The following is a 112,812-nucleotide window of genomic DNA, read 5'->3' on the forward strand; positions in this document are numbered from 1 at the left end:
TTTATTGAATACATATTTTTTTTCTAAATATACATATTTACATTTAACATATTTTTTTTATATTTATAATTTTTAAATCTATGAAATATGTGAAAGTTGTTCATTTTTAAACAAAAACAACTCATTTTATTATTACTTTTTTTAATAGGCAAGGGTAAATCTGTAAAGTAATATTTCACATCTTTAAAAAAAATTAAAATTCTTTCACAACCATCACATTACTCACAAACTCCCATAAACTTTTCTCAGACATCCACCCTAACATACCTCAATCCAAACACTCTCACTTTCTTCACACTTTCCTCACACATCCATTCCCTCAAATCCTCACACATCCCCTCCCTAATCCAAACAGAGCCTAAATGTGTGTTTGGATTAGGGAGGGAAGGTGTGGGGATTTGAGGGAGTGGTGTATGAGGATGTGAGAGGAAAGTTTGAAGAAAGTGATAGTGTTTGGATTGGGTATGTTAAAGTTGATGTGTGAGAAAAGTTTATGGAGATTTGTGAGTGATGCGATGGGAAAAAATATTTATTGTTCACAAATATATCTTCTCTTTCTCTTCCCTACAAAAACTCTGGATCCAAATAGTTGATATCCCTCACTTGTTTTCCTCTAAATAGTACATCCATAGAATCAAACAAACCTTAAATAACAATCAAATTTAGAGATTAAAATTAGTCACTATATTAATTAAAATAACCTCACTTTGTCATTGGATTGTACAATTTGTATCCCCCATGCTTATATCCAATGAAAATGGTCTTCACTGCCTTATCATCCAACTTTGATCTTGTTACAACTGGTGGTATCAAAAGCTAGTCTGTTATCATGAACTCTACCCAATTATCAGTCTCTATCCTTGATGGAAAAAATTACAATCGGTGGTGTGTACAAATGAGAGTTTTGTTTGATTATCATGAGTTATGAGATGTCATTGAAAGTGGAGTGTCTGCATTAGCTGCTAATGCAACTGAGTCGCAACGAGTAGCGCATCGTGACTAGAAGAAGAAAGACAATAAGGCTTTTTATCTCATTCATCAAGGGATGAATGACGAGACGTTTGAGCAGATAGAAGGGGCAACAACTGCCAGTGAAGCTTGGACAATTTTGTCAACCAATTATAAAGGTGATGATAAGATCAAGAGGGTGCGTCTTCAAACCCTAAGACGCCAATATGAACTGCTGCAGATGGAAACCACAGAGACTATTGATGTCTATATAGATAAAGTTATTGCCTTGACAAATCAGATGAAGACCAATGGTGAAACACATTCGGAGCAGGCAAAGGTGGAAAAGATTTTGAGGTCTTTAACTCCCAGATTTGAACATTTATTGCCGCAATTGAAGAGGCCAATGACATTTCAAAAATGACAGTAAGGTTATTGTCTAGTTCTCTACGAGCGCATGAGCAGCGGATGAATGACAATAAGATTGGAAAACCAATTGAACAGGCTTTACAAGCACAAACCTCAATTGGTAGCTCCTATCATAAACATGGTAGCTATTTCAACAAAGGTCGTGGCCACAATCATGGAGGCGCTTGGCACAGGGAACGTGGTCGCGGAGGACGAAGAGTCATTTATAATAAATCAAATGTTGAGTGTTATAATTGCCATAAACGTGGCCATTATGCAAATGAGTGCAGATCAAAAGGTGATAATCATGTTGCCAATTGTGCTCAAGAAGACAGTAATCACATACAAGATGAAGAGGATCATACAGTACTAATGGCAACCACATCAAATGAAACCCCAAACAATCAGACTTGGTATTTGGATACAAGTTGCACAAATCATATGTGTGGGGTCAGAAGGAGTTGTTTTCAGATTTGGATGACTCATTTCACACAAAAGTGAAATTCGACGATGGCAGGTTTGTTCCGGTGACTGGAAAAGGGCAAATTCTTATCACATTGAAGAATGGTGATCACAGGTACATCTATGATGTTTTCTATGTACCTGATATGAAAAGTAATTTGTTGAGTATGGGACAACTAGCTGAGAAGGGTTATGAGATGCACATAGTTGAAAATAAATTATCAATTTTTGATCAAAAAAAGGTAATTTGATTCTTAAAACCTTTTTATCAAAAAACCGCATGTTTCCAGTAGATATTCAAATGGGTGATTTCAAGTGCTTGAATGCAATAGTGAATAATGAATCGTGGTTATAACATTTACGCTTCGGGCACTTAAATTTCCAGAGTTTGGAAAATCTTTCCAACAGAAATTTAGTGAATGGTTTACCCCATATTCATTACCCTGATCAATTGTGCGAGGCTTGCATTTTTGGAAAGAATCACAGGACACCATTTGTTAAGAAGCCTTGGCGTGCAAAATTTCCTTTGGAGCTTGTTCATACAAATGTTTGTGGCCCGATGAACATATCATCAGTCAGAGATAATAAGTATTTTTTAACCTTTATTGATGATTTTTCAAGGAAAACCTGGATTTATGTATTGAAAAGCAAGGATGAGGTATTTCACTACTTTAAAATATTTAAAGCATTTGTTGAAAGAAAGAGTGGTAGACAAATTAAGATGGTGCGTAGTGATGGAGGAGGTGAGTATAAGTCTAATGAATTCAAGAGGCACTATGAAGAACTTGGGTTGCAACATAACATAACTTGCCCCTACACACCTCAACACAACGGAGTTGCTGAGAGAAATAATAGAACAATCATGGACATGGCGAGGAGCATGTTTAAAGCGAAAGGTATGCCAAATTATTTTTGGACTGAGGCCGTAACATGTGCGGTATATTTGATAAACAGATCACCCACTCGGAGTGTTCCTAACACAACTCCGATTGAGACATGTAGTGGATTCAAACCCAATGTGCAACACTTGAAGGTATTTGGGTCAATTACTTATGCTCATGTTCCCAATGCAACAAGATCAAAGTTGGATGATAAGGTAATGAAGACCATTTTCATTGGATATAAGCATGGGGGATACAAATTGTACAATCCAATGACAAAGAAGGTGATTATTAGTCGTGATGTTACATTTGCCTAAGATGAGGAATGACAATGGAATGCAACAGCTAAAATGGATTAAAAAAACAATATATTTACGTTTTGAACGATGATGTGGAAGATAGAGTCACTCTTGAAGCACCTACTCTTGAAGCACCTGCAGTTCAACCTGAAGTTGCAACTCCAATTGTAACTATGATGGAGCGACCAAGAATGCAACAACGACAACCTGTACATCTTCAAGATTGCGAAGTAAATCTTGATGATGAAGTTGATGATAATGGAGATTTGGTTCACTTTGCTTTTCTTGCAGAATCAGAACCTGTGAGACTTGCCATGCCATTCAACATCCCAAATGGCAAAAGGTTATGAATGAAGAATTGATGGCGATTGAGAAAAACAATATCATAACTCAAATTGGGAAGGTTGTTCCAAATCAGAATTAAGGGAGAATGTTGGTTATTAATTCAGATTTTATTATTATTAATTCATATTTTATTACCCTTAAACTATTTTACCATTATATTGCATTAATGGTCAATTTACAGGCCCTCTTAGTATTCCTAGTTGATAGCTTTCAGTAATTGTAATTATTATATATATGATTGAGTGAATCAAAATAAATAAGATTATTTTTGCAATTTTGTGCAATTACGTTCAATCAGTTGCTACAACCTTTTGTCTTCTCTTATTTCATTCAATTAGTTCCTACAACTATATTAATTAAATTAATTATTATTTAGAGACTTACAAAACTATTGATATCTAAAGTGATTTTTATTGTTAATAAAAAATTATAAAATTGTTTCTAAATTGATATTTAAATTGGCTAGGTTTTAGTTACTAATATTATAAATTTGAAATTAGTCTCTAAAAGACTAATATAGACTAATTAGAATATAAGTAATTAGTATTTTAGTAGCTAATTGTTAGATGACAATTTAGAAACTACTCTATAAATTTTTATTAATAATAGAAACTACTTTAAATACCAATAATTTTTTTAATTTATAAGATGAAGTGTAATTTAGTTAATATATTAACTAATTATTTTTCTCGTCTCTAAAATTAGTTTTTATTTCACAATATTCATATAGTGTTAACTAGGTTGTATCAAGTCTGACATTTTTAAAATAAAATAAAATAAATTAAAGTAAAACTTTTATAAATACCAAAGCAACATACTAAAGATGATACTAGACATGATAATCTGATTAATTTATGTAAGTATAAACAATAATTTTGATTAGTATTATTATATTAGATTACTTTAACCAATGAAAGCAATGCATGTGTCCACTTTTTTCTATAATAAAAAAAATAATTTTTATCATAATTATTAAAATAAAAAACATTATTGAATTTATTACAAAATATATTTATAAAAATAATTATAGAATAATTTTTTTAAAAATTTTATCATAGATAATTTTCTATTATATGTAACACTGAATCCCACTATGCTTATCAATTTCTCTCCCTCTCCCTATTCTCTTCAATTTCTCTCTCGTATCTCATCTATTTCAATATTTGATCACGCGATGAGAAGTCAGGTACATTTCTATCCAATCAGATTTTCAAATAGAGTAAGTTCATTCTTACTCTAAAGATCCCTTATTATCTGTTTTTTCTCTATGATTTAGTCATCAATCTTAGTGGGGGCTAGATGAGAAAAGTGTTTCTCTCAACTTAATTAAGCTCATATTAAAATTTGGTAATATTTGAATAATTTGCTTTAGGTTCCTAAATTTTGGAATGATTCTCTTGTTTGAGGTGGAATTTCAGCTAAGGGAAACTAACTTTAATTTTCAATAGTATCCTAGGCTAGAAGATCTGAATATGGAGGGGACGTAGTATCAATATTCAATTTCTCTTGCAGGGATGTTGTTTGTTTATATATTGTGTTGTTTGTTTATATATTATTTAAACTTGTAAAAAATTTAGATTTTGATAGTTTGGAAGTTAAATATTGTCTTTGATATTGGAAATGTTCTTGAATGTTATGAATTTTAAAATGTTATGTGATTGAATGATATGTATTATATATGAATGATGAAAATTGTATGAAGTTGATGTCATACATTTGAGATAATATTTGGGATAATGTATGAGTTGTTGTTTGATGGTACATTAAGTATGAAAAACCTATGTTTAACAAAGATCATCTAGCTTCACTAGTGATCTAAGTCATATAGATTAAGATATCAGGTGGTGAGAAGTTGACAGGGAGTTCATACACATTGGGTCCCGTTGTAGACACTCGGTATTGGACGTTTGAACTTACTCTGATAATTTCTTTTGGATTCGTTGGTAATCTCTGGATCAGGTGTTAGTCTCTAGTAGGAGCATACTTAATGAGTCTTCCGGAAGACGATGGATTCATGTGTAGTAAATGAGATTGAAATGAAATCCAATGATTGTGATTCAAAATAGATCCATGTGTGGTCTATATGAATGATGTTGTTGATATTGAAATTTTATATGACAATATTTAAAGAAATGTTTATAAATGATTAGTTTGATTGGTTCTTGTATGAATTAAATATGTTATGGAATTTCTTTTCATTAGCTTACCCTTGTTTTTCTTGTTGTGTTGTGAACTGCGATAATTGTAATACGTACACAAGTATATGATCATACAAGTATAGGAGAGTCTTGTTTTGAACCTTACATTGTTAATATTTGTATTTCTACAAGTCATAATTTTGTAATTGAAATATTTTGAAAAACTCCTAATAGAACTTATATTGTAATAGTTAAATGTATTTTCTAGGGTGTTACATTAAACATAATTAATTGAGTTTAAAAAATAATTACAAAATTTAAAAGTAACAAATAATAAAATAAATTATATTGATAAAATTAAAATTAGTAATAAATTATGTACACTAGCAAAAATTACAAGAGGGGTCTATTTAGCAATAGTTATAGATACTTTTTTTTCTTTAACTATCAAACATATTAATTTATATTATATAAAATATTTAAAAAGAGAAATCTATATAAAAATAAAAGTTAGTGTCTAAGTTTTTTTTAATCAAATTTGTATGCAATTCTAATATATTAGAACCTTACTAAGTAATCATATTTAAAATATTTAAGTCAAGATTTACCGATGTAGAAAAAGAATACCTCACGTTAAATATAACCTTAAATATTTCTTTTAAATATAACCTAAATTCCAAAGAAAGTTAGCGTAACACAAATCTAGTTTTTTTTTTATAAAAAAATGTGTGATAAATCTAAATTGTTCCTTTTTTTAATTTATAAATAATTAGATTATATTCAAAAAAAAAATTATGACCACTAATATATAATTATGTCTTAATTATATGAATTAACAATATATATGATCAAAATCTCAATCTCAAATAAATGAGTAGTGTAATAAAATATGTGCAAGTTGTCATTTTAAACTCTTCCTTCATACTTATATAAATTCTAACTTATACAAAACAATGATGAAGTAAAATCGGGTTATCATCATAAAATCACATTAAAAAAGATACCAACTAAGATATCTAAATTTCATTTCTTTTAGTTCATTTGATTTTAATGTATAAGTTGAACTTTATTTATGCATAAAGAATGAAGAATTTGTTGGTTTCAACCTCCTTTATCAATGAAGACCTTGTGTAGGTCAAAGTCATTTCAAGATTAAAAGATCAAGTGATGGAGATTTTGTTCCAAGAAAGTGTTGATATTGTTTATGTAATAGCTTTTAGACTTTTCAATATGTTGTAAGTTGTTATTTTACTTTGATTATGTAATGGATTAAAATGTTCTTATATTTGTTAGAATTATAAGGAATGACATTTTAATTGATTCAAATCACTTACAAGTTTATTTAAGTTGATATTGTGATACAATTTTTTTTTTCATAGGGCTTCACTCAATGGAAGCCCTTCTAGAAATTCTCAAAGGCCTAAGATTTCGATTCCTAAATGTTTCTTTATCATTTTTCAATGTGTTTGTAAAAATTTAAAGTTGAGTATATTGTTTTGGCCAATATGCTAGATCAATTAGAAGTAAATTTTTTTTAAATGTGAATCAATACAAATCTTGTGTCTCTCTTTCTTCTTATATTCTCTACTATGCATATTACATATCAATCTCGTCATACATATTGCATGTTATCTTAAACTGTTTTATCTAAGACTAGGATATGACATAGAAAGTTAGGTTATGTAAGCGAAAAAAAACTTAGTTGAGTAGAAGTAATCAGAAGGATTTGATGCAAGAGACATGAATGATTATGTTTTCTAAGTTAAACAAATTCTCATATGTTTCAAACAATCCCAAAGGCAACATTTTGATGAGTACATTAAAAGATTTTGCTTTGAACGAAGGCAGTATGATATTTATGTTTACTTCAAGTTTCTAGCAAAATGTAAGTTCATAGTATTGTTGTTGTATTAAATGATATTTTAATAGCGAGCAATGATGAACTTGAGGTTACCCAATGTGAATAACAAGTTTGAAATGAAGGACCTTGGAGTTGCTTGATATATTTTAGGGATTAAGGTTATTAGACAATGTGATTTCAAACGTTTATATATGTCGTAGGAGATTTATCTCAAAATATCCTTGAAAAGTTTGGTATGACAAACTTCAAACCTGCATCCACACCTCTTATGTCTCACTATAAGCTAAATGATGAACAATCTCTTAAGATAATTAAGGAACAATGTTATATGTACAATATTCCATATGCTAATATTGGTGGTTATGTTATGTACGTGATGGTTTGCACATCTCGTAATATAACTTTTGAGAATTAGTAGTAGGTTTATGTCAAATATTAGACGAGCTCATTGGCAAACTCTTCAATGGATTATTTGTTACTTAAAGAGATCACTTATAAGAGTTGTAGTTTTTTATGGAGCTAGGTGGTCTTCTAAGGAAGTTCCTATAGAAGGATTTGTTGACTCAAAATTTGTTGGGTGTGATGGAGTTCTCCTTACTCCTTCCATAAGTTTTTCGGTTTTGGATGGTTTAGATGATTGAAGAAGACATGGCAGTGGAAGATATGATAAAAATGGGTAATAAATTATGTGGAAATAATAAATGTTGTAGGAGAATGGTGCTAGGAAGGAGGTTAGACCAACCTTTTAGCTAACTTTAAGGCTTCTTCACTACAAAATGAAAGCAAGAGAAAAGAGAGACTTAAGAGAAATTCTGAAAATCATTTAGGTAAAAATTTATTACACAATTCAAGTATAAGAATTATACAAGAGAAGCTCTCTATTTATAGATCTAGAAGTCTCCTAAAGTGACTAGTAGAACACTAAAAAACTCTCCATTCATGGAGTTCCATGTGGCAACTTAATAACTCTCCATTGGTGGATTGTCATGTGTTAATCCAAGTATTGAAAAACTCTCCATTAGGAAATGGACATGTGGCACAAGGGATTGGAGAAGACATGCATGAGGCGCCCCATGTGCTTCATGAAGGAGAGGAAAAGTCACCTTGTGGAGAAGGAAGGAAGAGAAAAGGAAGGTGCCATGTTGGAAGCTTATGTGGCGTCTTGTGTGTGCCATGTAGGCATCCCTCTTGGTTTCTCTAAAGTCCTACAATCCTAAATTAAAATTACCCAAATATAAGGCCCAAAAATCCTATACAAAAATTAAAGATTGAAATTGAAATCATATTTACTCTATACAATTTTTACAAGAGTACAAATGAAGAATTCTTTAGAAAAATAACTTTTGATCAAAACTTCCTCTCTTTTGAGTCTGATTGTTTTGGTGGCTGGGATGGTCCTCTATCAGGGTGTTTGGACACCAAAATGTCTCTCACACGATATGTTTTTGTTGCTTATGATACTGCAATAAATTGGAAGACCAGTCTACAAAAGGTAGTGACTTTGTCAATCACTAAAGTAGAGTACATTGCCATGACATAACATGTGAAGGAAGTTGTACGACTGAAGGTTCTAACCAAGAAGCTAAAGGTGCAAGACCACTACTGTCTATTGTGATAATAACAACACGATACAACTGTTTAGGAACCAAGTTTACCATTAAAGAACTAAGCAATTTGATGTTAAGCTACATTTCATAAGAGATGAAATTGCATGAGGATCTGTGAAGGTGATAAAGGTTTCAACATATCATAATCCTGTTAATATGATTACAATTTTTTTGGTGAGGTAACTAGTTCTTTCATTGCTTGGATTTTATTTAGTTGTTTGGTGATTAAGCCTATAACAAGTTTAGTGGAAGGTAATGACTCTCACTCATAAGATTTATGTTGAACCAAAGTGGAGATTTGTGGAGTTGACTTAATAAAATATTATCTAAAAGGTTCCTAAATCATCATCATATACTAGATCGTCGAGTGTTTGATATGCAACTTTCATCATATGTGGTAGATGGTCTCAGTAGATGTTTAGTCTCTTAGTGTCTCCTGAGACATTGATTGTCTAGTGAAACTATCTAAGTGACTTTCCAATTCAATAATTGCTCACGTGTCTTCCTCATTAGTATATGTGCATTTCATATGTCATAATAACGATATTGTTGTATAAATAAAACATTTATAAAAATTAGTAAAAGCTAGCATTTGAATTGAACTTGAGTGAAAGTTTGTTATGAGAGAAATTACGAGTTATGAAAAAGAAATTTGTTCTCTAATATATAATGTAAACCAATTATTTTTAAATATTATTGTAGAAATGAAGTATTATCAATATGTTTTGTTAATAATTGAATCAATACTTTTATTTGAACTGAGTTTATACACACAAAATCTCAATATTTTTGTTTATTTTTTAAAGAAATAAATATTTTATAAATATAAATAATTAAGGACAAATGAAGTTGTTTTGTTAGAAGTCAATCTGATTGGATGTCGTATGTATTTCTTTCCCCTTCTTTTTTTTTTCTCATAAAACAAATGATGTAATAAAGGCTTTTTCCTTCTGCACTCTTAAGTTTTTCTTCATGCACCTCCACAATTTTCTAAATTCCAAAATTGACCTTGACTTTTTATTTGAAAAATAACACATGGTTACTGGAAATTGGGATCCGGGAGTGTACTACGGATTCATCAATTCGGAACTGAATCATTTTTTTTTTCTGGATGAGGGGGTGTTCCATAAGCAAATTTTGCCTAAATTATTAATTTCCAGATTGCTGAATCTGGAATGTATATTTCTGTTACGGATTGCTGGATCTGGAATGTTTTTTTTCTGAATTCGAAATGCATATTTCTGTTACGGATTGGTAGATCTGGAATGATTTTTTTGAATGATGGATTTTTGAATGTGAAATGCATATTTTGAATTACAGATTGGTGGATCTGAAATTTTAGCGGAAGTGCCAATCCAAATTTTTTCCAGATTCCATAATCCAGAATGCAAAAAAATAAATGCAGTTCAAGTGCATTTTAGGGATTTTAAAAAATAATAGGGACTTGGTCTTTACATAACATTGTAAGGTACAGGAAGAAAAATATAGGGGTGCAGGAAGAAACTGCCTGTAATAAAAGGGAGTCCACACTGCATAAAACATGGGTTTGGGCCTTTATTTTAAAGCCCAAGAGAAAGCCCAATTTCCTAGAAATATGAAAGTCGGTCCCCGTTCATCATCGCTGTGATTCTTGTCTACTAAGGTTTTCGTTGGGAGCACTCAAAGCTATTCCTTTTTGAAGTTGTGAAAGCACTGCACACCAAAATTCAAAAGACATGGATCCCAAGCTCACCGAGGTTTCTCAGCTCTTCGATCGCTTTAAGGCTTCGTTTCTCAGGAACGACTACGACAACTGTTCCAATCTCCTTTCTCAACTAAAGGTATTTCCCACCCACCCTAACCCTAGTTTACTTATTGCCCTCAATTCCAAAATTCGCCCATCATTCCCGTTCTTTCTTCTCTTTGAAGATCCATTCTGTTGCTTTCTTTCCTTTTTTCCTTCAAATTTTTTGATTTTGAACTTGGCCTTGGAAGTGAGATAGTTGTGGGATGGGGTAGGTTGCTTCTGTCTGAGATTATTATAACAATGAACATTCTGGGTAAGGTAGATTACACTGAAAGCAACGTTATTTTATATTTAGGAGGCTTTCCTAGTTATCCCACGGTAGCAGTGTGTACTGGCAAATAAATTGGGTTTTTACCTTTGGATTTGACTCATTCAAAGAGAGGGAGTGTATGTGGAGGATAAAGTGTGTTGATATTTGCAATGGTTGAGTGATTGATTTACTCGTTCTCCACTCAAGAGCAATGATAGAAGGGGTGGTTTTGCTTGGAGAATATGACGTCTTAGTATTTATAGGGCAAGGACTTGTATGATTACTGCTACAAACAGCTTGAATTCATAGCTCCAATTTATTTAAAGTCTATATAAGATGGAGGTTTGCAAGGTCCTAGCTTCCTTTTTTTTTGGGTACATATTTGCAGCTATTGTTATTTAATTAATCATAACGTCGCTGTTTACTTGCAGGTGTTGCTGACAGGGTTCAGAAGCCTTCCACCATTGTTTGCAGATACACCTAATGCTGTTCATGAGTTAACAATAGCGAGTAACACTCTTCGCTCCAATCTATTACAATGTCCTCTTCCCCCCACCTTTTTCTGTGTTGTAAGGCCTACAGCCATTGCTCTGGCTTAGACTTATTTATTAAGTTATAGAATTTAAATTTGCTGATTCATAAAGGATATCAATATGCACTGGCTTGACTATATCCTTGTAGGCAGTAAATAAAGTTGAAACTTAACAATCCTACTTGTTGATAGAAAGATAATTTTGCTATCTGGTTGTTGAGACAACTTAGCCTTTGTTATTCTATATGAGGAATGGTTAATGTGGTTTACTCTATATTAGAAGAGAATGAAAAGAGTATAATAAATTTTGGTCATTTAAAATTAGAAAGTGTTAGATACTTGAAGGCAGCAGAATAATGAGCTAGAGCCATATTGATTAAATGAAACAAATTACTAAAAAACATCAGAATGACTGAATTATATCAGCATGAATAAGATAATAAATATTTGAAAAATGAAAATGAAAAAAATGTTAGAAGTTCTATATGTAAGATTTTTTTTTCTGTTGTTTTTTGAACTTCTAGAGCCATATTGATTAAATGAAACAAATTACTAAAAAACATCAGAATGGCTGAATCATATCAGCATGAATAAGATAATAAATATTTGAAAAATGAAAATGAAAAAAATGTTAGAAGTTCTATATGTAAGATTTATTTTTTCTGTTGGTTTTTGAACTTCTAGAGCCATATTGATTAAATGAAACAAATTACTAATTAATATATGAGTGACTGAATAATATCAGCATGAATACTACAATAAATATTTCGAAAATGAAAGGGGGAAAATGTTTGAAGTTCTATATCTAAGATTTCCTTTTTTTGTTGTTTTTTGTAACTTCTAGGGGATATATATGAGCACGCCGTTGTCCTTAGTGTGAAAATTGAGGATCAAGATGCTTTTGAGAGGGATTTCTTCCAGTTGAAACCTTATTATACAGATGCCTGGTAACTTATGCTTGTCCCTTTCTTTACATAACATATCCATTTCTAGTCTGGAACAGATGAATTTGCAACCAAAGCAAAGAATGGACATCTTCTGATTGTTCACTCATCATAAAATTGTATAGTGTATGTGTGTCAAGAAGTATAAAATAATTATCAATATTAAAGTATGATGTTATATGCAATTTTGCTTTCTTTCTTCCTTTATTGGGTTCTTGTATTTCACGGGGACTTTTTGTGTGTGGCAGCAATCGTCTTCCACCATCGCCTCAGGAGTACCCAATACTAGGTCTCAACTTGTTGAGACTACTTGTGCAGAATAGGATTGCTGAATTCCATACTGAGTTGGAATTGCTTTCATCTGCTGCTCTAGAGAATCCTTGCATTAAGCATGCTGTGGAGTTGGAACAATCTTTTATGGAAGGAGCATATAATCGTGTCTTGAGTGCTCGACAGACAGTGCCACATGATACATACGTTTATTTCATGGATCTCCTGGCAAAGACTGTCAGGTAATATTTGCTATTATTATAATTTTATTCTAATTGCATAGGGGATGATTGAACTCAAGTTATAAACATGAGGAAACTGGAACTCCTACTTGATTTCTTCATAAGTTGGGCTTATAGTTGAGGCTTTTTGCATTTTTCTTCAAACTGATTTCTAGAATGTTATCATTAAATTGAGTTATTTTTACTTTTGTAATTCTATTTGATTTGCTTCTTGCAATGGCAATTTGATGGAAGTACGACCTTTATTGTAATCTTAAAGCTCAAACACCAGCCTCTCTAGTGGTTCTATTCTTTTCCTATTGTGCATCTATATTGATTTTCTGATTAGTTTTTACCTATCTTCAAACATTCAGAGATGAAATAGCAGGTTGCAGTGAGAAGGCATATGACTATCTTTCAATTAAGGATGCTAAGCAAATGTTATTGTTCTCATCAGATCAGGAACTTCTGGAATATATTAAAGAGGTGAACTATGTTATGACCCATTAATTTTTGTGTTTTTTTGGCGGGGGGGGGGGAGGGAGGTGCTGTTATTGGAGCTGGGCATGAGATTGGACTTGAGATTTGGAATTGGACACAAGCTTGAGAATTGGAATTGAACCTTAGATCTGTAATAATGATGATGTTTCAAAGTCCTTTTAGAATTGAAAAGACAATTCCATGGAGTTGTAATACTAATAATAACCACACTTTAACAATTCCTAACCTCTACCTCTAAATCAATTTCCAACCTCACTCCCCTCTACCATCCTTTTTTTTTTCCGCTCTGCCTGCCACCATCACTACAGTCCATTGTCTGTGTTACTATTGTCATTACCAATAACCTCTACCACTAACCACCAAGATACCACCACTTCAATTGTCATCACCAAGACCACCATAACTATTGTTGTCATCACCCTTGCCCCACTGCTGTGACCAGTGCACCACTTATGGTTCCCTGTTACCATGACTTGTGACCGTTTTTGCCATCATCACTAGCAAATTATTATTTTTATTCAAACATGACATAACTGATCCTGTAACAAAATGAAATTGAAGTTAAACTTTATAATTCTACTAATTATTTGTACAACCCAAATCTATAAGTTATGATCTAAAGTATTCCGATTCTAATAGAATCCGAATTGGAATTATAATTATAATTCTATTTCCATGTACCAAACGGACATGGGAAATCATTCATATCTCTTTCCACAATTACATTTGTTCTTTCTCATGTTCTAAAGTTATTATCTACTGATTGAAGGAACATCCTGAGTGGGAGATCAAGACTGGTAGTGTCTTTTTCCAAAAGGCAAAAGAATCTGCACCGTGCAAAGAGATACCCTCTCTGCAGCTTATCAACCAGACACTTAGTTATGCTAGGGAGTTGGAGAGGATTGTCTGAAAAGATATGCGAAGGCGGCTTTTGTATTTCAAAATTTCTTGGTGTATGGATAATATAGCTGCTAATATTGTCTTCTGAAATTGTTCAATTCTCATTCCATCCGAAACTAAAAATTTGTTCATCACTGTATTTTGATCATTTAGGTGGCTGTATGTTACTTTCATTTTTTTACCTCGTGCTCTAGAACATGAAAAAGATGTTTCATACTTACATTTCTTTTATGATTACATATTCATGATTCTGTAGTCTAAATTTCAAACCCATAAAAAAGTTCAAACCCAAAATATGGGGATATGATTTTTCTTAGTCATGCATATTTTTGGTCGCTTGAATTTTTCCTCAGGTTAATGGCCACTTTCGAAAATTTAGAATGATGGTGTGCTTGGCTGTTGCGTTTTGTTTTTCTAAAGCAAATGTCATCAGCCTATTGTATACGGTAGCTAAATAGTAGTTAGGGAAAATTATTGAGATCTGATTCTTTTATTGTAATTTGTGAACCATTATGGATGGTTGTTTTTGTGTTCAATCACGACGTTAAAAATATTTGCTTCCAATAAACACTTTTGCATTTACACTATCAAAGTTTAATTTGTGACCCAATGATCTTTTTATTCTTTAAAGTATACATTTTTAATTTATGTCCGAATGATCTATTTATTATTTTAAAAGATTATATATATTTCTTAATTTATGTCTCAATGAATTTTTCTTATTTAAAAGTGTATATTATTTTTCTAAAAGCCTTCAAAATTAAATCGTTTTTTATATTCTTTTTAAATAATTTCTTACATATTATCGTTAAAATGTAATTTAGTCCACGTATAAACAGTTTAAAAATTTATTTTTATTAATAATATAGAGGGACTAAATTGCATTTTAATAATAGCATGTAGGGATTTATTTAAAATGAAACAAAAATTTCAAAAACAAAAGTTATTCATTTTATTTAAATTTTAAAACTAAATTAAAATTTCTATACACTTTCAAAGGACTAAATTGAGTATTATACAATAATTTGTAAGTGAATGTAGTATGTTCAGTTGTAAGTATAAATTTTTAGTGAAATACTACAATTTTAGGTATTCAATTAGTGTTGAAATTTAACGGAATAATTATTGAAATGAGTTCGTTTGGTCAATTAAAAAGTGAATAACTGAATTTTAAAAAAAGTTCTTAATATAATAAATTTGTAACATAATCACATATTAATAGGTTTTTATATTTATATATACACACATTTTTAAATTACCAATATACTAAATTATTTTTTATTAGTACTGCTTTTAAAATTATTTTCTTATTATTTATTAGTACAAAACAGAAATATGCATAATATTTAATAAGGGAAATCGAGGAAAACAAAAATCAAATTACATAGAAAACAATTTTTTTATAAAACGGGCTAACACAATTTTTTCTAAAATATGCAAAGAATTTAAGGGTTATACTTATAAATTACTTGCCTACATTTTGCCAATATTTTTTTAAAAGGTACTATTATCTTCTAATTAAAATAATTGGTTCCCTTATATAAATTCAATGTGATATAGTAAGGTAGGTAGTTAATATGGTTAAACTCGATATTTTTCTAATAGGAAAACAAATTTTTCATTTATCTTCTAAAATTTTGTCAAGATATTAGAGATTCTTTATCTTTTCGTACATGGATAGAGACAAATTAATGAAATATTTATTGATAAGATCTTTTATTAGTGGTGATTTTATTTCTTATAAACTCATAATTGATGTAAGAAGCTAAAATATAATTATTATTATTTAAATATGTTATGATGTTATTTTGATAATAAAAAATAAATTGGAGGATATCAACCAAAAAACTTTATAAATAGAGGATGTCCTTCCAAAAAATAAGATAAGTATTATTCCAAACAATACATACCACACTTATAAATTTTATCGTCGGAGTATTGTTTACAAATGGAGTCCCCTCATTCCTTTGTGATTTTCAAACATCAAGAAGTTGCAGTCACAGAGAGATCATCTCAAAGACCACCTTCATTCATTCGACCTTAGTTCGACGAGAACATTTGATGCCTACAGTGAGATAAATAAAACTAGTCCTAGTTCCTTAAACTTGTGATTAATTATACGGTAATTTCAGACTTTTTAGACATAAAACAGGTAAAGGTGTAAAACAAATATTCTTTCTTTATCTCTAATTATGATTATCAATTATTAATATTTTTTAGAAGTTACACTGTTTCAATGTTCTTTATTTGTCTTATTTGTTTTTTGGTATAATACAATTGTTCCTTGTACGTTTACTCTATTTTAATGGTATGTTTGACCATAATTTTGAAATGCATATCATTTATACAACGAAACATAATGAAAGAAAAAAATGTGTTATCCATTTTTTGAAAATGAATCACTTGTTTCTTTATTACCATGTAATTTTGCATATTAAAAAAAACTATTTTTCTTAAGGGTGAAAATAGACCAACTTTTTTTTATCAATTCTTTTTCACTAAATTAAAATTTCTACCATTTTTATTCATTATCTAGCGTTGTTATATATATTATATACAAATTCTTGAACCATGAAATTTTTCTTTGAAAAATATTTAATCTAAATGCTTAAAGTGAAAAAACTTGACACGTGGCAAGATGATAGGTCTATTAACTAGATATTTAAAAAAATAGAATTTAAGAATATTTGATATGATTGATGGAATGTAACTAGTCATAGACTTTATTTAAGTTAAATTTATACTGTCAATTTTTTTATTATGAACTATTTGTTTTGTGAGACATGATAAGACACATATTCGGAGTCCCTCCGACCTGAATTTACTCCAGAGGAAATTATATTCGGAGACTCTTTAACCTTGATTTATTCTAGATGAAATTTTATTCGAAGTCCCTCTGACCTAGATTTACTATAGTTGAAATTATGTTTTGAACCCCCCTACCAAGTCCAGGAGACAGCAATAAACACAAATCTATTTTTTTTGTCTGAAATCAAATATACTTTTTCGAGCATAAATAAAGACCTACTTTTTCGTCCAAAATTGTATCTACTTTCTTGAGCATAAACACACATACTTTTCTGAGCATAAACCCAAATATACTTTTCCAAGCATAAACACATATATACTTTTTCATCCAAAATTGGATATACTTGTCTGATCTCAAATATACTTTTTTGAGCATTAACACAAATATACTTTTTTTTGTCAAGAATCGGATCTACTTTTTTGATTTTGTATCTATTTTTTCGAGCATAAACATAATTCTAATTTTCTGTTTAAAATTGGATCTACTTTTCAATTCAAAACTGGATCTACTTTTCCGATATTGAATATACTTTTCTGAGCATAAACACAAATCTACTCTTCAAAATCAGATCTACTTTTTCGATCTCAGATATACTTTTTCGTCTAAAATCACATCTACTTTTTTATTTTATTTTTTATCTTATTTTTTATCTCGGATCTACTTTTCTGAGCATAAACACAAATCTATTTCTCCGTCCAAAATCGGATCTACTTTCCCGAGGATAAACACATATTTACTTTTTAATTGAAAATCAGATCTATTTTTTCGAGCATAAACATGAATTTATTTTTCCGTCTAAAATTGAATCTATTTTTCTATCTAAAATCGATTCTATTTTTTGATCTCAAATTTAATTTTCTGCCCAAAATAGGATCTATTTTTCTTAGCATAAACATGTATATGCTTTTACATTTAAAGACCATAAATCTATTTGAGTAAGGTTAGTATTTAACGTGAATTAGAATTTTTTTTATTTGATATATTAATGTTTGTTTGTAATACTTTTGTGTGTCTTTAGTAAAATTGGCTAACAACATAAATAATTATCTAAAAACAATTGTGCTCAGGTAACATAATTAAAATAAAGGATCTTAAACTCATATAAGTGTTTTAAAAGCGTGTAAAAGTAAAGTGTTCACAAAACAAACAAAGGGAAAGATTAGAGGGTTTACACTAATTTTCCATCAATCACCAATTTGCACGAATTTATCTAAGATAAATCAATGGAGAGGTGGACAATGTTTGTATGTTCCAAGGCAACTTCAAAACCAACGCCATAGAAGTTGACAATATCATTATTCAAAACTTCAATAATCTTGTTCAGGTCGGCTATTGTTTTGTTCAAATCGGTTAACGACTCTTTTTCAAACAAGTCTAAAGGTAGATGTAACCCTAACTTAATAAACACAATATCATAAAAAAAGTAGAATGGACCAGTGGGATCAGTAGAGTCATCCCTGCAAACCAATTCGTCTTGGTCACACACGACTACTTTGATGAGGTTTTCATTAGTCTTACTTAGGGAACCAATTTCCCAAAAATCTCTATCATTTTTCCAAGAGGTATAAGAGGAAGTTTCTCTAATAAACTCTTTCCTTGCCTAAGGGTAGGCGGAAGCATAATCCATTTTTTGAAATGTGAAAACAACAACCAACAAGCATGATAAACCACCACCAGAAAAACACTTAACGATGAAAAAAGGTAAAACATACCTAGGAGGTGCAGAGGAACGCAGAGGAACTTCGACAACGAAAAGGGGAATATGAAAGGGTGAAATAGAGAATAAGTGAGAAAAGAAGGAGGAAGAGTGAAGCTTATTTTAAAAAAAAGGTAACGGAAACATTTATTTTTTGATGGGCTGCTAGATGAGTGGCATGTGTGCATATGCATTTATAACTCTGAGACCCACGTCCTCTCATAAAGTGCCTTGAGCCATGTGCAAATCCGTTTTTGATACAAAAGTTATTTTTCATGTAAGTACGAACAAATGTCTTTGTCCCGCTCGCTCGAGGTTAGAGGGCTCTTTACCGTTTGAGTCATATCAGTCATATGCCGATGATATTGATCGGACATAAAACCGATGTGATATAGTCAGGTAAGTAGTTAATATGGTTAAGCTTGGTATTTGTCCGACAAGGAAACAAGTTTTTCATTCCTTGTTTATCTCCTAAAATTTTGCCAATATATCATGAATTCTTTATCTTTCGGTTACATGGAGATGGAAAAAAACTAATGGAATATTGATCGACATTGACAAGGTCTTTTATTCAAATGAAATGATTTTTATTCCTTATAAACTCATAATTAATATGATTGTTATTATTGAAATATGTTATTATGATGATAAAAAATAAATGAAAAGATATCAGCTAAAAAATCTCTCTAAATAGAGATTAAAAAAAAAGATAAGTATTATTTCAAATAATTTATACTACAATAACTTAATTATTGAAGTATTGTCTTGCAACTCCCTCATTCTTTTATGATTTCTTAACATAAAAAAGTAACAGTAACAAAAAAATTATCTTGAGGACCACCTTTAATCATCCCTAAACTCAACCTTGCGAGAACATGTATAGTAGAAAGATAATTGTTTAATTTTGATTGAAAAATAGTATTAAAAACACCATAATTGAAAATAAGTATGATGACGTTTTTGGTAGCGCCACAACTATCTGTAAGCCCCACAACCGTGACACCTAATTGAAATTAACCTTTTTTTTGTAACTAATAAAAAAGGGAAGGATACAAAATAGTTACAGAAACAATTGAAAAACGTGGCTGATACAATGAAAGTGCTTAAATTGTGGGCAGAGATACAATCCTTGAAATATGACAAGACCATACATTAGATCAGATCCAAAGTCCTTTTCTATTTAAATCATTGAAACCCCTCCCTTAATAACTCAACGTCAACGCAATCCTTTGAGCATGCCACATCAATTTCACATCTAACTTACAAACACACTCACACTCTCTGAATCACACTAAAAACTGTCTTTGAAAATAATAAAAACAATTTAGATTGTGTTCATTTTGCATAAGCAGAAGCAGGGATATAGATCAGTAGATCTAGATTCCTGGAAGGTGCAAGTGTTAGTTGCATTGGTCCCTACATTATTATGTTAGTATTAGTCTACTTACTACACTCACTTCCACCTAAATCAAGTCCAAATAGTCAATCTCAAAAGCAAAACAAACACAGTGAGAGTGAGAGTGAGTGTGTGTGAGTGAGTGTGGTAGTGAGGAAAATGGGTTTCACCTTCACCACCATGACCCTCAACTTGCTCCTCCTAATAGCCATGGTGGCCACCAACATCCTCTCCCTCTACCACCTCTCCTCCACCCTCCAATCCCCCAAATCCCCTAAACCACCCCCACCTGTCCCCGACCAACTCCTCCACCAGCTTCACACCATACGCGCCACCATCAACCACCTCACGCGCCTTCAGAACACTAACCCAACAAAAAAATCAACCATCCCCTCAGATCTACTCCTCTACTCACAACTATCCCCAATTGCTTCATCATGCCATAATCATCCCGAACTCCTTCATAAGTACATGACCTACACCCCCTTCTCTCTCTGCCCCTCCGATTCCGACCTCGCCGAATCCCTAATCCTTCGGGGCTGCCACCCCCTCCCCCGCCGCCGCTGCTTCTCCCAAACGCCACAGAAACCCATTTCCCCAAATTCCCTCCCGCAAAACCCCTTTCCCTCCTCCCTCCCCGACAACGCCGTCGTTTGGGACCACTACACCTGCAAATCCTTTGATTGCATCAACAGGCAAAACCCTAACCTCGGCTTCGACCCCTCACGCGACGTTTCCAAGTTCAATTCCTACAAGAGCGACTTGGATCTCCCGATTAACCAGCTGTTCCAGATCGCAAAGGCGGCGAAGTCGGTGCTCCGCCTCGGACTCGACGTCGGTGGCGGCACCGGGTCATTCGCCGCCGCGATGAAGCTCCGCAATGTGACGGTGGTGACCACGACGATGAACGTGGCGGCGCCGAACAGCGAGGCCGTCGCGCTGCGGGGGCTGGTGCCGCTGCACGTGCCGTTGCAGCAGCGGCTTCCGCTGTTCGATGGAGTGGTGGATCTGGTGCGGTGCGGGCGCGCCGTGAACCGGTGGATCCCGATGACGGTGTTGGAGTTTCTGCTGTTTGATGTTGATAGGGTGCTCAGGGGTGGAGGGTACCTTTGGGTGGACCATTTTTTCAGCAAAAGGGTGGACCTTGAGAAGGTTTATGCGCCATTGATTGGGAAATTGGGCTACAAGAAGGTGAAGTGGGCGATGGGGAATAAGACCGATGCTGGTGGCGTCAAGAATGGTGAAGTTTTCTTAACCGCGTTGCTGCAGAAGCCTGTATCCAGATGAGGGTGTTTACACGTAAAGAGGTAGATAATTTGCAAATTAGCTCTATAACATTGTTTTAGTTAAGAATCTAACAAGAACAGTTTAACCTCTATACAGTGCTCATTGATCTTAAATCAAAGTAGATGCTGTAGAAGTCAATATCCTTGTTGTTAATTGCTTTATCTATTTTATTGAAACCAGCCCTCACTCCTAGGTGGAAGCCAATTTCACAAGTTTCTTGGTAGTAATTTAATTAGGAAGCTAGGTTTTATTTGAAGAGATTAATTTTACAAGTCAATAACCTATAAAAAGTTATGGTAAGTATGTAGAACTCTTTAGGTATGTAATGTAAAAGTCAGTACTTATCATACATTGCAATAATTTGTGATTGGATAACTGTGTAAACTCTCTTGTATTGGTTATTTGCTTAATTGGAATGTGTTTATTTATTTATAATAATGTAAATATGTTATTTTTTAATGTCATGTATAAGTTTCCATATATAGTCCAATTATTGATTTTTATAGTAATTACAAAAGTTATGCATCGGATAAGTTGTCGTTGATTGATAATGTAAACTTATTTACATTGACCTACGAAAATTAAATAAATGATTAATCAATAAAATAATGGTGATTTTTTGGTGTTATACCTTAAAAAAAGGTTTGATGCTTCAGTTTATACCGAGATTTTTTTTTTTTTATTGGATAAGTCTCCGTTTAAATAAGGTAGGAATGTATTTTTTTTGCCTCCTAATATAATCTATAGTTCATTTTGTGATTATTAATTTGAGGTTATTAATGTGAGTTTAAATTTGATGCACTGTTTGAAAAAGAGGAGGGGGGCTTACGATGCCAACTATTGTTTAGGTGTTGATGTTTACAATATATCAAACTTGTATAGCATTAGAAATGGACTAGAATTAGCTCCACCTTAAAAGCTTGCTTAAGAGAAGATGATTGTTCAAGTTTACAAATTACAAGGAGTACTTTGGCTAAATTCCTGGTTGATGTTGGACATCTTAACAAATCCTAATAATATTTGTGATTTTGTTGGATTAATTAAATTATTGTGCCTTTAATAATGTATAAGGCTGGGCCTGATTGGTGGAAGCACCAAAGGGTCATCTCTTCTATTGTGTGTTTGGTGGGTCATTCTATCACAAGCATGGAATAGTACCTGGGGTTTGCCTTGTTTTGTGTAATGTGCCGGCTTGCTTCATTCAAGCAATATATATCATAGATTGCATTCTAGAAACATTGGATTTTGACTGGAAAGTAAATCTCACTTTAACTAGTGTCTACCAGTTGAGACAATTTGAGTACACTAGTTGCAATATGATATGGTCTTTATACTTCTTAGAAGGAGCTGTCTGTTAATGTTGATGAACTTGGGCAATGAAGCGTTGAAATATTCTAACAAACTAAACTTGAATGAAATGACTGAGTTACAATAGGATGTCCAAAACCATGTGGGGGGACAGGGTAGTAGGGATCAGTAAATGAGGGCAGGGGATATCTCTGATTCAACTTCTAAGATTGGCTGAAACATTGTTGGATAATGTTCTGTGAAACAAACTTAATGGGAATTAAACGTAAGTAGAGTGTGCTATGGCTTGTAAGTAATTCTATTACTCTGCAACCTCGTATTTGTGTCTGAGATCTGATTATTTTCGCCCTGTTTTGCACATTGTAGTTTGATATATGGTGTAAGGACGATAAGCATGTGGGTTTATCCCGATTTCCTTGGTCATAGGTGTTTATGGGAGCACGTAATGAAGCAATTTTGATGCCCAGTGATGGATGATAACCCGTTGAAACAAAGATAGAAGGAAGTGGATGACAGGTGTATATCCGTGGGGACTTGGGAAACCTGGTTCAGCAAATAGTTTTTGTCATAGTTTTTACTTCTATTTCATTAAATTGTTATGCCTTATTAATTGTTTTGAAATAAATTTAAGAAACATCATTGCCTGCTTCCCATTTATCATGCTCGATCGTCCTGTGAATATGAATAATTTATTTATCGTTGTTGCAAATCTTGTGTGAATATGAATTCAACATGAAAAATAAATAAGTTCCTGGTTATTTTCACACCGTAACTTACTAATACCAACCCTCTAGTCTTATTTTACTAAAGATTTGGGTGAATTGAGTTTGGCTAATTCTTCCAGCACGATCCACTTCTAAATTTTCAAAATTTTCTTCATTCTGAAATTGAAAATCTGAAATACAAGAAAATACAATTTGGAAAGATAAATTTGGAATAGATTTATGTTTTGGAAATGAAATTTCAGAATAGTAGTAGAACTAGAAGTGTGATGCATGTGAATATAAAATTGTATTATACTTTTTTGTTTTTTAGGTGACTTGCTCCAAAATAGTTAGATCATTTTAAAAAAAAGATACACTTTCAAGATTGGTTCTTACAAATCGATGTTGAAAGGTTAATCATATCACATTAAATATCAATTGTAATCATAATTGATGGTGTAAACTAGTCACCACAACCACTATTGAAAGTAACAAACTTTCAACACTAGTTACAATAAGAATCATTATTAAAAGTAATTTTCAATATCAATCACTAATTCGAGACTGAAAATTCATACTTTTAACTATGTTCTATCTAACATTAATTCTAAAAATGAATTTAAAATACTTAAAAAACTAGTGTTAAATAGATATTTTATTGTCAGAAAATCAGAATATATATTTAGATAAGATTATATATAAATTGCACATTATACAAATTAATCTTCTTTTATAAATTACATTAAATTCAAAATTAATGGATCTACGGGTCAACTTATTACCATGCTAGCCTATTTTTTACTAAGACGGGTCAAATTCTCAATTCATCTTATGGCTAGCAAATACAGTATGACATATTATCTTAATTTAAAATTAAAAAATGAATATAAATAATCCGTTTTGTCACATCTATGTATAACATATTATTTGACATTAAAAAACAAAACGAATCTAAATAATATGTTTTGGCATACTTATATTAGTAAACTATATTATATGTTGTCATCATCAATACATGCTCAAGTATGATGCAATTAGAATTACTATGTTATGCTGGATTATGATTTGATGGTGCAAGGTCGTATATAAGTATGAAATTACATGTTCTTGCAATAGAGTACGGGAAAAATAATAGGAAGAGGTTTACTTTTTATCAATGATGAAATATGTTTATAAATATCGATCCAATAGGCCTTGTAAATAATAAATAGTTTAAAGATTGAATGAAAGTTTCTAGTCAAAATACTAAAATAGAACAAAATAAACGGCCATTAGTTTTGTTTGAAAAAGACTGCCAGAAAAGTTGAATCTGAAAAAAATAATCTCCTTTCTGTTCTTTTGTGAACTATAAGGATAGTGTAATTATGCTAAGTCAAACAATAGTTTTAACTTGATGGAAGATTTATTAAAACATCTTCAAAAATTTAGTCCGACGATAACACGTAATTTTAACAAAACGAGAAAATGAAAAATTTATTTTCTTACTTTTTATATTTGTTTGTCATCCAATTCTCAATTAATTAACTAAATTTTATTATGTAAATTGCAAGATACTACACAAGTATTTTTTTGGATTGTAATTATTCTTGGTTAACTTGTCGAGTATTGTTTTGAGATGTAATGACTCCTATCTAACTCATCTAACATTCTTTTAGAATGTAACAACTTATGGCTAACCTGTCGAATATTCTTTCAACACTTAGGCACTATTGATTAAAATCTCGAGTATTCTTTTGTAACATAGTCACTATTATTTAAATCACTGAGTATTTTTTTTTGCACGCAACTACTCTTAAATGAAGGATGACTAAAGAGTGATCTAAAACATGAAAGAGTTTGCTAACTAGAGAGAGTATTGTCTTATAACATATATATGGTTTAACTTCTCTACTAGTTTACTAATGAAAATTGTAACACCCTAAAATATACAAAACATTTTACCAAAGGTAATAAAATAAAACAATGCTCTTCACTTTGTTCCCAAAGTCCCTCCTGCATGTTCCCAAAGTCCCTCCTGCATCTGTACATATATTTGCTTGTGTACATAATACAATCAACACATGCAAGGGTAAGTTAACAAAAATAAAATTATAACATATAAAAATAGAAGTAAAAAAAAATCAAATAGATTAATCATTCATATAGATAATTCCATTTTTATTTTTCCATAAATCATAGTCATATAATACTCAATACAAATCACCTAATACTCAATACAAATCACCACAATCCAACTACATTTCAATACCATCATCAACAACCATTTAACTTTCATTCTTTCACATACAAGACATATCATTCACATATAATACATATTGAATTTAAGATTTCTGAAATCAATTACACATATATCTCAAATTCATACACCTTCCATCATTCATGCCAATCTATATCAATTATAAGTTTCAAATTTCAATGATCATACAATATCTCTCATATATATAATATTACATACTATTTAATCACACAACATTTAAACTTTCACAAATCAATTGAATTTACAAACAAATGTCTACTTTGCATTAAACAAAAAAAAAAGAGTTCATGCATAATTCAAATCATTAAAAGACAAGAAGAAAAGAAAAGAAAGAATTTTTTAAGGCTAGCTTAAGTGAGAATTTATAGCTTAAGTGAGAATGAACTTTTAACTCGAGCGATAATTTTTAGCTTAAGTGGGAATGGATTCGCTTGAGTAAAATTTTTCTCACTTGAGCGAAAGTAAGGTCGAGACCAAACTAAGTTGTAGTGAATTTTCAGCCAGATTTCGCTTGACCGAAAATTTGTCGCCTGAGCAAAAATATCAGGACTTAAGCAACCTAACAGACTTAACTTCAAACCTTCATCCAAAATCAACACTCCAAAATCATTCATAACACAATCCACAACATTCAAGAACTTATTTAACATAAAAAAGACTTAAATACTAAATTATCAAAATTTAATATTTCTACTAGTTAAAACAACATTCTTGTAAGAGAAATTGAAGTTTGGGAGCACGTATCATCCACAGATATTATAGCTTAGGGTACTATTATAAAGCTAAAGTTAGCTTCCCTTACTTTAAATTACCTTAAATTCTATGTCAGTTGGAATTTCAGCTTCAATAGGGAAACCACTCCAGAGTATAAGAACTTAAAACATGTTATCCAAACATCCCCAAATTTCAGTATATGGTAAAACAAGTTGAGGGAAACACTTTTCTCAACCATCCCCCTTAATGATTGATGACCAAATCCAAAGAAAAAAAAGAATAAGGGATCTTTAGAGTAAACTGAAACTTACTTTGTTTGAAATTTGTTCGGGTAGAATTGATCGTAGACTCTTCAGCTACGACATGGTGTAATCAGATTTTGAAATGGATGAGGTATGGAGAGGGAAAATTAGAGAGAAAGGAGAGAGGAGAAAACTAGAGAGAGATATGGATATGTTTGCATTGATTGTTACACACACAACTACAAGGATTTGAAGCTTAAGATCTTGTGCATGTTTTTGTATTAAAACTTTCATTGTTGTCCTAGTGACTTTTTTAACAAGATATTTAATATATGTATATATAACTTAGAAGAAAAGAGTCATTGCATATATTTTTGTGATGGTCTTCCTTTTTATACTGATTATTCTTGTGTCTCAACATGTTTTTTAGGCTTCATGATGCATTAAATGCTCTAGACATCACATTGAATACGTGTGGCTTCTTTGACAAAACCTTTGGAGTATGGTAAGGCTTTACATGATTGGTTAGGTGGCTTCTTTCCATCTTTGAGCAAACCACAAGGCCTCATAACATTTTCGTCTTTTTGATGACTATTTTATGACAAGTGTACTGCATCAAAAGTAATAATTTGTCTCTAAGGACAAATATCGAACCCACAAGGAACAATTAAATTATCAAGTATAAGGTTCATTAAATAGAAAACAAAATAATAAAGTTTGTTGTGTATGATTGCAAGAATTGTAAAGAAAGCAAAGTATAAAGTTATTGATTAAATTGGAAAATTGGGATTGAGGTTCATCCTTCTTACTCTTTTATTTTGAAAGGCATAGTAATATTCTATCCTTTGATTGATGTTGATGCCCATATAAAATTCATTTAAATCGATTGTTTGCATATAAAATATTAAGAGAGTCTCCTAAATATCAATCTCTCACATATTTATAAAAACTCTTTATCCTTATGATTAGATGTTGATAGCAGCTAACATTTCAAATTTTTTCCTAGCATTCAAATATGTTAAACATTATCATTTAGGTTAGAAACTTAGAAGTACTTTTCAGTCCAATCTAGGAATCAAGATCATGGTAAACGAACCTTACGAATAAAATGATAATACCAATCATCAATCAATAACAAAATATTATATTTAAATATCACCTCAATACATAAGAGTTTGAACATATTACTCCCAATCCCAAAGGGTAGAATTAGCCACTCATGTTGGCCATTACAAGCATGGAAAACAAGAAAAGAAGATTCAGAATGTTTATACTTAATGGTTGTCTCCTTTAGGGTTTTCTATCACCTTTTATTATTCCAATAATGTATAGGGTTGTGCCTCACACCTCATATTTAACCTAGTTGGGTTTAAGCTAAGTGACTTCTTGCCTGGGCATGATTGGGCTTGCCTGAGCGAGTTGGACGAAAACAGGCCAAACATCTCTAGAGTGATCTTGCTTGGGCGAGATCCTCTGGAAGCTTCTGGTTTAGGCGAGCTTGGGCAAGTGTTGGAGCATTCCAACTTTCCCTTTTTATCTTTGTATATTCCCCTTTTTCCTTTTCATCTCTATTTATCCATAAAATCATGAAATTAACACAAATTTGGGAATAAATCATTCTTATTCATATTATAATCATACAATATGTAAAAAAGTTTAAATTCATAATTATGCATTATATTTGTTATTTTATCAAGAAATATTCATAAGTGCCTGTATTTTAATATGAAATATTACTGAAATGTGTCACTTTTCACTTTTCTTTTCCAAAAGAGTTGTTTGCATGAAGTATCTTGTAGTACGTTCTTCAAAAGATCTTTGAAATTAATAAGACATTGCGAGATCATTTTGAAAGACGAATGAAAATGTTAATACTTCTTACAACTATAAAATAAACATTTATTAAAATTTGACATGTATAGTAAAGTGCTTAAAACTCGTGTCAGTTATGTGAAGTATATTTATTGTTTGTTTAAGTAAAAACTTATTTGACTAAGTATACTCAGTATTTGTATAAGCAAAAACATATTAGATGATGCATGTGCACAACACTTTACGTCTATTAGACAAAATGTATATTAAATAATGCTTGCATCTGTCCAACCAAACAACTTATGTTTGATGAACTAAATTGAATATTTTACATCTAACATGATGTGAAAAAAACATAAAATTATGTTTCATACTTAGTTGTTTAAGCATATAATCAAAACCAAACACATAATCACTTTTTTGACAATAAAAATGCAAGGAAGAAAATAAAATAAATTAAACTTTAATATTTTAATAAAAGAAGTTTAATGCCTAACAAAATAAAGTAAATATAAACAATAATTCAATGAATAAAATGATGTATAAGGAAATAAATGTTAATAAAATCTATATAGAGCATTGATCATCATCAATTTTAATTCCAAAAGCATGAGATTCTTTTTTAAAAGTACCAAAAGTATAGAAGGTCAGGCTGGCAAACAAGCCCGCCGAGTTGACGGGTTAGGCGGATCAGGCCAATACAGGTTGGCGGGTTCAAAAGGTTAACCTGTCTCACCTAAATAATGGCGGACCAGCAGATCGGTCGGCCAGGTCTGAACCATTTTACCATCCTTGATAAAAAGTCTATAGAAAGAAGAAGAAGAAAGAGAAATTAGAAAAAAAGGAGTAAGGTTATGTTTGCTTCTAGTCATGGCCTCTATACACGGATTGACGAGTGGGTTGGTTTTTTTTGGATAAAGTGATTTGAAGTTGAGTGCACAGGCGGACGAACAAGTAGAGTGTTGAATCCAACCTAATGTTCTTGAGTTTGAATGTTGAATCTCTTGGTTTTGCTTGGTTCTTGTTGTTCTAAGGTTTTCTTCTTTAGTCTTCGTGAGAGTAAGTTTTTATGAAATTTTTATTGATTTTTGTATAAATGAATTTGTTAACTTTGTTGTTTTACATGTAGTTTTGTTGTAAGTAATTTGTATATGCAATGATTGGATAATTGTTGATTTGTGTAAATTTTTTTATGAATTGATCATTTTTTTTTAATTTTTATAAATGTGTTTACAATTTTTTTTGTCAATTTATTCTAATCCTTATTCTTGTAGTTGGGTATATTTACTGGTGGTGGTAGCGGTTGCATTTATAATGAAGTAAATTTGATTTTAATTTTGTTAAATATACACTATTTTGATACATATATATTTTTATAATTTTTATCCTTCAACGTATGAATATATGATATATCATGTGGTTAACATGGTTATAATTGTTTTTGCCACATGTATGTATATATGTTATGTAGTTATAATTGTTTTTTTAGTAGTCTACGTTATATGTTAATATTGATTTTGTTTATAATTTATTAACATATAAAATATGTTTAATATTGAAAAAATTATTGATGTTATGGTTGTATTTAACTTCTTATTATTGTGTATTGTAATTAAGTTTATATGATTATGATTTGAAATAAATTTAGAATTTGTTATAAATTTATTTTCATTCATTAGTAGTAGTCATTCGTAGCCCTATCTGTATCTCTAACCTTAAGCCTAAAGCCTAAACCATATCCATAACACTAAACCCTATAACTAAACCTCAATCCTAATCGTAATCATATTCCTCACCCTCACCTTAACTCTAATGCTACTGTGGTAACTCCAATTCAAAGAAGTGGTTAGAGTTGTTTGTAGCATAAACTACATGCAGCGTATTCATAAACTATTTTATGGTTGTCAATGAGAAGGTAAAACATTACATGGATAACCAAAGCAATTGTCCACCATTTTTTTACGAGTCCAATAACAAAGAATTTGAGAACGCAATTGCAGTTTATAATGATGTTGTTCGTGTGAACATGAATCTAATTTAAAAAATACAAGAACAAATGAAAAGAAATATTGTTCTTTGCATCATTGCTTTTGATTTGAATTTGCAGCGTATGTTAAGTGATGATCCTTTGCATTATTGGTTACTTCGATCTTTTGTGTATATGCATACTTAATTGCCACTACTTTTCCCCTTTAACATTTATATTCTTTTCAAATTTTTGTGTGGGGTTATTTTATAATATAATATTATTTTGTGATTGTTTCATAAAGTTTTATCTTAGGTTTTAACTTCCCTATCCATGGTATCATCCACGAAAAGGAAAAAAAAAACCTAAGAGTAAGGTAAAGCCGGACCACATGATGATAAAGTTTTTATAATCCCACAACAAAGAGGGAGAGCGTTTTAGATTATTCTCGGTATTTTCAAATGAAACATGAGATGATTGCATTCGAGAAAAAGTTTCATGGCAGAGTAGTCATACTGCCAAAAGTGATAGATTTCCCATTTTTTTGCCACATTTGGGTTTGAGTTTCAAGGACATTTGAATTTCTAAGAATTGGAACAATTTCTTAGTCTAAGACTACCATATTATGAGGACCTGGTCATAATTTTTTTATTCAAAACTTCATCTAATGACACAGAGTTCACTTTCTACTTCGATCGACACACACAAGATTGTAATTAGACATAAAGATTAGATGAACATTGCGAATCTCAAATATCATGGTTTGTTCTTAACCCCTGGTACCATCCCTAAGGACATACATTTTGATCGTTAATAGGCTCTATTAACCATGACATGAGAAGAGGTGCACGATCAAAATGTAAGAAATGTTGGAGTTTGACTATGAAGGACATACTTCTTCATTACACATGGGTGCACATGTTGTGTCCTCGGGGGAACAACTTCTTCCAGCTAGTTCATGAAGATGTTTTCATGTTATAGTGCTTGAAAAGTAATATAAAGATTAACTAACCCTATTATCATTGAAGACATGATGAAATGTTGCAACAATGATATGCCTCTTTCATATGACTGTTTAATAACACACCTCATGTTGCTCTATGACATGAACTTGATGGCAGATTCATCAATCATGTTAGGGTGAAATAACTTCTTGGAAAAAAAACCATGAAGAAAATGAATATCTTCAAGGTAAATAGTGTGCGGCAATTTGACAGGCCTAACGACAAATATGAACAAAAGGACAAAGACATTCCATTGCCACAATAACATGTTGCATGCGCTCATCCTTAACCCGAAATCCCCCATGATTCGACAACGTTAAGACAAATTAGGAGGGAGGGGGGGAGCATGAGGTTGGATATTAACACTATCAACAAAAGGACAAAGAAAGGATGTTGCATGCGCTCATCCTCAACCCGAAATCCCCCATGATTTGACAACGTTAAGACAAATTAGGGGGGCGGGGGGGAATTAAAAATATACATGAAAGTATGTCGAGTATGAGGTTGGATATTAACACTATCAACACACATTTGGGTTGGGTCAAATCGAAGATAAACCTCATGAGCTTGAAGGAAATCAACAACATTGATTGTATTTTTATTGTGTTATTCTTATTTTTTATGTTAAACTTATTTTGATTGTCACTTAAATTAATGTGTTATTGGACATTATTATTTAATATTCCATTTACATTATTTGAAACATTTTTTTTACCATTTCTATTTTCCCTATTTTATGTTAATAACCTTTTTGGAGGGCATATGGCTTTGCTTAAGTGTGTTTCAATGTCTGCGCATCACAGTTCATCATCTTGTAATTGGGTGGGGTGTGCCAAAACATTGTAATTCTTGCCATGGTGTGGGAGCACCAGTGCCTTTGTTGCACCCATTTGTGATTGTGGAGATTTTGTTGTTTTGAGAACATCAACTACTGGACAAAAAAATGTTGGGAATAGATTTTGGAGTTGTCCTAAGTATAAGGTAAGATTTATTGAACTATGTTTTCTTCCTTTTGTGCGTGTTATTTGAAAGTTATTAATTATTTTTTATTTTATGTTTTTATTCAAAACAAAGTAGAAGTGTCGTAAGGTCGGGTTGTAATTTTTTCAAATGGTGCATTGATTACGTTAGTGATGAAAGGGATGCAATTATGGTTAGACAAAGGAATAAGGGATGCAATTATGGTTAGACAAAGGAATAAGATATGTAGTCTAGAGAAAGTTTTGAAGGAGTCTACAAAATGGATTAAGATGTTTATAGGGTGTGTATTATTTTTGTAATTAACATTATTATGTTTGTAATTTTTTTAAATTTCCAATGACATTAACACGTCTCTTCATTTGGGATTGTAATGTAATGACTTCATCTAATGTGTACTGTAGTCAGTGACTATTTCATGTTCAACTTATATTTATTAATCATAAAGCAAAAAAGTTGTTATTTTCTTTATTTTATTGGATACAAATTGAAATAAAAAAATAAAATAAAATATTTTATTTTTTTAATTCATATTTCATAATATTTCTAAAAATATGCAGATTTTATTATAGAACTATGTTTAAACTTTACATTATTTTTAGAATATATTAATTATTCTTATTATTGATAATATTAATTATTATTATCATAATTATTAATATAATTATACATAATATAAAATTAATATATTAAATATTACATAAATTTATGTAAAAAAAATATTTAATTATATTATTAATAACAACATATAATTATAAATAATGAAAATAATAAAATAAAATTATAATATCAATAATATTTATATATAAAATAAAAATGTATATAATAATAATAATTATTTTCATAAGTGTTGATATAGTTAATAATATTATTTTAATTTAATACAAAATTATTTTATGTTATATTTTTTTAAAAAATTAAAATTTTTAAATTTTGAGTATTTTAATTATTTATTTTTATGTAAAAATTATAAAAAATTTCAATTTTTACATATATAACAATAATTTCATTAAAAAATACTGACAATTATTAATATTATATATTACGAAAATTTAATTAATTCAAATATAAATAATATATATCATAAATTAATTATTCAACAAGTACAAATTTATAAATTTAAAATTATCTTTAAAATAATTTCTATATTCTCATAATCCTAATATTTCTCACGAACTTCCTGATATGACAATTCAGACACGATCTTTCAATTTTGAATAAGACTTTTGCTACTAAACTAAAAAATCAAATAAAATTCATGAAAAAATTCTTAAAAAATTAATGAATAGACTTTCTAAGTTTTTGAAACACCAAAACCGTTTGTTGGGAAGTGTGAAGTTTTAATTTAATATTGTCACGCCTCTCGTTGTACTTTTTTTTTTTGATAAAGTAAATACAAAACTTTAGTTATATTATTTTAAAATCATAATTAAGTGGTATTAAACGGCTTATTTTTATTTTAAATCTTAATTAAATAGTATAAAATTTAAAGATAAAAAAGTAATTATTATATATTAATTAAATATTATCTTAAAAATTATAAGAATTATTAATATTAGTTTTTATTATTAATAAATAATAAATAGTAAATTATTTATTAATACTATAAATTATTTTAAACGGTGAAAAAAGATAGATATCTTCTACGGTGTGACTGATATGTTAAAATCAATTAGTGTTTTTAAAAAGGAGATACTAATATTAAGATTTTATTATAAAAAATTATTAAATAAAAATTAATTATTAATTAAATAAAATATTATTTTATTTTAAAAAATTAATTAATTATTATTAATTAAATTAGATATTATTTTAAAAAATAATTTTAATAAAGACTAATTTTTTTCACATATCATGACACCGTAAAAGATATCTATCTTTTTCCACCGTACATAGAAGATAATTACCAAATGACATCACATGTGAATAGTAAGTAAATAAAACGATATAATTTAAAGTTATGGTTGGACGTATCGCTATAATACGTCATGCATGACTTATAATGTTAGTGATAGAGAAAAATAAACATAAAAACATAATTTTCATACACAAATTCCAAAACTTTAGATTCGGTTTCAGCAACTACATCCTCAATTTTTTATTATTCCAAGCATCGTATCAAATAAGAGTTTCGACATGATATCCTTATGTAAAAACACTATGTTGTGGATTTTTAAAAAAATAAACCCATTTAAAAAAAATATTCAAATAAACTTATTTCTACTTAATTCACAGAATTAAATCTGTGTTTAGTGTTCATGTTAAAAAAAATGTTTACTGTTCATACTGAGAATTTAATTTAATGAAAACGGAAACTTATACTTTTTTTATTTTTAATTTTCAAAAAATAAGTTTGAAACAATCCGGTTAGAATTTGGTTTTTCATAAATCGAATTTTAACCAATTTTCTAACGTAAGTAGATATATTGAAAATTTCCCCCAAATGACCTAGTTTTCTTTATTTTTTTCTAAAATTAAAAAAGAAAAACTAATCTAATAACACTGTTTACCGTTAAAAAAATGACTTTTCATAAATTAAATTCTCATAAAAAGTAAATAACTTTAATTTAAGAATTAAAGTGACGATGAATTTATTTGGATAGATTATTTTAAAATGGACATAGTTTAGAAAAATTGATATGTATCGAGTGGTATGTTATTTTTATAAATGGACATGGTCTTTTATATAATTCTATTTAATATATATATATATTTAAAAATATACTGAATATTTTTTAAGTTTTTAATAAGTTAATTAATATTTTAATTGAATAAATTAAAAAATATTATTATTTTATTATAATTAATAGTTAAAATTGAATATTTTCAATAATATAATATAATAAAAACCAAATTATTTTTAATTTTTAAAAAAAGAACCGACAAAACTAGTCATCATTGAACTGACAAGCCAAACTACTATCCCTTTATTTTGCCATCTCAAGAAAATCACAAAAAATTCATATTAATTTCACAACAAATCGTAGGACCAACAAAATAGAAAGAAAGTCACATTTTCATTCTCCCAAAGTGTGAAAGCCTCCAATATTCTGTTAAAGCTATATATCAATAAAAAGATATAGCAATCCAATTCATCTTCAACTTGCTACACATATGGATTACTTTCAACCTAATTCTTTTTTATATATTTTGCTGAAAAATTCAGTCTAATTCAATTCATTTTGACTAAAATTTAACTATTTAATTTTACTTACAATAATCATGTGGTTTATTTTTAAAAATGTATTCAAGAAAGTATCAAATATTGTAAATTTAAAAAAAAAAATTTAAAAATTACGATTTAGTTAGTCCCACTAAAAGTAGTTTGGATTGAATAAATTTTATAAAAAAAATACAGAAATTCAATATAATATAATTTCATATTTTTTTTAATTAAGTTGAGTGAAGGCTTTGTACAAGTAACCTCTTATAAATGGATCCACACTTTGATCCTGTTGTCTGACTCTATATAAACAAACAAAGCCTTGGACTTTGGTGTTTTCTAAGCTCTGTATTACGTAGGGTACGCAAATCTACGTTCCTCCATACTCTCTTTTCTTTTGGTCCTTTTGTCATCATCTTCACTTTTCATCATTCTCCACGAGTGGCTGCAACTTTCTTCTTTTCAATTTTGTTGTGAAAACTCTGCTTGCCTTAATTTTAGTGTCTGAAATTCTTAGAGGAAAACCACCCTTTTTTTGTCTGAGTTTCTCTTATTTCTGATTGCATAATTGTACTGTCTTCTAAGTGATTTTCTTTACAATCTGCATCTGTTTAATTAATTTCTTTAACCGATGGATAGCTGGATTCTGATAAAGATTTTGTTACAGATCAAAATGGGTTTGATTTTGCCGTTGACGATACTTATGCTGATATTGGGCACAACTTGTGGTGCTTTTGGGAAGAGGGAAAGTAAAGTGAAAACAGCAATTTTTCTATCTCCCAAGTTTGAACTTGGACCAGGATCGGTTGCCAATAAATACGATTATGATATTGATTTTCCTAGAGGTCACATAGCACTCAAGAGTTTCAATGCTGAAGTAATTGACGAATTAGGGAACCCAGTGCCTCTCCATGAAACGTATCTCCATCACTGGGTTGTTGCAAGATATTATGAAGCTAAACATGTGGCAACACACACGAGGTACGATGGGCATAGGGAGCTTCATCAATCTGGCCATGTAATGGTGAGGAACGGTGGAATATGCCAGAGAGATGTGCTGGGACAATACTTTGGTCTTGGATCTGAAACACGTGGAACAGCTACAGATGTTCCTGATCCCTTTGGGATAGTTGTAGGTGATCCAGCAGAAATTCCAGAGGGGTATGAGGAGAAGTGGCTGGTGAATATCCATGCCATTGATACACGTGGTGTGGTGGATAAATTGGGTTGCACTGAGTGCAGGTGTGACCTTTACAATGTGACAGAGGATGAATATGGGAGGCCAATCAGGTCAGACTATAAAGGAGGTTTGTTTTGTTGCTACGATGAAAGCCAGTGCAAGTTGAGGGAAGGTTTTGAGGGCCCAAAGAGGAGTCTCTACCTAAGATACACAGTCAAGTGGGTGGATTGGGACAAGTTTATAGTGCCTGTTACGATTTATATTCTTGATGTAACTGATACTGTGAAAATAGCAGATGATTCTTCAGGAGTGGTTCTTGAGCATAATTGTTTGGTAAGTGAATTCACCAAGAGAAACATGTATATTGTACATATCAATTTGAATTTCATAAAACATAAACTAGTCCGTGACCATCAAAATTCTTTGTGACAGACCGAGTACGATGTTGAATCTTGCAGCAGTGGTGAAAAGGAGTGTCTTCATGTGAAGAGAACAAGAGTCCCAGTACAAAAGGGTGGTTATGTGATCTATGGTGTTGCTCATCAGCATTCGGGTGGAACTGGGTCAAGTCTATATGGAAAGGTAATGTTTAATACTGCAGTGATTCTTGTAAAATTGGGTATAAGTAACAGCTTTTTTAGTCCTTGTATGGTATGCCTTCAAATAGAAAACTACTCCTGCAAGAGGGTATTCAATAATGATTACTCCTGCAAGAGTCTTTCTATTTAATCCTAAATTTAAAGAATTACATGGTCAAACCTCCCCTTTTTTCTTATGATTTGTATGGAGGTAAAATAAATAAAAAAAACGAAAAGAGAAAAAAAAAGATTTATTTGAATATAAAACTTATATTAACAAAAGGTTAAATTTATTTTATTTTATTAATGATTTAATATTTAATATTTTAATTATTCATTTTATTACAGTATTGTAAAACACATTATAAATATTTAATTAATATTTATGTTTAAACTAAATTATATAATCAACAATTATGTCCAATCTATTGACAAATAGCGAAAACAGTTTATTAATATATTTTTTTCGACTTTTTTTTTTAATTTTCAATATATTGATTTCACCACTTCCTCTCATCTTCACATCTGTGTGCACAGTAATTTGACAGATCCTAAGAGGTTCTTGGTCCTTCCAAGTAATGGTTTTCCAATTGAAATGGATCAAAAGTTTAATTTACAAGAATATGGTGAACCGTGGCAATTTAATAGTAGTTGCACGACTGCATCTTTTTGTTTTCATTGATAAACAATGGAAGGAAAAGATGAAAAAAAGTAATAATAAGTATTTATTCATAGTTGAATTACTTGTGTTTCTGAAACTTTTTGGATGAGATTTTCAGGATGGAAGAGTAATATGTTCTTCAGTACCTAAATATGGAAAGGGAAAAGATGCAGGAAATGAGGAAAATTACATTGTAGGAATGTCAACATGTTATCCTAGACCAGGTTCTGTGAAGATAATGCATGGTGAAACTCTAACTCTAGAGTCTAACTATAGCAGCACTCATGGTCACACTGGAGTAATGGGGCTTTTCTACCTATTGGTGGCAGAACAACTTCCATTTCAACACTTCACACACCCCTCTCGTTCTTCATTCTTTACCAATATAAACACTTTATTTTCATAGAGCTAATTTTAGATTAAGGAATGTAGAAATGGGATTATCAATCATTTGTGTTGGTGATAGTATGTGTTGTTTGTATTAAGTCAGTATTGTTATATAGAGTTTATGTATTTGTATTCAATATCAATACTCTTTGATATTTCTCTCATATGTAATGATTAATATCCAAATTATACTTTTAAGATAATAATAAATTATACTTTTTTTATTTTGGAAAAGTTTAAGATATACTATTGTAATTTAAATATGTATAATTGCGATTAAGATATTTTATATACTTGTGACCAAATTTTTGGTGTACATAAAATGGTGAAAATGAAAGTTTTTATTTATATTTTTTAAATGATAAGAAGCTAATGTATCCACATATCAGAAGATATTTTGTTGTTTTGAAAAAAAATAGATGTTGTATGTTTTCAGTTGACGTGTTCTTCATGTCTACGGTTACCCTTGTGGGCTGCTGCATCGGAACAGAACAAGCAAGGGTCCCACAATGCGGATAAGGGTACACTTTTACGATGTAACGAGGTTGTTTGCACATGATTTAAAAACATTTCTTTAAATAATTTTTTATTATATTTTTTTAATAAATATAAGAATGTTATTGCATCACAAACTATCATCTTAATTAGCTTAGGACCATAACCTATATTAATACATGCATGTTCATCGTGTTACTAATAAAATCAAATAAAATATAAAAGCAGAAAGTGAAACCAAACCTATATACTAAAACGTGGATACATTTATAAATCATATAATTTCATTACCAAACTTTCCATCTTTTTAAGTGAATTGAAAAATAAAAACATGATTAATACTTTAAATTTATTATACTTCTTTATCATTAAAAAATAAATTAAATCAAACATTTAAAGGATGGTATATTAAAAAAAAGTGACACAGACTAATGTTTCCGTAGTGACAAAAGAGAAGTAACCAATATACTTCAAATTTATTATATATAGTCAATATTTATATTTTTCTTTTTCAACGAATTATGTCATATTATTTCTTATATATATACATATTTTTTTATAGTTTGTTTGAAAGAGAATAATAAGTTGGATGGAAACAAATTGGTTATATAAGAATAAAATAAAATTAAGATTGTTTAGTTATAAAGAAACACATAAAAAATAAAAGAAAGAAAGATAGAAACGTTAATAGTATTATATGTGAAAATAGAATAATTAATTACGCATCTTTATAAAATTATTATTCTGACTTTTTCTCTTCCACTAATTTAACTTATTTGGTGAAACAAAATATAAAATTTATTTAATTGGATATTAACATGTTTATTTATTCATGCAGCAATTACCTCTCGAAAACAGATCTCTTCAACAAAGAAGAACTGAATGTGATTTTCGTTTTCAGATTTGTTAAAAAAAAAAAAAAAAAAGTGTGAACGTCAATGAAAAGCGCAACAGATTTTCGAGAGAAATTTGAAAACCAAAATTGCACCACAAATCCAATGAAGTTTATAAACAAATTCGTTTGATAAGGGCACCTCCAGAATGTGCTTTATGCACCTTATAAAGGAATTTTTTAAAATGATCTTTTTGAAGATGATAATGAAAACCTATTTAAAGAAAATTGCTAATAATCTAGTAGCACTTTATGAACTAAAAAAGTGAAAAACAAAAGCACTCAAGAGTTATAGTATATGAAGAAATTTGAAAAAATATTTCCAAAAGTCTAACTAATGGAATTTATGACAATTTTTGGTTTTGGAACTGACCATAAAATCATTACTCACATACTAATTTTGATAAGGTTTTATAATAAATTTTTGAAATCTAATGAAAGTTAAAAATTTCCATTATTTTAATGATATTTTAGATTAAATCTTTAGAATTTAACAAATATTAAAAAAACATCTATTATTTTACTTAAGTTTTAAAATAAATCTTTAAATTTTTGTAAATGTTAAAAAAAATTCATTAGTTTATCAAGATTTTAAAATAAATATTTAAAATTTTAATCAAATTAATATTAATAAAAATTTATTTATTTATTTTAATCTAACACAAGATTTACTATGACGATCAAAATATAACTCGTCATAATAATTACTTATTAGGTCAGTTATTTTAAAACTTATATAATAATTTTTTTCATAATTATAAATATATTATCGTATTATTTATTATGATGGATGATTAACCACCATCCTAAAAAGCTGTCATAAAATCATCAGTTCATCTAACTATTCGAGCTATATTTATTAATAATACATATACTAAGTTACTCAGATTTAATAATTGACTGTGAATAAAGTATTTAAAATAAAACTTTCCATTACAAAAGTGAAGGTGTTGTAAATGAATACAAAAGTTAAAATCTCGCATAATGTCACTTTTATTCTTATATTTAAAATTTACTTAGTTCATAACTAAATATAATTTATTTGTTAGGATTATTTTTTAAGACTCAATAGTATACATATTACTATATTTTAAGATACTGAAATTATATTCTGTATTTTAAATTAGAATAAATACTATAGAGTTCAAAAAACATGCATGAGGAATGTATAATTTTGTTAATATGCTTTCATCTATGATCACGTAAAAGAAGTTTCTAGATTTCTAAAATAACTATTGGTTGATAGTCACAAACTTTTATACAAAACTAATAAATTCTGTGTCTCATTGACTTTGGAATAGAAAAAGAAAATCATAATCGATTGTAATTTATTGGTGGCAAAACTGATAAACTTGTTGAAAAATAGGGTTCATTTATGACGAAAGGTACTATACAGATTGAAAAGGTTACTTTTCAAACCCAATCTCTCCAAAATGCTGAAGAAAACAACGTGCATTTATTGAAATTTTAAATCAGATATTATTTTAAAAACATTAATTTATTTCTAATATATATATACATCATATATTTAAACTTTTTAAAGCATATTATTGGTGAGATTTTGACAATTATCAAAAGAAAAAATTTAATAATAATTTTTTATTAGAGCTTTCAAAACGAATTATTTGGTTTGAGTTGACTCATCAAGGATAAATTATTTGATGCAGGTTAATAGATAAACAAACCATTCACTTAATTTTTTATTTTTTATTTTAAATTAATAAAATAACCATGACAAAAACTTGTATATTAATATGTATATAGCAATAATGACATATATAAATATATATAATAATACATGTAAATGATAATTTTAAATATTATATTAATATATATTTGTTGATTCTGAATTTATTTTCATATATTTTTCGGACAATTTATACATCTTTTCCTTTAAAATATTATTTTTTAATTAGTAGAAGGACCAATCTTCGAATAACAAAATCAAATTGTTCCAAACTTTATCAGTGGGTTAATAATAGTCTTAATAATAGCAAGAATGATCTCAATACTTACTAAACTTGTTCATCATATTTGATCTCATATCTTTCATTTGGATCATTACTTTTAATTTAAAGAAATGGGAAGAATGAGAGATAGAAAGAAGAATCAGAATTTGTAATTCATGTATATTTTGTCCACCTCATTAATTTTTTTTTTTATAAATGGAACCCATTCACTATAAATTTAACTCAAATTGAGTTATGTTCTTAGTGGATGATGAAATTTAATTTTGATCTATATCGAAATTTGTAAACTTTTTAGTCCAACCAAATTTGAATTTGAATTTATGACGGATTGGATTGAACAATTTTAACATATGTAATCTTAAATATAAATCTCAGTATTATTCTAATGTTTTCTTAAAGAATATTCTGATTCTAATTTGTTATACCTTTGTGGTTTAGTTGTTAATTTTGAAGAAGAAATTATGAGCAGCAAAGTTAGTATATATCCAAAAGTTGCATTCAAACACTTCCTTCTGAAACAAAGTGTTGATGAACGAAATGTTCATTATCTTTGCTCATTATTCAGAAAATATATCTTCTGCTACACACACAATTTGAAAACAACATATACATAACAAACTATTCACACATTATAATTCAGTTTTATAATATTTAATTAGCTCTAAATTCATGTATTAATATAATATCATTCTCTCATAAATTCATTGAGAAGGTAATTTACCATATTATTAAAAAACTCAAGTCCCACCTTATTTAAAGTCAGGATTGAGTTGAGAGAAAAATTCATTCACACCCACCCACCTAGTAAGAGTTGATTCTCCTCAATAAAAAAAATTGTAAATTTTGTAAATGGTTTAGGCAAAATACATGTATTGTTTCTCTTCGTAAGTCTAAAAATTATATAAATTTATATGTACTTTGTTTTTCATAAAAAAAGAGCTTCTTTTATATTTGATATGATATCAACATGCCATATATATATAATAACATGTAGATGAAATTACCGTTCTCCATCTTCTTATGATAAACGCATTAGTTATTAAGGACGTTTATTATAGGGATTATATAAGAGATTGTTTAAGTTCGTACAACGATCTCTTCAAGTTACAAAGTTAGTCCTTACTTTCTACCCTTAAATATTCTAGATGAAGCATTATAACATCTTTCTCCATGTGGTCATGGAAAAAGGTCTTCTTCATGTCTAGTTATTCAATCTTCATATTTAGTGACCAAAGCAAGTAAGACCTTAATGGAAGTATGTTTTCATTATAGTCAACATCCTCCTTCTATCTATAGCCCTTTGAGTACTAATCAAACATTGAATTGGAAGCAATTTGTTGTAGACATGTTTCCAAATGCTTTACCATTAAACATATTTTCTAATGTAGATGTTTCATTAGACACACTACCTTGAGAAGCTTTTCTCAACATAAACGTATTACCACCCACTCTACTAATAGACTTTGATGTAGATTCTTTAACAAACGCTCTATTGATAGTCCTAGATGAGAACTTGTTTGACGCTCTAATGATATTATTCTTAAATATCCATTTGGACCCAAGAACACTCTTACCTCTAGGTGGTCTTACAACCTCTCGGGTCTTAATCTTCTACAATTTCATTCTTTCATACATGTCTAGAATTCACTTGTCACCTTCAACATAAGCAATTGTCTCACAAAAAGTAATTGGTTCAAAGGACTCTACCTACTCTGCCACAACTAGCGCATAGGCAAGTGTACAATCAAACATATATATCTCTCATTTTGGTGTCTTGAACTTTGAGACCTTCGAACAAAGGTTTGATAATCAAGTGAATGTTGCAGTAAACTTACTAGATGCTTAACTGACTCGTTTACATATGTCAAAGGTCTATCTGATGACTCGTTTAGAGAACTCGACTTATTCTTATACTCTCCTTGATTCTCTAGTTGTAGCCATTTATGCCTCCTCATACTTTTCTTATGTTAGAGAGTGATGGAAGAGGCCCCAGCAACCAAAAGAGCGTCTAAGATCAACCTTGTATGAAGGGCAACCACAAGAGCGTCTAGGACCAACCTTGCATAAAAAGCAACCAAAAGAGCGTCTAGGACCAACCTTGCATGAAGGGCACCCATAAGAGCGTCTAGGACAACAAAATTCATGACCAAGAGAGTTGATGTTCCAAGAAGGCCCATCAAGCGTTAGCATAGTTTTATTTGTGGTGCAAATAGCATAGCATTATGAACCTTGTTTAATTGTGAAAATTAGGATTAAGTTTGGATTACCTAGATTAGTTACGGTTTCTAGAACCTACCACACTAATCTAGGCCGGCCATGTGAAGGCTAGGTGGCCATGTGCTCCCATTTGCCATGTGCTTCCATGTGCTCACACTTGCATGTAATTTGGCTAGCATTTCATTTGTATTTGTCTCTTCAAATTCCAACCCTCCAATGTTATATAAGGAGGTGCTTGGCTCTCATTTTATAAGATTAAATTGAGTATTGTTATGCTGCCAAACTTGAGCCATACTTTACTCCCTTGCCTAAGATTTAGGTCTTAATCTTCAATCCTTTCACCTATCAAAGGGGGCTGGCCCAACCTCCCTCAATTTCCCTACTCTCATGCACCTCCAAGGCAGCCACACCTCCTAGGAGGGCCTTGATCCATCAACAAACCACTAAGCTTCCGCAAACCACCCAAAAATCACAAAAGAGAAGAGCTCAATGCCATCATTTGGTATCTAGAGCTATGGTCTTCAAGAGATAAGTATCTCTTTTCATTTTTCTGCTTGAGTTCTTCTTATCTTCATGTTGTTCATCTTTTGTTCAAGTTGTTTTGTTGTTTTACGTTTTTAATTTGATTTGGATGCTATTCTAAGCATTTCAATCGGTAGAAATTGTTCAATTTGTGCTTGAGCATCTTATTTTCAATTTTGTGTAGGATTCTATGGTGAATTGTGTTGTTGTTTTTATTTTAGGATATTTGAGTCTTGCTTGAATTTCTATTTGGTTCATATGATGTGTTTGAGTCATTTTATTTTCTGAATCTATAAGTTTTGTCTAGTCATGTGATTCCAAATTTGTCAACAAATCTTAGTAGTACTTTTCTTGATTCATTTGTTTCTTGTTTTGATTTGAGTGTTAATCTGAATTCTGTTTTGATTTGATCCTTTGGTGCATTTTTCTTTTTAGTTTGAGTTCATATTTGTATGCTAGATCCATAAAAATTCCATCACATTCATTCCATTGTGTTTTTGAAGTATCTCATTCTATTTTTAATTCCAGATTTAGAATCCTCTGTTTTTTAACAAATTCCGTTCTGGCTGTTTTGTTTTATGAAAATTAAATACGTCAAAAGAAAATTATGAGATTATGGATTTAAGTGGTTTGAAGTGTTAGCAAAAGAGGAAAAAAAGAATCAGTTGAAAAAACAAAATAGAAAAAAAAGATAAATCACACAAAAGAAGTGTGCATTCTGGCGCTACACCTGGCAGTAATTGGACAATGTTTTTGAAAAAAATTATCATAATTAATTGGCATATGTGATTGGAGTAAAACCAACACCAAAAGTTTGTTAAGAAACTGAATTGTTTGTGTTTAAATTTTCAGAAGCAAATACAAAATAGCCAGCTCAACATAAATCATTGAAGTCACGCTTTCTGAACCACAATATTTTTAGTAGTGCGGTTTTGGTTTTTCAAATCAAATCTAGTGTCAATCTTTAGGTTCCTTTTGTGTGCCATCCTTTATTGAGTGCCTATTTTATTTTCTTATCCAATTTCATTATGAACTCTTTCTAGTTGTTCAAATTATTAAATCCAATTGCAGTGGTGCCGTTTTTAAATTTTAATTGTTTCTTGCTTTCTTTTCTTGACCTCTATATTGTTGGTGGATAAATTTCAATTGGTGCTTGTTTAGTGGAAATTGACTTGAGGAGAGTCTAGATCTACTTGTTAGGTACTGTTTTGCAGAATTTAATTGCTTAAATCATAAGAGGATCAAGGCAAGGGGCAGCAACAAACACAAATACCAAAATACACCATACACTTTGAAGGACACGACAAAGAAGAGTAACAACAAGTCAAAGGAGTGCCTTGTTGAAATTTAATTTGTGCAATTTAATTTATTTGCATTTCTTGAATTGTAATCACATTTTACTCTTGTTAATTAATGGATTAATCACGAATTAGACGGTGAGTGTGTCTTCAAAGGCTCAAAGTGTCTAAGAAGCCTCACCTAGGAACGACTAGTTTAAGTTTTCTAGGTTAGCATTTGTTAATTGTTCTAGCTAGTTTACCTTACGTCAATATTTGCTTAGTTTGCTTAATTTGCTTATGCTTATCTTTGTTTAAAGCTTTGATAAATTGCATTAGTTGTTAAATAGCTTTGCATTGTTTTCTTGCATAAAATTTGATTTCTTCATCCTCATTGTGTTCTAAGTCAATTACCTAAAGAAAGAATTGTGTGAATATTTTGAGGGATAATTTTTTGCTAAGGCAAGACTTGGTATTTAAGAAGTCCTTAGTGACTCGCCTCTCTTACCTGGAAAACTACCTTCATTAACTTTCCTCTTCTTTCTTAAAGTAAAGCATTTCTAAACACAAAGTTTTAGTCATGTCTTCTCACTCCTCTAAATCTCTTAAAAGTGATGTGAAATCCTTGAAATCTCTTTTAAAACAACTTTCCAACGATATTCAATCAATTTCATCTAAACAATTGGAGAATAAGGCCAAAACTAATGAATTGACTAAAACAAAGGATGAGAAGTCTCAAATTTCAAAAAAATTACATTCTCATGCATATAGCTCTCAAGTTTATGATTCTTTTGGGGAAGAAAGTCTTAGGATAAATGAATATCATCAACCATCCCCTAGGAGAGTTAGAAAAGAGAGACAAGAAAACCTAAAAGAGGTTAAGGTAGAGCTACCTCATTTCTATGGAAAAGAAGATGTAGAAACATATCTATATTGGGAGATGAGGGTAGAGCAATTGTTTGCTTACAACCATGTGAGTGAAGAAAAGAAAGTACCCTTAGTTACCTTAAGTTTTCAAGGTGATGCTATGTATTGGTGGAATGCCCTAAAGAGAGAGAGAGACATCTCCACAAGGACCCTCCCATTACAAATTGGAATGACCTTAGGGGAGCCTTGAGATGTCGCCATATTCCCTCACTTTACAATAGGAAGTTGATGGACAAGCTCCAAAGACTTCATCAAAGAAATATGAGTGTAGAAGAATATTGGCAAAAGATGATGTCATATATTAAGAGGGCAAGGATTAACAAAGACAACCATACCACCATAACTAGGTTTTTAAGTGGTCTCAAACTTGAGATAAGAAACAAAGTTGAACTTTTACCTTATAGAGATTTAAATGACTTGATTCAACTTAGCATTAAAGTTGAAAAACAAATTTTGAGGCAACAATCAAGTCAAAAACAAAGTTCATACTATGTATCTTATGACAAGGATGAGTTTCCTAGAGGGGAAGAGCATACAAAAGAAACATCTCTAGAACTTTCCCAAAACCTAGTCGAGCATATCTCACACACTCAAGCTAGAGAAATTCAATGTTTAGAATGTCTTGGTAAGGGCCATCTAGCATCTCAATATTCCAATGAAAGATCTATGATCTTAAGGGACAAAGATGAGAAAAGTAGCCAAGAAAAAGAAGCTAGTGAGAGTGATGAAAATGTAAAAATAGAAAAGCAAGAGAAAACGCTTGGAAAGCAAAAGGCGTGGGAGAAGAGTGTTCCTTCCCACAAGGTCATTCAACAAGAAGGAAAAGTTGAAAATACCTTTGAAAATATGCTTCTTGTTGAACAACCTATCCTTACATTTTGTAAAGGAACACTTGCAAGCCTAGTAAAAAAAGAAGAATCCTTAAAAGAGGCTTGCATAGATAAAAATGTAGTAGATTATTTTTCATATGTGCTAAGATCTCACCAAGTGAAGGTCAAGTTATCTATAGGCATCTACAAAGACAAATTTTTATGTGACGTAGTGCCTAAAGAAACTTGTCATGTCTTATTGAGACAACCATTGCAAAGAATTAAAATTTTCATGAACAAAGGTTGTATCAACGAGACTACCTTCACACATAAAAGAGAAATTCTTCATGAAGGATAACTCATGGGCCAAATTAGAGTTGATAAAACTCTAGAGCTTTTAAAAGGAAAACTCTTATCACCCATGAGAAAAGATGTTCAAAGACATTACCCTAGATACATTCCTTGTTTTAAAAATACATCTAAGGCGATGTCTCATGAACTCTATACTCATTTACCTTTTGCAAATGATCCATGGGAAGATATAAAGCTAGATTTTATATTAGAGCTTCCTTGGACCACAAAAGGTAATGATTCCTTTTTTGTGGATAAGCTCTTCTCTAGAGAAGTAATGAGACTTCATAGTTTACCTCTAAGCATAGTATTGAAAAGAGCGCCAAACTTTGAAAACCATTTTTTGAGGATACTTTTAGAAAAACTTAGAACTAAGTTGTACTCTTCAAATTCTTATCATCCTCAAAAGAATGGTCAAACTGAAATTGAAAACATAGCTCTTTCTACTATACCTAGAGTAATCATGAAGTGCACACACAACTCTAGAGATGGGCATGCATACAATAAAGTAGTCCACAAGACTACTAATATTTCTACATTTGAAGTTGTATGTGGACTTAATTTTCTCCTTTTAAGTTGTCACCATTTCCTAAAGGATTTATGCCTAAGGAATAAGTAACAAAGATTGAAAATTTTAAAATGAGGATTAGAGAACACATACAACTACCAAAAGAGAAATATTGTAAAAAGTTGTCAAAAACAAAAGAAAAACAAAAATGGAAACTTCATAAAATTGATTTTTATATAACTACTTCAACTAACTCATTTGCTTTATTTGATAATTCCCCTATATGGAAGTTCGATCCGGGAGGACAAGCATAGTTGAAGAAGCAAGAGGCTGCTATCCGAGATCACCACTGTGGATCTGAGGATAGATTTTCTCAAGAAGGAGGAGATGATGGACACCATCCAACCATACGCATCCATCCCCCTAGCCATGAAGAAGAATAAGCAATGGATTTGAGGACAAATCCTTTTCAAGAGGGAGGGGATGATGGAAGAGGCCTCAACAACCAAAAGAGCGTCTAGGACCAACCTTGCATGAAGGGCACCCATAAGAGCGTCTAGGACAACAAGGTCCATGACCAAGAGAGTTGATGTTCCAAGAAGGCCCATCAAGCGTTATCATAGTTTTATTTGTGGTGCAAATAGCATAACATTGTGAACCTTGTTTAATTGTGCAAATTAGGATTAAGTTTGGATTACCTAGATTAGTTATGGTTTCTAGAACCTACCACACTAATCTAGGTCGGCCATGTGAAGGCTAGGTGGCCATGTGCTTCCATGTGCTCACACTTGCATGTAATTTGGCTAGCATTTCATTTGTATTTGACTCTTCAAATTCCATCCCTCCAATGCTATATAAGGAGGTGCTTGGCTCTCATTTTGTAAGATTAAATTGAGTATTGTTATGCTGCCAAACTTGAGCCATACTTTACTCCCTTGCCTAAGATTTAGGTCTTAATCTTCAATCCTTTCACCTACCAAAGGGGGCTGGCCCAACCTCCCTCAATTTCCCTACTCTCATGCACCTCCAAGGCAGCCACACCTCCTAGGAGGGCCTTGATCCATCAACAAACCACTAAGCTTCCACAAACCACCCAAAAATCACAAAAGAGAAGAACTCAATGCCATCAGAGAGACTTCATTAAGCAAAACATCTCAATTGACAATCAAACTTCCTTAAGATGACCATACTTGAAGTCTTTCACTACACTTCCATAACTCGCGAACACCTTTTCCTTGGACCTTGGTTTAAGTGCATCATCTACATGATAACAAGTTGGACACCTAAAGGCCTCAATGTCGAATAACTAGTTAACTCCCCTAACCAAATCTAAATTAGTCTCTTGCATTCAATGGATGTTGATGGAGAATGATTCATTATATAGCATGTTGTGCCCATAACCTCACCCCAAAATCAGAGTGTGACAATATGCTCTTTGTTCTCTCTAGCAAGGTCATGTTCATCCCCATGGCGACTTCACTCTATAATGGAGTATGACGAATTATCAACGGACTCACAATGCCTTTTTCTCTACAGAAGTTGTTAAACTTCTTAAAGCATAATTCCAAATTGTTGTCAGCCTGTAGATGCTTGACCTTTTTTCCAACTTGGTTAAGCCTTAGGAATGTCCAATGCTTAAACTTCTCAAAGGCTTCAAATTTTTGCTTCAACCTAGAAAACTATGTGAACCTTGAGTAATCATCTATTGATAGAATGTACCTAATACTGTTGGGTTTAATAGTGTCAAAGTTCAAGAGGGGGGGGGGGGGGGGGGGGGGGGTGAATTGACCTTTTAAAACTTCTTCGCAGAAACAGTGTTTAACCCAGTTTTACAGAAAATAAATCGATTTATGTAAAAATGAACAGATTTATTTCAACACTGTTTTTCTGTTTGAAACGCTTTTAATACAGCAAGGTTAATCACAAGACTATGCAGTGAGGATTTCCAGCAGCACACACAGATATCAGATTTGAAAAACAGTGAAACACAAAGACAGCAAGTTTCAATTTCAAGCAAGTGATTAAGGTTCAATTGATAGTATGCTAGTTAATTGAGTGACCTTTGCAAACGAGCTGTTCCTGTGACTTTTAACAGACTATGAGTGTTCTTCTTGATGTCAAGAAATTTTCCGGAAATTAAGAACAATGAATCACAAAACAGCAAGTTTAAACATTAAGCAATTTGTTTAAGGTTCAATTAATAGCATTGACAGTTTCTTGAACAGCCTATCACAGTCAATCTGTTCCAATGGTTTTAGCAGATTATGTATGTTCTTATCAGATTCAAATATCTTTTTCAGAAATCAAGAACAGTATGCACAGTGCCCAGAAAGAACAGATTTATTTTCAATTGAACAGATTTATTTCTTTGCTGTTTTATCAATTATGCAGAAACGAAATTGCAGAGTGAGGGAGAGAATGAACACAAACAATTATACTGGTTCACTCAACCTGAGCTACATCCAGTCTTCACCAACAACAGGTGGAATTCACTAACACACAGTACAATCAAGTACACTTCCCACTGTTCTTGAAACCTACAAGAACTTAGGTACTCTTGCTGAAAAAACCTATTTCAGCACTCATACACACACATCCACTCTCCAAGAACACCTATCAAGAAGAGGATTCAACCAAACTATTACAAGTAATAAGAAGTGAAACGACTACACCTGATTGAGGTAACAAAGATCTGCCTTAAACCAATAGGCAAGATTGCTAGAACAGTAGCTGCACCTCACACCAAGCTTTTGGAACCAAACCAAGAACAAGCACTTTGTGATTTTTGAAATCTTTGAAGAACAAATGCTAATCCTTGAAAACACTTAACTCTCTGCTGTCAAAACTTGTTTTTTCTAATGTATGAACTGTTTTAATCGTTATTAAACTCAGAAACAAGTTTGCATTTTATAGAAAGCCAGCTTATAACAGAATTTTGAAAAACAGTTAAAGCTGTTATAAAATGAACAGATTGAAAATAAAATAAACTGATTTATTTTCAAAAGCAGTTAGAGAATCTGTTAAGTGAGGAGACTTAGTCAACCATTCTGGTGCTGAGATAAAACTGAAAAATGTTTAAGTATGATATGGCACCAGAGGCAAAAAAGAATCTATTCATTTACAGATGAACATATTTATTTTTCAAAACGAAAACAGAGGAAGTTTAACTATTTGAAACTCAGTCGTTTTGAAAAGAAGAAGACTCAGTCAAAATACCTGATGCGCAAAATCAAATTTTTACAAGACTTTAGCCAAGGCATCAGTGAAGAAAATGAATCTGTTTATTTAGAAAAGAACAAATTTATTTTTATGCAGTAAAACGTGTTTTTGTGTAAAACATGTGAAAAACAGTTTTAGAAAACTCATGCTTGTTCTTAACACATGGCCAGTGGTTATGAGGTGAGATACTCAGCAAAAAGCTACTCTTAGACAACCTCTAAGCACTAACTAAGACACACTTAAAGCAAAGCACAAAATACATGGAAAGTACATAAATGTCTTCATCAAACACTACATACAAGTCTTCATCAAACACAATCTTGAAGGGGCAGCAACCATCTTCAACAAACACCTCCCAGTGATGGAACTTCATATGATCCCCCAACAACCTACGTTCAATTTAACGTGAGGTTTTTTTGTGTGCAACATTGTTGGAAAACTCTGGCTATGTTGCTTCCCATACATATAGTGCTCACTAAACAATAAAAACTCCACCCTCTGAATACCCAACAACCCCCATTTGGACAATATATCTAACCCTATGACTAACATGTATCCTAGATGCGTGCGCCAAATTGCATCATTAGATGAGATGTTGAGACATACACAACACCAAACGCGCATATAGAAGGAAATACAAATTCCACCCCTAAAATCCTACAAGTTCAACATGGAAAGGCATATTCACCACATGGGAAAAAATCTCATTGAAGTCAATGCCTTTTCTCTATCTAAAACATTTCACCTCCAATCTGGTTTAATACCTTGGAGATGTAGAATTGCTTTCTTACTTTACCCTGTAAATCCACCTGTTTTCCAGAGCCTTCTTGCCTTTTGAAAATTTCACCAAATGGTAGAATTAGACACGCATACTTCTAGCCCCTTCCCTTCTCCCAATTGGATTACAATTCACTCAATGGTGTTTTCCTCTCGATCTTGCACCTAGGGTTGAGCTTTTAGCCCCCTATTTAACCTAATTTTCTAGGATTAGATCGCTTCTTGTGTCGCGCTGATGAGTTAAGTGATAAAATATAAAAAAAAGGCTCAATCTGTCTGACGCATTCTCACTTGAACGAGGATTTCTCGCATGAACAAGGAAGGCGTCAATTTCCGAAAACAATCCTAGAGCATTCTCGCTCAAGAGAGAATATTTCGCTTGATCGAGATACTCTTGTTGCAAAACTGGCATTTCAACACTTTTCTCTATTCTAGGACTGTCCAACTTTCTTCTTTTTTAGCTCAAATCATTCTCCTTTATTTCAAATCTTCAATCTTCCCTAGAAACTTGCAATTAACACCAAATTTGGAAATAAAATGCTCTTAATCAAATAAAGATCATAAAAAATGTAAAAGGTATAAATTCATAAATTAGGAATTATTTTATATATAAATGCAGTTATTTGGCAGACAACCATTCTCTTCCATATTCATCAACAAGTCTTCAACTTTATCTAACACTCCTTGTTTATAGAAACCCTTAATCATAATGGTGTACGTATAAACACTAATTTGCAAACCTTTAGCATGCAAACTAGAAAAGAGTTCTCATGCATCATTCAATTTCCCGACACTGCATATTTCGTCAAACAAAATGGTATAAATGACAACACTAAGATCCAAATTACTCTTCCCCATTACCTGAACGAATGGCACTGCTTTAGAAAGAAAATTTTCTTTACATAGACCATCCACCATAACAGCACAAGTTTGGATATTAGGAAGTTGACCGTGTTCATGCATACTAATGGTCTACCTGCTTGACAAAACCCACCTATAAGAGTGTTCCAAGTAACAACATTAGGTGCAAATCCCATCTTACCCATTTCCTGCAACAGAAACATAGCCTTGTCAGTGTTTTGTTCTTGCACCATCCATGGATTAGTGAAGTGAAAACGATAACGTCTGGTAAAAAGCCCTCGCTAACCATAAAATTAAATACTCGCATGGCCTCGTTCATTTGGTTTTGCAGACAATATACGTTAATCAATGAATTATACGTAAACACATCTATTACCTCCCCCATTATAATCATAAACCATAACACATTTCTAGCCTACATTACTTTTCCTTCTTTGGATAAAGAATCCACTAAAATATTGAGGGTGCCTGCAAATCCGGCATCATTCCCATTTTCGTCATCTCATCCAACAGAGAACCAACTTCTTTCCATCTTCCAAAATTGCAGAGACCTTGAGTCGAACAAGTATAAGTGATATGATTAAGTAAGACACATTTCCCACTCATTTCAGAGAACAAATTTAACACCTCATATACCAATCCATCCTTGCATAAACCATCCATAACACTGAAGTAAACTACCACATTAGGTTTCCAATTTCTTTCCTCCATCTTCCTTAACCACCGAACTGTCACCAAAGTGTCTCACGTCTTACACAACTCATTAACCCAAACCCCAAAAGTGTATACATCTAATGGATACCCCTTCTTCTTCATATGAACAGCCAACACCACTGCCTGAGCCACATCGCCTTGCACACAAAGCCCATTAATAAGAGTGGTGAGAGTCATTACAGTGGGCTCCAAACCAAGTTTGAACATGGTCCCCAAGACAGAGAACCCGAAAGATATCAACTTTAAGTGGCAAAGACAGTTGATCACAATGTTAACAGTAATGGTATTCGATTCTATGCCTACAGAAGAATATATGTGCTTAACTAATGATATGGCAGCAGTGTAATGCCTCAACCTCACAATAACACCCAACCATAAAGTAAAGGCCTTCATATAAGGAAAATACTTCATTCCACCCATTCTTTGGAACAAGTCCAAAGCTTCATCAAAATTCACTTGACTTGACCTGCATAGGTATCTCATGAAAATCAAGAACTGCGTTTCGTTGGTGTTCCTCTCAGCCTCATTTGTGTTTGTGGTAGACAATGGAAAGGGTGTGAGAGAAACTATCTATCATCATAAGAAGACAAGGAAAACTAGAGAGATAGAGAAATCGTGAAGCATTCAAAGTTACTATTTTTGCATCTGAACAACATCAGTGTCAGAAACAACTTGCTCCCTAAGGTTGCAAACAATGTTACGAAGATAAAACTAGTTAACTCCGCACGTAGACGTAGAATCCTTTTTCATTATGTTGATGCGAACTTGAGCAAAATCGTGTGAAGTCGCGAGTTTAGAGTATTTAGCAAGCTCGGTTAGACACGAGAAAAAAAGCAAAAAAAAAAAAAACACCAGAATTTGGTCACGATTCAGGCATAACACATCAGGATTTACTGGTTCTCTATTGCAAGTTGTTGTCCGTGAATTGTTGAGTATTGTTTACCATGTGTTTGGTTCAGATAGAGAAGGACATGAATTGTTGTTTGTTTGGTTTTGCTCATTGTCTGGTACGTGTAGAAAAAGAAAGTGAAGGTTGTGTCAATTTATGTTTGTTATTTCTAAGCAAATAAGTTGTTTTTAGAATTATTTATAATTATCTTACGTAAAGGAGTTCAACATTTTTTTTATCTTTCAATTTAATTTTCACTTCCCATTTTTTATTTGAATTTTTTTATTATACATTATTATTTTTATAAAAAGGTATGAGAAAAAAAATTATACATATTTACACTTAATTATTTAAATATAATAAATTTTAAATTTTAAATAATTTCAACTTTATAAAATAATAACTTATATTCAATCATTTTTCAACTTAATTCATCAACATATTTTTCAATAACTTCTCTTTTCTTTTTCCCCTTTCCTATCAATCCAAACAATTTTACTTTTTAATTCCTTTTTCTCTTTCTTTTTTTTTCACTCTTAAGTCAATCCAAACAAAGCATCAATTAGATCTACATAATGCCTTTTTACAATGGTTTAACCTCTTAGACTTAAATTAACTCAATCAAATCAGGTTTGCCTTTAGACAAAGTCTTTGTATGGTCTTAAACAAATCAATAGACCTTGGTTTGACAAATTATCTTCCTTCCTTATATCAACTAGTTTTATTCAATCAAAATCAGATCTTTCTCTTTTTATTAAAAATACACCTACTGCTTTCACTATTTTACTTGTTTATGTAAACGATATCATTCTTGTTGGAAATTCCTTAACAACCATTGAAGAAATAAAGCAAACGTTCAATAACACCTTCAAGATTAAAAATTTAGGAGAGCTTAAATATTTTCTTGGGTTTGAAATTACTAGATCCAAAACAGGTATACCTTTTCCAAAGGAATATATGGATTAGATATCTTAGCAAATTCGGGAAGGCAGATTCTCCCTACACCCAATCAATTTTGACTGGCACCCAATCGTCCTTCTGAAGAGACTAAAATGCCCTTAATGAAATGAAAATTAGGTTAAGGATGTGCACCCAATCTAGGCACCCAACACAGACACAACAGCCACCAACTGTTGTTTTCAATCTTCTCTGCGCGCATTCTCCGTTCACTGAGGCAGCGTTCTCCCTTCACTGAGGCAACGACACTTCACCTTCATTGAGGAGCGATGTCCATTGTTGTGGTGACTAAGGCAGCATCGTCTGTGAGGGATTTGGACAACGACAGAGAACGAAGCCACCGAAAAAACGAAGTCACCGGAGAAGACGACATGCATAAGGTTAGTTTTCTCTTTGCCTATGCATTCCGGATATTTTAAGTCGGAATTGCTTAATGACCTACGGATATTGTTATTCGGACGTCATTTTGTTGGTTCCGGATCTGTGGTATCCGAAAGTGTGATTTTCTACTGCGGATGCCTATGTCTGGAAGCAAGCTTGTTTGCACTGCACTGCTTTATTAGGCTGTTAGAATGTGTTTCTGTTGTTTCAGTTACAACTACATATTCTGTGTATGCCTCATGCATGTCAATGTACTGAATATAATAATATTCTTTCCATTCTATCTTTCTCTCTCTACATCTTCTAACATGGTATACAGAGCTTTCCTTCCATGACCTCTTCCGCTGTTTCTTCTTCTTCCTCCTCATCCTCTTCTTCCTCTGTTTTTTCGCAACCAAACTCACCCATGGCTTTACCCTCCTTACACTCAAACTCACAGATGAAATTTTTTTGATCTGGAAACAAAAGATCCTTGCCACCCTCCGCGGTCTTGATCTCATGCACCTTCTTGATGGCACTGATATTCCATCAGAGTTTCTTCCATCTGACACTCCAGATCAAGAACCCATTGTAAATCCTGCTTTTCTACATCATCATAAGCAAGACCAGTTGCTTGTAGCCTGGTTACTTGCCTCAATGTCATCCTCCATTTTAACAAAAATGGTAGGTTTAGACACTTCTACTGCCATTTGGAATCGCCTGTCAACGTATTGTGCATCTCACACCAGGGCCACCATCAAGAAGCTGCGTCTCCTTCTTCGAACACCAAAGAATGACAGAAACATTACCAACTATCTTCTTGATATCAAGAAGACTGTTGACTCCCTCTCTGCTATAGGTGCTTCCATTTCAACCGCAAAACACATTGATGCAATCCTAGATGGTCTATCGGAAGAGTATGATGGTTTCATCACCATTGTTCTCTCTCGATCTGAACCTTACATTGCTGATGAGATTGAGTCTTTACTCCTTGCTCAAGAAGAAAGGTTTGAAAAACACAAACTCTTGCAACACTCCATTATTCAAGCTAATCACGTTTCTACATCATGGTCTTCTCCTCGTCCTAACAAGAAATCCAATTTTCAACACAAAACTTATCGTGGTGGTCACACACAACATCGTTCTTCGCATCCCACAATGGTCAACTCTTTCCATGGATCAAGACCCATTTTTTGTCCTCCTACACCTTGGAATTCCACCAAACCGCATTGTCAGATCTGCCACAAGCAAGGCCACACAACTGATACTTGCTGGCATAGGTATGATCCCCCTGTTAATTCTTCTTACAATGTTAACTTATCCCAGTCTTCGTTCTCAGCAGATGATGACTGTGCTCCATCCATTCTGGGTGCACCTTCCACCATTGAGGATCCTCTTTGGTACCCTGATAGTGGAGCTACCAATCATATAACCAAAGATTCTTCTGTTTTTCACACCAAATCACCTTATCAGGGATCTGACACTTTAAAGGTTGGCAACAGCCAAGGTATGCACATTATACACACTGGCTCTGCTTTTTATATTGCACCAAACACAAACACAAAATTTCTTCTACGTAATCTTCTACATGTTCCTCATATTACCAAAAATCTCATTAGTGTTGCACAATTTACAAAAGACAATAATTATTATTTTGAATTTTATCCTCACTTATGCTTTGTTAGACATCAGGACACACATCAAATCTTACTTTAAGGATTTCTTAAGGATGGTTTATATGTTTTTCCTTCTTCCACTGTTTCATTCTTCCACACTACTAACCATGCTTCCTACAAACCGCATGTTCCTACCTTGCAACTCTAGCATAACAGACTTGGGCACAGTAGTTTTCCTGTTGTTCAACATCTTTTAAAATCCTGTAATATACAATACACTTCTAAGAAACAGTTTTGTAATGCCTGTGTGATTGGTAAGTCACACCAGCTACCTTTTCATGCTTCCACTACACATTACACTGCACCATTACAATTGGTTTTCATTGATATTTGGGGACCCTCTCCCGTATGTGCTTCCAATGGCTCAAGATATTATATTTCGTTTTTGGATGCTTATAGTCGATATACATGGTTGTTTCTTATCTCACATAAATCTCATGCTTCTATTGCTTTATCTCGCTTTAAAATCTTTGCTGAAAATCAAACTGGATATAAACTAAAAGCTATACAAACTAATAACGCAAAAGAATTTCTAAGTTTCAAACAGTTCACCACTGATTTTGGCATCCATCACCCTCTCATATGCCCTCACACACGAACAAAATGGATCTATAGAGAGAAAGCACAGACACATTACTGATATGGGGCTCACTCTTCTTTCTGCTGCTTCCTTACCTATCAAGTTTTGGGCTGAAGTTTTCATGACAGCTACTCACATCATTAATCTTCTACCCTCCCCTGTTCTCGGTAACAGATCTCCACATTCTCTTCTCTTTCCAAATGCACCCGACTATACTCTTTTACGCACTTTTGGTTGTGCATGCTATCCTCTCCTTCGCCCCTATAACAGATACAAACTAGATTTTCGTTCCTCATGATGCATTTTTCTTGGATATAGCATACACAATCGTGGCTACATCTGTCTTTCTTCATCTGGAAAAATTTACATCTCTTGTCATGTTGTTTTTCAGGAAGATCTCTTTCCTTATAATATACCCCAATACAATTTTATCAAACCTCCTACCACTGACAATGCTACTCCTCATCCTACATATATTCCTTTAATTCTTTCGCAACCATCATCTGTTATTCCTCATACTTCTTCATCTCTCCCCCCGTCTCCACCAACCCATCACACTGATAATAATCTTCCTACCATAATAGAATCTTCTTCTTCCCCTGATTCTCGCAATGATCCAAACACCAATAATCATCCAATGACCACTCGATCTAAAGCGGGTATTTTCAAACCCAAAACTTTCACTACTAAAACTAATATGCATTGTTTTATACCTGCCACTGTCACTGAAGTCCTTCACTCACCACACTGGTTTCAAGCTATGCGTGTTGAATATGATGCTCTTATTCAAAACAAAACTTGGTACCTCACGACTTTTCCCAATGGATCCAAAGTCGTTGGCTGCAAGTGGGTTTTCAAAATCAAGTATAACGTTGATGGCTCTTTCCAGAGGCACAAGGCTCGCCTTGTTGCAAAAGGATTCAGTCAAACTGCAGGTACCGACTACACTGAAACGTATAGCCCTGTTGTCAAGCCAGCAACCATACGTGTTGTTCTCTCCCACGTTGTTTCTTCTACATGGCCCATACATCAAATTGATGTCAACAATGCATTTCTGAATGGTGATCTTCGTGAAGATGTGTACATGCAACAACCCCCAGGATTCGAATCTTCATCTCCTAATCTCGTGTGCGAGCTACAGAAAGCTATATACGGCCTGAAGCAAGCATCACGCTCATGGTTTGAAAAGCTACGTTCCACTTTAGAATAATTTGGTTTTACCTCTACTAAGAGTGATCCATCTCTATTTGTTAAGTTTCATCAATCTTACACTATCTTTATTTTAATTTATGTAGATGACATTGTCATTACAGGGTCCTCACCTACTCAAATTCAAACCCTAATACAACGTCTTGGCTCCTTCTTTACACTAAAAGACTTAGGTCATCTCCACTACTTTCTTGGCATTGAAGTCCTGCATCTCAAAGATGGCAATATTCTGCTCTCTCAAACCAAATATATCAATGACCTCCTTCAGTGCACTCACATGATAGATGCTCACCCTGTTCCCACTCCCATGCAGTCTGCGCTTCGTCTTTCAAAAAATGCTTCACCTGCTGTTCAAGATCCCACCTTATACCGTTCTGTTGTTGGTGCTCTACAGTACATCCTCGTCACACGTCCCGAGCTCTCCTACGCTGTCAACAAAGCTTGCCAATTCATGCAAAATCCACAGGAACACCATTGGAAAGCAGTCAAACGTATACTCCGATACCTTGTTGGAACCACTTCGCATGGGCTGCTTATCAGACGCAGTCCATCCATGGACATTCTTGCATTCAGTGACGCAGACTGGGGAAGCGACGTTGACGATCGAAAATCCACAACTGGGTATTGTGTTTACCTTGGAGCCACTATTATTTTACTTAGTCTTCTCATAAACAGAAAGTTGTCTCGAGAAGTAGTACAGAGGCAGAGTACCAAAGCATCACAGTTGTTCTCACTGAAGTTATTTGGATTCGTTCTCTTCTTCATGAACTGCACATATCCACTGGCCAACCTAAACTGTTTTCTGATAACCTGGGTACTGTTTTACTCAGTGCAAATCCTGTCATACACTCTCGTACAAAACACTTTGAACTGGATCTTCATTTTGTAAGAGACTACGTTCAAAAACAGTTTGTCCAATTAGTCCATCTTCCTGCTCGGTTTCAGGTTGCGGATGCTTTTACAAAGTCAATCTTTGGGCCTTCATTTTCTAGCTTTCGTAGTAAACTTATGGTTACTGTAAAACCATAACTTTAAGGGGAGGATATTAGGCTGTTAGAATGTGTTTTTGTTGTTACAGTTACAACTACATATTCTGTGTATATATACCCATGCCCCATGCATGTCAATGTACTGAATATAATAATATTCTTTCCATTCTATCTTTCTCTCTCTACATCTTCTAACATGCTTAGTTCTAGATAAATTTATCTGGAACCCATTTTCACTTACAGACATTTGCGTCCAGAACTCATTTTTGTCTTACAGATATGTGTGTTCAAAATATTAAACTGGAAATCTTAATTTTTTACGGATTTCTATATCCATAATGAACAACAATGCCTTCCGGACTCGTGCATCCAGAGGCCACTATCCAGGTTTTCGCCGTTTTTCTTAATAAAGAAGACAATGATAAAATGAAATTTTAAAAATTTCGTCGGATGCCAGTCAAAATTAATTGGGTGTAGAAAGCAATTGCCATTCGGGAATGATGGCCAACTAACCTTATCTTTCCCTTTTATCTAAGAATACAAAGCTTCTCTTCATGTATACGCTTATAGACTCCTTATAGAACAACTTATGTATTAAGCCAACACACATCCTGATATTAGTTTTGTTGTTCATTTGTTGGATTAATTTGTTGAAAGTCCTATTGTTTATCATCGTCAAGTTGCATAACATGTCATCTGTTTTATCAAGTTCAACCCTTCGCAAGGTCTTTTCTTTTCTTTAGAGACACAAATTCAATTAAAGGGCTTCAACAATTGGATAACGTACATAGAATGTTAAACAAGACTCTATATATAGACTTTAAGTGTAACAGAAAACCGTTAAGACACTAGACATTTCACATTGTCTCATAGTTTACAAGAGTAGATGATCTAGCTAGAACACTATTAAATGTGCTCAACCACTAGACAACTGTCTAGCCAAAAAAAATAGTAGATGACAGTCTTAACACTAGATAGTCTAATGAAACAATCCTGTAGATGTTCTTCTGTGTATTTATTAGACAATATGATTTAGAGTCATCATCACAATTCTCCAACTTTACTCCAAATCTTGAGGAGCTCTCTTCGCCATCATTCTTAATCCTCAAACCAAAAATTAATCAACTCTAAAATGTGTGTTGATGCACACACATTTCTTCTGTTTTCAAAATGTAGTCACAATTGACATTATTGCACCAAAAAAATCCGTCCTTCTCAAGAAATCATCAAACTTCTTGTCCCACTGTCGTGGACTTTATTTCAAGCCATACAATGGATTTTGCAAGAGAAAAACTTTTCTTTTATTCTCAACAAAAGCCTTAGGTTCTTCAAAGATTCAAAGTTTTCTTCCATGACACGTTGCCACTACTGACCTTCTATGTCCTCTTGTGCCTCCCTGAAATTTCTCTGTTTTGAACCATCTATCTCTCTAATTGCACTAAAGGCATAACTAATAAAATCAACATATCCAAACTTTTGTGTACATTTGATTGTCCTCCTCTCTTTATCACGCATAGGTTGATAGCCAAAGTCCAAGTTGACGGTTGATTCTTGTCATATGATACCTCGTCTAACCCTTTGGATGAATCCAATTCAAAGTCAGGAGACTTCACCTCATATTGGGCCCCAAGGAGCTGCATGTAGTCAAATAATCTACTGAACATATGTCCACCAGTCTCAAACTTCAATATGTGAGACCTTCGCAATATGCACACTGATCATAGAAATCCAACTTCTCTGTACTATCTTTGATCACTCACATATGATAGTCTCAAATGTCACAACTTTGTCTTATCTTGTATTGTTTGACCAGCCACACACATATGTGCTATCACTTTTAGAATGAGGGGCATGGACCAATGCAATGGGGTAAAAAAAAAAGGCATTTCTTGTTAAGCCATTTTAATGTAAAGACCTTTTTTTCACCCCATTAATAATTGTAGATGCTCCATTTGAGAGTTTTACTATACCATGTTCAATCTTGGTCATTAGACCAAGAAGATCAAACATGGTAATAGACAAGGATTTCTCTTGAGCTCTAAAATATACCTCACATCCTGCAACAAATAGATTCTCTTGAGCTCCTTACTTCAAATTCCATTGGAATCACCTCAGTACCAACACAAATGCCTGTATCCAAAAAAGCAATTCATCCCCTCAAACAGGGTGTAAAGAAACTTTGTAGATAGTATACCAGAACAAGGACAACTACAAAAGACTAAAATACATACATTGCATAATGATATTTAAAAAAAACAAAGGACAGAAGCTTAATAACCTTTTCTGAGCATATAATATATAGAAAAACCTTCAAAGAACAAAAAAAATATTTAACCTGAACTAAAACTTGACAAAGAAAATCTGATCACTCAAGATGCCCTACTATACCAGATATTTGGATGAAACACTTGGTTAAAGTAATTCCTGGCACAGAACAGCATTTGCTTGGATTATGTTCGTTGGCCTCCCAGTGCTACAATAGAGTAAGACAGAAACCATAAGCATTAGTTATTATCATTTTCTATAAAATAATTGTTTGAGTTGAGGAAAATTTGGAATTGTCCTGAGACAGAGAGAGCAAAAAGAAACTGAACATATACAAGCTTCATCTCATTAGAACTCTCTAGTCCCTCAAAATATGCACTGAAGAAAAGCATTGTGTTAATTAAGGGGAAAAATACAAAATAAAGCCACACTAGAATTACATCAACGATTCATCCATTACAACTGAAGGTCGAATGGCTATTAGGGGGCACAACAATGTTAGTTTTATGAGTCTCTCTGGTATTTTAGCAACATAAAGTAATTCACAGTTCTACAACCAAATGTAACAAACATGTTCAACTTGTGAAAAAATATACCTCTTCATAGCATTCGTAATGTCCACTAAATTGCAGACAACATAATCTTTTCCTAAAATAAAAATGAAAAGGATTTAGACAAATCAAACCGAAAAAAAATACATATGAATATAAATATTTACCTCTCAAGCATCTTTCTAAACAGCGAAAGAACTTGTTGGAATGGGTTAAGAATTCAATTAGACACATTGGTGGTCGCCATAAAGTCTTTTATACGAGAAAGTTTGGATTCAAGCTATTCAACAATATTGTTTTTTACATTTTGAACAATCATGCATGATGGTCAGTGAAGCAGGAAGCTTCTTTAATGAACTTGTATAACAATAGTCATCACAAATACCATCTCAGAGACGTAAAAAGTGCATATCTTAACATGTGCAAGGCAATTATATATAGTCCTCTTAAAATGGTTAAGCAATTAGTGTAAATTTCCCCTTATAACAAATTACTAGTCTTCTTTAAATTGGGAGAGCAAAAAGTGGTTTTATTTATGACGTGTTTAGTGATGATTAGTTAAGCAAAATGGGGGGTCTTGAAGGAACAAGCTCCTACAATAGAAATTTAACAAATGTTTAGCCTGTGTTAGCAAATAGTTCATACAAAGTTAAGACCAAAACATTGGGAATCTATATTTTCCTTATAATAAAGGACTAATAAAGCATCAACTTGAGGCAGAGTGTTAGAATCCTATAAATATAATAACTAATAATTCTAAGATCAATTGATGATATTAGAATCAATTAAATTGATTTTATATTAATGTTATTAGCCTAAAATAGGGTAACTGAAATCTTCTATAATTATGTCCTTTCACCTATAAATTGAATAGCTTTGTTGTAGACTAAACACAAAACTCGTATGTATACTGAATTTACCCTGGCATAATTTTATGCTATCAATTATCTTTTCCTAGTAACATTGAGCAATTTATCCCTACTGTTGTGGGGAGACAATATATCTTACTCTAACTTCATCAATAAACTTACTTGAAGAAAAACATATACCTAAGTAAAAAGAACTACTCAATTCATAAAAATGCAAGGATACGACTCAATTTATTGCATGTAAGTTTAAGTATTCTAAGCTATTTTAATATGTTGTTGAGGATATATCAAAATAAATGTGCAAGTAGAGATTAATATACTTACCAATAAAAATGTCAAGGAGCAATTCCCTTAAAAGCTTAAGTTGTTTAGTGCAGCTAAATTTTTTTATCTAAAATCCCTTTAACAAGAGCTTTCTGAGCTTGAAGTGTGCAGGGTGCACAAACGCACATTACCTTGGGCCCTAATTTGAGTTATTTATGAATAATAGAAGCAACAAGGATCAAACTCACAAGTACTTATTTATAGAAGTTATGATACTATTTTAAGGAACGACTCTCCTGCTCACATAATTTGTCAGGTGGAAGCACTATGCTTAACAATCAAGTTCTGACGTAAAGCCCACTCCAGTTCTCAATTTAGGGTCCTATAAATAAGAATTTTGGAACATGAATGAATTGGATGCGAATAATCTAGTGAAACTCTTGAAATGCACTATCTTTTTGGAAACAAAAATTCTTGAATTTGGAGTCTCCTTTATTAGTAGATAAGTAGTTTATAATCATTTTTGTGGTGGCAGCATCTACTGAAAAAACGTTGTCTCTCATTATTGTAGGGTATTTTATTGACCTTGCAATCTCCTTTTTTATCAGCAAGCCCTGGACAAAGACATTGTAAGTGCAGTTATTTGGCAGGCAGCCATTCTCTTCCATATTCATCAGCAAGTCTTCAGCTTTATCTAACAGTCCTTGTTTACAGAAACCCTTAATCATAATGGTGTGCGTATAAACGTTAATTTGCAAACCTTTAGCAGGCAAACTAAAAAAGAGTTCCCATGCAGCATTCAAATTCCCGGCACTGCATATTCCGTCAAGCAAAATGGTATAAATGACAATATTAAGATCCAAATTACTCTTCTCCATTGCCTCAACCAATGACACTGCTTCAGAAAGAAAATTTCCTTTACACAGGCCATCCACCATAACAGCACAAGTCTGGATATTAGGAACTTGACCATGTTTATGCATATTAAAAAACAGTTCTTGTGCAGCTAATGGTTTACCTGCTTGACAAAACCCACTTATAAGAGTGGTCCAAGTGACAACAACAGGTACAATTTCCATCATACCCATTTCCTCCAACAGATACATAGCCTTGTTAATGTTTTTGTTCTTGCACCATCCATGAATAAGTGAAGTGAAAACTACAATGTCTGGTAAACAGCCCCCGCTAATCATAAAATTAAAAACTCTCATGGCCTCGTTCATTTGGTTTTGCAAACAATATACGTGAATCAATGAATTATATGTAAACACATCCGGTACCTCCCCCATTATAATCATAAACCCAACCACACTATTAGCCTGCATTATTTTTCCTTCTTTGCAAAAAGAATCCGCTAAAATATTGAGTGTTTGCAAATCCGGCATCATTCCCATTTTTGTCATCTCATCCAACAGAGAACCAATTTCTTTCCATCTTCCAAATTTCCAAAGACCTTGAATCACACAAGTATAAGTGACAAGATTAGGCAAGACACCTTTCCCACTCATTTTAGAGAACAAATTTAATGCCTCATACCAATCCATCATTGCACAAACCATCCATAACACTGTTGTAAACTACCACATTAGGTTTCCAATTTCCTTAACCACCAAATCGCCACCAAAGTGTCTCCCATCTTACACAACCCATTAACCAACACCCCATAAGTGTATACATCTAATGGATACCCCACCTTCTCCATATGATCAGCCAACACCACTGCTTGAGCCACATCGCCTTGCACACAAAGCCCATTAATGAGTGGTGAGAGTCATTACAGTGGGCTCCAAACCAAGTTTGAACATGGTCCCCAAGACAGAGAACCCAAAAGATATCAACTTTAAGCGGCAAAGACAGTTGATCACAATGTTAAGAGTAATGGTATCAGGTTCTATGCCTAGAGAAGAATACATGTGCTTAACTAAAGATATGGCAGCGGTGTAATGCCTCAACCTCACAATAACACCCAACAACAAAGTAAAGTCCTTCACAGAAGGAAAAGGCTTCATTCTACCCATTCTTTGAAACAAGTTCAAAGCTTTATCAAAGTTCTTCACTTGACCTGACCTGCATAGGTATCTCATGAAAATCAAGAACTGCGTTCTGTTGGTGTGCCTCTCACAATCATCTCTGTTTGTGGTAGTGACAATCGAAAGGGTGTGAGAGAAACTGCCTATCATAATGAAGACGAGGGAAACTAGAGAGATAGAGAAATCTTGAAGCATTCAAAGTTACTCTTTTGCATCCGAACAGCATCAGCATGGTAGTCAAACTCACGATCGAGTGGAGAGGTCGCACGGTGGTGGCGGTTCGTACGTCCGAGCGTTCGTGCGTTCGTGCGGCGATTGCGGTGATCGCGGGTTGCAGGTCGACGGTGGTGCCGTTCATCATATAAGCTTAGAGATGGGTGGTATGGAATTAGGGAATTAGGGTTCATTGTTATGCGGTGTGATTTAGGGAATTAGGGTTTTGTTTTCTTTTATTGGGTTGCAGATACAAGGGAAAAGGTTTCTTTGAACAATAGAAAAAGAATATATATTTAACACCACATTATAATAATATAATAATATTTAAAATTAAAAAATAAATTAAAAATGATAAAAATATTATTTAAATGGTTTATAAAATGTATGTTTTCTATTGTTGACTCTTAACAAATAAATCACCACTGGAATACATTTCAAATTGGATTTTTTTTTATTTAATTGAGGTGCAATTCTTTTTTTCTTTTTTTTGAATGCTCTCTATTTTTTTTAATTGAAAAAACTTGCTGCAAATTTTATTTTATTTTGGCAAAAATTGAATTTTGAGTAATGTATTTTTTAAGGAATATCTGGGAGTGAATCAAATTCAACCGATATCAATCCAAGTACATCTTCTATTTTTAATAAAAGTAAAAATCTCCAGCAAATAAATCAAATATTGGATGGAAGCATGAGATAAATATTAATGAATGGTAAAAAGGTGAAATGTAATTATTGTTCAAAGAGTGTGAGTGGATGAATCTTTATATTCAAACATCATCTTGTTGAAATTAGGAAGAATTTTGAACCTTGTGTTGCTCAAAATATTCACTTAGATGGAGCAATAAGAGCTTCAATTCTAGATGCATTTGATCTTGAAAATATAACTTTTGATACCAATGTGGATTGTGATGAAGATGAAGATAAAGATGAAGATAAAGATGGAGATGATGGAGGAGAGGATGTCATTAGAGGAATGAACATACAAACTTGACATTTGTCTATTTATAATTATTTAATTATTATGACTTGAACAATTTAACCATCTTGACATGCAACAAAAAGGAATCATTAGAAAGGAAAACTATAGTCAGGTTAAAGCTTATAAAGATGAAAAAACCTAGTTTGTAAGGTTACCAAGAATTGAACTATATAACAAGATCCTATCATTTGCAGAGGACTCCTTATCATAAACAAACAAAAAAGAATTTAATATGGAAGACACTTGCAGAAGAGTGTGACTAAACAATCATGATATCATTATTAGCATGAATCCTAATCAATGTCAGCTTTCCACCCTTTAGATATCTACCTATTTTGCTTTTCTCTCGCTACATCTTCACCTTTCAGGAAATGATATAGCATTTAAATGCAGGAAAGTATTATGCATTCCATACCTTGGAAAGATTATAGATGAAAGTGTTTTCAAGATCAGGGTCATTTGTAAATGTAAGTTGGTGAATACATTGTGTGCCCTTGAGCTTCTTCAATATCCACAACCCTGAATTGAATAAAGAGTTCGAACTATACATATAACCCAAATGCAGACCAGATATGGAGACATATGTTTGCCGGTATCTTAGATATGCTCCATGATGCTCTTTGGAATTATTTTAAAAAAGAGATTACTTTCCCTAGTTTAATTTTCGAACACTACTGTTAAATATATATATATATATATATATATATATATAACTAAGAGAAAGGTAACGAAACAATAATATAAATCTTAGACTTGTCAACAATAATACATTCACTAGAAATAACATGTCTTAAGACTCCACCTTGCCTAACCATAAAATGAAATTTTTCAAAATTTTAAAAAAAGGTGATGTTCAATACATCAAGGCTATCTAAGCATACATTAATTGAATGAACATACACGATGGAGTGATCCATACAAACTTCCATACAATCCTCAAGAAATTAAAAAAAAAAAGTACTTACCATGCAACCTGAAATTATGGGTTTCACTTTATGATCGGTTGTTTTCTTGGAGATTTGAAAAGGGTGACGGAAGCAATGGATGTGATAGATCAAGAAGGGCTCATATAAAGCTATGAGCTCCTTGTAGGTGCATAAAAGGTATGGAGAGTGATTGGTTGGACCATATCACTTGGAGAAATGTGGAGGTGAAAATCAAAGTGTCTAACCAAGAGAGACTAAACAAGGGAGTAGAAGCTTGCAATGTTTGACAACATTTTACTCATAAAATTGATCTTACAAAACACGAGCCAAACACTCCTATATATAGGTGCAAGTACCTTGGAAGACAAAAAGGTGGAGGGGTAGAGAAGAGACATGAGAGGGGCAACCTAGGGTGTTGACCTAGCCGCCCCTTGGCTAGGTTTCTAGAAGGCAGGGCTACATTCCTACCCTAAAAGGCTTAGGCATAAGCCAAAAATGATAAATACACCCCCAACCAAAATGATAAATACATTCCCTATTATGCTTAATGTACCCTACTCTATTGAAATTACAAATAAAGAAACTAGTTGATGCTCAACTCCCATGGCTTGGGCTCTACTCCTTGTGATCCTCTGAGGGGTCTTTGAACATTAGAGAAAAGTTTCTCTACCATCAGTAGTAAAGTCTCAATCTTCTTGAATCAATTTTGCCATGGACCTAGTTGTTGGTCTTGAACTTGGACATGAGCTTGGGCATCTTCCATCATGAAATGTACCAGGTGTATTACATAAGTCAAAATGCATCTTTTGATATGCAAAAACATTAAAGTGGAAATGTGAGAGTGGTCTTCACCTAATCTCTAGATGAAATATGAATTTGAAAATAGCTAGGAAATCCATCCAGAAAATAATAATGTAACTGACTTGTCAACCTATCTAACATTTTAACACTGAAAAGTAAAGGAAAATGATCCTTTAAACTATCTTTGTTCAGTTTTTTATAATAACAACAACTCAACAATTTTTTTGTATTATTGTATGCGCCAATTTATCTTTGGAATTCTTCATCAATCTCATGCAAGATTTTTTAGGAACCAATTCTATTAGAGTTATGCATTAGCTATATGAAGTATGATAAGTTAAGAAACAACTAAAAATTTCTAACTTTCTTTTTCACCACATCGAGTATGTTGAACTTTTCTGGGTTTTCTTATTGTTTCACTCTTTCCCTTAACTGAATTTTGTGTATAATCAGAGTATATTTGCAAATGTTGGACTAATAACCTTTATGTTTTGCCTCAATGTTCAACAACTTCTCTTCTTTTTCTAATAACAAATCTTTAGCTATGATAACTGGTAGCTTATTATGGTTTGATGCTAAAAGTGCTTACTTCAATTTTGTCTCCATTGTTGGTGACTCTTGTACAAAAGGTGCTAAAACTCATATTCTAGTTTTATTTTAGCACTTGCATCACGTGAAGGGTCTTGGAGAAGCACTGATCTACAAATAAAAAAGAAATAGAAATTATAGAGTTCATATAATTAAAATCAAAAGCCATAACACCATGGTTTAAAAAAAATTGAATTGGAATTATAAACTACATCAAAATATTTAGAATCAACAACAACATTAATCGAAATAAAAGTCACAAAGTCAAGAATTTTAGAAACCTATTAAAGTTCAACACTGAATATTGGAATTCATTCATAATCTGAACATTTTAATTCACCTATAGTGCCTACAATTTTAGAAAAATTAGCTAACAAATTCTCATAATGATATTTAAATGAAAACATAACATTTTCCTAGATATCTCAAATTGAACCTTAATATCTCAAATTCCACGAACAATGTCAAACTACACATTAATCTTAGTTGTCGATTTTAAGAAATAATCTACCTAAAATGAATGCTAATTAATTAGTATGTAAATCACTCTCATGCATATAAAAAAATCTGCTGGAAAAATGAAGTCATTTACTCTTACCTACTATATCTCTCAAAACTATCTCAGAATGAGTTATACTTTGGTTAATAAGTTAAATCAGTAGGTAAATTCGATTGATTTTGTATTCATTAACTAGCTTTTTAATTTTCATTATCTACAAAAATTATCCATAAAAATTAAAGTATTTTTTTTTATGATTGAAAAATATAGATTGGGAGGTTGTATATTGGATCAGGTTGTGAATGTATCATTCTTCTTCATGATTATAATAATAATTTTTTGAATAAAAAATTAAAGTGTTTTATAATTAATAATTTTTATGCATATTTTATTAAAATTTCATTTTTTTTATTTTGATGAAAATTTATAAGTATTCCTATTGTAGAACTAAAATATTATAAAAAATATATTTTTAATTTGTTTACATAATTATTTAAATTTTACATAAATTTTGGTAATACCTTCTAATTATACTTTTATAAAAAAGTGTGAAGAGATGGGAGTAGGAGTTTTCACCTGTTAGTATATTATTAAGTCAATAAAAAACTTGGCAAGCAAGTAGTTAGCACGCGTAGACGCATGATTCGGGTTCGCATTTGCCACTCACTCGGCGAAAACGAACCCAAAACTTGAAAGCAAAACGAAACCTTTTCATCTTCTCTTCTCCAACACACTTTACAACAATTCTTCATTTCCCTTCTCATTACAAACAAACCCCATTGCTCCCACACTCGACTCAACCAAGGTTCTCATCTCTTCCTTTCCTTTCTTTTATTCTCTTTTTCATTTTGAATGTTGAAATGTAAACGTTTTCAAGCGCATCCTCAACTTGCTTCTGAGTTCTTACTCCCATCGCATTCTCTTCCGTGTTCCGCATTTAGTTTCATTCTTGTCATTTACTTTTATGCTTGCTTCCTTTTATTACTATCATCGTAAATGTATGCTTGCTTGCTTGCTTGTTTGGACTTCCTTATGCTGGTAATCGAGTATGAAGTGATCGAATTTTCTTTTTCTTTTCAGTTATTATTGAAAAATATGTTAAACTACAAATTCTGATGTCTGTTTGTTGGTGAACTTATATTTGGGAGTTTTCTGGAAATGTTAAATTGGATTACTAAGTATTGCTAATTGGGGGTTAGATTCCCTCTCCCCTTCCAAATACTGATTGCAGAATAAGTTAGGTTTTAGTTTAATGCATTTCACACGTCCTTCAGTTAAATATTTTACTATCCCTTAAAGAAAATGCGAAGGGTAACTTATGTGATGTTTATTTATTCCGAGTATGCTAATAGCCACTTAAGAAGTAATTTATTGTCAATATGATAATGTATTGAGTTTGAAGTATGTTGGGATAAAACAAGTTCTTGGTTGATCTATCTTTTTTTTTTGGTTTTCTAGGTTACTGGATGGTCTGAGCTTTTTGTCATGGAAACTAGAGAACATCTTGTTGTTTCACACAAGAAACCAACCCTTACACCTAAGGCCATAATACACCAAAATTTTGGCGATAAGGCTTGCTATGTGGTAGAGGAAGTGAAGGAGGTTCATCAAATTGAATGTCCTGGATTGAGTATTCCACAAATGCGTCCCTGCCTTTATCGTTGCACATTACAGCTTCCAGAACTTTCTGTCATTTCAGGGACCTTTAAAAAAAAGAAGGATGCGGAGCAATCTGCAGCAGAGATTGCTATCAAGAAGGTATCACTCATTCTGATCAGTATGTAAATTATTAATTTTTATTATGTTATCATCCTTCTTGACTTCCCTTTCAACTATCTATGATTGTTGTGAACTTATGATATAAACAACATTTCCTTTTGTTCAGTCACAGTTATTTTGAATCGAGCTACAGCCTTATCTCACATGCCTTTTGAATTTATTTATTTATTCAAAAAGCATTCTCTAAGTCAACAAGAAGAGGTAGAACCAGTAAATGACTAATTGCTAATGCTGTTACATTTGGCTATAACTGATTATGTTTAGTTTTAGTCATGCTTTGATGATGATCGGAGTCAAGTTTGTAGGATGGGTTTGTTTTGAGTCTTTTGAGTGCTTGTGTAATGTATCATTCAATTCACTGGAATTTTCCATTGATGTTTCTTGTTTTTTGGTCAATGCCCTGTATGGGAGAATGGAGAGCACTTTTAATGTGGCCTTGATTGTATTTTGCCGACTCATTGTCTCATTGTTTCTAAATAGACTTGACACTTTAGAGAAAAACTATACAATCTGTTTGATTCTGAAAAGTGAAAAAGTTAATAGCACAAAGTGCAGACTCGTGTATATATAAAATCAGGCTATGGTGAAGACAAACTAACAAAGCTTCATAACAGACTACTTAAGATCCAGCTGTCACTAACAGACTCTTAACAGATTTGATCAAGATCCAGCTGTCTACTGATTACTTATAGTTACACAAACAGAAAGAAAAATATACAGTATAGGCACACGTGAAATGTTAGGTGCTAATACATCTGAGTAAGTATACACTAATAGTTTCAAACTATATATAATTTCTCAAAAATGTTATGGATAGGCATATTTCTTTTTCCCCAACATTGGATCGATCGCTACAGTATGTTTTATATCTATACATCCTAGTTTGATAGTATTGTGATATTTTCTAATATTTTTTTCTGCTACATTGGAACCAGATTTATATTATTATTATATCTTTTATTCAAGTGTTTATTGTCGTAAGGATTATGACATTTTAACTTCCATGATGCTATGCAGCTTGGCATTTGTACAGAGACCATTGATCCCACTCCACAAGAAGCACAAGAAAGTTTAGTAGCTCGAATCGCCAACATATTTTCCGATAAGGTAGGTAATCTATTTTAACCTTGTATATTAGGCCATGAAGCTAGGAACTCCTCTTTGAAGTGTTGTAGTGTTAGACACACTTCTTATATGGACGATCTCTTACACTTGTTAGACGCATTTTTGTTATGGACACATCCCTAACACCCATGTCTTACACTACTAATTAGGTTTGCAATTAAAAAATGTATTTTGTTATTCGGAGATGTAGGATGAGATATTTGCGTGCCTTAGACACTTGAGTTGACACTTCCATATGGACTCAATTTATTTTAAAAGAACTTGTTTTAGAATTTAGAAAAGCCAGCTGAAAGTATAATATAATGCATTAAAAAAATAATGTCTCACTTTTTTTTGTCTTGTCCTTCTATAATTTTATTTTAGTAAAGAATTTATAATTATCTTTAGCAGCTATATCATGTTGACAAATTAGTAAAAAGGAATTTTAATTCTTTTATGGCATGCTGCTCTGACATTATCTATTAGTGAATTTTAAATAAGTCTGATATTCAATTTTCTCTGCCATTTGGTGCATCTACAGTTTCTTTTATGTGATCATCCTCTTGGTGGTCACATTCGAGCAACTTTGTGGAGGAAAGGTGACCTTTGTGGTTCAATTCCTATTTCTGTCCTTGCTGTGTATGATGCAAAGCTTCTCAGCTTGTGTAAATGTATTAATCCTGATGTGGAGTCAAACCCATTTTTGGTTATTTCATTCATAAAGAGGGCCACTACAAACTTATGCCAGTATCTTGCTACTTCTGAACGACATCTCTATATTAGAAGGCTGTCTCCGTATCCACAGGATATTGTAGAGTCATTGATGAAAAAACATGATTCACTAGAATGCATTCAGGTTGCTGCCATACGCATTCCTAGTTCAGTGGAACAATCTATAGAACCAGTTATTCTTCATATTTCTTTAAGAGAATACTACCTTGATGTCATTGCAAATGAACTTGGTTTTGAAGATGCTGCCAATGTTATGATTTCAAGGTATGGTAATTAATGACATTACCGAAAAGTTTCCACGTTTCAAGGATACATACTAACTTATTCTTGACTTCTTGTTTTCTACAGGAATTTAGGTAAAGCTTCTTCTGAGACAAGACTATTCTTTACTGCTCCGAAACCGTATCTACAAGATCTATGTTCTAAATTTGCAAACGAAAAAGAAACCCTTTATTTAATGGGATCTCTGAATGTAAGGGCAAGTTACTTTTCTGGGCAAGATATAACTGGTGATGCAATATTAGCATCGATTGGATATACACGAAAATCTAGAGACATTTTCTATGAGGATGTATCAGTTCGGTTATATTACAGGTCTCTTTAAATTCAAATGATTCATTGAGTTGTTTATTGCATAGTTGTCAAACTTAAATTGCCTTCAAGAGTAAATTACAAGTTATACTTGATTAAAAGAAAGATGCTATTATGTCATGCACTTTTGCTGTATCATAGTGGCCAACCAAAGTATTCTTTCTCTCCTGCAGAACTACTTCTAAATTTTTTGTTGGTTTCTTTATTGTAAACAATTTCGTGTTTATTCCTTTGTCATATGTTTGGACCTAGAAATGGAGCTTACCAGGCTTGTTATCTAAACTACTGTAATACTGAAATGCTGATTATTCTGTCTGCCTTATTCTGCTTTCTATTGTTGACAAACTTACTGTCAATCTATGGAAACCATAATTTCTCTAGATGTTTGTTAGGCATCATCCCGAAGTTTAGAGAGATAAAAAGAGGATAGTAGGGGAAATAAACAGGAGCAGAGGAAGGATTAGGCTGTAACAACTTTGCTTACATAGCAAGAAGTGTGGGAACCTTTGAGAAACATGGGTAGCTTGGATAAAAGAGAGGTATCCATTCATTGAGTAGGAAATTATGGTCTTTGGGCTGGCAGAAATCTATGTTTTCTTTTGCTATTTTCTTCTTCCATGGTTATAAACAATTTATCCTGAATTGGTCCATTGGTACCAGTGTCTGTGTTAATATAAAGTTATAGATCTCTATTTCTTGGTAGGTTTGTATTCAATATATATTTGTTCTAGTTATATATATATATATATATTTATTCTTTTTGTTTTCTGGCTAAAGCTGTGGCATATCGTGTATGACAATGCTAACAAACAGTTTATTTCTTGTGAAATATTTTTGTTAATTTAGAAATTCATGAATCTGTGTCTCTGGAAATTGAATGTGTGCGATGGGATTATAGGAAAGAGTATTCTTAAACTCATATGTTTACCTCTCTTCTGATAGAATTTGAACCAGGAGTTGTAAAAGAATTTTATTGAATATTCAGGATTTTGGATAGACCCTGTTTTCGCCCCATTATTTTCTCAGACGACAGATATTTCTCTCTAGCTCCTCTTATTTATAAGCAACATGCCTTATTTAAATTATTTCAGTCTTCTAAACTAACTACGTAACTAAGTATGGTGTATGGATGCCTAACATCTTCAGACTTTGGTTTCTCATGTGTTAGCCTTTTTTGAGTCTGACAGTTCTCTTGAATTCATTTGTCAAATATTTGTTTTGATGAACATCGACATTTGTAATTGTCTTTTTCAATAAGCCAATAAAATTTTTCAACATCTATGTCTGCAAAATTGTGTTAGTTTGCATCATTTAATGAGGGTCAGATTTCCATTACAGAATGCTTCTAGGGAAGACACCAGGCGGCATTTATAAATTGTCCAGAGAGGCAATACTTGCAGCGGAGTTGCCATCAAGATTCACCACAAGAGCAAACTGGAGGGGTTCTCTTCCAAGGGATATACTTTGTATGTTTTGCCGCCAGCATCGTCTATCCGAACCTCTCTTTTCATTTCATCCTTTCAAAACATCGTCAGTATTATCAGGGTCATCTTTGAAGGTTGCAGAATCTGGTGACAATGTGATTGAGCATGGCAATGGGGTCTGTGTAACAAGTCCTATGCATTCAGATTCGGAGATGTTTAAATGTGAAATAAAATTGCTTTCTAGGTGTGGAGATTTAATACTTTTGTGTTCCCCAAAGGATGGTTATAAAAAGCAGAATGACGCTATTCAGAACGCTTCATTGAAAGTTCTATCATGGCTGGATATGTGGTTTAAGAGTGTGATTCTCCCTTTTGAGCGGCTTTGTGAAACTGCAGATGACTTTAATATCCAGATTTATTCCAACGACATTATCAGTGAGATTTTAGCCGGTCAATCAACACACAATGGTCAACTTAATGCAATTCAATGCAATAAATTAGTTGAACCAACCTTTATGAACTCATCATATGACATGCTGGGGAATATAGTGCAGTCGTTAAAGATTGAAGGTCCATATTCTGGTGTCTGTCCATGCAATGGATCTTTACCTTGTATAAGGTATTCAGTGTCTTTGGCTGTGGAGAGTCAGAATGTCAAAGAAGTTATTGAAGTCTGTGATGAATTTGAATTTGAAGTGGGAGTCGGTGCTGCGGTTTCATGCATTGAGGAGGTTGTTATGCAGATGTCTGTTGGCCAGTACGCTTACTTCTCTACAAACTTTCTCACTTCTAATTTGATTTTTGCTTCAGCTGGTGAATCAACCAAAATGTTGTCCTTGTTATCTTCTAGTGAGTTACTTTCTCTCAATTCTCTCTCCTTCCCTGGTTCAGTGTGGGGTTAAATTGCTGACTGTCATGGTTTTATATTTTATTTTCAGAAGACTGTTCTATAGAATACGAAATAAGTTTGATCAAGGTTGCTGAACCTCCCGAAGAAAGAATGGAGCAAGCTCTTTTCAGCCCTCCTCTTTCAAAGCAACGGGTTGAATTTGCAGTGCAACAAATTCAAGAATCCCATGCTACTACATTGGTATGCAAAATGTTTTCATCTTTGGTTTTCATTGGTGAATAGAAATTGTTAAATTGATGCTCTCCATCACAGATTGATTTTGGATGTGGATCTGGAAGCTTGTTGGAAGCTTTGTTAAATTATCCGACGTCTTTGGAGAAAATGGCGGGTGTTGATATTTCGCAAAAGGGTCTTAGTCGTGCTGCAAAGGTCTCTTCACATTCACTTTCATCTAACAAAGTTTTCATTTGTCAGGGTTTATGCTTTAGATGTACAATAAAGAGCTAGGTTTAGTTTTTCAAAACACATAATGTTTGGGGAGTCTTATCAGAAGAAGATAGATTTTAGAAGTATGCCATAGGGATGTAAATGTTTACTTCGTTATGTGTCCCAACTTTTTTGCATTGTAAAATAAAATAAAAAGAGGCATTAATCCCTTCCCTTGTGTGTATAGAGCACAGAGGGTTATGTATTTATAAATAAGAGGGTTATGTATAAATAAAATAAGAAAAATGCAGAAGATATGGTCTAAGCCCATTACATATAGCATGCATAATATGAAAAAGGCTTTTATTTTGTTCATCATGTATGCGAGTCTGGTTTTGTTCATCACTAAAGTTAGGAAATTCTTGCTATGTACATAATAGTGTCCGTTGCCATAGAAAATATCAAAGTAATTGGTAAACACTATTTTATTATTCTTTTTTTGTTGAATAAAAAGGATGTGCTCTTCCTAGTTGAGGGTATTTTTTAATATTGGAGGATGATATCTTTGATTAAAGTGACAGCTGACTAAGTACGGAAATTTTCATCATGAAATTGTTTGGTCCATTCTAACCAGCCCACTTAGTGGAAAAATGCTTTGTTGTTGTATAAATATTGCTTTGTTAGTAAAGCTGTTTGGGTTTTGGTGTGCACGAATTCTGCAGGTACTTAATTCAAAATTAAGCGCAAATTCAGATGCCGGTGGGCAATGGACAAGCGTACAATCAGTTATTCTTTATGAAGGTTCAATTACAAATTTTGGCTCTCAGTTGCATGGATTTGACATTGGAACTTGTTTGGAGGTAAATTTCATAATCCATTGTATATTCCCTTCTTCCATCGTTAACTTCATTTTGACATGGCTGTCTTCATGGTAGACGTCTTGTCTATTCTTTCTGCTAGTAAATCATATATGATAAATGATTTCATTATTGTTGAGTTTAGAATATGTTGGCTGTCTGATAAATAAGTTTGCCATCAATAATTTAGGGTTTAAATATGTCAAATTGTGCCGTATGCTTTCTTTACTACGAGTCAATGTTTTTATACCAATCTATTAATCTAATATAACTGATATTAAGTTGTCTGTCTGAGATTGAAAGTAAAAAAAGAGTTTGACTGAATAATGTAAGTTTACCTTCATGGGAACTACTTGGGATGGAATTACATGGTAGAGCAGGTCAGGAACATGGACATTATGATGATTTCTTGTTTTCTTATTCCTCTGCAGTGACATCAGTCACCGGTTTCATGGTAGTATGCGGTATGCACATGTTTGAGCATATTCATGTACACATTCTAGTTCAAGCACCTTGGCCTTATGTAACGCTGCTAGTGGTCCTTATCATTCTTTAACCCCTTCTGCATTGCCATAACTAGTAATAATTGTACTTGTACACCTCTTTGTTACTTCCTGCACCAACTCACTGGAAATATACTTCATAGTTTGTATTTATTAGTTGAATTGGTCTTGTATTATGCTATCACTGTCATGTTCCTATGTCTTGTGGTTACATAGTTTGTTTTTGTGCAACACTATTAAGACCTGAGTCAACTTATATGAATCGATGATACAATGTAGGTAATTGAACATATGGAAGAAGATCAAGCTTGTCTATTTGGGGATGTGGCATTAAGTTTTTTTCGGCCAAGGATTCTCATTGTTTCCACTCCAAATTTTGAATACAATGTAGTACTCCAGAAGTCGAGTCCTCCAACCCAAGAACAAGAGGAATCAGACGAGAAAACCCTCTTACAATCATGCAAGTTTCGTAATCACGACCACAAATTTGAGTGGACCAGAGCACAGTTCAGGCAATGGGCATCTGACTTAGCTGCTCGGCACAATTACAGTGTGGAGTTTAGCGGTGTTGGTGGTTCTGCTGATGTGGAGCCCGGCTATGCTTCACAGATTGCCTTGTTTAAAAGGGATTGGAAACTTGAAGATGATGTACTGAAGCATGCTGATGAACACCATTATAATGTAATATGGGAATGGAATAGTAGAAAGGAATAGATTATTTGAAGTTTGAAAACAATAGCGAGATAAGTACAGTTCTTTTATTTAGGTAATCAGATTGCTGGTGTTTTTGAAAGCAGAGAAGCAAGGCAAGGTAGAATGGATGCTAGGAGAAGACAAGGTGAATTGAGAGGTTTATGATTAGAAAAAACGAGAGGAAATAGTTTATATATTTTCTTCCATTACATTTCTTATTAGTGTATATTGCATCTACTACCTATACGTCCCATGAAGAATAAATAACTTCGAATGAGTATAGTATGTGAAGCTAATGCTCAGCGTTTTATGTGGCTGTAGTTATGAACAATTTTATTAGTTATTACTTTCATATCATTTCAATTTTTTTTTAAATTGTCCATGCTTTCATCTATATTTGAATTCTTTAAATTTTGACAATAAGAATAAGTAACACAAAAATGTGAAAATATAATTTTAAATGGAAAAACTCAATTTATAGCCTGTGATGCACATCAAACCTAAATGACAGTAAATTATCTTTTGCTTAGGGCTAAAGTAATTACTTACTGAAACAATTTTATATGAGAAAGTAAATGCAAAAAGTAGCGCGTGATAGTGTTAGTTTATGTTCGAAAATGTCTCTTTAATCACGCGTGGAATGCACGCGCACGATAAGGGAAGAGTTTGAAACTGAACTAGTGAGGCAAGAGCGAGTAAAGAGAAGAGCAGGGTTTGGTTTTGGTTGTGGTTGAGTGGGTTATTATGAAGTCATATAGATTGTCAGAACTGGGCGGTGCTGAGCTTCGCAGCCTAATTGCTCGCCCCCGTATCGATTTCTCTTCAGTATTCTCTGTGGTCTGCCCCCTCTCCGTCCCTTCACGTGTTCCCTCTTTCTCACCGTCGTTTTCAGTTTCTCACACTTCTCTTTGCAGGTCAACCCCATTCTTGACCATGTTCGACAAAGAGGCGATGATGCTGTCAGAGAGTGAGTTCGTGCTTCATTCTTCTTTACTCTTTTCATTCCTCTTTCTCACTGTCGTTACGATCATTATCAACCTCACAATTCTTTCCGTATTTCTGCAGATACACTTTGAGATTCGACAAAGTTCAATTGGATAACATTGTTCAACTTGTCTCCGACCTTCCAGATCCACTGGTATTTTTATTGCTTATTCGTATCACCGTTCCATTATTTCTTTCAAGTATTCATGTTATTCAATTTTAACTTTCTGCATTGCATTGAAGCTTGATGTGCATGTTAAGGAAGCTTTCGATATCGCCTACAGCAATATATATGCCTTTCATGCTGCTCAGAGAACTCCTGAAACAAATGTTGAGAACATCAAAGTATGATAACATCTTATTCTTAACGTATTCGCGTTTCATGAGTCGACATTGGCGTGCTTTCTTTTCTGAAACTTCTTTTTGAGTAGGTTCTGGTAGGATTATCTTGCAAGTAGATAATTCGAGATCTCATAAAATATAATACCTTTTACTTTCTTTATTACACCTAATTGGGGTAAATTTTATAGACTTAATTATAATTTTGGTCTTTCAAGTATTGTAATTGGACTCTACTGGTCTAGTCTATAAGAAGCACGGACACAGATACAACTAAATTACAACATATAGAACACGGCTCTAATATATTCCACGGTTGGAAATAGAATCGGTTTCCTCGGTTTTTGTTCTTGGGCACCGTCAACACCTGCTTCCTGCCGCTGCACACAGTCTCCATCTCAGGTTAGGTCCACAACTGAAACGTGCTGACACTGACTCACCATCACCACATTTTCGAGGATGGGTCGCATCACTTCCAACACATCCAAGGATTGGGCCATGCCCGCCTATGGTGTTCGACACTCTGTTGTGCACGCATCTGTAGTGTTTCTGTGTCAATGGCGCGTTGGAAGCAGGAAAACAACTTCCAGTTAAAGCGTCCGAGCTTCATAGTTAGTCCACCTAGTTCCAATTGTGCAAATTAAATCCTTGGGGTATTATAATTAGGCGATTTTAGTTTTTTTTGTTAGTGTGTCGTTAAGTATATTAACAGATTTTGTTGATGTAGTATTGGGCGATGATGTGTCAATGACATGACAGTTAACATATTTCATGACATATATATATGCTCTCGTGATTGCAATTTTTATATCACAATCATGAAGGACTAGAAGTGAAATTAAGCCATGTCACTAAATGTTTTAGACAGCATATTAGCTGCACGTCATCATTCAATGTTATCTCAGCAAAATCGACAAAGGGACCAAATTAAAAATGACACAAGTGCAATATTTGGAGGACTCAATTTGTGCAATTGGACATAAGGGGGCCAAATTTCACAACTGAGAAACTAAAATTGCAAAGCATTTTTACTATTCCTTGTGATTGTATGTGTCCCTTCTCTTGATTGTTTTTTACTATCTTTTCTATGCTGATAACAAGTTATTTTCATTCAATTATCTTCCCTTCATGTTTGTCTTGTGTTAGCCTTTTGAGTTTTTTGAAAATGTCAGGGAGTCCAATGCAGGCGAGTTTCAAGAAGTATTAGTACTGTGGGCCTTTATGTTCCAGGGGGAACTGCTGTCCTACCTTCAACAGCCCTGATGCTTTCAGTTGTAAGTTGAATTTATGTCTAATTAGTTTGTGGTATTGTTCTCCATCCTATAGTGGCATCGGGATTGTTGATAATCATCATCTATCAGATTTTATTAATCTTTGATTGTTTTATTTATATACCAGCCTGCACAGATTGCTGGATGTAAAACTGTCGTTCTTGCTACTCCTCCAGCTCAGGATGGCACTATATGCAAGGTACTCATCTGTATTGTATGAAAACATATTTGAGGTTAGTATCTTTTCTGACCAATGTTTTTCTCTGCAGGAGGTAGTGTATTGTGCAAAGAAGGCAGGGGTTACTCACATCCTTAAAGCTGGAGGAGCTCAGGTTTGAAGCATGATAAAATTTCACCATTGTCCTATCTGTTTCTATAGTTTGAAATTAATATCCTTATGTTTAATTTAATTTTATGTTTGTGTATTGGTATTAATGGTTAAAAATCATTAATATGACATTTTTGGACACTGTAGGCCATATCTGCCATGGCTTGGGGAACAAACACTTGTCCCAAGGTAGATCTGTTTTTCTCATTTTAATCTCATTTGTTTTTTTTGAAATTTATGTTCAATTATAGTCGATAACTATTAGATTGAGCTCATTTCTTATCTTACTATTACATGTTATCGTATCTGGATTTGATTTACTTATTTTTTTTATATCTGATAAGGATCTGAGACCTCCTGTTAGGAGTGTCTACAGTAAGCAAAGGAGGAACACAAGGGATAAGGCCATTTATGATTGTAACAGAAATAAGTAATAGCTAACTACACTAAGTTGGTTGTTGATCAGGTGGGTATTATAAAAAAGGGGCTGAGTTAGGAAGGGGTATCGTAATTGATCATTGTACCAGAAAGCTTTTTACAATTTTTTATTTTAAACAGAAGAAAACATAACATGAAAAAAAGAGAGAAAATTTTGGATTGTGAATAACAAAATGATATAGGAAAAACAACGGAACCTTAGTAGTATTTTAAAGTAGTTTCAAAAAGAAAAAGAAAGTTGGTTTGTTTGAAAACTGTTAGAATAGGTATTAAATATAGGTAGTAAGTAGTTGTAATGGAGATCTATACGAGCTCTTTACTTATTAGCTATTTTCTTGTACCTTTTGGTGTTCCTGATGTAATTTTCTTCTATAAAAGATCAGCTGAGAGATAATCAATCTCTTAAACTCATATTTTCAGTCTTAAGTTGGTATTAGAGCAAGTGTCATCTTTTTTGAAGAAACTTCTTTCTTCTCTTCCTTTACACAAGATGTTCACTCTATTCAATAGGTCTAACCTATCTCTGTAGTTGATCCCCTTTGTATATCCCACTCCTAACACTATTCCAACGTCTCCCAATAATACAATTCCTTCTCATCAGCCCAATTCGCGTGGACCATCTTCTCCACCTCTTATCACCTCTCAACGACTGGTCCAATGACACATGGTGGGTCCTCTTCATCAAGTCCTTCACCATCATTGTTCCATACTATGTATCTTGATAATGAAGATTCCAATTGGCCTATTGTCATTCATAAGTTACTCGCTCTACACACAATCCTCATCCTATTTACAATTTTCTAAGCTTTCATCAGTTGTCCCCTTCCTGTTCTTTTTTCTCCTTTGCATCTTCCATTATCATTCCTATTCCTAAAAGTGTGAAAAAGGCACTTGATCATCTTGGATTGCAACAATCCATGATTGATGAAATGTAGGCTCTTGAATGTGATGGAACATGAGACTTAGTTTCTCTTCCATCTGGACAAAAGGTTGTTGGGTTTATGTCATTAAGGTTGGGCCAAATGGTGAAGTTTTTTGCCTTAAAGTCAGATTGGTGGCCAAAGGATATACTCAGATCTATGACCTTGATTATGGTGATATGTTTTCTCCCGTAGCCAAAATGACTATTGTGCGTCTCTTCTTTGCCATGGCACCTATACGCCATTGACCTCTCCATCAATTAGATGTCAAAAATGCTTTCCTTCATGGTGACCTAGAAGAGGAGGTTCACATGGAGCAAAGTCTTGGTTTTGTTGTTGAGGAGGAGTCTGACTTGGTTTGTAAGTTGCATCGGTCTCTTTATGGTCTCAAGCAATCTCCTCATGCTTGGTTTGGAAAATTTCAATCACATTGTTCAAACTTTTTGGAATGAAACACGATGAGGTGGACCATTCAATTTTTTATGGTCATACCTCTTCTGGAAAATGTGTTTACTTAATTGTGTATGTTGATGCCATAGTTATTACAAGAAATGATGCTACTAGAATCTCGCAACTCAAAGATCACTTATGTAATCACTTTTAGACTTAGAAGTCTCAAATACTTTCTAGGCGTTGAAGTGGCTCAATCAAAGGAAGACATTGTAGTTTCTCAAAGGAAATATGCTTTAGATATCTTGGAAGAAACAGGCATGACTAGTTGTAGACTAGTAGATAGCGCGGTGGATCCAAATAGAAAACTAATGGCATATCAAGGTGAACCTTTCTCTAACCTAGAGAGATATAGAAGACTTATTTATCTTATTATCACTAGACTTGATCTATCTTTTGCAGTGGGTGTTGTTAGTCAGTATATGCAAAATCCTTGTATTGATCATTGAAATGCTATAAGATACCTCAAAAAGGCTCCATGACAAGGTAGTTGTACGAAGATAGAGGGGAATACCCAAATTTCTGGGTATTGTATGCTGGATCTCGTACGGATAGATGCTCCACTACAAGGTATTGTGTTCTTATTGGAGGAAACATTATTTGTTGGAAAAGCAAGAAACAAAATATGGTTGCTCGATCGTACGGACACAAAATATGGTTGCTCGATCTAGTGCTGAATGTGCATATAGGACAAAGACGTCTCTTACTTGTCAACTTGTATGGATGAAACAATTTCTTCAAGAATTAAAATTCTGTGAGATCCACCAAATAAAGATGTATTGTGATCACCAAACTACATTCTACATTGCTTCCAATCCAATATTCCTTGAGAGGACTAAAACATAGAACTTGACTATCATTTTATTCAGGAAAAGTTGTTATCTAAGAAAATTTGGACTAAGTCTGTTTGATATGATCAACTTTCAGATGTAAGAGGACCTTATATTGAATTTATTTGTTCCAAGCTTGGTACATATAATTTGTATGCCCTAGCTTCAGGTGGAGTGTTAGAATAGGTATTAAATATAAGTAGTTGTCTTGGAAAACTGCTTTATGAGTTGTTTACTTATTAGCATTAATTTCTTGTACCTTTTGGTGTTACTGATGTAATTTTCTTCTATAAATAACAAAGATTAGCCGAGAGATAATCAATCTCTTAAGCTCTTTTTATCATATTTTCAGTCTGAAGTAAAACATTATAACCAACTGTGATATTATGTTAGAATTTGCTCATATTCAAGATTTAAAGGATCTATTAAATGTGCTGTGATTTGTAAAGAGTCGAGAACATTATTTGAAATTTCTCCATTTATTTTGTTACCAACAAATTTAAATACTTCGTAGTTCTGATTATTTTTCATGATTTCTTATTTTGATTTTTGTGATCATGGTTTTGTAGGTTGAGAAGATTTTTGGCCCTGGAAACCAATATGTCACAGCTGCAAAAATGATTCTGCAAGTGAGCTGTGAAGTGCTGTTCTTCTCTATTATATATTGTGCTTTATTCATCAGATCTTATAGTTCTTCCTGCTTTGCATTACTGTTCAAAATCTTCTGCAGAACAGTGAAGCCATGGTTTCAATTGACATGCCAGCTGGTCCATCAGAAGTTTTAGTTATTGCTGACAAGCACGCGATTCCTCGCCATGTAGCTGCCGATTTGCTTTCCCAGGTTTACTGAGTTCTAAATGTTTCTATATAGTATATGAAAGGCTATCTACACTCATTGAGAATATATTATCTTTCTTTTTCACTCTCTTAGCGAGGTATCTCATGCTCTATTGTAATTTATTCAGTTATAAACTAATTCTAATTTCTAGAAGCTTTTTTCTGAGCATTATGCTGTTAATTATTCCAAAAAACAATTCAGTATGAATCATGATGTCTGTTAGAGAAAAGACTTTCTGTTGTCTTCTAGATTATTCTTTAAAAGCTGTTTTGGCTGTGGTTGTCAATCATATAGGGTCCTAGGTGTTTTCTGTCAGCCATTTTGTATTTCTCTTCAGACTTAACATATATTAAATTGATCTCCTGAGAGCTCACCCTCTACGACACTTCCACTCAAGTAGGTATCAAAGTCTCCAGCAGCTGGAGGCCAATGTCAATTTCTCCAGCGACTACCAGATCTGGATCGCCTCCTCAAGTGACACAACTGTGGTGGTCGTGAAGGCAAAATCAACTACACCGGCTGTTATGCACAGCTTCTTTACATAGCCTAGTCATGGGCGTGTAGTTCACACGCTGCCCTCTGGTGACCTCAACAAAACCACATCTCCTCCAGCGGTCTTGTTGCCTTCTTCCAGCCCTCCAGTCCTCCAGTCTTCCACTATTGGGGACCCTTTGAACCTTTAAAACATGTAACTCCTTTAATTGGGTCATCCACACTTATCAAAATCGAAGAAAATCGATCTTGGACTTAACAAACATCAAGTCTTGTAGTATAAGTCATATCAATTAGGAAACATGTTGGGTCTTCTTTTCATAAGAAACATGAAACAAGATGTAATTTAGCTTTTTTCTCCATTCATTTAAACATTTGGGTTCAAATCGCCGTACATCTTTTGGTTTATATATTTTGTTACATTCATTGATAAATATTCCATATAAACTTAGGTTTATTTAATAAAAGATCGATATGAACTTTTGTTCATTTTCATGTAATTTTCGTAATGAAATTAAATCTCAATTTGACAAAACGATCAAAATTCTTAGAAGTGACAATTTTCTTATGCTCTTTCTTCCCTCTTAAGATCATATGGTGTTGTATCAATCTCATTGTTTTGTATCAAGACATTTAGTTAAAAATACGTACCGCTAGTGTGCCTCTTCACAAGTGTACCGCTAGTGTAATTTAGCTTTTTCCACGATCATTTACGCATTTGGGGTCCAAATCGCATTACATCTTTTGGGTTTATATATTTTGTTACTTTCATTGATAATTGCTCCATAATAACTTGGGTTTATTTAATTAAAAATTATCTGAATTTTTGTTTATTTTCATTTTTTTCTTCCTTAACTACCGTATGGCTTACAATTTGAAGACAAACATGTTTTTTGGTTTGGTACAGAGACAAGCACATTATATAATTATCATAGTAGCATGCGTTCACTCTTAAAGAAGATATATTTTGTAATTATTCACCGGCCTAAGAACTTTTTGGCCCTTTTGTATAATTCTGATGCGTCTGCAATTTCAGGCTGAGCATGGCCCTGATAGTCAGGTTGTGCTTGTGATTGCTGGTGAAGGCGTGGATTTGAATGCTATAGAGCAGGAACTCAGCAAGCAGTGCAAGAGTCTACCAAGAGGAGAGTTCGCTGCTAAAGCCCTGACCCACAGTTTTATTGTTTTTGCACATGATATGCTTGAGGTCAGTAGTTTTGCCCAAGTTCATCCATGTATTCTCAGTCCCACTGAAAACAAAGTGAAGAGCAAAGTGGAAGAGAGAAAACAATTTGTTCAGATGCATTAACACAAATGTTAGGCTTATCTATGTCTGTATTTTATATATGTGCTGCAGTGGTTGACAGAACTTGTATGCTTAATCATGTTTTCATAACAGGGGAACCACAGTGCTATTCAATGCTGTAGCATTATCTCTTGATGTGTCATAATTCATAACTTCGTTATCCTTGAGTTTACAAATTTCACTTATATGCTAATAATTCCTCTTGTTAGTTTGGTTTCAATTTATCAACATCTTTATTACGCCTTTGCTGATGTTTCAGAACCTGGTGTTTCTTTTTCATGTTGCAGTCAATCAATTTCTCAAACTTATATGCACCTGAGCATCTAATTGTCAATGTGAAGGATGCAGAGAAGTGGGAAGGTTTTATTCAGAATGCAGGTATGGCTTTGTCATAGCGTTAGTTGCTCTTGTGATGGGGTTTTCGGAGATGAAGATTTATTGCTAGTCGTACATATTATATCTGCAACTCATACATTGCTCAGAATTGAACTTGGTGCCAATTGCAAACACCTTCCTTTTTGTTATAAAAACTGTCGAGCCAACATAGATGTAACTTTGAACATGTATAGGCACTTTGCTGTTTTTTCCTTGACCTTTAGATTCCAGATCTAGATTTACATGCCCGTTTGTGGCCTCTGCAGGGTCTGTATTTTTAGGGCCGTGGACACCCGAGAGCGTTGGTGATTATGCAAGTGGAACAAATCATGTTCTTCCTACTTATGGTTATGCAAGGATGTATGGTGGTGTTTCATTGGATTCTTTCTTGAAATACATAACAGTGCAATCTCTCACAGAAGAAGGCCTCAGAAAACTTGGGCCATATGTAGCAACCATGGCAGAGGTTGAAGGTCTCGATGCCCACAAGCTGGCAGTTACCCTAAGACTTGAGGACATAGAAGGCAGGCAGGTTTCAACATGACATGATAATTTACGGTAAGCCTACTATCATTTATTATTTGTCTTACATAAAATTAGTACCGAAGCAATTGCCATCTTTAAGTCATGTAACCATAATGGGTATTGAAATTTTAAATTTTGGTGAAAATTGGTTTTTGATAGAATCGACGTTTGTCATCGTTGAGTTTCTGGAAGGATCGTATGGGAGAAAGTGACCTGTGCACGAGAGCTTTGATACCATATTTGAAAGCTAGAGTTCAGAGAAACAGAAGTGAAAAATCGTTGGACCATGGTTTTTTGTGAAGGATGGTGGTGAAAGTTTTGGTAAGTTGTAGCAGGTTAGCATAATGTGAAGGGAAAGGTTGACTAAATAAAGAAACATCCAATATGTAGTAGCTAGTTAAACAGCCGTTTATGGTTCCTTACAAATTTTAAAGACATTTCCTTCAGTTATAGAAATTTAAAATAATTTACAGGACACAGGCAAAAATTCATGAAACGCCGGAGCATCGTGGAGCACGTAAGCTAGAACATTATAACTATGCATGAAATATCATCATAGCTTCCTAGAGATTTAGCTTCTTTAACTAACTTCTTAGATGCTTTCTGCGCACCATCCACATTCTTGATACAGTCACAAGCCTCTTGATTTGTCATCACCTGCGATAGATACAGGGGCCAGTGATGTTTCTAAAGATCAAGGTTCTTACATGTCATTTCATTATTGAATGTAATTACATGGTTTAATGTATTTGTATTTTTACTATGAATAAAGAAAATAAATTTCTTCACGTATAAGAAAATCTAAAAGTACATATGACATGGTTCTCGTGTGTGATAAGTGAAGAAAAACGAACTATTTGAACCAAAGAAGCCAGGGGTAGTTTCCAACTGTTCAGGCCACGTTTCTGGATCTAAGAACATAGTCGAAAAATATGCAAATTCTAGAATTTGGTTTGACATAAACGAGCACATACAAAATTGTATGTTTCGGTGTAATATAGGTTAACTTTTGACCATAAAAAATATGCAAATGAACTTAGCAAGACATGGTATGTATTTCATTTAACCATACTTCCAAGTTCTCCTTGTCCCGAAACTATTTTTTTGGCCATTTGCTTAGTAAGCTCACTCAGTTATTCTACACTCAGTTAGCAATTGATTGGAAATATGAAATTATTCTTCTTTTCAATATTTGAAATCATTCCTCTTTTCAATATTTCTTATCCTTTATATTTTGGCTTTGCATATACGGTATATTTCTTTGAAGTTTAAAATTTGTAAAGCCAAAGTGCTCATCTGTAATTATAAGATGCATGCAATATTCTTGTACCTTCCATAGACCATCACTTGCCAAAATAATGAATTCAGTGTCTTCATCAATCTTCTGAATGCTCATATCTGGTTCTGCCGTAATGTGCTCCTTTAGTTTTCCATCTCCAAATGCCCGTGTCATTGCTAATTGGCCATCCACTCTTGGAACATTCCCTGATTAAGTCATATTTTTGGAAATTCAGATAATGTTCAGTACTGGACTTGGCAGGAGCAACATAAGTTCACTAATGGAAATATAAATAAAATTAAATGAAAAGAAAGGCCATAAAACTAGGTGGGTGAAACAAATTATAGGATATCTATATTATAACCCAAAGAACATAAAGTCGTTGGTGAAGCAGCAAAACTAGGAAAAAAAGGGTCGCAGTCACAATTTTGAGACACGAAAGTAAGTTCAGGGTGAGGGAGGGTGAGGGAAGGCTTGCCCATTTGGAGGACAGGGTAACCGTTAACAAAGATTTTCAAATGAGATTACATTAACATTACATGGAACCTATCAAATGTCAGATTGCTGAATTAGAACAAGTTGTGCAGTTGACATAAGATGTTGAGTCTCACGCATGCATGCATGTTTAGTGTACATGATCCTACTCGTTATAGTAATGACATTACATGATTGGATATTGCAAAATTTTGCAGTAGAGCAATCTTGTACGATAATTAATGAACTGTAGTTTGGTAGTAGGTACCGCAGTGCATACGAATAGATGCAGTATAGAAATACGGCAAACATTTCAGGCATACAATTGCGGGTTATCAAGCATTAGTAGTATAATTATTCTCTTACATCTATGCACTGACAGTGCAAGAAAGGGCCTAGAAGCCTCAATTTCACAAACGTCAAGAATTAACATTATACACGAGCTTCTGGTAGAGATAGATTTTACCCTTTAGAAGAAGGTATCATCGTTATACAGGTAATACTGTTTTCATATACAAGATAGAAAAAATGTTTTATGTTGGCACACTATCATAAAAAAATGATTTATATGTCAGATTAAATTTTAAAATTTAAATATCAGTTATCAAGTTCCAAACTAGAAAGTTTCCAAAATTAAACTTCTAATATTGTAATTTTTGCTCTGTAGTAGTTTTTGGCTATTAGAAAACTAACTTATTTTCTTGGATATGCAAGAAAGTTGAAGTCTTAAGTCTATTAAATATTGATAAATTAATTTCATCATTACCGGGTCTCTTAGACACAAAACCCCCTCTGCTCTCAACAAGATCTTTTTCCTTCTCTGGATCATGATCCACAGTAAGTGGCTTTGCTCGACCATTTTTGCATGATATTGCCCGAGAATCACCAACGTTGGTGACCAGTAGCTTTACTCCATTGACTAGTATTGCTGCAACTGCAGTTGATCCTCCACGTGAATCAGCTACGTTTTCTAAAATCTCATCATCTGTTGCTTTGCATGCTTTCTTAATAGCTTGCACTGGATTTTCCCAGAAACCAGGCTTTTGATGCATGATTAAGAAAACAAATATTAGTGAGAATAATAATGGTGTGGACTGAAATATAACAGTTACTAAAGGTTACCTCACTCAGTATATTTTCGAATAGATGGCTTCGCAAGTATTTTGCAACTTCATGACCGGAGTGACCATCAAATATTGCATACAATCCTAAGTCATAGCCATCGAGATTCCTGTGTTGAGCAAAAATATAGTCTTCCATTCCATGCTTCATCTGTCCTTGTATTAAGTGATATCCATGGATGAAATGTCGAGTTGAAGGGTTATTCTTTTCATTTGCGTATTTTGTGACCAGACTCTTGTGAGGTTGCTCCTGTGTTTAACAAAATTACTTTGTTAGCTTCAAGCTTTCCTTTGTTAGATTGTGATGAAAAAAATCCATGTCTTTTACTAATGATCATTTGATTTTGGTGAGAGCATGCATGGGAATGAAGTTTGTAGAGAACGAGAAGCTAAAATAACCAGAAGTCTGAAGATGGAAAAAGCTATTTCTCATAATCCGTTGACTGATAACAATCAAGTAGATACCTAACCTATTTTAATGATTGTACTTGAAAGCAATTGTAAAATCCCCACAAGAGCTTTAAACGATTATATAAGCACAAAACATAAATATCTTGAAACGATTACGTAAGCACAAAACTTCAACAGCTTGCTTATGTAACAAGAAGCTGGAATAAATCACCATAGGCTAACATTCATGTTCTTAAGAGAGATTGCCAGAAAAATGTACGTAAGCGAAGTTGAACGAATAAATATCATAACAGGATTTCATCGGATAGAGACAGGATACCTCTGTAGCAGTTGGACCTTTATTTCCTGGTAAGTACTCTGCTTTGTCTTGATAGTCATCCACTGCATCATCTACTCCTCCTGCTTTTTCTTCGATCATGTATTTACCAATAACATTGTTATCTTCATCTTCATTATAGTCTTCTTCTCTAGTAATGTTACCCTCTGGCTGCTGTTAAATGCAAAATAAAAATTTGCTGGCAAACATAATGAAGAAGGTGCACCACCAACTAAATTAATCAATCTCAATACTTAGGTTGTGAGGATAGTCCTAATAATTTATCTTAAAGAGAAACTTAGTTGAAACCAACCAAATAAGTAATTGACAGCTAGAAGATAGATACAGGTGACAAAATATGGGATGATGTTCTGAAAATGCAGTAGAAGCTTTTGAAAGAATATATCTGATGATGGGACAAGACAATTTATTTCTTTGACTGTAAGTTGAACAAAGTAACATGAATGCCATATTCTGACTCCAATCATACGAAGAAGTGAAAGAGCCCCTGCGACTCCATTGTTGTAGTTACATACCATGCAACATTAGCACTATCCTCCTCCACTGTACACGCATAACTACTCCAACATCATGCTTTCATTATGTCACAATTAGCATAAATGAGCTGTGATTGAAATTTAATATTTATTAAGATGGCGCAAGTGTGTCTATAACATACTTAATATTTGTTAATGAGATGCATTTAAGTCACATTAAATGTATTTGAGTTATACTTGAATTGAAATTGAGTACATATTAGTTTGATGTATTAATTGTGTTGAATATTTGTGGATATGATGTATTAAGTTTGAAGAAAATCCATAGTTGAAGATAAATAAAAGAAAGTACTAATAGTTATGGAAGGATGGAATAGACATTATTTGGTATACTGGTTGCATATATATATATATATATATATATATATATATATATATATGACAATGAATAGAACAAGAATGAAAGAGGAAAACCTTTCTTTCAAAAGAGTCCACGGAACTTCCTCTTCTTGATATCCTCTTCAATATAAAAGGAATTATATCAGAACATCGTGCTAACTGTGTCCTAAAATTCAGGTGAGTTTTAAAATCCTGAGAGTCCTTGCAGTAAAGAACTATAAGGAGAAGGGGGTTGAAATGATATATGTAGACACTGAAAATGATTAAAAATAATACGTATAATTGATAACTAAAAAATGTATTATGACTATAAAGACTAAGTATTTAAACTTTAATACTTTTTTTGCTTCAAACTCATCTATCCATAAAAGTTGCTTGCCATACCTTGAATGCTGAAGGATGTCCATCACTAATGGAGGGTGACTTTCTTTTATGCAAGTTAGATTTCTTCTGCTCAAGACAAAACAAAAATACATATCAAGCCATGATAAGTACCTGTGATGTTAGTATATACACATGCATACGTTCTCCTTTACCAGTACAATGATAATTACGAACATAGGTGGGGTATTACATACATATTAAGTCACCTCTTGCATGAAATGAGCTTCCATACGTACCTTGATCATATTTGTTTGGTGCATGACTTTGTCTTGGCTGAGTTCAGATTGAGAAGTTGAGGAATTGTTGAGACTGAGAAAGAAGAGAAGCATGGTAAAGAATAGATGATACTGGTATGTATATGTTTATGAAACAGCATGTGCAGGTAAGTGTCCTTGGTGGGAAAGGAAGGACACGTGGTTAAAGAATGCATGGGGTGGTGTCATTCACCGCTAATTGTCTTTGCTTTTGCATACTTCACAATAAACTAATCCATTTCATGCTACCTCCTACTTCTCCACAAAAAACCACATTCACTACTCTATCGCCAATACATTTATCAGTCAGCAACGTTATCATTTTACGTTTCCAGAAATTATATCCTTCTGAATATCAGAACTTTCCTTCAGATAGATATTATAACTCAAAATGTGTTTTACAACCTTATAACAATGTTTTTCTTCACTATATATTAACCTCTTATAATATAGAAAACACATGATAATACAGCAGATAATAATTTTTGAAAGCATGTAAAAAACACATAAGAATCTAACAGTTTCACGTTCACCTTTTAAAAAAATATTCTTTTAATCTGTCAACAGCGATACATGATTTTATTTTGCTTTTAGTTTGGATAAATTTTCATATTTGGTTTTTTCTTTCTCACTAATGCATTTATTTATTTATTTTGATCTTTCATTAAATTTTATTTTTATTTTCATTGTTACCATTTATTGATATCTTTAAAATAATGGATTGTTCGTTAAGTAAACATGTCAACACCTAAATAGAATAAAGGTGTATTCTTTTAAAATTATTGTACTTTAAAAAAAATAATCATCATAAAAGTAAAATTGTTTTTCTTTAATTAAAATTTACATTTTTTATTTAACCATTTTCTATTTAGAGATTAAACTCAAAGAACACATCCATCTACATCTTATTACATCTATAGAATTATAAATAATTAGAATATGACTTTTAATATAACCTTTATTTATTTAATTGGAGAATTTTAGTAGTTAATTTAGAAATAGACCAGGGACATAATCAAATGATTTTAAATGTACAACTTTTTCAAGCCAAAAATTAAAAGTTGATTTTAGACATATTATTTATGAGTAGTTTTTTTTTTAAGAAACATAATTCTACCTAACATTAAAAGACTGAGATTTTAAAACTTACAAGTTAAAGATATTATAGCACTTTTCGTTAATTTAGAAATGCACAATAAGATAGCTGATAATAATTTTTGAAAGCATTTAAAAAACATAAGACTGTAACATTTTCATGTTCACATCCCGAAACAAAATACTTTTAATATGTAAAATAAATAATCCAAGAGTTGTTTTTGTTTTGAAAACTTGTAATAACACGAGAATGTAAGATTTCTGTATTTATATATTTGGCTTAAATAATTTTTATCTATCGTAAATTTACGAAATTTGTGTATAGTCACAAATAAATTTTATTATCATTCTTTTTTTTTTATCGGCATTTTATTATCATTCTAATTCTCCTTAAAGTTTTTACTGTTTATTAAAACTATCATTAGTCATATTTCATGAAAGAACATATTATAAATAATTATCGTTTGTTAAAGGAAAAAAAATTATTATAAAGACAATATTATTGGTGACCTTTTATGAAGAATATTTGGGTAAAATATATTATTGTTTCTTGTTATTATTAGGATAAAACGAAAGGTTAAAATGTTTTTGAAACAAATCCCAGTGTAATGAAAAGGTTTTCCCATTAACAGCGTTGAAGAAAAAACAATAGAAGGTTTTCTCTTCTCTTCCGCTTCGCGCTGAACAAAACGTGCTGCTTCACTTCTGCAACTTTAGGTCTCCGACCAATTGGTACTCTCTCCCTTCTCTTTCCCCTTTTCAATTGCGTTTCTTGTTCTTTCCTTATTTACTCAATGCGCGTGCCTTCCTTGATTATAATTGCCACCAATTCAAGTTTTTGTTTTCGTTTTCTTTTGAATAATCTTAAATTTCAATGAAGTATTTTTTAATTATAATATTGTTGAGTTCTTTGTCTTTGATAGGTCTGTGCCATTTCAATAGTAATTTATAATTTGTTTTGCCTGAAGTAGAATATTTTTGAACATGATTACTTGAGAAACAATGAAAGAAAATGCCCTATGAAAAAAGTTTACTTTTGTGTGAGCTGTGTTTTTTTTTTCAGATTTATACAATATAAATAAAATGAGAATGTACCTGGATAAATTTCGTAGTATTATTTTGTGCAGCTGTGGTACAGGTATAAAATGGTTGATTAGTAGGATGTTATGAAACACTCCACTGAGTTGATCCAACCGTAAAAGTGGATGATATTATTGATTTGAAGATGGCCTTCATTCTCATCACTGCTTCTCTCTTCTTTCTATTTCTATGGATCATTTCTCTTTGCAAAGTTCTCATTCTCCCTCGGATCCCTTTCGCCAAACATTTCACGCACAACGGTAATGCATCTTTTTTCCATTTCTCCTCAATTTTTCTTTTCTTCCTCTAAATCTCTCATCTTTTCTTTCAGGCAGATCATTTCGGAAGAGAAACGTCTTGCTGGTTACTGCTCATCCGGACGATGAATCCATTTAAGTTCTAAACCCCCATTCTCATATTTCTAATGCTAGTTCCTTCGACTCTTGAAACATATATTTCTATGGCTTTGGAAGTTTGAGCTATATATTTCCTGTATTATGATTTAGCACCATCTTGAAATTTTATTTCATTTCTGCAGGTTCTTTACTCCAACTATAAATTTTCTGACTTCAAAGGGACATAACATTCAAATACTATGCTTATCTACTGGTAAATAGCTTTCCATAATCTGTTTTTGTCTCGTAAATTATGGCAGTTTTGGTATATATATGTGTGTTTATTTGGATCTTTCTGTCACTTTAGAATCATTTTTTTTAATTTCATTTATAGTTTTCCTTCTCCCCATTCTGTAGTTGAATTTTCTTAAGGTGACATCTTTCTAAATTGAGAAAGTTTACTGTCTTGATAAAGAATTTGTTTTCTTTAGCTATTTTCAGTATATAGAGCATTACTTTATTAATGAATGATATTGCCACTTCAATATTATTTCTCAGATCATATGTAAAAAAGTTCAATATTTATTTCTCATATCAGATGATAATAGACTTAAATCTTATAATCAAACTAATGAATTCCTGTAGCAGTATCAATCTTGCTTTAGCTTAAGCCGCCCAACACAGATTATTTCTTGTTATCAGTTTTCACTTTTTACATTTGATACAAATTTTCTTTTTTATAATTCTATTCAAAGGGCTTCAACACATCCTTATCCTATATATATAAAAGAAAGAAAGAAGTATGGGCAGGGAAAGAATGGACCTAACTGAGTAGAGGGATCGCTTGTGGATTGGGGGGAAGGATGTAGCAGATTGTATCAATTGTGGTGTGATAGAGGTCAGGTAAGTCAAGTTACAATTGAATTGTGGCATTTGGATTGGGACACTCTTAAGTAGTATGAGTTGTACATATGACTATTAGTTAGTTTTTTGACTAGTGATAAATAAGCACTTAATCGAACAAAGGAGATGAAGGAAGATTCTCTGAATGGGACAGTAAGAGGGAATGATTGCGAAGCTAGTAAGGAGGAGGACCTGAAAGTTTGCTGGGAGTTCTTTATGAGGAGGCTGGTATTGATATTTGAAGGAAATTATGAGGATTGGCTTTGGGGAGTTCCCTGGTGCATGGGACCCCATTATTATTTTGTTTCTATTTTCGTGTTCATCCTGTGTTTCCTTTTTCTTGAAAATTTGAGGATTACCTTTAGTGCCATACAAGCAATTGTCCATTTTCCATTGTTACTGTATACATATCTCTGTCCTTAACGGTCTCTAATTAATAGAAGATTTACTTTTGCATTTTACAGATTTAGGACAAGAAATCTATCTATATTAGACGGTTAGATATGAGAATTTCAACGACAAAAAATTAAAGCTTCAAGTCTAGCCTCAAAGAAAGCTTTAAAGTTTATTTTTCAATCCATTGGATAGTTTTTCATTTTTCTTATTTTTCTGTAGGTGGTGCAGAAGGCAAAGGAAATATCAGAAAACGAGAGCTTTTTCAGGCTTGTGTAACCCTCAAGGTGATTTACATAATTATATAAAATAGTTGTGGTTTCAAATTTAAAATCATAACTTTTCTATACTTACAAATTAAATATTGTACGACCTTGGAAATTGTACCCAGGTTCCAATGCAGCAAGTGAAGATTGTCGACCATCCTGATCTGCAGGTTTTGATCCAATAGGTTTATGGATATAATATTTACTATTGCTTCTGAAGCTTATTGTTAGTTCCTTATATTGTTGTTTAACGTGTTGTCATACTTAGGACGGTTTTGGTAAAGTTTGGAACCGTAGCTTATTGGCAAAGATTATTGAGGAAGAAATAACCAATTGTTCAATTGATATGGTAAGACTGTTCTGCCTGCCTTAAGCATCTTTTGACAGACTAGTACTTCTTGTGCAAATTATCTCTCTTAATGATTCTTCTACTTATCCCTTTCCCCAGATTATTACCTTTGACTTCTATGGTGTCTCCGGCCATTGTAATCATCGTGATGTGCATTATGGAGTATGGTAAGTTGAGCATTAGTATTGATCAATATCGAATAACTATAACTGGAAAATATGGCGATATAGTAGCATGATTGGATGGCCTTTTATTTCAAGGGAAATAGTGGGTTTTTTAAATGCTCTCTCAAAAACCTGACAGAAAAAGTGATTATTTATTCAAAATAAGTTGAACCAAGTTGCACTAACATTTGTACATTTTGAGATTTATTTAAAACAATATAATTTTAAAATTGAAATAACAATAAATGAGTCATGACGGCTCACACTGTGTACTCTAAGTTCATTGCCCCCACCCTTTACTGTTCTAACAATACCCATTTTCAGTTGTGGTGTTATTTTGTGCTTGATACTGTTAGGAGCAGATTAGTTTGTTTCCATAAGAACTCCATATTCTATAAACCTGAACAACTTCTCTAATACCTGTCACTATTTTTTTTTAAATGCTAAAATTTTGTTTATAAGTTCCTGCTAGTTGCTATGCAGTGGTTTTTAGATTATTAAACTTATTAATATATGTTGATATTTGATCATCCATACTTCTTATTTATAGAGATTATTTAAATTGTGCTAGTAATTTTTTTGTTTATCATTATGTCTATGGTCCCGAGTCCAGATAAAGTTGGAGGATTGTGTCGGGCTTCGACAATTCCTGCAAATTTGTCAATATCTCAAACATGGGTCACTTACAACAGACTGTGTACATGAGAATTTGGTTTTTAATTGAGCCCAATGGTGTCATTGTTCCTATAGTCTAATCACGTGGGTGAACGCTTTTGCTGTTTTGGCTTTACTGTTTGTCAGAATTTATCTTAACTTGTCTTCGTGAATGTGATATTTTGTACAGTATCCAAGAAAACTAAAGGTTATGTATGGGAGTTAAGTGGATGAGGACATCTTCCATGATTTTATCTAAGCAAACTAATTGCGTTATTTTCTCTCCCACTTGTGCTGTTGTCTAACATTGAAAATGTTTCCATTTTGTGACAGCAAGCTACTACATGATACTTTACAAAGAGATATTGAAGTTTGGGAGCTTGTATGTGTTTGTTTTCTTAGTTTTATTTTTTCGTCTTATTTGACCAATTTTTTTTATAACTCTCCCAAATTGCCTTATTTTCCTGGGATGTCTTTATTGCTTATAGGTTAGCACCAATATTTTGCGCAAATATAGTGGTCCTGTTGATATTTGGTTGTCCATATTTTTGGCCATGCTGCACTCAAATGGAACAATGCATTGCTTAGTAAATGAAAATTCTCGTAGGAGCTTTAAAGCAATGGCTCAACACTCAAGTCAATGGGTGTGGTATGCATGCTTTACCATACTTTTATTATAAAAGCTACATATATTAAATACTGTTGCTTGAAATTTGCAAATGTTTTTAGTTTGGATTTTCTTCTTTAATCTTTTCCCTCGTGTCAATATTACAATGCACCACACAGGACAACTATGTGATAGATATTTAGAAACTTCAACTGAAATTATCTCAAAGAGGCATTGCACAACAGCACATCTAAATTCATTTCTGCAGGTTCCGCAAGCTTTTTGTGGCCTTGTCCAGTTATACTTATATGAACACTCTTAGAAAGGTAAGGTAATGTTGGACTGCTGAAGGAGTTGTGGTGTTGCTTGTGACATCAGCTTTCATTTGTTGCAATTCTGGCCCTGCTCTGTATCTATCACTTTCATATTTTCATCTGGGTTCAAGCTTGGTACATTGTGTGGAGTGTACCCTGCGGCTCAAGCAGCCTTTCACTTTCCAATGACATGATTGAATGAAATCACTGCTAATTTTCTTCACGTTATCCCATGACATTTTAGAATTTCTCAAGCATAGTACATATGTTCATTAACAATGGTCTGGTCTATAACTTTGTCAGATTTTGTTTACTATGTTTTCAATTTTGTTAGATAGAGTAGCAGAATATTCTTTACTGCCAATGTATTAGCAATATCCTTGAATCCTTCGTGACTTTTAGTTTTTCTTTCTATCAATCTTGAATTAACCACAAGCTACTACATATATTTGTCCTGAAATTATATTTGACCATCATCCTACTTCTAATCTTGTTTAATATAACATCTGAGAGCAATTGCACATGCTTGGGCTTAAATTGAAGATGTATTGTGAGCTTGTGTGGGTAAAATATTTCCTCTAAGAATTAAATTTTTGTGAGATTCAGAAAATGAGGATGTATTGTGATAATCAAGCAGCTTTTTACATTGTCTCTAATCTCTTGTGTTTCATGAGAGGACCAAACACATTAAGATTACTGTCATTTCATTCAAGAAAAGTTGTTATTTAAGGAAATTGATACCGAGTTTGTCAAATCCAATGATCAACTTGCAGGTGTGTTCACAAAATTGTTGAGAGGGCCTGAGATTTAATTTATTTGTTTGAAGCTGATACATACAAATTGTATACTTTAGCTGTTTTGGGTAGGCTAAGTAAGCTTTATTCAATAGCTGTTTTGAGTAGTACCAATCTGTATTCAAATGACAGGTTTAGAATAGATAGGCTGAGTAAGTTTTGTTCAGAAGCCGTTTTGGGTAGTACCAATCTGTATCTAGGGTTACTTCTCTTTCACTCTTTCCTTTCATGTCATTGTATCATAGATTTGTTGTATATAAATGTGAGCACCCAAGGGAGACCTTTTCAAGCTCTGTAAAACATTGATCTCTCTCTTTTTATTTTCTCAAACGTTTCTGATTTGGACACATCCCTAAGACCCCTTTATACACATGTCTTACACTCCTAATTAGGTTTTAATCAAAAAATGTTTTTTTTTGTTAGTTCGGAGATTTAAGATGACATGTTTTATGCCTTAGACACTTGATTTGACGTGGAGTTGAACCTATTTTTGGTTATTTCATATACATAAAGTGCCACTGCAAACTTATACCAGTATCTTGGTACTTCTGAACGGCATCTCTGTATTAGAAGGCTGAGTCCATCCACAAGATATTGCAGAGTCTATTGAAAACACATGATTCAGAAGATTGCATTTGGTTTCTGCCATAAGCATTCCTATTTCAGTGGAACAATCTATTGTACCAGTGATTTTTCATATCTCTTTAATGCAAAGAAAAATCAAAGAAAAACGGCATCTCATATAATGCAAAGAAAATCAAAGAAAAAGACATCTTATATAATGCAAAAAAAATCAGAGAAAGTTGAAGAAACTTATGGAATACATAACAAAATGTCAAATTAAGTATATTTATAAAATAAATAAAAATATTATAAATAGTAATAGTAATGATAACAAATTTTTAAAATAATATGATAAAAAATTATAAAAAAGTAATTTTATTAAATAATGGTATTATTTAGTATTTTGAATAGTTTTAAGAATTTCTTTATTTTAGATTTTATTTTAAATAGATCATTTAATAATTTAAAAATTATATTAATTTAGGATTTTGAATGTTTTAAAAATTTTATATATTTCAGATTTTTGTTTAAATGCGATATTAACTAATTTATGATTTATATTTAGTTCAGATGATGACTGTATAGGAATTTTATTTTATTTATTGATGGCTTTTTTAAGTAGGATATTGAATAATTTAATATTTTTATTTATTTAGAATTTTTTAATAATTTAAAATTTTATTTATTTCTTATTTTTATTCAAACATGAGATTAAATAATGTAGGATTTATATTTATTTAGAATTTTAAATAATTAAAAAAAATATTTATTTAAGATTTTTTAAATAGAATATTAATTTATATTTTTATTTATTTAAGATTTATTAAATAATATTTTAATTATAAATAATTTAATAAATTAAATTTTTTAACAAATCTTATATAAGAACAAATTTATAAGTTTATATTTTTATTAATTAAAAAAATATAATTTTAATCACAATCATTATATCATTCACAAAATAATTTATATTTTATATTTTTTTATTTAATTTAAAGAATCTCACTTCCTTTTTAGTTTTTCTTCAAATCATCTCAAAAACGGTTCGTCCAGTATATTCTATAAACCAAACAAAGCATAAGGGAGTACTACGTTGATATCGTTTCAAATGAATTGGTTTTGATGATGGCCCAATGTTATGGATGACATTACAGAAAAGTTTTCAGAGTTTGAATGATTCCTTACTATTTTATTCTTGACTTCTGGGTCTCCACAGGAATTTGGGTAAAGCTTTTGAATGATTTAACTAAATAGAGCTTTTAAGTGGTACCAATTTATGTTGCACTCGAGGATGGCAAGAAGACTTTATTTTTTATTCGGACTTCTCACCTTGGTTTCCACTCTACTAGAATATATCAGTTTTGATAAGACATCAACTCTATCATTCTAATAACAAGGTACATGAGGGATGTTGAATTGGCTGAAGTCACCAACCATAGTCTTAACTATATGGTAGTACTTTTATAGAAGGAGCTCTCTTTCTCATAAGTGTGCATTTATTCATCCAAGGATTAATTGTGAATCACTTCACTTTTTGATATCTTAGACGGTTTAATCTTTAAAAAATATATTAATTTTGATAAATAATATATATAATCTTTAAATATAAATATTTTATCTAAGCATTCTAATGTGTGTTTTGTGCTAATTGAAGGATCAATATATAATCCAATGATATAACAAAGTTTCATGATAAACGGTTTCCAAAAAAAAGGGGGTGGGGGAGGGGTGTTAATGGAGCATAAACTCTATTAGTAAACATAAAAAGCAAACATATAATTTAACACATAATAGACAAAGATAGAGAAAGAATTGCACACTATATTTATACTGGTTCACCCTCGCAATAAGGGTTATGTCCAGTCCCCTTGAGCAACCCACTCAAGAGTCTTTCACTAAAAAGTATATTTGCACCTCTTTAGGTACACTAGTATTCTACACCTTTGTGGGTACACAGTATTCTCAACCTCTGCAGGTTCACCACGTATTCTAATCTCTCCAGGTACACAATCATGATGACTTTTTACGGCAAATGCACCGTGTTGTTAGAAGTAATAATGTGTCCCTACGGACAAATATCAAACTCACAAGTAACAGTTGAATAATCAAGTAAAATATAAATTTTTTTTATAAAAATGTGTTGAAAGTTGTTGTGATGATAATGATTAATCAGAAAACAAGGCAAAGTATTTGTTACTTCAAGTTAGAAAAATAGGGATTGGATTTCATCTTTCTCACTATTTTGTATTTTGATTAGCATGATAACATTATGTCTTTTGGGTGATATTGATGCCCGTATAAAATTCATTTATATTGATTCCAGACAAATAATGGTGTTAACCTAAAACTCAAAGGTTCTTTACACACTTCTTTCAAAATTCAAGCGAGTAAAATTGCAAGGATGTTTTGTTCTTCGGGACTACCATTTCATTTACCAAGAAGTTCTTATTATAAAAATGCATTTTCTTATACAACTATTACTTTTAATCTTAGTGGATATGTACCGACAACATATAATAAATTGAGGGGTCCTTTATTTTCAAAAGAGAGAAGTTATGTAGAAAACCTTGTGCAAATTATAAGAAACTCATGAAATCGGAAATGTGTTACATTTGTTAATGATGGGTGGAGTGATTCTTAAAGAATACCACTTATATATTTTATGGCTATTACTGAGAGTGAAACAATATTTTTGAAGTCAATAGATGGATCTAGTGAGATAAAGGACAAAGATTTCATTGTTAAACACATGAGAGATGCAATTATGGAGGTTGGGTAATAAAATGTAGTATAAATTATAACTGATCATGCTTGTATGTAAGGCAACGGGTATGTTCATAAAATTAGAATTCCCTTCAATTTATTGGACTCCTTGTGTAGTGCACACCTTGAATCTCGCATTGAAAAATATTTGTGCAACAAAAAATACTGATAGAGATAGTGATACTTATCAATAATGTTCTTGTATCTTACAAATTGATGATAAGGCTACCTTTATTAAAAACTTCATTGTGGGGCACTCTATGAGATTATCAATGTTCAACAACTTCAACTCAGTTGCTTCTGTTGCTACCACAAGATTTGCTTCAACCATATTCATGCTAAAAATATTTAGAAGTTTGAAAAAAGAACTCCAAGATAGGGTTATTAGTGATGAATGATCTTCTTACAAAGATGTGGATAGTGCATAATCTGTGAAAGAAACTTTGTTGACTGATAATTGGTGGATGAATGTTTATACTTTCTTTTATTGCCCCTATTTATAATGTTCTCATAGAAACATATACATATATGACTAATCTTCACTTAGTATACGAAACGTGATATTCAATGATTGAAAATGTGAGAAAGATCATATACCAACATGAAAGAAAGACATAAGCAAGTGAACATTCATCATTTTTCTTGGTAGTAAAGTCAATATTAATTGATCGTTGGACTAAGAATAACATATTTCTACATTGTCTTTCTTATTCTTTAAATCAAAGGTAATAATTATATAGTTAAATTGTTTTATAATTATATTTTGTTGTATACATATTATTTATAATATCATAAATTTATAATATTATATTAATTTATGTTTATATTTTTTTAATGTAGTACATATTATAGTAATGGATGGCTAAATTAATATTCACAAAGTTGCCCCACATTAAGATGGAGATTACTCATGAAAGGAAGAAATGTTTTAAGAGGTACTTTGATGATGCAGACGATAAATGTAGAGTTTGCAAACATTTCATATGGAAGAGAAGATTTTGTTGATGCAAAATCTTTAAACGATAGAGGTAAAATTTGCAAAATCACAGTGGATTGTTCATGGAGCTCATGCACCAACACTTCAAAAGATAGCTTTTAAGTTACTTGGACAACCATATTCTTCTTCTTGTTGTGAAAGGAATTGGAGTACATACTCTTTTATAGATTCTTTGAAAAGAAATAAGATGACACCTGAAAGGATATAGTGTTTGTTCATAGTAATATTTGTCTTCTTTCAAGAAACTCCTCAAAATATAAAGAAGAGGAAACTAAGTTGTGGGATATTGTAGAAGATGATTCTTCACTGGATGACAATGAAATTCTTAAGATTGTTAACATATCTCTTGATGAACCAAAATTAGAAGTTGTATTTTTCAATGAATATGAACAAATATAAAATTCAAAAAATATAATTTACATAAGTTTATGTTTTGTTACATGTTTTTAGAAATGTTTCTTTTGAATTTTTTTTTCAAATTATAAAGTATATTACTACATTTTAATATTACATTTCATTGAATTTAGTAATATATATATATATATATATATATATATATATATATATATATATATCGGCGTGTCCCATGTCTTATAATTTTCAATTTAGTTGTATCTTATCCGTGTCTGTGCTTCTTAATTTGAAAGAGAAGAAAAATAAATTGATGGAAGAGTGTTGGTTTTGAGGTTTCAATCATTTCCCAACTACATGTTCCCGATCCTATTACCAAAGCAACAAGTCTCAAGGGATGATTGAGATGAAGACATGGATGTAGAGATTGATTTTTTGATTCCCAAATTCAATGAAATTGGAGATGATCAACCACACTTTCTGGTTTCTCCTTCTCAAAGGGTGTAACTCCAAGTAAAACCACAAATATTAACACATAGACGTTATATCAAATCTAAATTAAAACTGAAGCATCATGGGTCGAACCTGACGTTAAGAGATATGTAGGTTGCTTGGAGATTATTAGAGTAAACTTGGCTTTTTGTCTCATTGGCGTATGTCTGAGACTAGGGGGTTGTAATGTCATGGGTCGAGCCCGATTTTGCGAATAAACATGTTGTCTACTAATTCATATTTAAGGACATTAATGTCGTATCAGCGTAAATCAAGGGATTCTGAATAATCAACATTAAATAGAAGAAGACAACATTTATTACTTAAGCCTATTATAAAACCAGATACAAGGAGAAGGAGATATAAGGGAAATAAAACAACTCACAATACACAACAACACATGAAGTACTTTCAACTAATATTTTATATTATACTCATTATGTTTTATGCTCTTACCGACTGATTTGAGTGTCGGATTATTTTTTGCAAATGAACCCCCCTCATTTTTTTGGAGCCCATGAAATTTGCAATGATACGATCAAATGACAATCTCAAAATTTATCCGACCTCAACTACATCTGCTTTGAGAAACATCTTTTTTAACTAAAACAAAAACATAACATTTTGATTTTATAAAATATAAAAATATAAAAAGACTATACTTTCGTTGAATAACTAAACACGATCCTGATCCTTCATAAATTTTATTATATAAAAAAATGGTCCTTAATAAAACTTAAGGAGAAAAACATATTTAATAGTATAATAATTTACTTAGTGTTCTTACAAGGACCTAGAAACAAACTCCCTTCGCCTTCCACCCGTTGACCTCTCGGCCTTCGCTTCCGGACTCCCTTCTCGGTGTGATCTTTCGGCTTATTTGTTCTTGGTTTGTATTTGGTTCGAAAATCTTTCACGTTTTATTGAATTGCTTGACGGACACTTCCCGGTCAACTTTAATTTACTCCATTTGATCTTTCGGTTTTTGGTCTCGGCTTCCTCTCACAGATGGGTGTGCGTACCTGAAAGGTGCTCCGATGCCAAAGTTAGATTCAGTTTTACAAGATATTAGAATGAATTCAACCCCCTTACCTCTCAGGATGACCCTCTATTTATACTACTCTTTTATTGGGCCCAGAAGTTATTTGGGCCTTTTCTCTTTGTATTAAACATTTACTACACACACCTACATATTTGGGCCCAGTTTCATGGGCTTTTGCTTAATAATAATTTCCATTCTATTTTATTTCTTTCGTTATTTAATTTACTTTCGGGTTGAGCTCTCGGCTTAGTACACATTGCTTTCGGTCCAATCTCTCGGCCCAGTACACTAAGCCCCCCAGGCATAAGGAGGTGTAGACGACGAAATGTCTATTAGAAGATAAAATGCTACCTCTTGTATTTTTTGGGGGGAAAATCAATTTTGAAAGAAAAGAGAGAAAAACTTGAATGGTGTATTAACTATGAAAAGACAAGCTGATGGGACCGCTTGACAGGACAAGCTAGAAGTTCCAACCATCGGATGTAAGTAAATCTGATGGTCACTATGCCATGACTCTTCAGATTTCACCACTCTTCCACCACTATAAATCTTCACTTCTATTCACCTTATTTCACAGTTTCTCCCTGCATTATATATTAAAGCTGAAGCAAATATTCGCGGAAGGTATAATGTCTTCATCAAGTTCTGTTTCCGTTTCTTCTGAGTTTATGGAATTTTCGAGCACGAGTAATGAATCTACTGGGAGAGTGATTGAGACCAATAAGAATGCCAACCCTGCTTTGTCACCTAAAACGGTTTCGTGTCTGAATTCGTCAAGCAAGGATGGCGTAGATGTTGAGGTCGAGGAAAGAGAAGAAGTGGCCGAACAAAAATTAAGCCTTCGGCGCGGGTACGAATGGGTTAATCCAAAAGTTCGGGAATATTTCTCTCGGTACCAATTTAGTTCAACCCTTCGTAACTTCCTTTCTAAAATTTATGTGTATTCTCCTGATGCCACTGAGGAAATCATTTCTTTTCGGCGAACTTGTGCCATTGATAATGTTTGCCATGGCCGTGAAGGCGACGAACACGAATTTTTTTATTTTTATGAATGTCTCTATACTGATCTCCATATTTTGTTTCCGTTAAGTGAATTTCAGATGGGTGTCCTGCGTTTTCTTAATATTGCTCCTACCCAACTTCACCCCAACGGTTGGGCTTATATGCAAGCTTTCAGTATTTTGTGTAGATACCTTTCTTTAATTCCGAGTCCGAAAACCTTTTTATATTACTATAGCTCTCGGCCCGGTAAGAAGCCTAGTTGGTTGTCCCTGATCAGTAAGACAAAAGTGTGTTTTCTTTCTCCATTTACTTCTTCGTATAAAAATTTCAAAGGAGGCTTCTTTAAAATTCTAATTGAGGAAACCGGGAGAAAGTACTTCTTTGATGGTGATATTCCAAAATTCCCTTTTTACTGGACCCGTGCTCCTGTGAAATTCAACTCTTGTTCTTACCATTCGATGACTACCGAAGAGAAGCATGGTATTGCGGTTCTAGGTCACTTCTCCCATAAGATTCCAACTCGTGCTCTGCTTCGGCTATATGTTTCTCGTAAACCCCAAAAGGATTTCATGGGTATGTGATTCTTTCGGATTTTCTCTTTTAGTAATAATAGAATTTTAACTTTGCTGAATCTGTTGGTGATGTCCAGGTTTAATGGCGGCCACAAAATCGAAGGATCGTGCTTATTTCTCTAAGCTGTTTAATCAGGCTGGAGGTTCAACTCCTCGTCTTGAGAATGAAGCTCCAGGAACAGAAAATGAAGTTGTTGAGCCTACCCCTCGCTTAGAGGTTGAAATAGCCGCGGACGCCGGAATAGGACCTTCTAGAAAGAGTAGGAAACGAGACAAGAATAATAGAAGGTCACACTCCTCTAAGAAGCATCGTCTTGGTTCTGGGAGTTCTTCTCAATCGCTTTTTGAAACAATGTTCACATCGTCCACACGCTTTTCAGATTTTGTTGACTGCAATCTTGATTCCTCTGCTCGGGATATGTTCAAAGTGGTTTTTGTTCCTTCTCTAGCTGATTCAATGTTTGAATTGACTAGCCGTGCTTTTTTGATTAGTGAAGCGATAAAGGAAAAAACAAAGAGCCATGTTACTTATGCTGAATTTGAGAAATTGAAGAGGGAAGCAGCTGAATCAAATGAGAAAATCGCGTTACTAAATTCTCAAATTGATGAACTTTCTGCGGTTAATAACCGACAAGAAACCGAGAAAGAAAAATTGAAGAGTGAAAATGTCAAGCTCTCGGCCCAAACTTTGGCACTTAACTCGGAGAATCAAGAATTGAAGGGAGACGTTGCTAAACTCACTGCTGCGAAGAAAATCGATGCTGAAGGCATTTCTCAGTTGGAAGCAGAAGTGAACAAGTTAAAGTTGAGAGTTGGTGAAGCTGAGAGTTTTGTTATCCAACAACACCAGTTGGGTTTTGAGAAAGCTCTTCAACAAGCCGAATACTTCTACAAGATCCCATTAGATGCCGATAACTTTGATGTCGGCAAAGACTTCTATAAGGGCGAATTAATTCCAGTTAGTGATATTCCTTATGACGGATCTCCAGAAGATGAGAGGGAAAATGAAGGATGAAAAATGAATGACGAGGCCGAATAGTAATCTAATTAGGATGTTTTTTGTTTTTTGTAATAGCTCCGAGTAAAAATTTTCGGACTTTTTAGGACATTTTGTCTCTGCAGTGATAGGAATTTTGGATATACGGAATCAAATTATATGATAATATTTGGTTTACTTCGTGTCTATTTTACTTGATCGGTTCCAGCTATTTATTATCTTAATTTCATACGATAAATGTATTCTGTTTAATCGAACAAGAACGGGCGATCGGCCATTTAATTGTGATCTTTAATCGAACAACTAAGGATAGGTGGCCAGCTTACTTGCGATGTTAATCGAGCAAATTTGGTGAGCGTTCGGCCGACACTTGCGATGTTAATCGAGCAAGCGGGCAATCGTTCGGCCAATACTTGCGATGTTAATCAAGCAAGTGTAGTGGGCGGCCGACCATTACTTGCGATGTTAATCGAGCAAGCGGGCAATCGTTCGGCCAATACTTGCGATGTTAATCAAGCAAATTTGGTGAGCGTTCGGCCGGCATTTGCGATGTTAATCGAGCAAGCGGGCAATCGTTCGGCCAATACTTGCGATGTTAATCAAGCAAGTGTAGTGGGCGGCCGACCATTACTTGCGATGTTAATCGAGCAAATTTGGTGAGCGTTCGGCCGGCACTTGCGATGTTACGTTCGGCCAATACTTGCGATGTTAATCAAGCAAGTGTAGTGGGCGGCCGACCATTACTTGCGATGTTAATCGAGCAAGCGGGCAATCGTTCGGCCAATACTTGCGATGTTAATCAAGCAAGTGTAGTGGGCGTTCGGCCGGCACTTGCGATGTTAATCGAGCAAGCGGGCAATCGTTCTTTCGGGAAGGATTTCACCTGGAGTGAAAGCATCCAAGACCGAAAGTTTCTAGTTAACACTTAGAACTTTCAACAAAAGATCTTAATATACAATAGTTAGTGTTCTTAAATACAAGCCTTAACTGAAATAAAATTTTAAGTGACTCGTATTCCAAGTTCTGGGTATTAGCTTTTCGTCTAACGTTTCCAACCTATAGGCATCATTCTTCAAGTTTTCTTTTACTCTGAACGGTCCTTCCCAGTTTGGTGCTAACTTCCCTTGTGCTGGATCTTTTCTTACATCAGTTCTCATTCTCCATACCAAATCTCCTTCACTAAAAGTTCTCGGTCTTACCTTCGCATTGAACCTCTTACATGCTCTTCTTTTTACTGCTTCTTCTCTGATTTTGGCTTTCTCTCGAAGTTCTTCAATCAAATCTAATTCTGCCTTTAAACATTCATTGTTAACACTCCAATCTTCTATTTGTCTTCGTAATGTTGGTTCAGTGACCTCTATGGGCAACATAGCATCTGTTCCATATGTGAGATTAAATGGTGTTTCTCCAGTTGATGTCTGCGGTGTGCATCTATATGCCCACAATATTTCAGGTAACTTCTCGGCCCACAACCCTTTCGCACTTCCCAATCTTCTCTTTAGTTGACTGAGAATGACTTTGTTAGCTGATTCTGCTTGCCCATTTGTTTGCGGATGTTCAACTGAGGTAGTTGTAGACTTGATTCCCAAATCCGCATAGAATTCCAGAAGCTTTTTATCAGTGAACTGTCGGCCATTGTCAGTTATAATAGAATGTGAAATACCGAATCTACAAATTATATTCTTCCACACAAATGTTTGAACTTGTTGAGCTGTTATTTTTGTCAACGCTTCAGCTTCTATCCATTTTGTGAAATAATCAACCGCAACAATCATGAATTTTGTTTGTCCTCGGCCTAAAGGGAATGGGCCGAGGATATCCATTCCCCATTTAGCGAATGGCCAGGGAGAAGCAATGCTTTGCAACTCTTGTGATGGTATATGGTTGAGGCTTCCAAATTCCTGACACTTCTTACAGGTTTTAACGTATTGATTGCAATCTTCACGTATTGTCGGCCAATAATATCCGGCACGACAGATTCTTGTTGCCATTGTTTGCGCACCACAGTGCAATCCACATAGTCCTTCATGAAGTTCTCGGATTACATGTTCAGCTTGCTCATGAGAAAGACACTTTAACAAAGGAGTTGAAAACCCTCTCTTGTACAGTTCATCCCCTATGAGGATAAAATTAGCGACTTTTCTAGCCATTCTAACATCAATTTCAATTCCTTGTTCTTGATTGTTAATCACTTCTTTGTATGATCGAATCCAATCATCTTTCTCTGTGGTAACAATCAAACATTCTTCCACTCCAACTGTCGGATTGTGCAAGGTTTGTTGTAAAATGGAGTTGTGCTGAGGCTGTCTTCGTTGACTTGCCAACTTGGATAGAGAATCTGCTTTTGTGTTTTGTTCTCTCGGAATATGTATGATCTCGGTTGTGATAAAGTTTTCCATAATGCTTAAGACTTTGTGATAATACCTTAATAATAAGGGATCTCTTACCTGGTATTCACCTTTCATATGTCCCACCATTAATTGAGAATCACTCCGGCATATAACATTTTGTGCACCCATGTCTTTGGCTAAAACCAATCCTGCAATTAAAGCTTCATACTTGGCTTGATTATTTGAAGTTTTGAATTCAAATTTCAGAGCCATTTCCAAATGAAAGTTCCCTGGTCCTTCTAGCACGATTCCTGCCCCACTCCCTTTCTTGCTGGATGATCCGTCAACAAATACAATCCACGCTTCATGATCGGCTTCCGTTGTCGGCATTTGGATAATAAAGTCTGCTAATGCTTGTGCTTTGATTGCTCCTCGTGGCTCATATTTGATTCCAAATTCTGACAACTCTATTGACCATGCTACCATTCTTCCCGCAAGTTCAGGTTTTCTTAATACTTTGGCTATCGGGCAATCGGTTCTGACAATAACCTGATGATTCTGAAAGTATGGCCGGAGTCGCCTTGCTGTGTATACAAGTGTTAAGGCAATTTTTTCAACCCGTTGGTATCTGGTTTCGGCGCTTTGGAGAACTCTGCTCACGAAGTATATAGGCTTTTGTTATGGATTTTCTTGTATCAAGGCTGCTCCTCTGGCTTCGTGAGAAGTGGCAAGGTAGACGATGATAGGCAGAGTTGACATAGGTTTGACCAGGATGGGAGGTTTAGCTATCGTCTCTTTAATCGTTGCAAAAGCTTGCTCGCATTGTTCATTCCACGTGAACGTTTCGGCCTTCCTCAACAACTTCACTATCGGTTT

General features: G+C 32.9%; 7 protein-coding genes and 2 pseudogenes across 16 annotated transcripts; 6 read left to right on the plus strand and 3 right to left on the minus strand.

Moving 5' to 3' along the window:
- The first annotated feature begins 10,566 nt into the window (after positions 1-10,566).
- RPN12A (regulatory particle non-ATPase 12A) lies at positions 10,567-14,945 on the plus strand. Its single transcript, XM_068613581.2, has 6 exons — positions 10,567-10,769; positions 11,417-11,495; positions 12,362-12,464; positions 12,710-12,973; positions 13,327-13,438; positions 14,223-14,945. Exons 1-6 carry the CDS (start codon positions 10,665-10,667, stop codon positions 14,361-14,363), a joined length of 804 nt encoding a protein of 267 aa, XP_068469682.1. The 5' UTR covers positions 10,567-10,664; the 3' UTR covers positions 14,364-14,945.
- A 4,928-nt stretch (positions 14,946-19,873) lies between these two features.
- On the plus strand, positions 19,874-23,613 carry LOC137811749 (S-adenosyl-L-methionine-dependent methyltransferases superfamily protein). Of its 2 annotated transcripts, none has more exons than XM_068613582.2 (2): positions 19,874-21,561; positions 23,216-23,613. In XM_068613582.2, the coding sequence occupies exon 1, from the start codon at positions 20,414-20,416 to the stop codon at positions 21,539-21,541; it is 1,128 nt and encodes a 375-aa protein (XP_068469683.1). In that variant the 5' UTR covers positions 19,874-20,413; the 3' UTR covers positions 21,542-21,561; positions 23,216-23,613. The 2 variants fall into 2 exon arrangements, with proteins under 2 accessions (XP_068469683.1, XP_068469684.1); XM_068613583.2 differs by having other exon boundaries at positions 23,276-23,613.
- A 12,353-nt stretch (positions 23,614-35,966) lies between these two features.
- Positions 35,967-38,729, plus strand: LOC137811751 (uncharacterized). Of its 2 annotated transcripts, none has more exons than XM_068613585.2 (4): positions 35,967-36,049; positions 36,357-37,202; positions 37,302-37,451; positions 38,227-38,729. In XM_068613585.2, exons 2-4 carry the CDS (start codon positions 36,363-36,365, stop codon positions 38,512-38,514), a joined length of 1,278 nt encoding a protein of 425 aa, XP_068469686.1. In that variant the 5' UTR covers positions 35,967-36,049; positions 36,357-36,362; the 3' UTR covers positions 38,515-38,729. The 2 variants fall into 2 exon arrangements, with proteins under 2 accessions (XP_068469686.1, XP_068469687.1); XM_068613586.1 differs by having other exon boundaries at positions 36,038-36,259.
- Positions 38,730-53,062: 14,333 nt separating this feature from the next.
- LOC137809433 (uncharacterized) lies at positions 53,063-56,669 on the minus strand (annotated as a pseudogene).
- Positions 56,670-62,760: 6,091 nt separating this feature from the next.
- Positions 62,761-67,164, minus strand: LOC137811752 (uncharacterized; annotated as a pseudogene). The gene is made up of 2 exons (XR_016518689.1): positions 63,083-67,164; positions 62,761-62,824 (listed from the first exon to the last, which is right to left on the minus strand). The product of XR_016518689.1 is annotated as an uncharacterized LOC137811752 (transcript).
- Positions 67,165-71,289: 4,125 nt separating this feature from the next.
- LOC137811753 (small RNA 2'-O-methyltransferase) lies at positions 71,290-79,951 on the plus strand. 2 transcript variants are annotated; one of them, XM_068613587.2, is made up of 10 exons: positions 71,290-71,487; positions 72,141-72,440; positions 73,479-73,568; positions 74,107-74,561; positions 74,646-74,891; positions 76,227-77,161; positions 77,251-77,402; positions 77,475-77,591; positions 78,311-78,448; positions 79,228-79,951. In XM_068613587.2, exons 2-10 carry the CDS (start codon positions 72,168-72,170, stop codon positions 79,660-79,662), a joined length of 2,841 nt encoding a protein of 946 aa, XP_068469688.1. In that variant the 5' UTR covers positions 71,290-71,487; positions 72,141-72,167; the 3' UTR covers positions 79,663-79,951. The 2 variants fall into 2 exon arrangements, with proteins under 2 accessions (XP_068469688.1, XP_068469689.1); XM_068613588.2 differs by having other exon boundaries at positions 77,254-77,402.
- A 237-nt stretch (positions 79,952-80,188) lies between these two features.
- On the plus strand, positions 80,189-89,231 carry LOC137811754 (histidinol dehydrogenase, chloroplastic). 2 transcript variants are annotated; one of them, XM_068613589.2, is made up of 14 exons: positions 80,189-80,478; positions 80,556-80,608; positions 80,707-80,779; positions 80,869-80,970; positions 82,137-82,238; positions 82,363-82,434; positions 82,505-82,567; positions 82,711-82,752; positions 85,771-85,830; positions 85,932-86,042; positions 87,568-87,738; positions 88,125-88,215; positions 88,479-88,770; positions 88,897-89,231. In XM_068613589.2, the coding sequence occupies exons 1-13, from the start codon at positions 80,386-80,388 to the stop codon at positions 88,754-88,756; spliced, it is 1,311 nt and encodes a 436-aa protein (XP_068469690.1). In that variant the 5' UTR covers positions 80,189-80,385; the 3' UTR covers positions 88,757-88,770; positions 88,897-89,231. The 2 variants fall into 2 exon arrangements, with proteins under 2 accessions (XP_068469690.1, XP_090154836.1); XM_090298710.1 differs by lacking the exons at positions 87,568-87,738; positions 88,125-88,215; positions 88,479-88,770; positions 88,897-89,231 and adding an exon at positions 86,440-86,917 and having other exon boundaries at positions 80,282-80,478.
- A 28-nt stretch (positions 89,232-89,259) lies between these two features.
- On the minus strand, positions 89,260-93,947 carry LOC137811756 (putative protein phosphatase 2C 39). Its single transcript, XM_068613590.2, has 8 exons — positions 93,855-93,947; positions 93,619-93,684; positions 93,310-93,354; positions 92,342-92,512; positions 91,613-91,861; positions 91,257-91,530; positions 90,068-90,222; positions 89,260-89,394 (listed from the first exon to the last, which is right to left on the minus strand). The coding sequence occupies exons 1-8, from the start codon at positions 93,945-93,947 to the stop codon at positions 89,260-89,262; spliced, it is 1,188 nt and encodes a 395-aa protein (XP_068469691.1).
- Positions 93,948-95,533: 1,586 nt separating this feature from the next.
- LOC137811757 (uncharacterized) lies at positions 95,534-101,115 on the plus strand. Of its 5 annotated transcripts, XM_068613592.2 has the most exons (12): positions 95,534-95,699; positions 96,095-96,307; positions 96,379-96,439; positions 96,586-96,656; positions 97,901-97,965; positions 98,070-98,114; positions 98,213-98,293; positions 98,393-98,460; positions 99,445-99,493; positions 99,600-99,760; positions 99,987-100,044; positions 100,806-101,115. In XM_068613592.2, exons 2-12 carry the CDS (start codon positions 96,193-96,195, stop codon positions 100,824-100,826), a joined length of 795 nt encoding a protein of 264 aa, XP_068469693.1. In that variant the 5' UTR covers positions 95,534-95,699; positions 96,095-96,192; the 3' UTR covers positions 100,827-101,115. The 5 variants fall into 5 exon arrangements, with proteins under 5 accessions (XP_068469693.1, XP_090154837.1, XP_090154838.1 ...); XM_090298711.1 differs by lacking the exon at positions 100,806-101,115 and having other exon boundaries at positions 99,987-100,489; XM_090298712.1 differs by lacking the exons at positions 99,445-99,493; positions 99,600-99,760.
- The last annotated feature ends 11,697 nt before the right edge of the window (positions 101,116-112,812 follow it).

This window comes from Phaseolus vulgaris, chromosome 2, assembly GCF_051622355.1.
Source record: "Phaseolus vulgaris cultivar YP4 chromosome 2, ASM5162235v1, whole genome shotgun sequence".
NCBI classification, from domain to species: Eukaryota; Viridiplantae; Streptophyta; class Magnoliopsida; order Fabales; family Fabaceae; genus Phaseolus; species Phaseolus vulgaris.

Coding starts and splice junctions, on each gene's coding strand:
- RPN12A (XM_068613581.2), top strand. CDS start 10,665: ATGGATCCCAAGCTCACCGAGGTTTCTCAGCTCTTCGATCGCTTTAAG. Junction 10,770..11,416: donor ATCTCCTTTCTCAACTAAAG/GTATTTCCCACC, acceptor GTTTACTTGCAG/GTGTTGCTGACAGGGTTCAG. Junction 12,974..13,326: donor CTCCTGGCAAAGACTGTCAG/GTAATATTTGCT, acceptor TCAAACATTCAG/AGATGAAATAGCAGGTTGCA.
- LOC137811749 (XM_068613582.2), top strand. CDS start 20,414: ATGGGTTTCACCTTCACCACCATGACCCTCAACTTGCTCCTCCTAATA.
- LOC137811751 (XM_068613585.2), top strand. CDS start 36,363: ATGGGTTTGATTTTGCCGTTGACGATACTTATGCTGATATTGGGCACA. Junction 37,203..37,301: donor TTCTTGAGCATAATTGTTTG/GTAAGTGAATTC, acceptor TCTTTGTGACAG/ACCGAGTACGATGTTGAATC. Junction 37,452..38,226: donor GGTCAAGTCTATATGGAAAG/GTAATGTTTAAT, acceptor TGAGATTTTCAG/GATGGAAGAGTAATATGTTC.
- LOC137811753 (XM_068613587.2), top strand. CDS start 72,168: ATGGAAACTAGAGAACATCTTGTTGTTTCACACAAGAAACCAACCCTT. Junction 73,569..74,106: donor CCAACATATTTTCCGATAAG/GTAGGTAATCTA, acceptor GTGCATCTACAG/TTTCTTTTATGTGATCATCC. Junction 77,162..77,250: donor GTTGTCCTTGTTATCTTCTA/GTGAGTTACTTT, acceptor TTTTATTTTCAG/AAGACTGTTCTATAGAATAC.
- LOC137811754 (XM_068613589.2), top strand. CDS start 80,386: ATGAAGTCATATAGATTGTCAGAACTGGGCGGTGCTGAGCTTCGCAGC. Junction 80,780..80,868: donor CCGACCTTCCAGATCCACTG/GTATTTTTATTG, acceptor ATTGCATTGAAG/CTTGATGTGCATGTTAAGGA. Junction 87,739..88,124: donor TTGCACATGATATGCTTGAG/GTCAGTAGTTTT, acceptor TTCATGTTGCAG/TCAATCAATTTCTCAAACTT.
- LOC137811756 (XM_068613590.2), bottom strand. CDS start 93,947: ATGCTTCTCTTCTTTCTCAGTCTCAACAATTCCTCAACTTCTCAATCT. Junction 92,513..93,309: donor TGGACTCTTTTGAAAGAAAG/GTTTTCCTCTTT, acceptor TGCATTTAACAG/CAGCCAGAGGGTAACATTAC. Junction 90,223..91,256: donor TTTTGTGTCTAAGAGACCCG/GTAATGATGAAA, acceptor TGACTTAATCAG/GGAATGTTCCAAGAGTGGAT.
- LOC137811757 (XM_068613592.2), top strand. CDS start 96,193: ATGGCCTTCATTCTCATCACTGCTTCTCTCTTCTTTCTATTTCTATGG. Junction 96,308..96,378: donor CAAACATTTCACGCACAACG/GTAATGCATCTT, acceptor CTTTTCTTTCAG/GCAGATCATTTCGGAAGAGA. Junction 99,494..99,599: donor ATATTGAAGTTTGGGAGCTT/GTATGTGTTTGT, acceptor TATTGCTTATAG/GTTAGCACCAATATTTTGCG.